The 144,179-nt window shown below is 37.2% G+C and overlaps 2 protein-coding genes across 6 annotated transcripts; one reads left to right on the top strand and one right to left on the bottom strand.

Moving 5' to 3' along the window:
* Window positions 1-25,648: 25,648 nt before the first annotated feature.
* On the bottom strand, window positions 25,649-59,058 carry DCAF17 (DDB1 and CUL4 associated factor 17). 3 transcript variants are annotated; one of them, XM_032880437.1, is made up of 14 exons: window positions 57,798-58,348; window positions 57,292-57,395; window positions 53,055-53,145; window positions 49,107-49,243; window positions 48,113-48,191; window positions 46,856-46,945; window positions 44,552-44,656; window positions 44,151-44,256; window positions 36,679-36,821; window positions 33,333-33,442; window positions 30,146-30,236; window positions 29,388-29,471; window positions 26,716-26,871; window positions 25,649-25,933 (listed from the first exon to the last, which is right to left on the bottom strand). In XM_032880437.1, the coding sequence occupies exons 1-14, from the start codon at window positions 57,921-57,923 to the stop codon at window positions 25,787-25,789; spliced, it is 1,569 nt and encodes a 522-aa protein (XP_032736328.1). In that variant the 5' UTR covers window positions 57,924-58,348; the 3' UTR covers window positions 25,649-25,786. The 3 variants fall into 3 exon arrangements, with proteins under 3 accessions (XP_032736328.1, XP_032736330.1, XP_032736329.1); XM_032880439.1 differs by lacking the exons at window positions 57,292-57,395; window positions 57,798-58,348 and adding an exon at window positions 58,896-59,058; XM_032880438.1 differs by lacking the exon at window positions 57,292-57,395 and having other exon boundaries at window positions 57,798-57,885.
* METTL8 (methyltransferase like 8) lies at window positions 58,443-141,237 on the top strand. Of its 3 annotated transcripts, none has more exons than XM_032880441.1 (11): window positions 58,443-58,604; window positions 89,182-89,240; window positions 96,050-96,204; window positions 115,824-115,915; window positions 126,321-126,688; window positions 128,870-128,919; window positions 133,242-133,305; window positions 135,168-135,307; window positions 139,359-139,465; window positions 139,586-139,651; window positions 140,355-141,237. In XM_032880441.1, the coding sequence occupies exons 2-11, from the start codon at window positions 89,208-89,210 to the stop codon at window positions 140,543-140,545; spliced, it is 1,266 nt and encodes a 421-aa protein (XP_032736332.1). In that variant the 5' UTR covers window positions 58,443-58,604; window positions 89,182-89,207; the 3' UTR covers window positions 140,546-141,237. The 3 variants fall into 3 exon arrangements, 2 of the variants coding, with proteins under 2 accessions (XP_032736332.1, XP_032736331.1); XM_032880440.1 differs by lacking the exon at window positions 58,443-58,604 and adding an exon at window positions 80,144-80,164; XR_004385303.1 differs by lacking the exons at window positions 58,443-58,604; window positions 140,355-141,237 and having other exon boundaries at window positions 139,300-139,465.
* Window positions 141,238-144,179: the final 2,942 nt, after the last annotated feature.

Below are 144,179 nucleotides of genomic sequence, written 5' to 3'. Positions count from 1 at the left end.
TAAGAACACGTTTGTGGACTGCCTGACTGTAGGGTTAGATTGGAGAGCCTAAGGTCAAATCGGGGAATTTGCAAGAGAAAGAATGTTCTAGAATACCTTTCTGCCACCTCATCCAGATTTTTTAAGTGCATTGGACTATTCAAGTGGGATGTCAAAGTATGTTAAAAATTGGGTTATAGTATTATTGAGTAGCCAAACATCATTTTACCTTTGGAGAACTTTATTGGATGCTTCCTTTTTTGGCACTGAAATAACAGGAGTTAAGTTATTCTAATTTTTTAAGGGAGTTCACAGATTCAGAAATGTATTTCTAGAATTTTGACTCATGGATCTCAGGATCTTATTGAAGTTTGAAAGAATCATGCATGTCCAAAAAAGAACTCTGAAAGTAGAACACAGAGGCTCTCTTACTTGTTGAAATATTTGGCTACGTAACTTTTATCTGCAAACAGCTTAAACTGACTGCACTGGATCTCAGGAAGAGATTATAATTTCTATAAGAAGTTTAAAAAAAAAAGATTTATTAATCCATTTGAGAGAGAGCGAGCGAGCAAGCCTGGGAGAGGGAGAAGATGGGGAGGGTAGAGGGAGAGGGAAAAAATCCCAAGCAGATTCCCCGCTGACCATGGAGCTGGACTCAGGGCTGGACTTGGGGCTCTGGATCCCCTAACCCTGAGATCAACCCACTGAGCCACCCAGGTGCCCCTCTTAGAAGTTCTTTTTAAAGAGAAAACCAAATGGTATAAATTCAAATTTTATTTTTGTTCCAGAATAATTTAGCTTGGCCTCTGTCATTTGTATGTTGCCTCCAAGACCAGATCCTTGAGCTCCAGTCAGCAGGAAGCAGTCTGGAATGAGGAAGCAGTTGTTGCTCTGGGGCTTCAATCTGCCACTTGCTTGCTGTATAATCAGACAATTTACAGGGGCCCAAAACTGGCCTGCGGTTTGCTAATCTGTGACAGGACAGCTTGGAACTAGTTCAGGGTTGTGGATAGGATCTGGATGGGGGGAAAACTGCAACGTTATTTTCCTTACATTATAACTGAAATTTAGCAATTTCTTGAATTATGAATGCAGACAACAAACCCCACTAGTATTCAAAGTGGCTGTGACCCTGTCACCAATAGAAATCACAGATATTTTTATGTCTCGTTAAGAGTTGTTACAGATACCTCAGTGTATCATTTATACTCGGCACTTTTCAGAGTCACAGCAGTTATTAGATCTGCAGATCTTATCAATGCATCAATAACAAATCACATATACTAGTATATCATAATTTCCTTTTAAACTGTGATAACTCCTTTTTTAAAGTAATTGGTTTTCTTTGTAATCCTATTTTTAAAAATTTCATGCATTTTATTTTTTATTATTTTTTAAAAGATTTTATTTATTTATTTGACAGAGAGAGAGAGAGAGAGAAAGAGCAAGCACAAGCAGGGGGAGCACAAGAAGGAGAAGGAGGCTCCACACCGAGCAGGGAGCCCAATGCGGGGCTCCATCCCAGGACCCTGGGATCATGACCTGAGCTCAAGGCAGAGGCTTTAACCCACTGGGCACCCAGGTGCCCCTGAATTTTATGCATTTTAAAACAATATTCGATGGGGAGGTCCATAGGTTTTCTTTAGCCTGCGAAAGAAGCCCATGGCTCACAAAAGCTTAAGAACCCCTGAGTTAAATGACCTCTAAGGCTTATTTTTCCTTTTTTAACCCAGAAATCCAGGGGAAGGCTATCAACTCAATCCAACTCACATCTGACAAAGTACTGTCACCATTCTACTATGTACGGATGTAAAAAACAATACTTGAAGAACTTGATACATCTCTTGAAAAGCCAATCTAGAAAAATCTTGTATTCTCTTAATCCAGAGTTACTGTTAAATGCTGAGTTGTCCTGAGTGTCATACTTCCTCAAGAATAAAAGCCTGTCCCTTCATTGCTTAATCTTTATTTACCAATGGTTTGATAGATGTGTTCTAAAAGCATAGCTGAGCCAGGCAAGAGTATCAAACATTACTTGTTTGTCATGGGTATCCTGTTGCTCCCTCTTTTGGTACCCTCCTCTCCCTCCCCTGGCTGTTCTTCCCACATTTTGTACAAGAACCCCCAACACTCAGATCTTCCTACTACTATCAAGGTCCCCGGATAGAGATTCAACCTTCTTTTACAATCTATTAATATCGAGTGATTGCAGGTCTCTTTCATGCTGAGTTTTGGTGGTCATACTAACACCATGAGCATTACATATGCTTATTGACAATTGAGCATACCCTAAGCACAGTTTTATAAATTACCCATGTATTAAAAAATTTGATTCTTACAACAATCCCATTTTATAGATGGGGAAACTAAGCTACCCAGAAGGTAGTCAGTCAACTTGCCCAAGTTCCCACAGCAAGGAGGTCGTGGGGTTGGGATTCAAACTCAAGTAGTTTGGCTCCGTTCCTATACTTGTAAATACTATTAAGCTGCCATGATTTATGTAACAAATTCCCTGTTTGTTGAGTTGAAATTTATGTTGTTTATAGCTTTTCAGTACTAGAAAATTGCCTTCATGAATGTCTTCATACATAAATAATTTTACACTTCTGGTTGTTTCTTTAGGGCAAATTCCTAAAAGTGAAACTACCAGGTTAAAATTTTTTAAACAAATTGCTTAATTATCTTACAAAAGATTGCAGCAATCTGACCAGACTGTATGATCATGTCCCTTCACATCATTGCCAATAAAGGGTATTATTGTTCTGAATTTTTAAAATGTTTGGGGGTGTCTCCGTTAACTGTCTCTTGATTTTGGCTCAGATCATTATCTCAGGGTCGTGAGACTGAGCTCTGCATGGGGCTCCATATTGGGCATGGAGTCTGCCTAAGATTCTCTCTCTTCCTCTCCCTCTGCCCCTCTCTCCAAAATGCTTGCCAATCTGATAGACATCACATGATATCTCATTATAATTTGTGTTATACAATGTAGTATTTCTCATGTATTAATTGGTCACTTGTATGTCTTTTGTGATTACTTGTTCCTCTCTTTTGATCATTTAAATAAAATTTTGTGTAGGGGGCGCCTGGGTGGCTAGTTGGTTAAGCCTCCCACTCTTCGTTTTGGCCTGGGTCATGATCTCAGTTTCCTGTAACCAGTCCCGGGGTAGGTTCTGTGCTCGGCAAAGAGTCTGCTTGTCCCTCTCCCTCTGAGCCTCCCTCTGCTTGTGCGCTTTCGCTCTAAAATAAATGTGTGTGTGTGTGTGTGTGTGTGTGTGTATAATTTTGTGTAATCTTTACTCCCCAATAAATTCTTAACATAGAGCTTTGGAAAGATTTAACTGGAAATAATAAATGTTAGTTCTTCGCTAAGCAGGACAAGACTGAGATTTCACAATGTCTTACAATGTTCCAGTGTCATGAGACCTGGGAACTTATTTGGGTTGCTGTAAGTCAGCAGCACTTTGGTTTGGACCAGGAATCACTTTCTGTTCCCATATCTTATTCTTGAGATTCTCAAGCTGCTTTTCAAAAAATTGTATTCTAAAACAATTCCCTACTAAGCATGTTTCTCCTCTCAACCCTCCTTTATAGATGTCACATTTTTTAGTATAAATGCTGATTACTATTACCCATCCTACCTTAAATTACACTTCTTTGACGCCTCAAATTTGTACACCATGAGGTTCTATTTTCAATGTTCTTCACAGATCACTAGGGAGAGGGAGAACTATGTGTCTTTCGAGGTTGCCTCCCCTTGTTAGTCCCTACATCCAGTTAATGGGTCCATTCTACCCCCTGAGAAATCCATTCATTTCTCTCCATCTTTTCTGCTACTTTAATTCCAGCAACACTATTTTCAAACCTAGATTAGCAAACAACCACCCAATAAGTTTTCTGCTTCTATTCTCGCCACTCCTTCCCCAGGCCACACATTTCCTGCACTACATCAAAAGATAATCCAAAAATACAAACCTGAGCACATTCCCTTGATTAAATCTTCCCGTGGCCTCAGGTTTCAAGAAAACTTCTTTGCCATGGCATGCAAGGCCTTTCTTAATGAGCCTCATCTCTCTGCCCTCCTCCCGCAATCTTGGATGCCACCATCTTGAATTATTTGTAGTATCCCCCCACATGTCATGCTCTTATTTCTGACCTTTACTTTGCACACGTTGTTGTTGTAAGTTAGAGTCTAGTGGCCCCATGAGCCCTCTTCTGCCTGATGACTCTTTTCAGTCTGATTAAGTAGTTACAAATCAGAATAAGCAACTAAAATTGACTCATGGGTCCTTTGCAAATATAACCATGTTTATTTGCACTCTCAACAGTTATACAGTTCTTAGGCCTATAGTAAACTAACCAAGGAAAAGACTGTGAAATGAATTATAAGTTTTGTTTTTTGGTTTTTTTTTGCCATATAGCAGTCAATTTGACACAGCAAAATAAAAAAAAAAATCATAAGAATGATGAAATAGGGGCACCTGGGTGGCTCAGTGGGTTAAAGCCTCTGCCTTCAGCTCAGGTCATGTCCTGGGATCGAGCCCCACATTGGGCTCTCTGCTCGGCAGGAAGACTGCTTCCTCCCCTCTCTCTCTCTGCCTGCCTCTCTGCATACTTGTGATCTCTGTCAAATAAATTTTAAAAATCTTAAAAAAAAAAAAGGAATGATGAGATAATGCTGGGAAAAAAGAAATTAATAATAGGCATGATCAAAATTGTGCTGAGAGAAAGAAGTCCTTTAATCTCAAATCAGATTACTCACTTAATATGCAATGCATTCACCCTAAACTATGCTGGAAACAAAGAAATAATATCCCAGCTTCTCACAGATTTGGATTAGGTTATATTTACACTGATCATACTGTAAGATATTTAAGTAGATTAAGATTTCAAAATCAATCCTTTGCAGAAGAAAGGACAGATTTTTTTTTTTTTTTAAATTCACTCTGTGGGAGCCTTGGTGGCTCAGTCAGTCAAGCATCCAACTCTCGGTTTTGGCTCAGGTCATGAGCTCAGAGTCCTGGGACGAGCCCCACCCCAGGCTCTGTGCTCAGTGTGGAGATGGCTTGAGATTCTCTCTCCCTCTCCCTCTGGCCCTCTTGCTCCTGCTCTTACGTGCTTTCTCTAAAACAAATAAATAAGTCTTAAAAAAAAAAAATTCAGGGGCACCTGGGTGGCTCAGTGGGTTAAAGCCTCTGCCTTCGGCTCAGGTCATGATCCCAGGGTCCTGGGATCGAGCCCCGCATCGGGCTCTCTGCTCCACGGAGGGCCTGCTTCCTCCTCTCTCTCTGCCTGCCTCCCTGCCTGCTTGTGATCTCTCTCTTTGTCAAATGAATAAATAAAATCTTAAAAAAAAAAAATTCACTCTGTTCCTGGGTGATTGCTTAGCATATATTGAAGAAAAGGACTTTATCCATATATTAGTTTTATCAAAAAAAGTAATTAAACAGAGACATAAACTTAAATAGTTTGTCACTTTCAAAAACGATTTTTGCTCTACTCGTGTGGGGCAAAAGCAGCTCGGGCATATGGGAAGAAGAGGGAGTCAGTGTTCTAGGTGCTCGCTACTCAAAGGGCGGTCTATGGACAAGCTTGTTAGAAATGCAGGGCTTTGGGGTGCCTGGGTGGCTCACTGGGTTAAAGCCTCTGCCTTTGGCTCAGGTCCTGGGATCAAGCCCCTCATCGGGCTCTCTGCTCAGCAGGGAGCCTGCTTCCTCCTCTCTCTCCCTGTCTACTTGTGATCTCTGTGTGTCAAATAAATAAATAAAATCTTTTTTTTTTTTTTAAATGCAGGACTTCAGGCTCCACTGCAGTTCTACTACATCAGAATTTGCATTTTAATAAACCTGCAGGGGATTAATAAGCACATTAAAGTTTGAGAAGTTCCACCTCAAGGAGACTAGCACCTAGCAATCACAACTTAACCACCACAGCCTGGCCAGCTGCGAACCTTTCAGATGCTTAGCTAGTGCCAGGGACAGGGGTCTGTAATTTTCCAAGGCTCCGTATCTCAAATCAATAAGCTTTTCGAAGGCTACAATCTGTCCTGAAAGGTTTCCTTTAAGAAGCCTGACCATAATTCTTGCATAGATGCTATAACTTTTTAAAAAAAAATGACTCATGTTGGAAAATAGGATGAGATTTGAGGCACTTAAATGATGCTATGATCAGAGAACCCAGTAAAACTTCAAGGTTCTTAAAGATTTTTATTTGACAGACAGATCACAAGTAGGCAGAGAGGCAGGCAGAGAGAGAGAGAGGAGGAGGCAGTCTCCCTGCTGAGCAGAGAGCCCGATGTGAGGCTCGATCCCATCATGACCTGAGCCGAAGGCAGAGGCTTTAACCACTGAGCCACCCAGGCGTCCCAGAACTTTAAGGTTCTTGATGGAAATGTATGCCTAGTTCAATGACCAACACATAGAAGGTGAAGTGACATTTATTTAACAATGAGAGGATTTTGACCCCATACTTCAAAGTAATAATCTGATCTGCTAAGCTAGATCATGTGGAAGTCTCCTTTCCCCCAAATTATCCAAAGAATGGTTTGAGCTCTACCTCTCCACATTCATTCACTTTTTTTTAATTTTTATTTTTTTAAGATTTTATTTATTTGATAGAGAGAGAGAGACAGTGAGAGAGGGAACACAAGCAGAGGGAGTGGGAGAGGAAGAAGCAGGTCTCCTGTTGAGCAGGGAGCCTGACATGGGGCTCAATCCCAGAACCCTGGGATCATGACCTAAGCCCAAGGCAGATGGTTAATGACTGAGCCCACCCAGGTGTCCCAACCACATTCTTTCATTTAAAACAACCTGGATAGATGAGAGAGACAGAGAGGACAGAGACAAGAGACAGAGAAACAGAGAGAGAGAGAGGGAGAGAGACCAGGCACTATACTAGGCACTGAGAACATAGCTGAGAGCAGAAACTGACAAGGTCTCTGTCCTCATAGAACTCCCAGTCCCCTCCAAATACTAAACCTGTGTCCTGGACCTGTAATCAGTTCAAATATGAGGAAAAGTATATCCAGTACCCACTTCTAGCAGCAGGGGAATGGAGCCCCAGGGTGTGAGAGAATGTGGAAGGCAGATAACTTGAGGGGAGGCCATTCACTCAAAAACCGTGACCTTTTACTGAGCTTTAACGTCTTTGAACACTCTATCCCTAGAAAACTCAGTCATTGTCCAAGTTTCTGACAAATTAATCAGCATTCCTCTTCCAGGAGATGCGGTAAGTGTGGGTGGAGAATGAGGGAGAAAGCAAAGGAAATAGCCTTGTTCTAGAATATAGAGAGATTATTATTTTCTGTGGTCTGTAAAAGACTAAGCCATGTCCTCCTGTACAGAAGAAATTATTTCAATGTCTTGAGAATCTATTATGTGTCAGGCATTCTTCTAGGCTCTTGGGACACAGCAGTGAACAAAACAAAGACCAGTGCTCTCTTAAAGCTTTCATCCTAGTGTCCTGCAAAAGATTCGCCAAACCCTGCTTCAGCTTTGAAAAGGAAAGAAAATTTTATTATTATTATAGAAACCTAATAGAAACAGAAGAGGTAAAGGAATCTACACATAGATGAAGGTTAATAGTAGGCAATAAATGAGAATAAGGCAAAAGTTACACCAAATCGGGTTTTTAACAACATCCAACCTCATTAGCTAGGGAAGTCCCGTGGAAACAGCCAGGCTGGAGAGGCCTGGGTGGAGGCCCTCCCCTCAGGTGAGATTTCCAGCTGACCATCCCCCTAAGGGCCATATTTACAGGGCAAGTAATAGGTTTCAAATTAAACAGTTGTTTGCCTACGTGCCATTTGGAGGGAGCTGCATTTCCATGTTATCAAGTTTCTGTATTTTCAAGGAGCCTAGGCTCTGTGTGTCTGCCTCCCCTTCTGGATTCCACTGGGGCGGGGTCGGGGGTGGGCAGCCTGGAGCAGGAGGGGGCCTAAGACAAGATTTGTAGCTTTGGCATCCACAACAGAAGGGCCAGCTCTGACCTGGAGGACAGATAATACATTTCTTTTTTTTTTTTTTCTTTTAACGATTTTATTTATTTGAGAGTGTAGGCAAGAGAGAGGCAGAGAGAGAGAGAGAGAGAGAGAGAGAGCGCGAGCAGATGTGCACAAGCTGGTGGAGGTGCAGAGGGAGATTGAGAGAGGGAATCTCAAGCCAAATTCCCCTGCTGGGCGCAAAGCCAAAGAGAGAATCTCAAGGAAACTCCCTGCTGAGTGCAGAGCCTTCCAATCTAAGGACTCTGGGATGATGACTAAGCCAAAGACAGATGTGTAACCGACGGAGCCACCCAGGTGCCCCCAGATAATATATTTTAAACAATTAGACTCCTAAGGTTAATCACAGAGCATAAGTCTTACAAACAACATTCCCTAGCCTGCCTGTGTACATGCAGGTCCAGATGGTCAGTTCTATGAGACAAATCACAAAAACATCTACCCATGCACAGCACCTAGCGAATGGGGATTGAGGGAATGCAGGCTTTGCCTGAAGAGTAAAATGCTACATTTATCTTCAGATTCCTGCCAAATACCTGGAAAGGAAGTCAGTCTCTCAGGATGGAACCCAGGGTTGGAGTCATAAGGTGGTCCCAAGCAGTCAATGACATATTCAAAGACATCATGTTCAGAGTTCAGCTCCCATTCAGGAGGTCCCAAGATAGCATTCTTCATATGCAGGCAGACTAAAGGCTAGAGAGTGAGGACGCTGGGCAGCTGCAGTAAGTTATACCCATACTTTTAGCCCAGGCTCTCTGACAGGACTTAATATGGGACAAGGTGTGTGAATCCAGATGGTAAGATGGTTAGTATCACTATTGTATAAACCTGGGCTTTTTTTTCCTTGCTTGCTTCCTGTATTTTTACTTTTTAAAATTACCCAAGTAATACTTATTTTGAAACAAACAAACCAACCTGGTAAGCTAAGGAAGCCAATTAAGAAGACACTCACCTATAACCCTCCCACCCTCCATATATAACTACTAACATTTTGCTATATATTTTTCCAGATATTTTTTGATGTCTCTTTGCATATATTATGTACATATCCTCAAAATAAATTCTCCATTACCTCAGCAAATGTACACTGGATGAGTACAATGAATATGTATGATTAAAATACAATTTTATTTGATATCCTTCAGAAGAGTTAACTTTAGAATTTATTCTGTCAGAGAATTTGCATGATTCACCCATGTTAAACTCACAGGAAGGCCTTTTATGGAAATGTTTAATCATCTGAAAGTCCACCCTCGGCTCTGTGGTTTGGCATAGACACTGAAGTTGAGAAGAATATATTCATATGCTCTGACCTTAAATATTTTTTCAAGATTAAATTTAGAACACTTTACATTGATTCTGGACTGCTATGATTTGGGGCATAAGGATATTTGCTATCAGCTTTACATTTCTGGTGGGAACCTTTTAAGTGCTATGTCCTCTTTATTACTGAAATCCAGCTCCAAAGAATGAGAGATGATTTTCCCCGGAATCTCATTACTGGCAACTAGAATAAACAAAAATGAAACTTAGAACAGAATAATTCTATTAATATGCTGGAAGCAGACTGACAGAGAAAGTCTGTGTATTTTAACTGCTTCATCTATTGGGCAAGGCACAATCTCTCTGTGCTTCACTTTTCACCTACAATTAAGTAGGGGAATGATCCAGATATTCTTTTTAAAAATTTTTAAAAGATTATTTATTTATTTATTTGACAGAGACACAGCAAGAGAGGAAACACACGCAGAGGGTGTGGGAGAGGAGGAAGCAGGCTCCCCGCCAAGCAGGGAGCCCAATGTGGGGCTCGATGCCAGGACCCTGGAATCAGGACCTGAGCCGAAGGCAGACGCCTAATGACTGAGCCATCCAGGCACCCCAATCCAGATATTCTTTACAATTCTTCTAATCCTAAGACAATTTGATCTCTAACAAATGGTACTTATCCTATGGCCCAAAAGTTTAAAATGTCAAAGTTTTCCCAGGGCAAGTGCGAAAGAGTACATGCATTGCGAAATTAACAATTTGAATAAACTGTCAGCTTTTCTAACCATAGTGTTAAAGCTATCTACTTAGTCTGGATATATTCTGAAGGGGAACTGTCAAATCCTTGTGCAGTTTAATAAAATATAATTATGGCTCAAGCATAGCAAGTATAAAAATATATTCTGCTGGTCAAAAACATATAAGTTATTATGTCTCCAAAGACATCAAAGACCTTGAAAGTAATGTGAGTGGGAATTTGCTTTACTTTGAAGATATTCTGCATTAGATATCCTGGTGTCCTAAACTGGAAAACCTGGATGCTATGAAAATCCTTTCCTTTGTTTGCTTCCAAAGGAATTTTTTTTTAAAGATTTATTTATTTGTTTTAGAGAGAGAGTGTGTGAATGGGGGGAGGAGCAGAAGGAGAAGGGGAGAAGCAGATTTCCCTGCTGAATGAAGTTATGATGTGGGGCTTGATCTCATGACCCTGATATCATGACCTGAGCCAAAATCAAGAGTCAGACACTTAACTGACTGAGACACCCAGACTTCCAAAGGAATTTACTACTATAATTTTAAAACAAGATACAGGGTTCAGTTCAATTAACAAAGTACTAAGTTACTGATTAGTGTTTATATTCTTAAGGTTTACTATATTTAAGTTTATTAGTGTGGAGGAAGCTGATCTAATTTCCTACCATAAAAATATCATTGGTGCAAAGGAATTAAGATAAGCGAGTCTGTTGCCTATTTTAGCTGTGTACCTTCAATTCCATGATATCTATTATAGGACTTTAGACTTACACGCTTATTTAAATTTGAGATAAATGATGCACAACTTAACTGACTAGATTAAAAGTTCAGCAGTAGTAAATCTTTGTAAACTTGGTTTTAGGTAGAAAAAGAAAGAAAAGATATTCTTCCATATGTAAAGAATAACACTTGGGACACTTGAGACTTGCTTTATGGTCCAGCATTTGATCAGTTTTGCTTAATATTCCATGAGTACTTTGAAAGTTCTATTTTTTTCTCCAAATCCCATAAAATCTTTTTAATGAGTTTAATGAAATACTAAAATTTCAACACTAACATATACTTTGTCAAAAGGCATTGTGGTATATTTCTCTAAAATTGCATAAAGCAAATAATCTACGTATATTTTAGTATTCTTAAGCAGTGTTCTTTTGAAGACAGAAACACAGTAGTAAAGCAACGAAACCTTGCAAACTCTACGATTCTTAAGAATTACCTGGAAAACTCTACAGAAAAAAAGGCAAAGACTAGAAATATAACAGTTCACAGAAAAGGAAATAAAAATTTCCCTTAGATGTGTAAAAAATACTCAATCTTACCCACAGTAAAAAATGCAAAACAAAATTAAGAAATATCATTTTCACCCATTAGATGGAGAAATATCAAACAGTTTTATAATATATTTGATGAGAATATAGGCATGCTCCTACATTTCTGGTGGGAATATAAATTGATACAATTTGTATGGGGGTGATATGATCCAGTAATTCTATCTCTAGGAATTTATAATACAGAAATACTCATATAGGTGTGAAATGACACTGCAATATTGTAATAGTAAATGACTAGACAGAATCTGCAAGTTCATCACTGGGGAACTGGTTAAAGAATTTTATACAAGAGATGATTCTGCAGTCTTATAAAAGAATGATGAGGCTCTATATGCACTGATCTGTAACACTATGCATCATGTATTATTAAGGACTTCCAGATATGGTGCTAATGGCTAATTAGGTGCACAGAGGCCCTCATCTACTAAGGAACAAGTAGACCTTGAGTAGAACCTATTTCTTTGAGGCACTGTTGGTCTCTCAAGAGGTAGAGGAGGTTTCTGCAGACCTTTCCCCTCCAAAAGCAAAAACAAAACCAGAGTTGTCATGAGGGAAATGATGATAGTAGTGATACTGCTATCAAGAGACGGATGCTTGCACCAAACGTAGGTTGGGAAGGATGAACTGAGCCAAGATTCTGAAGTTGTCCCAGGATGTTGGCAACTTTAGCTATGGCAGAAGTAGAAAGAAATCCTCTCTGGAGGAGAGCTTTCCCAGTTTGGGGCTATGAGAATCTCACAGATTAAAATAAATATACAATCAAAGATTATTAAGCTCAGGAGAACCCAAGGCCACCCAAGCCACCATTAGTGAGAGTCAGCATAAATAATGAAATACGGAAAAGCAATGAAACAAAGAAACAAAAATCCATTTTAGGTAGATCTAGATAAGAAAGTCAAAACTATAATGCTTTTAGGAAATAATGTAGGAGAGTATCTTCATGTCCAGGATGGTAAAGCATCTATGAAAGATGATGAAAATTGTTATCAACCATAAAATAAAAGATTGATAAATTTAACCATGTTAAAACAAAGAACTTCTGTTCCTCAAAAGACTCCATTATTATCAGGTATTATCAGAGTAAAAAAAGAAAAATGGATAGGAAAAGATGTACATATAATTAGCCAAACCTAGTAAGCATTACTATTACAAACTGATGGGACAAACAGCCAAATAGAAAAATGGGTAAAATACTTTAATAGATACTATACAAAATTTTATATCCAAATGATCAATAAACAGACAAAAAGAAGCTCTCCTTTAGTAATTAGGGAAGTACAAATTAAAACTACAATGGGATACACAGCTATCAGATTGGAAGAAAATTAAAAGTCTGATAATATTAAGTTTTGGGGAAAAAATGGATCAATAGTCACCCTCAAACACTGCTGGTGGGAACGTAAACTAGCATAATCTTTCTGAAAAACTGTGTGGCATCCAATAAAGTTGAACACACACACACACCCTGATCCAAGAATTTTAGATACCTTAGAGAAATACACACATATGTGCATATAGATGTATGTACAAGAGTGTTCAGGGTGGTGTTGTTAATAATTGGCTCAAACTGGAAACAACCCAAATGCCTACCAACAGTAGGATCAATAAATAAATTTTTATACAACTGAATGTTACACAGTAGCTAGAGATACATAAAGCAACATAAATGAACCTTATGTACTTTATGTTGAGTAAAAAAGCAGGACACAAAACAATACATACAATATAGTTATATATTTAAAGTTCATAAAGAGGCAAAAATAAACCCTTTGGTTTACATATACATATAGAAGTAGTACATTTATGAAGAAAAACAGGAAAACTACAAAAAATCAGGATAAACATAATATCTTAGATGGGGGATAAAACTATAATCATAAAGGCATATATATATATGGCTTCTAGAATGCTGATACTACTTTATGTCTTGACCTGGAGGGTGAGTTGTGTGGTTATTTGTTTTGTGGCTATTTTCTGAATTATGTTTTTTCCAGGATGCATGTTATATTTCACAGTTTAGTTTTTTTTATTTTTTATTTATTTTTTTTAAGATTTTATTTATTTATTTGAGAGAGAGAGAGAGAGAGAGAGAGATCACAAGTAGGCAGAGAGGCAGGCAGAGAGAGGGGGGAAGCAGGCTCCCCACCAAGCAGAGAGCCTGATGTGGGGCTTGATCCCAGGACTCTGGGATCATGATCTGAGCCGAAGGCAGAGGCTTTAACCCACTGAGCCACCAAGGCGCCCCTCACAGTTTAGTTTTTTTAAAGAGGAAATAAAGGAAACCATCACCAAGATAAACAAGCCCCAGGGGAATACCACAAATGAACAAGCAAATTTGAGGAAAAGTAGAAAATTTTCAAGTGCATATGCAAATTAAACAAAATGGACCAAATGCTCAACAAATTTCAAAGAACTGAAATGATACTGAGTATATTTTCTGACTACAGTAGAATCAAGCTAGAAATAACAAGATTATAAAGCTGAAAATTCAGTTTTTTGTAAATTAAGAAATACATTTTTAAAGAGTCCATTGTACAAACAAGAAATCATTAAGAATATCAGAATATATTTTAGACTGATTAATATTAAAAATACATCCTGCCACAACTTGTGAGATAATAGTAAAAGCCATGCTGAGAGGGAAATTTTTAGTATATAAAATGCATAGATCAGAAAAGAAGGAAAACTGAAAACCAAATGGTCTAAATGTCTATCTCATGAAATTAGAAAAGTACACATGATGGAGAAAATCAACACAGTTGAAAGACAGTTTCTTTTCTGTTTGTTTAAAGATTTTATTTATTTATTTGAGAGAGAAAGTGAGAGAGCACAAACAGGGTGAGCAGGAGAGGGAGAAGCAGAGGAGGGAGCCTGATGCAGGACTTTGAGATCATGACTGGTGCCGAAGGCAGCTGCTTAACCATCTGAGCTGCCCAGGTACCCCCAGTTTCCAAAGCCTAAAGAGCATAATAAATGTCCTGTGAGACTAACCAAGGGAAAAGGAGAACACTTGGGTCAGCTGTGAACTGAGCTTTCAGGGACTTTGCAACTGTCTACCATTATTACAAGTCCTTTAGCTGTTAAAAGATGTCAAAAGGGGGGCATTGCCTGGGTGGCTCAGTTGGTTAAGTAACTGTCTTTGGCTCAGGTCATGATTCCAGGTCCTGGGATCGAGCTTTGCATTGGGCCCCCTGCTCAGCAGGGAAGTCTGCTTCTCCCCCTCTCCCCTGCTCATGCTCTCTCTCTCAAATAAATAAATAAAGTAAAAAAGCTAGTATAAACAACTTCCAAGATTATAGCTTTGAAAATTTGATGAAAGGGATAGATTTTTAGCAAGACCCAATCGTCCAAGATTGACATAAGAAGAAAGAGAAAACCACATTAATAAATAAATAAATTGGGGAGCCTGGGTGGCTCAGTGGGTTAAGTAATTTATTAACTTATTAAAAATACGATATTTTATATATGTATATATATAATATAATAGTTCTTTATTAAAAATAAAGAACTCGATTATCTGATGTTATTGAAGAAGGCTGGACAGTTAACTTAAACAGTTAATTAGAAAGTAAACCACTGTATAAAGATATATATAATCTGTAAACATTTTATTCCAACTTAAAACAGAAGGGTACCTTCATTTAACTACCTTTGATATAAGGCCAAGGCCTTTTTCTTTAGGTCTGAGTTTGTTGATTAGTGCTCTGTGCCATCTTTCTGGCATAAGCCACACTCCCTGGACACAAAGCAGACCAAACTCAGACACATAGGAAAAAATCTAATTCCTTCCAGATTTTTGCCAATTCTCCCTTTTATTAGACATCCTGCACAAATTCAGATTCTCTTGGCCTTACCCCTCTCTTGTTCCAGCCACTGCTACCAACACTGTTCTCTGTGACTCAGCAAACTTCATGCCCACACAACCTGGCAACGCTAGGACCTCAATTCATGTCATGTTGCTGAGTTCCCCTTGCTTCCTGCCCATTGATGTCAAAGTGAATTCTGCCTTGTGCAATTTGGAAATTGAGTTACGTTTGAATCTTTGAAGAGTGACAGGTTAGAGCTGGGGATAAATTCTTCCCCCTTTCTCCCTAACCTGTCCCTGCCATACTGCTCTGAGATGTAGTTTATGTGGCTTCTTAGAGGCTGGTCCACCAGATTAAGCATTTAGTTGCACTTAGTGGTCCCAGTATAATGATTAGTAATATTTCCCGTTACTCTCAGAAGTGTCTGTATATGACATGATACTCTATGTAGCAAAGCCAAAAGACTCCCCAGAAAATTGCTAGAACTGATACAGGAATTCAGCAAAGTCACAAGGATATAAAATTGATGCACAGAAGTCTGTTACATTTCTATACACCAACAACGAACCAGCAACAAGAGAAATCAAGGAAATCAGTCCTATTTACAATTGCACCAAAACCTATAATAGACCTAGGAATAAACCTAACCAAAGTAGTAAAAGACCTATACTCTGAAAACTATAGAACATTTATGAAAGAAACTGAGGAAGATACAAAGAAATGGAAAAACGTTCCATGCTCATGGATTGGAAGAATAAATATCATGAAAATGTCTGTATTACTGAAAGCAATCTACACATTTGGTGCAATCCCTATCAAAATAACACCAGCATTTTCCACAGAGCTGGAACAAACAATTCTAAAATTTCTATGGAACCAGAAAAGACCCCAAATAGCCAAAGAAATGTTGAAAAAGAAAACCAAAGCTGGAGGCATCATAGTTGTAGACTTTAATCTATATATCACAAAGCCATAATCATCAAGACAGTATGGCACTGGAACAAAAAAAGACATATAGATCAACGGAACAGAACAGAGAACCCAGAAATGGACCCTTAACTCTGTCCAACCAATCTTTGACAAAGCAGGAAAGAATGGCCAGTGGAGAGAAGACCGTCTCCTCAACAAATGGTGTTGGGAAAATTGGACGCCACATGAATAAGAATGAAACAGGACCACTTTCTTATACCATACACAAAACTAGACTCAAAATGAATGAAAGACCTAAATGTGAAACAGGAATCCATCCAAATCCTAGAGGAGAACACAGGCAGCAAACCCTTTGACCTTAGCCACAGCAACATCTTGCTAGGGCCAGAGGAAAAGAAAACAAAAGCAAAAAATGAACTGTTGGGACTTTATCAGGATAAAAAGCTTTCGCACAGCAAAGGAAACAATCGATAAGACTAAAAGGCAACCTACAGAATTAGAGAATATATTTGCAAATGTCTTATGAGATAGAGGACTAGCATCCAAACCCTATTAAGAACTTATCAAACTCAACACCTAAAAAAAACCAAAAAACAAAACAAAACAAAACAAAAGAAAAAAAAAACCCAGCCAAGAAATGGGCAGAAGACATGAACAGACGTTTCTCCAGAGAGACATACAAATGGCCAACAGACACATGAAAAAATGCTCAACATCACTCAGCATCAGGGAAATGCAAATCAAAACCACAATGAGATACCACCTCACAAAGGTCAGAATAACTAAAAGTAACAACTCAGGAAAGAACAGATGTTGGTGAGGATGTGAAGAAAGGGGAACCTCCCTATACTGTTGGTGGGAATGTAAACTGGTACAGCCACTCTGGTAAACAGTCTGGAGTTTCCTCAAAAAGTTAAAAATAGAACTGCCCTATGACCCAGCAATTGTACTTAACTAAAGGATACAAAAATAATGATTAAAAGGGGCACCTGCACCCCAATATTTACAGCAGCAGTATCCACAATAGCTGAAATATGGAAAGAGACCAGATAGAACACACACACAAAATGGGATATTACTGAGCCAACAAAAAGAACGAAATCCAGCCATTTGCAATGACATGGATGGAACTAGAGTGTGCTATACTAAGCAAAATAAGTCAGTCTGAGAAAGACAAATACCATATGATTTCACTCATATGTGAAATTTAAGAAATGAAAACTCATGAACATAAGAGAAGGGAAGGAAAAATAAAATAAAAACACAGAGGGAGATAAATCATAAGAGACTCAATTATAGAAAACGAATTGAAGGTTGCTGGAGGGGACGGGGCAGGGGGATGGGTTAATAGGGTGATGGGCATTACGGAGGGCACTTGATGTCATGAACACTGGGTGTTATATGCAACTGATGAATCACTAAATTGCACCCCCAAATTAATAATACACTATGTGTTTGCTAACTTGAATTTAAATTAAAAAAAAAAAAAGTGTCTGTATATACACAAAAAATGTAAGAGCACTCTAACTCTAGCCAAAGTGGCAGAAGCAACCAAGAACCTTCTGGCAAAAATTGAAATGGAAGCCATTGGATCAGGAGTCCAGCTGGTAAGGGAAAGGTCTCAAGGACCTCTTTAAGTTCACCATACAGTGTAAGTCAGCATATCTTCAAGCAGATACTGTGTAATAACTGTGGTTTTAGATATGGGAGAGGTTGGAGCTGGAAATGCTTTAACTCTGACTTTGCTCTCTATAGAAAGACAGATTACAGACAGGAAAATTAAATGTTAGAATGGTTTTTAAGCTATAATTCTTTAAACATATTTTAACCAGTCTTGTTACTCTTACAGATAAACCTCGAAAAGCTGTGCCCTTGGAGCTTGTGATTTTTTCAAAGAGAAAAGGGGGTTCACAATAGGCTTCAGAAATGATTATCTACTTGAGCAGATGCCCTCCTAAAAGAAAATTAAAAATCTTTAATTGAGCCTTACAACTTTTATGGGAGAAAAGAATTAATAATTTTTTGGTAAATAAATCATTTTCTTTTGAAAATTTCATTTGGGAGATCAGTTTATGGATACATATTACCTGAGCAGGTAGAGTGTCCTACACATGACCCATTTCACTGGTTGTCATCTTTATGAATTTATTTATTTAGTTTCATCACTTCCACAGCAGTTCACGGTTTCAAAGTATATTGAACTAAAATGGGTTCAAAGCACTCACTGGTGTTGCAGCAGCTATAAACTGACTTTTCTACTTCAGATGTAATTTTATTTAGTATATGAACTCTCTGGGCTGTGATAAGACCGGGAGAGGCTGGCAATATGCCCAGAGCTTCTCCAAGGTTGTAAGCCCTAACTTGCTAAATTCTGTGTATATGAGAATGAAATATTTGGCAAAAGGTCCAAAAATGTCTGGCAATCGTTTGTCAAGGAAGAAAGTTATCTAAATGTAATGAGCTTAAAATGATTAATGTGTCCCATAATACAAACGTAATGGTAAAATTTATGAATTCACTATTGTGGAAATGACACATGTGAGAAGGTGGAAATGCAGAAACTATCTGACTTAAAATATGATTAAAAACTTAGAGGGCACCTGGGTGGCTCAGCTGGTTAAGCGTCTGCCTTTGGCTCAGGTCATGATCCTGGGGTCCTGGGATTGAGCCCCGCATCAGGGTCCCTTCTCAGTGGGGAAGCCTGCTTCTCCCTCTCCCTCTGTGTGCTATTCCCCCTGCTTGTGCTCTCTCTCTGTTAAGTGAATAAATAAAATCTTAAAAAAAAAGAAAAAGAAATTTAGAGGTATCAAGTGGATTTATCCCAAGAATTCAAGAATGGCTTAACATTAAAAAAAATCAGTGTAACTTACCATATTAACAGACTAAAAACTGTATGATCATCTCAAGAGATGCAGAATGATTATCTGACAGATTCCAACATCTATATCCAATAAAAACATCAGAAAACTAGTAATAATAGGGAACTTCTTCAAACTGATAAGAAGCATCTATGAACAATCTACAGTTAATATCATACTTAATGGTGAAAGACGGAATGCCATCCTCTATGCACTGGATATCCATATAGAAAAAAAGAACTTTGATCCATCTTACACCATATACAAAAATAAACAAAAAATAGATTATAGGTCTAAATGTAAAACCCAAACTAAATGTCTAAAATTAACACTGACCATAACAAGGGTTAGCAAAGATATGGGGCACCTGGAATTCTCATATACTGATGATGGGGTGATGGGAATATAAAATGGCACAGCCATATTGGAAAAACAGTTTGGAAGTTTCTTAAGCATAGGTGTGCCTGGGTGTTAAGTGTCTCACATTTGGTTTTGGTTTAGGTCATGATCTCATGGGTCATGGGATTGAGCCCCGCATCAGTCTCCCTGCTCATCTCGGAGTCTGCGTCAGGTTCTCTGCCTCTCCTTCTCCTGACCCTCCCCCTGCTCACACACACACTCTTTCTCTCTCAAATAAATAAATAAAATCTTAAACAACAATGAAAAAGTTAAGCATATTTCTAACATACAATCCAGCCATTACCTACTTGGTATTTCCCAACAGGAATAAAGCATATGTCCATAGAAAGAATTTGTACTGCATGTTTGTAGTAGCTTTGTTTGTAGTAGCCAAAATTGGAAACTACCTAAATGTACAGCAGCAGGTAGATATCTAAATGAATTCTGTGTTATAACCACACAATGAAGTACTATTAAGCAATAAAAAGGAATGAACTATGATACATGTAATACAGACGGACCTCAAAATAGCTATATGGAGTGAAAGAAGCCAGGAAAAAAAAAAAAGAGTACTTCCTGTGTGACTCCATTTATATAAAATTCTAGAAAATGCAAACTAATCTAAAGCAACAGAAATAGATTAGTGGCTACTTTGGGAAGACAGGAAAGAGAAGCTAGGGGTATTACAGAGAACCAAGAATAAGCTTTTTGGGGTGATGGACATGTTTAATATCTTGATTGTGGTGATGGTTTCATGTGTGTATACATGTCAAAACTTACCAAATTGTACAATTTAAATAAGTGCAGTTTATTTTATGTCCATTATGCCTCAAAAAAATCTGTTAAAAAAATTTAAAATTTACACATTACCAGTTCAGAGGAGGCCTGTGCTACAGTTCCCCTCTCCTCCCAGAACACAGTACATATTTTTTGTAGGATGAACACAGTTTTTATGACTTAAAAATAAAATAATTAAGTTTACGCATGGTATATAAAAACACACAAATGTGCTTATCATCATTAGTTAATAAGGAAATATAAATTAAAACCATATTGAGATCCAGTATAGTTATTGGAAAAAGGATAAAGTTTGTTTTAATATTAATATGGTTTCATATTATAGCAAAAATTCATTTCATTGGGGTACCTAGGTGGCTCAATCAGTTAAGTATCTGGCTCTTGGTTTCTGCTCAGGTCATGATCTCAGGGTCCTGAGATTGAGCCCATGTCTCTGCACTCATGGGTAGTCTGCTTGAGGATTCTCTCCCTCTTTCCCCACCCACCCCGTTGAGCAGGTGCACACACACACTCTCTCTCTGAAATAAATCTTTTTAAAAAATTCATCTCATTTACAAATAACATGAACTCTTATTCTTTAAAGGAAAAGGTCATTTTCTGCTATTATTACAATGTTTTATAGAGCCTCTGCTCTGGTGTCATCCTGTCCAGCTCCAGTAGTCATGTGGAACAGTCTAATGTACCATTAGCAACCCGGGTTTGTTCTCTGTGAGTCTCCACAAAAGGAGACAGGGTTCTTTGGTGACCCTGTATCCTCTGCTTTGCTGAGTCCTAAGTTATCTTGATTATTATCACAAAGAAGGAATGTTTTCAGCAGTTCCTGATGGAGATGGGGTTAAAAAATATAAAGAGGGTAACCTGCTGGGAAGGCTGCTAGGGGCAAGTACAATTTAAGTAACAACTAGGAAACATTTTACACCCACCATAAATGCTAAGATACAAAAGACTAACAACCACAAGTACTGGAGAAAATGTGGAGCAACTGGAAATTTCATACATTGCTGCAGGCATGTAAAATGGTACAATCCTTTGAAAAAAAGGTCTGACAATTGCTTATTAAACTAAACATACACCCACCCTAGGACCCAACAATTCCATCCTTAGATGTTTACCCAAGAGGAATAAAGACATGTTCACAAAAAGTGTACACATGTTCAGAGCACTTTATTCATAATAGCAAAAGAAAAAGAAAAATCAGAAATAGCCCAGGTGTCCATCAACAGGAAAATGGAAAAAACAAACTGACATTCATACAAAAGACTACTCAGCAATAAAAAGGAATGAATCACTGGCACATGCGACATGAATTAACCTCAAAAACATGCTGACCAAGGAAGCATTATGCTTTGTATGAGTTCATTCATATCAAGTTTTAGAATGGGTAAATTTAATCTGTGAGGCAAAATAATCAAAACAGTGATAGGTGGGGTGGGAATTGACTGGGAAAGAACATGAGGAAACTCTCTGGAATGACTACTGTGTTCAAAATTTTGTAAAGGGCTTGGGTTACAAAGATGAATGCATTTGCAAAAACTCAGCAAGTTTATATTCAACATTTGTGCATTTCATTGCATGTTAAGTGTACATCAAAAAATTAAAAAACTAAACATTAAACTCTACTTACTTATATGCATGCTGAAGTATTGGGGGAAGTATACTGCTGTCTGCAATTTACTTTGAAATGCATCATAAAAGTAACATGGATAGATGAGTAATAAATATAGACGTAAAATTTAGGATCCATGAAGTTGGCAATTGGGTATTTACTGTAAAATTCCATCAACTTTGCTGTATGTTTGAAAATTTTCATAATAAAATGATGGAGAAGAGCCCTCAATTGGTCTTATTTTTCTAATATATATTCTATGCCTGTAATAAATTATTCCTTCTGTAAGACAGAGGTAGGTTCTATAGCAACACAGGGACCAGAAATTAGCCCCAGAATTTTCCCTGAAATTGAAATTCTAAGTTAGATAACATATGTAAACATGGTAAGAAAGGTAAGAAACTATAAAAATTATTGAAAAGGAAGCTAAGTTACCTTACGAGTAATTACTAATACTGATGTTTATTATCATCCACAAACAGGATGAGAATACCATATTTTGTATTAAAAAAAATACTTTTAACCACTGAATAGAAGAATCATCTTTTATATCAGGTTATATATGTGAATAGGCCAACTGTATCTCATTCAAACTTTGTCCAAAATTTGGATATCCAATCATTTAAAAAACACTTACTAAGCATTTTCCTGTACCCAGTATTATCATTGTCAGTATGCTACATATGAGATAAAATAACATCATTTGCTTTTGAGAGCTCTGGAGGAAATCTGGCATAAGAATGTGTCAAACAAATCTGGATGTTTCCTAACTCTGTATTTACTAGTTGTAGGACCTTGAGCAAATTAACTTCTATAAGCCTCACTTTCCTCATTTACAAAATGTGGAAGGATAATGGTAGTTTGTACTTCATATGATTATTCTGAATGTTGAGTGAGCCAATTCGTTTTACATGTATCACAGTGATTGGTAGATAGAAAGCACTCAATATATGTAAGTTATCATTTTTTAAAAAAGAACGTACAAAAAACAAAACATTCAATTGGTGGAAGAATGTGGAGTACCTTAATTTGTTTAAATAGAACATCTTCTCCTCGCTAGGTAATTCAAACCCCTCAAATTGTAAGAAATGTTTTAGAAAGTCAAAGAAGGATAACCCTGCTGCACTGATACTGTGAGGATACAGAATTGCAAGTAGTGAAATGCAGAAATACACTTATCAGCATATTGTTTAGACTTGCTGAAAGAAGCTATACTGCTTCCCAGGGTTTTGCCTTAAACACTCAGAAACGTTACCCATAATGTTTTATGCTTATCACTAGTGCTTGTTAAGTAGGTGGGCACACAGTTAAAGACTCAAAACAGTCAAGCAGACAATGGGGATTAAGGTGGGGCCAGGAGAATATTAACTGCCATTTCCCTCCACCCCAGAGAATTGCAGTGTCATGCCTGCAATGAATGAACAGCTGCAGTAGCCCTATGGGAAGCTGGGAAGCCCACACTTGTTTGGGAAGCATGCTGTACTGTCTCCTGCTGTGTGTGTTATCCATACACTTCCCACAATCTTTAGAATCTTCTACCTTTTGGCATCTTTTTATCAACCATCCTGTTAACAATCATGTAGCCCATATTCCTACATACTCTTATGATTGGCTTAAACTATGTAGGAGCAGCCTGTCCTCTTACTTGGGGCATAACCCTTCTGTTTGTTACACTCCCCACAACTCCCCATGGACTGTCACCTCAGGTGCATTTCCTGCCTGGCTCATAGGGCATGTGGATCCTGGTCTGGTTTGATTTTGGCAGTGGTGAAACATTAGGAGTTTCTCAGTGGTCAGTTCATACCTAGCCTTGAAATATTCTACCCACCCAGTCATACCTGCCCCCAGCCTAAAAAGCAGCTAAGAATCTCAGCTAGTTCTCAGATGACTTTCTGAGCCGATGAGTTTCTACGATTTCCTCAAAAGAAGATAATGACTTAGAGGAGAAGTGGAAACTCAACGAGCTCCTTCTTTAAAAAACCAGACAGGATTGAAGTCTTAGGACATCCTTTTCTGAAACACTCTTGCAGAGTAGGCCTTCGGCTTTTATATGGCATTGTATCTCTTTGAAACCCATATAACGCTGGTTTCTTTCTTTTCTTTGGTATTTATAATCTATTACCTCTTATCCAGAACTTGTTTTTCAAGGTGTAAATTCACTGGGTATGACTGTTTAGATACAGTTAGTGTCTGGTTGGGAGTTTGGGGCAATATCCAGCACATCATACCTATTCAACTGCTATAACCACAATCATGTCTCTAAAAGGCTCTGAAAGCTTCAAATATTATATTAAATAGTACTATTAAAGGTACAGAAAACAAGAGTGGATTTTTCAATTAGTAGATATAAAAGTATAGAATTTAATACATGAAGATAGTCATTATCTTGCTCATGAGGTAATCACTTCTACTTTCCCAAATGGTTATTACACTTTGGATCAGATTCAGAAAGATTTATCTTTAGCCCACATATAAATATTTTCTCTTACTCCAAAATGTTAGCAATCTTCTTTTCTACTGTGCAAAAGACAGTTTTAGGTTTGCTCCCTTTATTTCTTTTTAAATTTAAGGACTGTGCTACTAATTTCTTGATGTCTGCAATAGGTTAACACCTTTTCTCCTCAGCCCTGTTGATTCTAATAAGTTTGAAATTTATCTGCAAAATTCAAGGGCAGAAAAGGGAAGATTCACATCATTCTTAACATGGGATGAAGCCAAAACTGAAGGAAAAACAGAAGGATTTAAATTTTTTTTTTTTTTTTTTACCCCAATGCAGGGCTTGAATTCATGACCCTGAGGATCAAGACCTGAGCTGAGATCAAGAGTTGGTACACTTAACTAACTGAGCCACCCAGGTGCCCCCCCAAACTGAATTTTAATGTAAATTATCTAAGCTAAAATCCTGTATTTTAACCTTAAATTTGAATCAGCAATTATTTTTACTCTGTTTCCTCCCCTTCTATTTTTACTATTCTTTTGCGACTGAATCAGAGAAATGTGCTGAACATGTGGATTGCAGCAACTGGATTTCTCAAACAGGAAGCAAAAAGAAACAATTTTCTCCCTTAGGTTGCTTTTATTTAACAATATGTAGAATGATTATCTGAGTTCAAGGATTATATTTAGATTGGTCCTAACAAAGAAGAAAAAAATACTCATTTCACTACTAAGATAGAACCAAAAGCCTTTTCTAGCTAATCAGTCAATTCCCAAGCTAGTAGGAATTGAGACTTTATCTACTCTTCTACAAGGAGCAGAACCAGTGGGATCCAGGATACCTTTATCTTATTGCATAGGTATGAAAATACTGCCTATAAGCAGAATTGGAAAACTCACCAAATAAATAGAATGGTGAGATGAGTACAACATTCTTAGATGTATTAAGAGCTGAACAGGCTATATATCAGAAAAAAATTTCTTTTCTTAGAATCTTTTACATTAGTCTATGATAGAAAAATAATCAATGGGAACACCAAGCCAAGAAGATAAAACCATGGAATAAAAGATAATAATCTGGGAACGAGAGTCAATTCCTAATGCTATATATAAATATAAAACATACATATACATATATATTATTTTTAAAATGTGATGACGTATTTATGGCTCAAAAGTATTCTTTCACATTACAGATCTCCTTTCTCACCCTTAGGCAAAGTTTGGCGTAGAGGATAGAGGATTTCTTTCTGTATCTTCTACGTCTGTCTGTCTCTCCTGTCTAGTCTTACCTACCAAAATTCCATACCATCCTTTAAGAACCATGTTAAATACTTCTCCATCAATAACCCTCTCCCAACAACTGAAATTAACTTGTATTTTGTGCTCCCCAACTCTTAATATTTGCACCACCACCAGTGAAAAGCTCTAAAATGCTCCTTACCACCCCCTTGTATGGCAAGAATTTAAAAAAGAAGTCACAGTCATCTGAAGACAACACAAGACCTTTTCTAGAAAATACTAGAGAACTTGCTACACAGATAACAAAAAGGAGGACTGAACATAGCTGCTGGGGTTATGTGGCTAAAGTTCTCATAAGTTACATCTCAAAATTTAAAATTATCTCACTCTTTTTCACAACTTCTGTTTGTTGTTTCTTCTTCACCAGGGTCACATACCATCTGGTAAACATAGCAGCTGAAGACCCTGCTTGGTTTCTGTTCTATGTGTAGTACCAAGTCTCTGTCAAAGTAGACTTCATGGCTGTATGTCTGTAATGAAAACACAGTGAAATGAAATCTCCTCTTCAAACAACCAAGTTTGCAATTATATCACTATGTCATGGCACCTATGCTCGGGCTCTTCAAAAATATACTTGGTAACAAAACAATTGCTAGAAATAGTTTATTTTCATTATTTATGAATATGCAGATTATTTATAAGAAAAGCATCACATAAAACGTTGAAAATGGAAAGAGCGCTGGGTCATAGGAATCTGAACACCCAGATTCTATTGCCTATAGTACTATTTCACTGTGTGACAGTGGTCAAGTTGCTAAACCTCCTAGGTACTCCACCGATAAAACAAAGGACTAGATTAAAATAATAGTGGCTCTTCCTCACAGTTTTTATGTTCTGTAATAATCAAAAAAGTAGACAAATATGTCCAAGAGTGCCTGCAAACCCTACATGTTTAGATATCATCTCTATTAAGTAACTGGGGGCATTCAATACAGTATACTTCTATTTTTAAAAATGCTACCAAATTTATAAAATGTGAGAAAACCAAAGACTATGGTAAGGAAGTAGAAAGCATGTCTCAGAATAAAACATAAAATTTTATCTTTAAGCCCTCTAGAAAGGAGGCATCCTCTAATTCCTAGGAAAGGAAGGCTTAAGAAGTACTCATTTTGTCCTGCAGGATGATAACTTCTTTGATGTGTTCACTGGTACAGGTGACCATGGACTGACAAGAACACAGTAACATCTATTCCAATAAATGTCACCTACAAAGAAAATCCTTACAATTTTGCATTCCATGGACTCTACTCACCACATCCCATGACTCCACTAGTGGAATGCTTTTAAGTAAAGTCCCATATTCATTACAGTGGAAATCCAGGTGAGCTTTTCCTTCAGCATCTATTTGGGTAACAGCTACCACAGAAAGCAAATCCAGCTCATCTTCATAGTCCACGATTTTAAAAGTCTCAGTGAATAGATGGATAAGACAGAGGAAAAGAGGGGCAAAATCTAGTTATCCAGTTAGGATCATTTCTATTTGTAGTTTAACTATTCTATTATTTATTTTTAAAATGCAGAAAGAGGAATGAATGGGTCAGAGCATAAGGAGAAACAGGTCTCTACTTTTATGCCTAGTAAAGTCCCAAGATTCTGAGGACTGCAGCAGTATCCTACAGATTTTAACAGAACCAAGACTATGTAGCTCTCAGCCAAAGGGTTATGGAACTCCTCTATTATGACAGCAAACTAGAACTTCTCCAAATTCAAAGAGGTATTTAACTACTGCCTTTGACGTGTGTGTTCACTGGCTTCCAGAGAGGACTAAATCTACGAAGCTCAGAAAAAAAAAATATGAAGTTCAGTTCTGAAACCTAAAAATGACCCACTTTGTCAGAAGGATCTTTCCTCAGAAAAACACAAGTCATTTTAAGAAGAACTGATAGCCTATCACATACTATTTATGACTCTACTTGCCATCTTTTTTTTTTTCCCTTTCAACGTTTTTTGGTTTCCTAAAGAAACCAAAAATGATGGGGCACCTGTGAGGCTCAGTCGTTAAGTGTCTGCCTTTGGCTCAGGGCATGATCCCAGGGTCCTGGGATGGAGCCCTGCACTGAGTCCCGCATTGGGCCCCGCATAAGGCTCCTTGCTCCACAGGGAGCCTGCTTCTTTCTCTCTTTCTGACCCTCCCCCTGCTTGTGTTCCCTCTCTCACTTTGTCTGTCAAATAAATAAATAAAATCTTAAAAAAAAAAAAGAAAGAAAAGAAAGCAAAAATGGCCACTTGTATTTGAGGGAGAATATTATTTGGGAACTGAAATCCAACCCACAGAATAGAACTGGGATGAGAGATGTTAGCTGGAAATGATTCATGATGGTAAAGTCTTAAGGAAGAAAAAAATCTAACCTCAAACTCTGTTTAAGGAAGTAAACCTGGGACTCCAGCAGCCTTACAGGGGAAGCAGATCCATGGCAGCCATCCAGGGATGGACCACAGGAAGGGACATTTTGGCAGGCACAACAAGTTTCTTTGAACCACCACATACTAAACCTTCACTCATATTTGGTCAAACTTCTTTTTCATCTATTTATATTTTCTGCCTTTACTACCCATGATATAAAAATTTACAGAGCTTTATTATACACGATTCCTATTTAATTTTTTGCCTTAATATTACTTTGGTCAAACTTCAAAGAGTAGACTTCTTGCCTGGGTCTAGTGATTTTAATAGTCTTTAGTCCCAACTCCTTTCAGCTTCTCTTTTACAGGCTAAACGTTTTTGTTTTCTAATCTCTCGATGTAGAGTATCTCTCTCTTCGCTACCACCTTCTCCTTGTTAATTATTTTTTGCTATCTTTTAGAAATTTTAGTATGTCTTTCTTAAATATGGCTTATCTACAGGGAGCTTTCTGCTTTGTTCTTAATAGATTTCTATGGTTCAAAAAATATACATGTATTTATTTTATATTTTTTTATATTATATATTTTACATGACATATTTTATAAAATATGTACATATATAATACATTATATAATTCACAAATGTACGTATATATATATTTCTTTTTGAGAGTAGCAACATACTGAGTCACCTCCAACCTTTTTTTTTTATTTATTTATTTAAAGATTTTATTTATTTATCTGACAGACAGAGATCACAAGTAGGCAAGAGGCAGGCAGAGAGAGAGAGAGAGACGGGGAAGAAGGCTCTCTGCTGAGCAGAGAGCCCGATGCGGGGCTTGATCCTAGGACTCTGGGATCATGACCTGAGCCGAAGGCAGAGGCTTTAACCCACTGAGCCACCCAGGTGCGCCACCTCCAACCTTTTTAAAAAAGTTTCAGAAACTATCCTTAGAAGCCTACTCTAATGTTTCCACCAAGAAATGGTCACACAAGCAAACAGTTTTCTGCTCCAAACAGATCAGAATTCATGCAATGGTTATACATTTGAAGCATAATCACTGTCAGTTGATTTTGTAAGAACTTGCAATTCCTCTTTAAAAGAAAAGGATAAAAATGTAATAGCTCAGTGATTGGCAATGTCAAGTTCAGGCTTGAGGCTGATTGGATTTATCACACCCTCACACCCTTCTCCCCTGGCCCACAATCATTAACAAACATATCCATGTCTTGTAAGTAAAAAATAAAGCAAAAGCCATAAAGTCATCAGGATGTAATTCAAGTATTTTCTATTAAGAAATTTAATAAATGTGCACATTAACAAAACAATAAGCTAGTAGTTTTTTTCAAATTATTTCAGTCCTAAGAACCTTTTTGCAAACATAATCTTATGAATAATTCCAGTATGAGAAGATAGGATGATGGGGATGCACTGGTTGAAATACCATGCACAATCCTACCAATGAAGTCTGCATGGAACTACTCACCCCAACACCTATCCCAGAGTCTGGGAAGCATAATTTAAAAATCACAGGGCTAGTACACACTAGTTTGGTTTGTTATCTCTGGCTAAAGTAATACCTCTTGTTCTGGGTCATCATCCAAAAGGTTAAAATTTTTTTTCACCACCCGTCCAGAGGCTGTAACAGTGGGTAAGTTTTCATTCTATCATATGGAGAGAAATAAAAAGATATGATGAGTCCTTTTATGTACAATAAATAGCAAAACTGTACCAAATTCTTATCCAACATCCACAATTCTTTCCTCTACTGAGAAAATTCTAAATCAAATTTCTGATCCTCCAATTAGCAAAAATACTTGACCGTAATAAATTAATGGATAAAATACCAAAATAGACAAACAATAAATACACTCTCCCTTCTGATTTTTGCTTTAGTATAAGTACAGCAATGCTACAGTGGATCTGCTTTTGGAAATTTCTCTCTGCATAATTCTCTTCATGTTCTTAATTTGCACACTAAAGGGAAAGAACTATTTGGAGTTAAAGCATGGCATGTGATTTTTAAAGATTCATATCTACCCCAACCTACTGTATGTTTGCACAATTAATTAAACCCAAAGGTTGAAAATTCATCAATAAAAACCTAAAGAGAAACTCAGAAAGGGAACAGATAAATTAGCAAAAGTTAAGCTCAATATAATCAGCTCTTTTTAATTCTCGGTTGTGCACAGGGCTAAGACCAGCTACCCGCACAGACAAAAGACCCAGATTTTTATTGTGCTGTTCTTTTCAGCACACTAAAAGACAAACACATTTATATACTATATTCTCAAATAGAAAGTGATACACAAAGAATTTTAAAGTACTCCTGGCTTACTTTGTTCTTCTCCCTGTTGGCCAAAATGACAAAATCTTCAGAGATCTGATGCTGGGCACTATTATTTTCTACTTCATTTAGCTTTAGAACTCTGAAAAGGGAAAAAAGAACCTAAGACCTCAACAGATCATCAAAATACCAAAGTTGAACTACTGAAATGAAACTCAACAAATGTAAATTACAGGAAAAACTGTTAGTTCTTGTCTCCTCCTGTGGAATCTGAAATAACAATGTCTGATCACTTTAGTGTCTATAAACGTCAAATTCAGATTTTGTTAAACAGAAAAACCTGTGACAATAGGTATTCCTGATGTAGATAATGAAGCCACTTCCTCAAGCTTAAGCCATCTTCCAAGCTGGCTTAATGAAAGCTCCCCTAAAGGACCTCATCTTTGTCATCCTGCAATAGGTCTTTAAGGTTTCAGTTTTAACGGTGGCATTAAAATAGATGTTGGCATTTTCTACTTCTGAAGATAGAATGAGATATCAATGACTCAGAGTTAACTATAAGGCAGACTGGAAGCAACTGAAGCTAAACTAAGAGTTTTCATAAAAGAGTAATATTTAAAAACTCCAATTTACTTAATACTTTTATTGTAGGATTATATTTAAAGATTTGGGTTTTCTGACTACAAATGGCTTAATGGATCAAGCTGAGTACAAATGGCTTAATGGATCAACTAAGGAAGAGAAAAGAAAATAATTTGTCCACACAAATCTGTTCACAGCATTAACAAGCTTCAAAAGCACAATGTTCCCAAAGCTTAAAGTCTCAGACACAGGTAAAGAGAATAGCAGGGAGGAGTAGATACCGTGGCTAGAAAAGCCAGAAGTCTTAGAGTTTGCCAAAGGCAAAGAAATCAGATTAGATTTTAAATTACTCAATTTGTTATCTTAATTCATGCCAATGTTTAAAAGTGCCTATCCTCTAGAACCTGGCAAAAGGGTACAGTATATTTGGACCTTATTTTCTTAAGCTCAAACTACTATTAAAAAAGGTGGGTTATGTGGGGTGCCTGGGTGGCTCAGTGGGTTAAGCCTCTGCCTTCAACTCAGGTAGAAGGGTCCTGGGATCTTAGGGTCCTGGGATCAAGCCCCACATCGGGCTCTTTGCTCAGCAGGGGGCCTGCTCCCTCCCCCCCCCCCCGCCCTGCCTGGCTCTCTGCTTCCTTATGATCTCTCTCTCTCTCTGTCAAACAAATAAATAAATAAATAAATAAAATTTTAAAAATGGGTTATGGGGCACCTGGGTGGGTCAGTCAGTTAAACATCCAACGCTTGATTTCAGCTCAAGCTATGATCTCATAGTTGTGAGATCAAGCCCTGCATCAGGCTCCACATTGGGAGAGGACCCTGCTTAAGATCTCACCCTCCCTTTGCCCATCCCTTATTCTCTCTAAAAAAAAAAAAAAAGAAAGAAAAAAGAAAACGTGAGTAGGCAATAAGCATTAAAACCAAGCTTTACTAAAGCTGAACTACAGTTTTTAAGACTTTTTAGAAAAGTTCATAATCTTATTTAATTAAGTTCCTTTATCTTCTTTATCTTCTTTCTAGAGAAGTAAACTAATTAAAATGAAACCGTAAGGAATAGAGAAAGCGGATAATGTCTTTCTTATTCAACCAACTTACTAGTACCTACTCTGTGCTACTAAGTGCTATGCTCAGTGCTGGGGTTATAGTCCACAAAACAGACTCTTTTCCTTTCATTATGGAGCTGATAACTCCAAAGCTAGATATTTAAACAGATAATCAAACAAATAATTAATTAAAATTGCTGTGTTAGAGGAAGGTAACACAGTGGCTGGTATGAAAATAAGATGGGGGAGCTAATCTAATGAGGGGTATCAGGGAAGGACTCTGTGAAAAGGAGATATTTAAGCTGGGGACAAAATATGAATAGAAATCAGGAGAACAGGGATTAAGAGAATAGCGATTAACAGGGATTGATTAAGATTAAGAGAACAGGAAGGGGAAACAGACTCCAAATGGAGGAAAGAGATCCCTGACTGTCTGAAAAGATAGCATGACTGAAATAAACTGAGTGGGAGGAGGGTCTTTCAGACCATGCTAAGTGTATAATGATCTTTATCTCAGGAACACGAAGCCATAAAAAGGTTAAAGCAGAATCTACTTGTTTAGGTTTTTGTGTTTGTTAATAGTTCTAAAAATCACTCTCATTGCTGAGAAGAAAACAGACTTAAAGAGTACAAAAATGGATTCTTGGGAGTCCTGTAAGTAGGCTATTACTATTGTCCAGGCTAGTGATGGCAATGGTCTGACCAACATGGTAACAGGCCAAGGGAAGAAAGAGGCTGATTTAAGAAATATTTAGTAAGAACAACAACAACAACAACAACAACAACAACAAAAAAAAAAAAAAAAAAAGAAGAAGAAGAAGAAGAAGGAAAAAAAAAGGACTCAAAGGATATATGGGTGTGTGTGTGAGAGAGGGAAAGAAAATGCACACAAGTATATATGTATATGTATGGATGAAAGACAAAAAGTATAACAAAGTGCTCAGAATAATTCCAGATTTCTGGCATGAGCTTAGATGGGAGGTTTCAGCTAGGATAAACTTTGGAGTTTTGGTGTATTTATGAAGCCAAGAGAATAAGAAGAATCGATAAACAGAATTATGCAGAAAGGGAATGAAGAGTGAGAAGAAAATAGGGTCTAAATCCTAAGGACATCCAATAATTAAAGTCTGGGTAGAAGAGAAAGAACATAAAAGGGTATTAAGGAGGAAAATATTCAGAACTGTGGTGTCAGGGAAGCCAAATGAAGAATGTTTCAAGGAAGGGAAGGTCAACTGTATGCAAGATGTGGGTCAACAAAGCAAAACAAGGTTTACTTCAAACAACTCCTGTTCTAAAGCCGTCTTTTAGAACAAAGACAAATCACTTCTCTCCTTAATCCTGGAGAATCAAAACATGATGAGGACAAGCCAATCTGAATCTCCTTTTACCCATATATCATCCATCAAAGAATTTATTTAAATTTAATGTCTACAAAGAGTAATGATGAGGCTGAAAGAATAGTTTTCTAGATGCCAGTCCCTGAGGAAACAACGTATAACAAGCTAATGATTTCTATAATTGAGTCAACAGTTGGCTGGCAAAAATAAACATGCCAATAAATGCTTCTAAAAGCTACCCTTCACTTTAAAGTAATGAATAAAAATACTCACTTGACCTGATTTGGGCCGACATGTATTATTCTACCAGAAGCATCAGGATGAAAATAGATCCAGTCAGATTCTAGAGAACAACATTCCATTTCTTGGATCCCATTTTTTGCCTGAAGTTGGGTAAAAATATTGAAAATAGAGATTAGGGGAAAATAAGTTTTCAAATCTAACTTCATTTACAGATCAGTAAATCAAAGGTACAAGGAAGAGGAAATATCAACAGTTGGACTGGGATATGTATGAGAATTGAATAAAGCCATTCTTACTTGAGAAATCCAGAATATTTACCCTGTACCATACAATCTGCCTCACAAATAATAACTTAACAGTAATCATATCTCAAGCATTTAATTTGCGTCAGGCACTGCAGTAAATGTTTTAGTCACCTCATTTAATAACATTCAAAGCATATATTATTATCCCCACTTTGAAGAGGAAACTGATATACAAAAAGGATGAATCATTTGCTCGATGTTTTACATGTGCTAAACAGCTGCTCTGATTCTGAGGTCCAAGGACTTGTTCCATGATATAGCTCTGTACAAATATTGCACACACAGTTCCCTTTAACTTCCTCCCTTGCCTATCCCCAATAAACTGTCAAAAGGAGTGGTTAACACAAAGATAAACAGGCACCCCAACCCCAAATCTCAGAAACAGGTCATATAATCTCTTTGGATAAGTCAGATATAAACCTCTAATAATGGAGAAATGGTCTAATACTGCTCAGCCTTTTAGGCAAGTAGAGATTTATTTCATGGTAAGATATTTAGACATTAAGATAAAGAAAAAGATACCTCCAGGCTATATGATCACATATGTACATAAATGTTTTACCTTATAGACAGGAGCACTGGGAACTAACACCAGCATGGATACATTGATTTCATTTAATTTCTTTAATTTCTCCAATGTAAAATGAAGTGACACCACCTTTCCTATTAGATACAAATTTTTCAAATATTAACTTATTAATTTCATTAGCACATACTGACAGGACATGTTTTAAGTATCGCAGTAGGTGTTTGTACCTCACATGGGGTACCTCTTGCCTTCAAAAAGCTCATAATCAAGAAGGGAGGCAGAAACATAACAGAAATAAGACAATGTAAAAAACAAAAACAAAAATGAACAAACAAAAAGATAGCGTAGAAAACAAAGTAATCAAGCCATGCACAGGATATTTTCAAGCATCCAGCTCAGGTGAGCAGAATATCAGAAGAAAAAACAGAACTTAAACTAAGCCTTAAAGGATGAGCAGAAAATGGCTAAAAAGAAGAGATGCCAAAACACAAAACACAGAAATGTTAATCCATGTAACATGTGCATGTGTACAGATGAATGAAAATTTTAATTTGGCTCCTACAAAAGAAAATATGATTAGAGAAGTAGGTGAGGGCTATGTCACTAAGTGCTTGTATGCCACGCTTTCTAAAAAAATGGATTTTAACACATTTTCTATATTAGTGAGTTTTAATTTTTCAGGAATTTTTATAAGTATTCTAATAATTTCTAATAGGAATGGTGGTAATTATTACATTATACATATAAGGAAATCAATTTAAACACCATGGTTGAAACCACTGAAATTAATGTGTCCAAGATGATATTAGCTCTGGATGCCCCTTTGTTTAAAATAAAACATGTACATACTATACACATCTTTCCTTAGACAATTCCCTTTATTGTAATTATTATAACATGCAAAAGAAATACTGTCTCTTTTTGTGTTGAATATAAGGCAGCATTATTACCAGCCTCTGTAGTTTTTGTTATGTGCTGGAATGCTAGATTTTAAACCTCAGTTTAATAGAAAGCTATGAAATATTTTCTAAATTCTTCAGTTTGGCTGCATGTGTTTGTGGGTTACCTACTCTTCTGACTGACAGGTGGGGAAGTAATGGGCATACGCATCCTTAAGTTAATGTGACTACATCTAAGCTGTCTGGCAAAAGGATTGAAAACTTCCTCTGGATTCGGCAATTACTCATGAATATGTTGAAATATAGATATGACTAGATGTTATCAGTTATTACAGAAGGTGAGTACTTGACAGGCATGCTTGATATAAATCTTGGAGGCCATTTTACACACACACACACACACACAAATATGTATCATCAGTTCTATTATAAAAAGAATATGCACTAAATATCCAGAATGTGAATCGTACAGGGTTTGACTGGATAGAAAAGTTAAGTGAAAGAGAGATGTGACAGATACTGGTGGCTGAAAAATGTTCACTGGCTGAGAGGTGAACAATCAAATCACAGACTTGTCATGCCGGGAAACGGTCCCTAGAGAGGCCACTCTAAAAGAAGATGTCACTGGGCTGGGGCAAACAGGAGCTGCTACATGTGATGGGTAAATGAAAAAATGAAAGGGGACAATGTCCCCAAAAAAGAAAACTATAAGACACTATACACAGTGTTCCCTGGTAGTGACATCAAAGGAAATAGGTAACTGGACCCAAGATTGTGTTGATCTTTGGTGTGGTGAAAGGTGGCCTGTGACTAAAAGCCACTGAGTCCAACAGTGACTGAGCGTGATCCTGGAAGAGATGGGTGTGGAATTAGCTGAACCTATATGTTTGATATTCCAGAAATAAATTACACTAACTCAGCAATACAAAGCAAAGGGGAACCCCTCCACCACTCCCAGTGCACTTGTTCTTTTGCTCTTAATCTTATTTAACTACATGTGTGTTTTCAAGAGCATAAGCAACTTGAGGGAAGAGAATATGTATGCAGCCATGCCTGGCACACATTAGGCCCTCAAAAAATTGAACTAAATTAAATTAAATTAAATTATAAATCATGTGTAAATCACTTTCAAAAAGAAAATTAATTCAAGGGGTAGAAATTTCTATGGTCTTACCACGTATCATTTCTTCCTATTCTGCCATAAGTAACTTAATAATCTTCTTGAAAATTCAATGTTTCAATGCTTACATTGTGACCAACAGGGTTCTACCTGGATCTGCTCTGGGAAGCTAGCAGTACCAAATGATGACAAAACAGAACCAACCACACATTGCATCAGCAATTTCAGAAGCAGCCTGAACATATTCTATCAATAATTTCCACTATGGAGCTTCAGAAATGTTTTGCAGAGATCCCATAAGAAATCTTTGGTTTCTAAAAATTTTCGAATCTCAATGCTTTTAAGTTCTTGGTAGTACACACAAGTGTTTGTTATATTCTTTGTATCCTTCTGTATCTAACACTGTTTACCAATAAATAATACAAACAAAAACTAATTCTTAGGAATTCTTATTACAGAAGTAGAAAATAAAGAATTTCTGATACAAATTTACTACTAAAAAGTTTGACTACTTATGATTTACCAAGGAGTTATCTTTCAGGGCACAAATATGGAAAACCCCTTTCTGTTTCTTCTTATTAGGTGTGATGATGTAGTGCCAAGGATGGCCTCCAATTTGAAAAGCATTCTCCAGGGAGGACACCTCAAAGAGCAGTGGTGGTGTGTCTGCAGAGATGGGCAAAAGGAATTTATTAATTTTCTCCATTGTGGTAGCCTTGGAACATTCATAAACTCAATTCAACCCTTCTTTGCATGCACCATCAGTGAATTTCCATTAATGAAAAATTACTATGTTCAGGAAATAAAATATAACCAGGAAAGAGGCTGATTGCTAAGAAAAGAGAAAGCTGGTAGGAAACAAATGTTGCTATGAGGTCAAAATCTAGACATCTGTTTTCAGAGTATGTGTGACCTGCAACTAAGTGGAGATAAAAAGTGAGCTTAAGGTGCCCATGATGGGAAAAAAATGGCAAAGTACACCTTATAAAAGGAGTTGCTATTTACTAGGCATGTATGTCTCAGACTCTGGGTTAGATACTATTTGCAACACTCATTATAATCCTAATAGGTAATTAAGTCTAATAATTCCCTTAGATGTGAGGAAGAGATCTTCCAGACTAGCAGGTTACACTTAGCAAACTTTATCAGAGAAGTCTTAAGATTTCCAGTGTAGAAGTGATATTAGTCATAATGAATGTAACCACTTAGGACAGGTCCTGTCATAGCAAAAGCTTTATTAAAAGGTAGCCACCATTAGTAGTATCATCTTTAGACAAGTTAACTAGTTTAGATACATTTAGTCAGTTACTGTCATTTAAAGACTGACACCATAAAAGAGGTATCTGTTGGTGCTTCTTAGTCTTCTTGATGACAACTAAGTTTAAGTGGAGTGAAACAGATGTACTCTTAGAGAAATGCAGAAGTTGAAGGTACTATGGCTTTAGAAGACCAGAATACCATTTGGGCAGTCCTTGGGAAACACCACAAAGCACACAGTCTTTCAATATGTGGTTAATCTAGGACTCTTTTTTTTAACCCTCTACCTTAAGAGTATACTCTTTGGTTATGAGGCCATCACTGTCAGTAAAGAGGCTTGCCATAGGAAGACCATTCACTCAAGAGTCACATGTTACTACAGAAGCATTGACTCTATTAGGCTTCTTCATAAGGACAATTTACTACTTGGTGCTATACATAGAAAAATAATGAAAAGTGAATTTACAAATGGACAATCCTGAGAAAGAGATAAGTATAAGCATATTAAGCATACTTAAAGTGCTTTTTTCTTAAAAACCTTTTTAGGAGAAGAGTAATATTCTTAATATATAAAGGAGTCTTTTTAATAAGAAAAATATGAACCCAACAGAAAACTGGGCAAAAAAAAATCAGTAAGTAAATTATGAAAGAAGTACAAACATCATATGTGATAATATGGTAGCTATCAAATGATGGTGAATGAGGAAAAAAAATATAAAAATAAAAAAATACAATTAGAGTTTGAATTTGCAGTTAAAGTTTCAAGTAGGTATGTCGTAGAGAATATAAAATAGGTATGAACAATAGGAAAAATAAGTCAATCCAAAAAGATGTATTTATAAAGAAAGGCTTTTCTCAGCAGTTGCTAAAAATGGCCCCAAAGTAACAGCAGGACTCTGTTCATCACAATTCTAATGGGTCTCCACTAACCTCAAGAGCCTGAATTTTGATCTCTAATACTATTTTCAATTAAAGAGTCCTAGAAATTCTACATTTGATCTTAGCCAAAAGGCCAAGGAGTGATGAGAGGGTCCTAGAAATTCTGAGAATAGCTGATTCCATGTTTTGTAGTGAGGAAATTTTAGGATAGGTCTGAACCATCCAGTATTGCTATAAAGGATATTTACAAGGATGTCAGTGTAGTGTTAAAAGAATAAGAGAACCAACAAAAGGGGCTCCTACTAGCTAGATTGTGGAAAGAGAGGCACTAAAAAGAAAATAATAATTATTATAATGCTCTGAGTCTGTGAAAGGTCAAGCAATGATACTTCAGAGTTCTAATATAAATTGTGCAAAATGTTGTATGGTTTATAAAAGAATGGCTATAATAGGATATGATTTTTCTACAATTTTAAAATATAGGATTATAATAGACAAATGCAAATTTAAACCACAGTGAGATATTGCTTCACACCTGTTAGAATGTCTATCATCGAAAAGAAAAAGAATGACAACAGGACGTAGAGGAAAGGGAACCCTCAGACACTGCAGTTCGGAATGCAAACTGGTGCAGGCACTATGGAAAACAGGATGGAAGTTTCTCAAAAAATTAAAAATAGAGGACCCCTGGGTGGCTCAGTTGGTTAAGCATCTGCCTTTGGCGCAGGTCATGATCCCAGGGTCCTGGGATCCAGCCATGCACTGGGCTCCTTGCTCAGCATGGAACCTGCTTCTCCCTCTGCCTGCCACTCCCCTCACCTTGTGCTCTGTCAAATAAATAAATGAAATCTTTCCCAAAAAATTAAAAATAGAACTATCATATGGTCTAGCAATTCCACTACTGTGTATTTACCCAAAGAAAATGAAAACACTAATTTGGAAAGATAATATGCACCCCTATGTTCATTGCAGCATTATTTATAGGTGTTCATAGAGTCAGAAAACAGACTGATGGTTATCAGAGGGGAAGGGGCTGAAGGGTGTGTGAAATGGATGAAGGGGGTCAACCGTATGGTGATAAATGGTAATTAGATTTACTGTGGATTCATGCAGATTTACACTACATATCACTTAGTAGTGTATACAAAAATAAATTTTTTTGTGGTGAAAGCAGAGTTTATTGAAGATATAGAACGAGCAGATACAGACAGACACTCCATGGGACTTGGAAAGGAGCGGAGCATGAGTCTCATCTTTGGGGTCTGGGGTTTTTTACTGATGATGGTGGTCTGGCGTATGTGTCCTCTCCGGCATCCAGGAACCATTTAGAACAAAGAAGAGGGCTCAGGTGTTATTCCTTGGAGTCAAGGGGTCTTGGCATGGAGCTGTCTAGCTCCAGTGGCCTGGAATGCACATATGATAGCTTCATCCAGTCATTCTCACCTGGTCCTTCCTTAGATGTTACTTATTCTAGAGAATCATTAACTCTTTGTCCCTTACAAGGAGGACATGTACTATTTGCATTATAAGGCATGTGTAAAGTGGGGTAGGGGTGCAGGTCCTAGCATGAATAGAAACTGGAAAAGAAGCAAAGGAAAAAAGCAGCCTTTTCTCTTTGGGTCCCCTTCAGTTTCTCTCTCATTCCCTACTATAAGATTTTTATCCTCCTAATTCTTAAGGGGTTTTGAAGAGTGAAAGTCTCATGTTCTGTAGCTTCTTCAGGCTGAAAAAGATTATAGATCCTACCTACTAATAGGCATAAAAATCCTGAGCTATCTCATTAAATGAAGGGCCCCTAGTGGCAGATTGTTTGCATTGGAGGCGCTCATGAGGTCTCATCATAAGAATGAGATGCTTCCTACAGTTTCCACTGAGATAATTTATCTGACATACTTATGCAGAGCATGTAATAACAATAGCTCCCTCAAGAAAGAAAGAAACCTAGCATAATTATTATCATAGCTAGGAAAAGAAGTGTTTTCCACCAAGACTATCCATTTCTGCTAAACCAGAAAGAAATCCAATCACTGAGAGAATTAGAGGAGACAGACACTGCTTTAATTTGTGTATTATTATATATATATAATGTGTGTATCTGCTAAAACTATGGATATGTTAAAGTCATCAGGGATATATACAAAATATTTAGTCTCAATATTAGTATAAGTTTTTTCTTGAGTTACAGTCAGGATGTCAAGGCCCATCTGGTTTTGGAGGGCCACCTTTCAAATTTGTGGGTGACTACATGTTGGGTTTGGTTAAAGGTGGCCGTTGCGTGCTTGGCTAAAGTCTCTATTTGTAATTTTACAGCTATAGAGGAAGTTTCTGGGACAAATATGGCTAAGGGATAAAGCCATCAAGAATCCCTCTTTAAAAAAAAAAAAGAAAAGAATCCCTCTTTGCCTGATGTCTAGCCTTAGTAATATACTAATTATGAAGACTCACTGGCAAGTGTGAGATGACTTGTCCTGGGAAAAACTGAATTATTATGCTGTACACTGGAAACTAATCAAATGATATATATATGTATCAATTTTATTTCAATAAGAAAAACAGGTAGACAATCTTATGTATTTCTTCTACTAAAAAAATGTTTAGGGGCACCTGGGTGGCTCAGTCATTAAGGATCTGCCTCCAGCTCAGGTCATGATCCCAGGGTCCTGGAATTGAGCCCCGCATTGGGCTTCCTGCTCCCTTGCTTCTCCCTCTCCCATTCCCCCTACTTATGTTCCCTCTCTCTCTGTCTCTCTCTGTCAAATAAATAAAAATCTTAAAAAAAAAAAAAGTTTAAAAAACTTAGATACACGTTAAGTGAAAATACAAGGTATATAACAGAGTATATGATAAACCACATTTGGTATAAGAAAGAAGGTAACATTTATAGAATACATACACACATTTGCTTATTTTTATAAAACAAACAATAGAAGGATACCTTGAAACCAAAAATAATGATTAATTATAAGGGCAGGGTGGGGTAGGGGGAGGGAAGTAAGAGAATAAAAGGACTATGTATGGAAGCAAAATTTCTCAGACAATATCTTTTTTTGACCTTTGAAATATACACATTTTCAACTTTAAGAATAAAATCGAAAGGGAAAAACCTAAAATTAAAAACAAACTAAAACAATTGAATCTATTTACATAAAATTGGTAATCTAATCATATAGAAAAATAATTTCAAATAATCTTTGAACACATTACTCTATAGTACACTTATTGGGCTGTACATGAAGGACAAAAGCAACGGTATAGAAATCTTAACCTTCACACTATAGTTTTTAGTAGTAGCGCTGATACGGCAATTTTAAGATTATCACATACATACTAAAATAAAATTTTATTAGGAATCAAGAAGTTCAGTGGGAGCCAAAAGAAATACAAATATAAAATCAAAGAACAATTAAATTGGAAATATGAGAATGAACTAATGAATTTTTGTTTTACTGTTCACCAAAAAATAAAGACAACCAATTGCATTGAGCACAATTAGATCTTGGTCTGTGTTGTGGGTTGAACTGTGTCCCTCAAAAAGATAAGTCAAAGTCCTAACCCCTAATAATCCGTGAAGGTGACCTTATTTGGAAACAGGGTCTTTGCACAGGTAATACTGGATAAGAGTGGGTCCTAAACCCCAAAGTAAAGAAGGCCTTATAAGAACCGGCAGAAATGGGAGTTACACTGCCACAAACCAAGAAATGCCAAGGATTGTGGGCAACAAACTAGAAGCTAAAGAGGCAAAGAAGGATTCTTTCCTAGAGTATGAGAGGTTGTCTCTGCCAACAACTTATTTTCAGACTTCTAACCTCCAAAACCATAAGAGATTAAATTTTAAAGCTATCAGTCTGTGGTGTTAATAGCAGCCCTAGGAAACTAATGCAGTCAATGATAATGTTCTCTACTAAAATGGCTTCTTGTCAGATCTAGGACAAGGAAAGTAAAAGATAAACCTGGGATATATTATTGTTCCAGAAAGCAGGGAAATTCTCAAAGACTATTGAGGTATGTCAACATGGAGTTCTCATTGGCCAAATTTAGGGCAATTTGAACATCATTAAGAATTTGACTGTAGGGGCACCTGGGTGGCTCAGTGGCTTAAAGCCTCTGCCTTTGGCTTAGGTCATGATCTCAGAGTCCTGGGATAGAGCCCCACATCAGGCTCTCTGCTCAGCAGGGAGCCTGCTTCCTTCTCTCTCTCTGCCTGCCTCTCTGCCTACTTGTGATCTCTCTCTCTCTGTCAAATAAATAAATAAAATCTTAAAAAAAAAAAAAAAAAGCCTCTGCCTTCAGCTCAGGTCATGATCCCAGGGTCCTGGAATCAAGCCCCGCATAGGGCTCTCCGCTCAGCAGGGAGCCTGCTTCCTCCTCTTTCTCTCTCTGCCTGCCTCTCTGCCTGCTTGTGATCTCTGTCAAATAAATAAATAAAATCTTAAAAAAAAAAGAATAATGACTGTAACTATGTAATTTTGAATAAATAAAAATCCTTGAGTCTTTTTTGATTATGAATGTGTGCTGACCTCTAAAAAATTTTGCCACCATTGGAAGTAACTATAACACCAACTCCTTGCTCAAAAATTGATAATTAAAGAGAAGGAATAAGTATTTACTTTGACTTTTTAGGAGGAATTATAGTTCATCCCTAGGTGACAAATGAAAGTTTTTCTTTATAGAAAAATGTCAGTTATTAAAGGTAGAAGGAATGACAGAATCATTCTGCCACCCCAAATGACGTAACTGGTTCAGGCAAGAATCACTAATAGTTACAGGAATATTCTCATATTATCTGTAATCACAGAAAATTAAAAACAACCTACATGTCCAAAGCAGTGAATTGGCTCAACAAGTTTAGAGTTCATCAATAAAATAGTATATGTCAAGTTCTTAAAATTTCAAGAAGCTATGTGTGTACATGCATACACAAGGAATCACAACATAAGCACCACATTCAAAAAGTATCGCAAGATATATAATGAAAACTAAGTCTTCCTTTCATTTGTATCCCTCAGAGGTAACTGATGTTTATCAGGTTTTTGGGTGCCCTTTCATATATTTCAAGCAAATCTAAATGCATATGCTTATATGTACACTTTTAACGTGTGAATATGAATTCTTTATACAAATGAAGCTTTCTACATACAATTTTATACTCCTTTTTTCACTTAGTAATATATATTAGGAACTGCTCTATACCAATGCAAAAAAAAATTTCTTTTTAACAATGAGATTTATGAAAAAAATGAATATAAAAAAACAATTAAATTTATGATACAGCAAAACAATGAGATAATATTAGTGTCACCTATCAATGTACACATTATTTCCAATCATTTGCTATTAGAAAGAATGTTGTACTTGTACATCTGTCATTTTGTACACATGTGAATATATCTGGTATTAATTCCTAGGCATGTAATTGTTCAAGGAGTATATACATTTAAAGCTTCGGTACACAATGACAAACTGTTCTCCACAAAGGACCCCAACAATAAATGAATATACTGTTAGATTCTTATATATTTCTATACTTTTAACAACCCTGTTATATAACTTTTTGATATTTGAGAATCTGAAAAGATCTATCCTATGATAATTTTAATCCGCATTTATCTTATCAGTGATGTTGGGTTTCACCTTCCCCTAATTAAAAGCCAAATGAGATTCAGTATCCCCAGGCCTTCAGTTTAATGAATAACTGATAGATTTTGATAATATCTATTCAATAGCAAGGAATATGCTGTAGAGAAGTAAAATGAATTGAGTTTATAATTAAATTATGAGAAAATATCTGGATGATTACAATAAATACTTATATGACCACTTATTTTTTAAGGTGAAAAAAATGCTACATAGTAGCCATACCTGTGATTTTAATATTACAAGGAATGCCAAAAGGAGCCTCTCCTACAGTTCCAGCAGTCCCACCCCATCTGCATGCACACCCTAAGTCAAGTTTCTGTTGCATGAACTAAAAACAAAACAAAACAAAAATGTTGTCTTTAGCACCTATTTATTTGCTGTCTGAAGAAAGAAAAAGTCAAATTCACATGTATATGACAGAGAAAATATCTTCACTGACTTGAGGGCCTCTCTGTTTACCTTCCCTCCCCTCTTTTAAAGGTTACTCTTTCTGCATTTGTACAGTTTTGTAGTGTTGAAATCTATACAACTGTCTTACTCTAAAAGCATTTCATTAAAAAAAAAATCATACCTCAGTCCAAACCTCGAGATATTATAATATGGCAAATTTCAGTCTTCTCTACCTGTTCAGTGATGGCTTGGAAGCTATAGAGTCTGACCAGTCCTGAGCTGTACATCACAATCAGTATTCCATGAGACAAGGTAGCATCTGTAACGTTCCCGAAAATCTGAGGGGAAAGGTAGATATCACCTGAGAAAAGACCAGAAGGCCAATCCTCTGAGTGTTCACAGTGGTTTGGGCAGTTGCTTAATATTCGGGTCACCACCACAACACTGCTCCTATCATTATAACTTAATTATAATTTAGAGACTTGAAGTTAAGATGTCATTAGGGTAGTAGGCCACTAGAGTCTTGAACAGGAGCTCTAATGGGGGTGCAGCACTAATGGGGGTGCAGCACTTAACCCTCAAAATGATTCAGCAGCATTCACTTGCTTCATCCATTCGCTATACAGTTTTGTCAATATCTTTTAATAACATAGTCTATTCCCCGTGGACATCGGCATACACTGAGACCATCTAATTCTACCCTGCAGGATATATGCGGTAGAGTAAATATAGGGACCCATTCTTCATGCTAAAATGTTATTCATAAAGAGACTTATTTTTTACCTAAAAGTGAAAAGATTGGATCTAAGTACTAAGAAAGTACTTACAGTGAAAAACAGCCAACTCCATATTTTTATCACTACTTTGTTCTTTAAATATCTAATACCGCTTAATTTTTTGGTCATATAAAAACCAAACGTGTTAAAGCCCAAGCAAGCACCTATAGAGACATTTAGCCTGGCTAACCTTGAGTAAGGCTTTGGCTCTTTGCTTCCTTTCTGTTTTTGTTCTATGCACTGGATCCTGCCATAGTCCTCCACAGAGCTCTGATAAAATAACTTGATTCTGTGCCTATTTTAATATTTAACAAAACCCAACATAGACAAATATTCACAGCAATGAAAGGACAAGTGGAAATTAAGTGGAAATCTGTTTCTGTTTCTACTCAACACAAATTATTTAGTGAAGATTTACTACCCCAATAACTAGCTTAAAGTATATATTGGGCTTGGACCCTGGGTAGTCTTCTATACATGGGAAGTGGAAGATACGCTTCAATTCCAACGAACCCTAATCAAAACCAAATCCCTCCAGTGATTATCATAGGCATCTAGGAATAAATAAAAACAATTTATGATTTAGTTAAGTGTTCATTCCTGTTATAGACTATAATAAGGACACATAACTACTCAATCCACAAGCAAAAAGAAAATAGTTAAATTCATAAGTTGTGTCTCTTGTCATCTCTTAGATAATTATGCTTTGCTTCAATCTTGACTAATTCATGATTTTTTTATTTGCTGATCTTTGTTTCCCACTTTGAAAAGGAGGACTTGTGTAATTCAAACATGTTTTCAAATAATGAGTGCTCTAATAAAGTAGCCACTCTATTTTAAAATTTGGTTCATACTTTGGAGTCAAATCTAGGTTCTAATTCCAGCTTCTCCATTTACTTAGGATTTGGGAAGCTGCTTACCTTCCTAGTTGAACCCACTATATGTTACAAAGTTATAAACTACTCTAAGAGCCTGGCACAATACAAAGAATAAGCAACTGATACTACTCATTCACCTTCATGTAGCTTAGTATACTATGCATATAAAAATTTCTTTTTAATATGTTCATCTTATTTGCTAGTGACTCTTAGTGGACCATGAAGATCTGACCTCAGTAATACTTGAGGTGCTTAATTAAAGACTACTAGAATAGACCAATAAATAACTCTCCGCCTAGACTAAGTAACAATTTTTTAATGGAAAGTAGGAGGCTATTGATTCTTTTACTCAAAGGAACTACGTCCTTTCTTTCTTCCCATATAACATACCATAAATCAAGAGAAATGTCAAGAATAAAACCTATAACTGAACAAGTTGGAAAACTCACGTATTTAATTACAGGTCTTGTTTATGTAACATAAAACAAATTTTAGATCTATACTTTGCAATTAAAATGATTCATTTTATTCCAGCTTTTCATCTTCCTAATGGTCATTTTAACAAGCTTTGGAATATCCCTCTGAAAAAAACACCTTACTCATTTCATAATTTTATAAAGTAGTGGTTTGTTAATGACACCAAAGGTATTCAATACTATCCATTTGAAAAGCATAAGAACATGCAGAAAGATGAAAGGATGATTAGGCTTTCTTCCTAAATGAAACATTCTCATGAATTTTGCTATGAAACAAACTAGTTCAGAAAGCTTTTTACAGTCAGGGGAATATTTGCAATCAAAACACCTAAAAAACAAACATATACTGACATCCCATCTTTTATCAAGAAATTAATATTGCAGTCAAATAAGAAGTAAGTTCTTACCTTCTTGTTGATCTCCAGAATCCCTATGAGTGAAAAAGGTAAAACATGGAACACTGCAAGGTACAGCAAAACAGGATGTTGAATGCCTGCCTAAAAGGAAAGATTAAATTACAGGCAGCTCTCAAAAGAATTTTAGAAACACTCTTTTCATGAGCTGAAAGCATCCATCTGTCCTAGCATACAGTTATGTGGATGTTTGCACGAATTGAAAACATTTATCTACATTGCAAATTTACTTAAACAGGAAAGCATACATGTTAAAAATATGTCCATTAAACCTTCAGCCCTTTGATGCACATGCACATACACATAAAAATCCATAAAAGTAAACATAGGGGCATCTGGGTGGCTCTAAGTGTCTGACTCCTGATTTCAGCTCAGGTCTTGAATTCAGGGTCATGAGTTTAAGGCTCGCATTAGGCTCCACATCCTGTGGAGCCTACTTAAAAAATTAAAAAAATAAAAATAAATAAACATTAACAGTAAATATTTCTTAGCATCAAAACATATATACTATACTATACAACAAAAACACTTAAATGCATAATAAAACATTTCTTTTCTTTTTTTAAAAAGATTATTTATTTATTTATTTGACAGAGAGAGAGAGAGATCACAAGTAGGCACAGAGGCAGGCAGAGAGAGAGGGGGAAGCAGGCTCCCCGCTGAGCAGAGAGCTCGATGCAGGGCTCCTGGGATCATGACCTGAGCCAAAGGCAGAGGCTTTAACCCACTGAGCCACCCAGGTGCCCCTAAAACATTTCTATATTATAAATAAATATACACTTCTGATAAATATCATATATTGCTTTATTATACATTGCTATATTAACATAATATAAATTATATTATAAATTGGAATTCTAATAATAAAGAGCCTAATCAAAAGACACAGTTATCATAGTCACATCATCTGAAAGTACAATTACACTGACATGTCTATATGAAATGAGAAAAAATTATCAATAGTTAAAAGCTTGAGTGATTTCTCTGCATGAAAAAGCGCCCTTACTTTGAAGAACAGGTTCTGTCAATTTCTTTCCACTATGGAATGTAAAATAATCTGTTATACTTCCCTAAAGTGGCTTAAAGGGTATTTCTTAATTTTATACCATTTCTTAACTTTTATACCATTCTTCAAGAATCCAAGATGATTAGTTCTTTCCTAATAAATTTGCAGCCAATTTCCTCTGGAAACAAATTCCTCATCTTATTGATGTTTAAATATTTATTTATTGATATTTAAATATGTCTTACCTGCCGGGCCAATACTGAGCCCTTGTTTTGAGCTGACTTGACTGCAATGACTTCTTGAGGAGTGTCCCAGCTCAGGTATCTTGTAAAATAATGAAGAGAAGGTTATTCATTTGGTTAAGTTTCCTTATAACCAAGATAAAATAGATATTTCATAAATAAACAGTTCTTTATTTAAATTATAAAAGCAAAGTCATTTATTTTAAAAAACAAGTAACTTAAAAATTCCCTCTACATGCTTATATGGATATATTCCTATTAAAAATACATATATATATTTAATTTTAATCCTTCTAGAGTGTCAGTAAATAAAAATTGTGTTTGATGAAACAGTATTCAAAACTTAGAAAACGAAAGATCATTCCTACTTTAAAATGGACATTAATATTACAAAAAGCATTAAAAATGTTATTTTTCATAGTCTACATACATATATTCCCTCCCAAAATGTCTATAAATAATATATTAAACTACTAAATTAAAATAAGAGTTTTTAGGGACACCCAGCTGGCCCAGTCAGAATCAAATTCTTGATCTTGGGGTCATGAGTTTGAACCCCACATCGGGTGTAGAGATCACTTAAAAAAAACAACAACTGTTCTTAGACTATACTAGGCAGGTGATTTAACTGAAACAGACTAGGCTTCAGGAAAACCTATTGTGAAATGTAACCTACATATAAAATACTATTCGCAGAACATATAAAATACTATATGTAGAAGGGAAATTTGAAAAGGGGGGGGTGAGAGATATCTGCCAAGGTTAGTTACTTATGAGTGATACAAAAATAAATGATAAAGGGTCTATATCCTCAGATCTTCAAATGTAATACTAAGAAGAGAAAAAGAGGAAAGGTTTATAAATTGAGATCCAGATATACAAACTTAAAGACAAACAAACAAAAAAAACCTTGAAATTTCCTGGGCCACAAGTCTCAAATTTGTATATATATTTATATATTTTAATAAAATTTGAGTATCAAAATCACAGTATATACCTGAATTTGCAATATGAGGCAAGATATATTTTCTCAAGGACTTTTCCAGTAGTTGCTGATATGCGAAATAGCCAATTATGAGCAGTCAGTGCTATGAGTGAAGATTTATAATCTGATGAATTGGGAAGTATTTCCCCCTAAAAAATACAAGGTGTAAAAATGAAACTGGTTCATCATAAACAAATCTGCAGAAATCTATATCCAAAGAAAACAGCTTTTTAGCTACTTTTTAGCTACTCAAGATTCTCCCATTCCTTCTCCCTGCCCCCTCAAGGAATATTTATTCCAGTATTATTCCAAGACTTGTTTTCCTTTTGATAGAAGTCAAATGGTAAAGGACAAATTGGTCCATGATTCACTGGGGCTCTACTGTAACTCCAAATGCAAAGCTAGAATGCAGATTCAAGGCAGCCAAAGGAAAACAGAAGATGGCCAGGTTTTAAAGATATTCTCTGTCACCAATGAATTATCCCCCAGAAACAGAGAGAATAGCTACTTGGGCATACCTGCAACTGAGCAGCTGCCACAAGGTGGAAATCTAAGGCAGGAAAAGAAAGAGAAGGAAGGAGTTCTCCTTTGATTTGTAAAATAAAAAGGAAGTTCTCTCCCTTTAAAAAAAAATTATTTGAGAGAGAGAGTGTAGTGCAGGGAGGGCCATAGGGAGAATCCCAAGCAGACCCCTCATTGGGTGCAGAGCCCCACTCGGGACTTGATCTCACCACCCTGAGATCATGACCTGAGCTGAAACCAAGAGTCGGATGTTTAACCGACTGAGTCACCCTGGCACCCCTAAAAAAGTTGTAGAGGAATGTTAAAAATAGAAAAGTTGGAATTAATCTAGTATTCACTCAGGCTGAAAAGTGAATAGAAAAGAATGAAGGCATAGTTATTTTATATATGCTTTTAAAGATTTGTCTTCCCTTTCAAATGTTAGGGAAAGAACCAAGGTTCTTGTGTTTATTTTTTGGTTGTGTGTGTAGGGGGAGGGAAGCTTATTAACTACTAGAGGTCTTACATTAAAATTACATGCAATGATGCAAATATTTTTATTCTATGGCATCTTATTATCATCTCCTGGAGATTTTTAATTTTAAAAAATATACCTTGCTTATTAAAGAAGAATTTGAAATAGCGTATGTAAAAAAAAAAAAAAAGAAAGAAAAAAATAACATATGTAATAATTTTGAGCTATTTTCCTAAACCAAAAGTTGTATTTCATACACTGTCTCAGAAAAACAAGGTGCTGATTTAAATGTGGTTTCACATCACAATGTTAACAACAATACGATATGCTTCTTAGTTTTTCTTAATAGAAAATCTTTCTTAACTTCAAATGAGAAGAAAATGGTAAAAGATAAGTGAGAACAGGAATTAGGTTACTAGAGGGCACCTGGGTGGCTCAGCCTGTTAAGTGCCTGCCTTTGGCTCAGGTCATGATCTCAGGGTCCTGGGATCCAGACCCTAATTGGGCTCCCTGCTCACGGGGAGCCTGCTTCTCACTCTCCACCCCACTAATGCTCTCTCTCTCTCTCTCATTATCTTTCTCTCTCTCAAATAAATGAATAAATACTATCTTAAAAAGAAAAAAAGGGAATTAGGTTACTACAAACTTTATTTTTTCAAAGACAGCTCTAAATTTTTGGTATTATTGTACTGGTGTCTTCAAAACTCTTCTCAATTAAGAAATCTGTCATCCTTCTCCCCCAACAAATGAAAATGGATTAAAAGGCTTTAGAGGGCGCCTGGATGGCTCAGTAGGGTAAGCGTCTGCCTTCGGCTCAGGTCATGATTCCAGGGTCCTGGGATCAAGTCCCATGCCCCACTCTCAGCTCTGCGGGAGCCTGCTTCTCTGCCCCTCCCCTGGCTCATGCTCTCTCTCTCCCAAATAAATAAATAAATACTTTAAAAAATAATTTAAAAAAATAAAAGGCTTTAGATGTTGGAGGCACAACAGTTATTTTCAGCTTTCAATAAAAATTAAGGGAGAGGTGCGCCTGGTGGCTCAGTGGGGTAAGCCTCTGCCTTCAGCTCAGGTTATGATCTCAGGGTCCTGGGATTGAGCCCTGCATCAGGCTCTCTGCTCAGCGGGGAGCCTGCTTCCCCCTCTCTCTCTGCCTGCCTCTCTGCCTACTTGTGATCTCTCTATGTGTCAAATAAATAAAATCTTTAAAAAAAAAGTAATTAAGGGAGAAAACATAGATTTAAAGCTTTCTGATTTTTAAAAGGTGTCTCTTTCTAAAAAGAGTAAATGTGTAGAGAAAAAGCAGCAGCTCTGAAAAACTAGTTTCATGTAAAAACAACAGTATTTAAAAAAAGAGAGACCCAGGACCCAGGGATCATGACCTGAGCCAAAGGCAAACACTCAACCAACTGACCCACCCAGGCACCTCGCTGCAGTATTTCTTAAGTGCTGTTTTTAAAACACTGATCCTATGGAAAACCAGTATGTAGAAATATACATACCTCAAAAAAGGAAGTTCTATGATCAAGAGAGTTTCAAAAAGGTTGTCAAAATCACCAAGAACATTATTACTATTGTATAGTATTATTAAAGGCTTTAAGAAGTAATTATATAAAATTTGTTATACCTTTTAAGCTCAGAATATCCCACTTACTTTGTCTACAACTCAATTCTCTCAACTCCTCTAGCAAATATAAGGTGCTACCATTTTATTAAAACAGTCTTCTGAAAAATACACATCAGGACAATGCTGGTCTGTCTCATGAAATGAGTTAGCCTATTATTTTATTTTATTTTTTTATTATTTTTTATTTTTGACTTGTTATTTTCCTAACAAGATTCATGGAGTAAACTCATAAAAATCTACTTTCAGAAAGAAAGAAAGAAAAGGAAAGGAAAGAAAGAAGGAAATGGGGGTGCCTGGGTAGCTCAGTGGGTTAAGCCTCTGCCTTCAGCTTGGGTAGTGATCTTAGGGTCCTGGGATCGAGTCCGGAGTCACACTCTCTGCTCAGTGGGAAGCCTGCTTCCCCTTCTCTCTGCCTGCCTCTCTGCCTACTTGTGATCTTTCTCTCTCTCTCTGTCAAATAAATAAAATCTTAAAAAAAAAAAAAAAAGAAAGAAGGAAATGAAGGAAGGAAGGAAGGGAGGGAGAGAGGAAGGGAAGGAAGGAAGAAGGAAGGAAGGAAGAAAGAAAAAGAAAGAGAAAGAAAGAAGTATCCTTGTCAATTTTCTGTGACTCTCAAGGTCAAAAATCTGTGTATAACTTTTAACTCCCCCAAAACTGAACTACCAATAGTCACCTGTTGACTGGAAGCCTTACTGATAACATAAAGAGTTGATTAACCCCTAAAAAAACAAAACAAAACAAAAAAAACCCTACTTTCAAACAACCATGTAATATAACTGTAGCCTAAATTAATATTTTTTTTTTTAAAGATTTTATTTATTTATTTGTCAGAGACAGAGGAAGAGAAAGCGAGCGAGCACAGGCAGACAGAGGCAGAGGGAGAAGCAGGCTCCCTGCTGAGCAAGGAGCCCGATGTGGGACTCGATCCCAGGACGCTGGGATCATGACCTGAGCCGAAGGCAGCCGCTCAACCAACTGAGCCACCCAGGCGTCCCTAAATTAATATTTTATTTTCACAGAATGATCTCTTAAATCCATAGAAAAATCTCTTAAACACTGAGAATAACTTCCTTACATTGCTTATAAAACTTTTAACCAGTTCATAACATTTTCCAGTTTTCAAGATTTACAAATGACATCAAGTTTTTTAAATACCTTCATAATATTAATGTATATTTTTTAAAAATAAAAATTATTTCATGAGCAAAAGTAAGCAAAGGATATACTCTCTTCTTGACTCCTTTCAAGAGTCAGAAATCACTATGATATTTAAGCTTTTTTTTTTTTACATATTTAACAATAATCAGTTATTTTAGGCTAAAAATGTGTCAGAAACAAATACTCTAAAAACAAATCTTACCACCGGGCATTCCCATAATAATGCATCCTCTATTTTTTCTGATTTGGAACATTTTGGCATTTCATAAAGTTTTCTTGGCTCTGAGGCAACACTGGGAAAAAAAGAAAAATAAACGATTATTCTTCTTGATAACCGAGACAGTGTTTGCTCAGCTCTGAGTGACTTTTTCCCAGAGATTTGGAATACCAAGATATAACTTGTTATTTTCCTTTCCTTTTCCTAACTAAATGCTAACTTTTTTTTTTTCTGATCACAAAATTCACAATAAAATTAAAAAATTAAAATTAAAGGGGCGCCTGGGTGGCTCAGTGGGTTAAAGCCTCTGCCTTCGGCTCAGGTCATTTACTTATGTTTACCAGTTTATTAAAGGATGTGATAAAGAATACAATCAACACTTACATGAAGAGATACATAGGAAAAGGTATGGGAAGAGGGCATGGAACTTCCATGCCCTCTCCAGGAAAGCCACTCTCCCTGCATTTCCAAGTGTTCACCAACCCAGAGCTCTTCAAACCCAGTCCTCTTGAAGTTTTATGGAGGCTTCATTGTATAGTTGTGATTGACAAAGTCATTGGCCCCTAGCTGATTCAATCTCCAGCTCCCCTCTGTTGCCTGGAGATCAGGGGTCAGTGCTAACCCCCTAATCACATAGTTGGTCCTCCAGGCAATAGGTCATTACACTTGGGTGGGGTCTGAAAGTTACCTTCATTAATAACAAGATACCTACCTTCACCTTTACAAGTCTGACGTATTTTCAGTAACTATAGATAAAAAGCAAATATACCTGAGAAAAATATTTTGGTCATCTGAATGAATATTTTGAATATTTTGGTCATCTGAATGACCAAATATAGATTTTTTAAAATTTAATTTAAATTCAATTAGCCAGTATATAGTACATCATTAGTTTTTGATATAATGTTCAATGATTCATTACATATAACACCCAGTGTTCATCACATCACATCCAAATATATATTTCTTATAAATACTTATATCACACTCAACCAATCCAGAATTTTGTATCCTAAGAAGTTATCCTTCAAAAGTCAAAAAGAAATCAGGTTTTCTCAGATAAACAAAAATGGAGGGAATGTGTTGCCGGCAGATCTGCTTTATAAGAAATGTTCAAAAAAGTCCTTCAAAGAGAAGAAAAATAGTATAGGTCAGAAACTCAGATCTACCTTAAAAAAGGAAGAATGTTAGAAAAGGAATAAATACAGGCACCTGGGTGGCTCAGGTCACAATCTCAGGACTGTGCCCCAAATCCAGCTCCACACTCAGCAGGGTGTCTGCTTGAGATTCTCTCTCTCCCTCTGCCCTTCCCCCTGCTCATGTGCATGTATGTGCACGATGCTCTCTTTCTCTCTCTCTCTCTCAAATAAAATAAATAAATAAAAGGAATAAATAAAGGTAAAATAAAATCCTTTATTTTTCTTATTCTTAATTGATTTAACAGAGAAAAATTTATCTGTCATATTAATAGCATAGTAACATAATAATATTATTGTTATAAAAATACCAGCAACAAGGTATTCAGAGAATATAGCTTGTGGATAAAAAGAATGGCGGCAACTTTATAAAAGGCAGGAGGGAGCAATTAGAAATACTCTATTATAAAGTAACTATGCTACCCATGTAGAGCTATAACGCTACTTGAAAGTGATTTAAATTAATTGTAAATATGCATTGCAAGTTCTAAGGCAACCATTAAAAATTTTTTAGAAAAGAAGTATAATGGATATGCTAAAGTAGAGAGAAAATGGAATCATATAAAATGCTCAATTAAAAGCAGAGAAGACAAAAATGAATGAAAGACAAGAAAAGAAAAGCAATGAATAGAAAATAGTTACATGGGAGTATATTAAACCAACTGTATTAATAATCACTTTAAATGTGAATAGTCTATACCTATTAAAAGGCAGAGACCGTCAGAGTGGATCAAAAAACAGGACTCAAATACATGTTGCCTACAAGAAACCCATTTCAAATATAAAGAAACAGATTATAGTAAAGGAATGGATAAAGATATACCAAGCGGATACTAATCAAAAGAAAGCTGGAGTAGCTATACTAATTTTAGACAAAGTTGACTTCCACAAAAAAATTATGAGGGATAAACGGTGGCATTACATAATGATAAAGGGGGTCACTTCTTCAAGAAGGCATAAAAATCCTTGATGTGTATACCATCTAACAACACAATGTCAAAACATGTGAGACAAAAACTGATAGGACACAAGTAGAAACAAATCTACTATTATAGTTGGGAGACTTCAACATGTCTGTCAGTAACTGGTGGGTCCAGCAAACAGGAAGTCTGTAAGGATACAGTTGAAATGAATGGTACTATCAGTCAACTGGATCTGACTGACATCCAAAGAATACTTCATCCAATAACTGTAGAATACACATTCTTCTCAAGCTCAGATGAAATTCACCAAGAGACCACAATCTGGGCCACAAAACACACCTTTACAAATTTAAAAGAGAAGTAATACAAAGTATTACTTTCAGACCACAGTGGAAATAAATGAGAAGTCAATAACAGAGGGGTGCCTGGGTGGCTCAGTGGGTTAAGCCTCTGCCTTCTGCTCAGGTCATGATCCCAGGGTCCTAGGATCGAGCCCCGCATCAGGCTCTCTGCTCAGCAGGGAGCCTGCTTCCTCCTCTTTCTCTGTCTGCCTCTCTGCCTACTTGTGATCTCTGCCTGTCAAATAAATAAATAAAATCTTAAAAAAAAAAAAAAAAGAAGTCAATAACAGAAAGCTGGAAAATCCCAGAAGATTTGGAGATTAAACAACAGACTTCTAATTAACACATGGCTCAAGGAAGTTTCATGAGAAATTTTGGGGGGGGGGGTGAAATATTTTTAACAAAATGATGAATAAAATATATGAACATTTGTGGGATGCAGCAAAAACAGAGCTTGAGGGAAATGAATACCACTAAATGTATATATTACCAAAGGAGAGAAAATTCTGGGTTGGTGAACACATACAGATTTAGGGACAGTAGTATGCTTAAAAAGCATGGATATACCATGCCCCTTCCTACATATCCACATATCTCTTCTATCTGGCTCTTCTTGAGTTATATTCTCTTATAATATACTGGTAATCTACTAATAAGTCAATCACAAAAGACCACATACTATGTGATTCAATTTATATGAAATGTTCAGAACAGGTGCATCTATAGAAACATAAAGTATACTAGCAGTTGCTTATGGGTAATGTTGATGGAGCTACAGCTAATGGAATAGGGTTTCTTTTTGAAGTGATGAAAATGTTAACTGTAGTGATGGTTACTTATATGAACCACAATGGTTCACCAAAATTCTTATCATTGAATATGAATTTCAACAGACAAAACCCATAAAATTGTATACTTTAAATAGGTGAACTGTATAGTATGTGATTTATATCTTAATAAAGCTATTAAAAGAAAGAAAAAAGTATTTTTTAGAGAAGTAAACTTAAGTGTGGTGTGGTGTTTCGAATATGCTTTAAAATACTTAGTAAAAAGGTCAAGGAAAAGGTGGCAATGGTTTAGAAAAGCAAATGCAGCAAAATCTGGATCACTTTTGAATCTAGGTAATGAGTATATGGAGGTTCACTTATACTACTCTCTTTGAAGCAAGTTTAAATTTTTCTCTTAAAACAAACAAAAAAGGGCAAGTACTTCCAAAACAAAACATGGAAATTCTCTAGGGGTGCCTGGGTGGCTCAGGGCATGATCCCAGGGTTGTGGGATTGAGGACTGAGTTCCCTGCTGAGCAGGGAGCCTGCTTCTCTCACCCCTCCCGGCTCCTGCTCTCTCTCTTTCTCTCTCTCTCTCTCAAATAAATAAATAAAAATCTTTCAAAAAATTCCTCTCTAAAGCAGTATCTAATTATTAGATACCTGGCTTCCTTAACTCTGATATCTTTTAAGCATAATAAAACATTATACTATACCCCGAGCAACCCATCATTTTGACTGCACTATAAATTCGTTTTAAATTGGTATTTGCAAAAATGAAATCTCTAACTTCGGATTTAACAAGATTTTAAAATTACAACCCATTTTTACCACTTACTCTTATTTTGGGCTAATTTTGTCATTCTTCCTATTTCATTAAGCACTGAAATAGCATGTGGTTCTATAAAAATTAGTAAAGATTAATAGTGAGGTGAATTAAATGTTCATCATCAAATTAAATGTTCAACATCAAAAAATGTTCATCAAAAAGATACCTGCTGACACAGCACCGATAATTGTCAAAATATATTCTTCCTCTCTCATAGGCTATAGGTGACTTGGAATGAGTTGTCCACACATTCTTAAATTTAGTACTTTCCTGAAAGACAAGGAATTTTGGTTTAAGGAATAACTCATAAGTCTCTACCGTGCACCAATTTTAAGTGGGATAGTTAAATCTACAGTATTCAAAATAATCCTACGTACGTTATTTAAAACATTATGTTCCTATCTTCCTCACTCTGCCCTCACGTGTTAAGCGGGGTGACTAAATTTCTGGAAGATCATTTGCAGGAAGACATAAGAAGCTTAAAACTAAAAGCATCTGCCGGTTCTAACAGATATTTACTAATTCCCCAGGTTCAGGGCCTGGATTCCCCTGCTCAAGACATGTGATCTTCTTAAAAGGGGGCTCTAATACATAAAAACTGCACCCCGGGAGGAGGCTTGGCCGCCAGTCGCCCCGCTGCCCTTGGCCCCATTCCCAGCCGCCGGCGATCACCTGGCACACCAGCACCCTCAGGATGCCCAGGTTCGTCCTCTGCACCACGCCTGCGTCCCGCGAGAAGAAGCCCAGCGCCCGGCGACTCAGCTGGCGGCACACGTTGGGTTTCTGAGTTGGGCCCATGGAGGCAAGGGCCAGGTGCGGGGTTGGCTGGGCTGAAGACGGGAGCGCCCCTCGCTCCCGCGCCAGGCAGCGGCCGTTACCTCCGAACCTCCAGGCCCCAACTCCTTGAGGGGCCCAGGAAAAGCTGACACCGGGAGCCGGGCCAGGAGCGCACGGCAGTGGGGCGAGATAACACGGATCGGCACCGCCTGAGCGCAGAGTGAAGGAAAAGACACCCCCTTCCGGCCTGCCCCTCAAACACTCTGCAGCTCTGGACCCCGGTGCTGGCAGTGTGACGCCCCCGTAACGCGCGGCCTGCCAGAGCCGTTCCCTCAACAAGAAGTGTAGCTCCCAGAGCCCTTTGAGGGAGCCTGGCTAATTCCCAGAACTACAATTCCCATCAGGCGGCGCGAAGGGAGCTCTTGCGTCGGCCCCTCCTCCAACCAGTCGTGGCCCCGCCCAGCCCGGCCGCGTGGAGGCTTCGCTGTGCGGCAGACACCCCTTTCCGGTTCTGCGCGCGGCGCGGGGCAGAAACCCGGGGGCGCTGTGCTGCCGCCTCCTGGTGTCGGTTTACTGTGCGAATCGTGCCGCCCCGGTACCCTCGCTCCCCCGACTTTCGTTCTGGAAGGCCCTGGCCGGGTGCCGAGAGGGGCGCTGTATCGAGTGCGACTCCCCTCCCCCAAAGCAGCGTCCATGCTAAAGGTACGCCCCGCGGCTTTCCCCTCAGTCGCACATTGGACGTTGTGGATGAGGTTGACGGTTAAACATTTTGGGTCTATAAACATTATGCTATTGAATGATGAGTTAGTGGTGGAAGATGCTTGCATTCCCACCGAACTAGGGTTGAATTTACTCTTCCAGAGCTCGCCATTCCGTGGCCTGCGGGGGGACACGGGCTGGTTTCGCGATAATTATTTTCCTTCCTCTCGCCTCTTTTTTTTTTTTTTTTTTCTTTCCTTTTGGTAATAAAATATGAAATGTTTACATTCTTATCGGACTAAGATATTCCACGTTGATTCCTCTAAGTAAAAGGTAACTTTGTCAACGACCCCTGCCTGTAGGATCAAAGTTCCCACGACACTACATTTTCAGTAATCGTTCACTCTTTGTGCCCCATTGCTTTGCAAGCCCCTTGAGGGTGGTGTCTTTGCATCTTCCACGTGGGCTCGGCTCGCTACCTCTTGTTCCTACTTGGTCAAGAGAACGATCGCCTCTGATAGAACAGAGTACCATACTGGGTGAGTGCGTTGGGTCACAATTTAAGTGTTGAGTAACAATTTGTCTCATCTCTTTTTAACCCTGCCGAATTTCCTTCAGGGCCTGGGCTTTTGCTGATTTTTCATGACTTATTTACAGCATACTGTGGAGTGCTATGTGTATTTTTAGAGCGCGCTATAATAGTTAATTTGGTAATTCATGAATGCAGCTGTCACGGAGAAAACTGGGACCCAGAAATGAGAACTGGATTTTCTTTGGATGGAATGAAATTCAAATCATTGCTGACTTAAATTCATCATCTCTCTCTTCTCATTCCCCTTCACCCTCACTTGTTTTGTCTTCCTGTGGTTTTTATCCTACCACCAACTCACCCAGAGGGCTGTCTCCTGAATACCTTCCTTTCCTCACCCACAACCAAATCTTTGTGATTCTAACTCCTATCCGTCTCCTTTTTATATCACCTAAGTAATTTAGGGCCTCACAATTTTATCACATTATTATATTAAGTATCCTCCTCCTTGCCTTGCTTAAGTACTTGCGATTCCAACCCTCCATGCTGCTGCCAGAGTGGTTTTTCTAAAGCACAAATTTGTCATTTCTTCAGTAAAATCTTTCAGTGGCTCCCAGAACAGAATTTCTCAAGCCTGAGTCGATACCCAGGATTCTCTGTTGTTAACTTAAAATATTTTCAGTATGTTAAATATATGCAAATATAAAACTATATATAAAGTCCTTATGTTGTATATCTTATACGACTGTAACTCCCAGTTATAAGTTAAATGAAGCACAATTATAAAACAAATAAATTCAAACGAATACATATTCTTTGTTACCAATGAGACTGTTTTTGCTGGACCTAATAAGTTTCAAAAGCAAATGTTCACTGTCCTCCATAGCATAATTTCCTTAGAAAAAGGTCTGTCTTTTTCTTTCTTTAAACCACTGCAAAGCTTTCCTTTATTCATTGTGTCATGATTTTATTTGACCTTCACTTGTCAAACACCATCATTTACATAAAGTAGTTCCCATTTCTTTCTCATTAACCTGTGCCAGTGACAAATGGTACCAGTTGTTTGCCAATGCACTGCTGAACACAAACATGTAAACTGAAATCTTATGACAGTAATCAGTTAAAAGGTGGCCATTCAGATGATCCAGAATATCCTTTTAAAAAATGTTTTTGGTTTTTACTTTTATCAAGCTGAAAATAAAAGATTTCTCTAAGAGAAACATGGCCTTGGGGCTACATCTGGGGTCTGTGTAGGTGCCTTATAAGACAAAATCTGAATCCCGTAAAGTAGTATCAGGGCATTGTTATCTGCATCTTGCCCACACTTTCAGCCTTATTTCTTTGTCCATCCTTAACATTTGCTATTGTGGTTCTGAATGTTGCTCACTTGCTCAAGCCAGTGTATCTTTGCATCTCAAAGATACATCTTTGTATCTTTGATGCTTCCTTCCTTTCTTTCTCTTATCTGTTTATCTCATGACTCATCCCAGATATCACAGTTCTACTCATACACTTTTCCTGACCCCTTCACTTTAGTTATGGACTTGCCTCTTCTAACATGTTACTTTGCATACATTGTTTGCTGCACTATATTAGAATTGTTGTTTGTCTGTTTTCCCAATGTATTGTTTTTATTCTTCTCTCTCTCTCTCTCTTTTTTTAAGGAGGCTCTATTCCCTAGGGGTGCCTGGGTGGCTCAGTGGGTTAAGTCAGGTCATGATCTCAGGGTCCTGGGATCCTACCTGGCATTGGGCTCTCTCCTCAGTGGGGAGCCTGCTTCCCCCTCTCTCTCTGCCCCTCTCTTCCTACTTGTGATCTCTCTCTCTGTCAAATAAATAAATGAAAGCTTTAAAACAAAAACAAAAAAACCCGGAGGCTCTATTCCCAACATGGGCCTTGAACTCATGACTCCAAGATCAAGAATTACTTGTTCTACTGACTGACCTGGCCAGGTGCCCCCCAACATATTGTTTTTAGAGTAGTCCATTCATTCATTCAACATACATATGCATTGACCACATTTTAGGCAGTATACGAAGGGTGCATATATATGTTGATTAAATGGCTATTCTAAGGACAATGTATAGAATCCCTTTATTCTTCAAATCAGTAGGAAACCACAATGTTCATAAGAAGAAATAACTTTTTAAAAACTTAAATCCCCAACAGTTCTACCTATAAAGTATGTATTTTTTCCATTTGTTGACGGTAAAATGGCTTGCACAGATATCCCTAGTTTAGGATTTGAAAGTAACTTCTCAATTTGAGACATAAAACAAACATTGTTTTTTGTTTTTGTTTTTTCTTTTTCAGTCTGTGCCTTTGTGTTTACAGAATACTTAACCATATTTATCATGATTTTTTTAATGTATTTTTTAATTTATTTTTTTAAGTAATCGACTTCCAACATGAGGCTCGAATTCATGTCGCCAAGATCAAGAGTCATATGCTCTACTGACTGAGCCAGCGAGGCTCCCCTACCATGATATTTTAAAGACAGAGAAGAAGAGATATGAATTCAGAAGTTAGTAAAATGCTTTTTGTTCATATACTTTGTTTAAAGAAGCATAGTATAACTGAATAAAGCATTCAGGTTATTAAACTTGAACATTTGTTCAGAGATAAATTTGAACCAAAACCACAAGAGGTCATTTAGTCAGCATGTAATTATTTTCATGTACATTATACTGGGAACTATTTTGGCATAGGGTATAAGAGTGAATGGGATGGACAAGGTCCCTACATACAGAGGGAGATAGACAATAAATACGTAGATTTTAAAAATAAGATTTCAGGTAGTGATAAGGGCTGTAATGAAAATAAAACAGGGTGATGTGTTTGATAGAGTGTGGTTGGAAGCTTTGTGTTAGCCAGAGTAGTCACAGAAGGCCTTTGGAGATTGAACTTTTTTTTTTTTTTTTTGAGAATGGACTTTTGAGCTAAGCCCTGAATGATGAGGATGGGCCAGTCTGCAAAAAAACTGAGGTTAGAGTAGTCCAGGCAGGAAGATGCTTGAATGCGTCTGCAAGGCAATAACAGCCTTGGTTTTTTCTAAAACTGTCAGGTCAGTGTGGTGCTTTAGTGTGCATGAGAGAGATGAACTTGGAGAAATAGGCTAGAAGGAATTTTGGATTTTATTCTGTTGTAATAGAAAGCCAAAGGAGGATTTGAAGAAAGAGAGTGACATGATCTGATTTGTGTTATAATAAAATCTTTATGTCTATAATGTGGAGAATGTACTGTGGGGAGACAAGAATGGAAGCAAGGAAACAGGTGGCTGTTCATTTGGTTCAGGTAACCAATGATAGTGTTTGGGCTGGAATGGTAGCAGGAGAAATGAAAAGAACTGAACAGATTCAGGATATATTTTGGAAGTAGAGTTGATAAGGCTTCTAATGTAGTAGATACCAACAATGAAGAAAAGAGTCAAAAGAAATCGTATTAAGCAGAACCACAAATAAGCATCCTAAACTCAGAACAAATGGAAAGCAGGGAACTACTTATGATGTGATGTCTATGAAGCAATACTTACCTTTTATTAAACTTACACATCAGCTTTTTAGACATTAATGCTAAGGAATGTTAGGATCTGTTCTGTGGTTAGGGCATGTGGGAAGAAGGAAATAAAATCAGGTCCCAGTGGGTCAGGAGTCAGAGCATGTGGGACCATGGTAATTTAATGGAAAAATCACTAGTGATAGGACATTCCCTTTAGGAACAAGAATGAAATAGACCATTTAACAGGTAATTGGTATAGCTTAGGTGAGAATCACTTTTGGAAATTTATTTTTAAATTATTGAGGCTTTTGACCACAAGTTTGGTTCTTGTGTTTCCTTTTCTCTGTATATTTTCATATTTGTTTGAACATGAAGTACATTCATGCATGTATAAAATCCAGAAAGATTTAGGTTTAAAGGTTGGTAGTAAAGTCTGTAAACTATTCTTATTTTTAAATTATCTTATTATTTAAAAAACATGTTTAGGGGTTCCTGGGTGGCTCAATCATTTGGGCATCTGCCTTGGGCCTGGGTCATGGTCCTAGGGTTCTGGAATCGAGCCCCGCATGGGGCTCCCTGCTCAGCAGGGAGCCTGCTTCTCCTTCTCCCTCTGCTGCCCCCCTGCTTGTAGGTTCTAGCTTACTGGCTCTCTCAAATAAATAAAAATCTTAAAAAACAAACAAATAAACAAAAACATGTATAGGTAACAGAGCATAATATATAAATAATAATTATAAAAGGAATACCCATATATTTATCATCAACTTATAAGACAGACCCAGGACATTACCTAAAACTTTGACATCTCCTTTATGTCTCTCCTGCTTCCCAGAACTTTCTTTCCTCTTTAAAATAAAATATTGTGTGCCTGAGTGGCTCAGTTGGTTAAGCGTCTGCCTTTGGCTCATTTCATGATCCCAGCATCCTGGGATCAGTCCCACATCAGGCTCCCTGGTCCACAGGAAGTCTGCTCCTCCTTCTCCTCTGCCCCTCCCCTGGCTTATGCTCTCTTGCTCACTATCTCCCTCAAATAAATAAATAAGATCTTTAAAAAAAGATAAAAAATAAAAAAAAATATTGTTTTGAGTGTATTGAACATCATATAAATTGAATCATACTGTATTTACAGATTCTTCTACTCTTCTTGCCTATTTTTTCTTCACCATTTTTTCAACATTTGACAAAGTACCTGTAGTTCATTTCATTTATTTTACTGCTATGTAGTATTTCATTGTATGAATTAACTATAATTTATCCATTTTCTATTGACTGGGATTTTGTTTCTTTCAAGTTTTTTATTCTTAGAAAGGTATTGCTGTAGACATCCTTAAATCTGCCTCCTGGTATACATGTTAAAGAGTGTATTTCTATTGCTCTGTAACAAATTGCCACAAATGTAACAGCTTAAACAAACACCTATCTATTATCCCTAGTTTTTTTTGTTCGTTTGTTTGTTTGTTTTTTCCCTACATGAATAACCACTTGTCCCAGAGCCATTTTTTTGAAAGGTCCTCAATTTCTTCACAAATCTGCAGTGCTAACTCTATTGTATATCAAGTTTATATTCATAGTTAGGTCTGTTTCTAGGCCCTGTTTCCTGTTCTGTTGGTCTATTTCTATTCCTGGGCTAATACCTGACCACTTTTGTAGTAAGGCTTGAGAGCTGGTAGGACAACTCCTCTACCTTATTCCTTTTTCTCAGGAGTATTTTCTTTTTTGCCATTTGCATTTTCATATACCTTTTAAAATCAGCTTTAGTTCCACCAAAAACCTTATTGAAATTTTGATTGTTATAGCATTAAATCTGTATATCAACTTGAAGAGAACTAACATCTTTACCATATCAAATTATCCTACTTATGAAGACCATATGTCTCTCCATTTATTTAGATCTGTAGTGTCTTTCAATGAAGTTCTATAATTTTTTTCTGGAGGGATTTGCATATTTCAAACTTCCTAAATACATTATATTTTTGGTCAGTGTTATAAATGGTAAATTTTTAAATTAGATTTTCTAACTATATTTTTGCAAGTACACAAAAATGCAAATTTTCTTTTTGTATATTGGTCTTTTATTTAGCAACCTTGCCAGACTTTATCTTTAGTAGTAATAATTGTCATTTGTTTAAAAAAAAAAGTCATTTGTAAAGTTTGGAGGATTTTTCCATGTAGATAGATAATCATGTCCTCAGGAAACTGTGACAGTTTTATTGCTTCCTTCTCAATTTTATTACACTTTTATTTATTACACTTTTCTTACTATGCTGGCCAGAACCTCGAATACAGTATTGAATAAAACCAGTGATAATGGACATTCTTGTTTTATTCATGTTTATAAACAATATTTCTAATATTTCACCATTAGGATAACATTGTAAGTTTTTGGTCACTACCCTTTATCAGGTTAATGAAATTCTCTTCCATTCCATATGTGCTAAAAGTCTTGTATATTTGATTTTTTAATCATGAATGGTATTGAATTTAATCAGCTACTTTCTCTGTATCTGCTAAGGTAATAATAATATAATTTTTTCCTTTAATCTGATAATGTGGTGAATTACCTAAATATATTTTCTAATGTTAAAATAAGGTTTAGTTTATTTTGATAAGTTTTTGTGTTATGTTTGTTTTTTATACATTGTGGTATTTGGGCCTCTGGTCACTTCAGTTCTCACTCAACTTTCTGGACTTCTGCTAGCTTTTGATCGCCAAGCATTTTTCTTTGTTTTTGGCTCAGTGGTGTATAAGTGGTATAATAAGATATATACTTTTTTATCTATTTATTCTGCCTTTGGGAGTATTTTATAACAGAAAGGTTTTCGGGGTGTCAGTTCACCAAATTACCAGAACTAGAATTCCACGTCAGTATTTTTAGTGTAAAAGTTTCCATTAATGTAAAATATGATCACTACCAGCATTTCTGTCTTCTTCTTGTCTCTCTGCATAACCATCCCCCTTCCAGCTGGAAACAAGGCAGCAGTGTTGTGTAGTAGAAAGAGCATCATACCAGAAGTCAGAAGGCACCAGTTGTAGTGTCAGCACCACCACTTAGTGAGATCTTAACCAAGCTACTTATTCTCAGGGAGTTTCATTCAACCATCCGCTAGGAGAAAATACTCAGGATTGAAGTGAGAAATTACATGGGTTTATAAATGTGAACGTGTTGTCAGGGGAAAGGATGAGATGCAATGATGTTGAGTACATTCTGTGTTAGGGAAATGTAATTGAAACGGAGTTTAGGGAAGGGAGAGGGTTGATTTGGTAGCACAGAGGATTTTTTTAGGGTGGTGAAACTATTTCATGGTTTTGGAATGGTGGATATATGACACTGTGCATTTGTTAAAATCCATAGAGCTCTGTAGCACAAAGAGTAAATTATCTTGACATAAGCAAAATCTTAAAAATAAATAAGGAGAAATAGGGTTCTGGATAGAAAGCTGACTGATAAAAGAATCTAACTATATTACAGATGCATGTAATAACCTCACTGAAAGGGGCCAAGCTGACCTAAGTAACTTTGAAAATATGACTAAAACTAAGGGCAATAGGAACTGTACATAAGCACTCTACTCCAGTTGATAAAGTATGAACTCTAGCTTGCTGTAGATAGAGAGGGATACATATAGAAACATTTATAAAGACATGTATTTAACCAAGGTTTAGTATACCTACATATATTTCCTTCTTTTGTCAATTGAGAGGGCCTATGAGCAGCCTAGTAGCAAGGAGCACACCCAGTACCTGGTCTGTTCTCCAAAAAAAGGAACCAGTACTCTTTGGAGAACTAGCTGATTCTAGGACTGGGTCAAGGAATATACAACATGAGCCTGCAATATCTTGTAGTACCGGAAAGTGAGGAAGTGCTCAAAAACAAAACACAATGATGGAAGTATGTCAAAAAGATACAGGAGCTAACTATAGAAGAAACTATAGGAGTAAGAGCTCTTCATGGCCAAAACAGGGAGAGTTTGAGCAATAAATAAAGTAGTAGCGGGTAATAATCCACAGTTTAAAATAAACATGAGGGGGCGCCTGGGTGGCTCAGTGGGTTAAAGCCTCTGCCTTTGGCTCAGTTCATGATCCCAGAGTCCTGGGATTGAGTCCCGCATAGGGCTCTCTGCTCAGCGGGGAGCCTGCTTCCCCCATCTCTCTGCCTGCCTCTCTGCCTACTTGTGATCTCTGTCTGTCAAATAAATAAATAAATAAATAAATAAATAAATAAATAAATAAGAATCCATACTGATAGAAACAAATGATTAAATAAGTAAGTGGGGGAGAAGAAACAAATCTCCCACACAAAAGAATTCCAAATAATTTGTGTATATACTCTGCCCTTAAAGAGGTGGAGCATAACTCCCTACTCTGTAAGTGTGGGCTTCCTGTAGTGACTTCCTTCTAAGAATACACTGGAAAGAGGGGAGGGAATAACTTCACAGTGGAGAAACTTGTCGATGACTCCACAGCCAGTGATCAAGATTAACATCAACCCATGGTAAGTCATGTTCATATCATGAATACCCTTGATATGATGTGATAAGAATGGCACTTTACTTCTGTGGGTTTTTTTTTTCTTTTTTCTCTCTGAAACCCAAACCCCAATCCAGTCATGAGAAAAATATCTCAAAAATATTTGAGGAGCATTCTACAAGATCGAGATTCCTCAAAATTGTCAAGGTCTTCAAAAACAAAGAAACTCTGAGAAACTATTAGAGCCAAAGAGGAGCCTAAGGAGACCTAATCACAAAATATAATGTGGTGCCCCGGATGGAATTCTGTGAGAGAAAAACACATCAGATGAAAACAAAGGGATTTTGAATAAAATATGGACTTAGGTTTATAATAATGTAGTAGTATTGGGGTGTCCTGTCATGATCTCAGGGTGGTGAGATCGAAGCCCCGCAATGGGCTGCACACTGGATGTGGAGCCTAAGATTCTCTCCCTCTCCCCCACCCCCAATTGTGCACCCCTGCTTTCCTCTCTCTCAAAAAAAAAAAAAAAGAAAGAAAGAAAGAAACTATGTTAGAATGTGGGAGCTCTCTGTACCATCTGTAACTTTTCTGTAAATCTAAAACTGTTCTAAAATTAAAATTTTGCTTTAAAAATGCAATAGGAGTATGGTAGATGCCACTGTATAGAGGCAGCATAGGTGTAGTGGTTAAGAGGAACTCAGCGGCCTGCCTGGGTTCAGATATCAGCCTCACAACCTGCTAGTTGTGCCAGCCTGGGTATGCTAAGTAACTAGAATTACTTTAGCTTCTCTGTGCCTCATTTCCTTATCTGTTAAGTGGGTTCTTGGGAGGTCTAAATGAGTTATCATATGTAAAGCACTGGAAGTAATGCCTGGCATAGAGCAGATACTAAAGAAATGTTTGATTCCATTTATCATTACTACTTTGTTTTTATCTTAATTTTGGGGAGCTCTGTGTTTATAGCTGAATTTTACTGAATCTCCCTTCTTTAGCATACTGATTTTTAGCTGGTCACTCCAACAGTACAGTGTCTATAATGCTTTTTTCATAGGGAGAAATTATTAAGATTATAAAGTTTCAAGAGAAAGCAAGGCCAGAACTGGTGGATTGCCACCCCCAGTTTCATGCTGTTTAAATAGTATTGACCGAGTGAATGCAGATGCTAAAAAGCCTGGCAGGATCTACTTTTTTATGGGCATAGACATGCCACATACATAAATTCCAAAGTTAATTTTATTTGGTTTTTCAGTAGATTTACTACTGAAATGTCCACTCCCCTTTTAGGGCAAGGTACTGCCTATGGTACAAATCCCTCAGATTTAGGGGTTAGCATCTAAAATTTTCGTGACATTTGAAACAAAATGGATTGTATTATTTTAAAAAATGTATATAAAAACATGTTTTAGGCCTTTTACTTCTCTGCCTGAAATACATACAAACACTGATAGGAAACTCCTTTTACATCAGCAGCTCAGGTGTGATAGTGTACTGCGTAGAACAAAGAATTCAGAGTCAGGAATCCTGCTTGGACTCTGGGGTCTTGTAGCTGTGTGAACAAGGCAACTCATGTAACCTGTTTGAACCTCATGTCCCACATCTGTAAAATGGTGATAACAAAAATGCTTGTCCTGCCTTCCTCCGTTACTTATAGGACTGTTGTAAGGATTAGGTGTGAAAATGAACATGAGAGCTTTTTGTGAATTGTAAAACCTATACAAATATTATTGTTGTAGTCATTCTCAGGCTTTCGACCAGATTAAGACTCTAATGAAGCTTTAGAGTCAGATTAGGTGTTATACACCTTTACTTATTTAATTATGCAATAAGGTGAAATCATTTGAATTTAACATGCCTTTGATGGTGTATTTTCTCACAGCACTTTAGTTTTTATGATGTTTTTCTTTGGTGTGACAGAGGAAGGCATTGTTTTTATCCGGAATTGTTTCCTTCAGGTAGCAGTTTGAGGAACTAGCCTTCAAACTCTTCACCGAAATTAGCTGTATAGAGAACACAAAAGCATATCCCCTCTGATTTGTTGTCTCCTTAGGACATAGACCCTCTTGTCCTGGAGTGAAGCTGACCAGCAGAGGGTGCACGAGCTTTCCCAGGAGCTGGCCTCAAAGGCGAGCTGGGCAGACGGGACTGGTGTCTGATGATTAACAAGTACTATAAATGAAAAGGTTCTGGCGCGCCAAAAACAGTTACCAAATGGAAAGAAAGAGCAGCCATAACATCAGGTAACAATGTGGTACTCACCCACCGTAGCTGGTGAATAGGATGTTTCTAGGTAATTGGCATTGGTATTGTAGCATGGGTTATTTGTCTTCTATGTCCTCCTGCTACTCTTTGTCTTTTCCAATAATTGCTTTCCCTTTCAGGGTTCTTTGCCCCCACCTTCAGAGCATTTGCAGTTGTTGGCCTTACGTGGTCTAACAAATTGGAGTTTTTTAAAACTAGTCTTTCTCTGAACTTTCTTGGCTCTAGGGTTTTGGGTCCTGGATCCAGCTGGCCATAGCACCCTGCCTGGGTCCCTTTACCAGGCTCTCACAATTCCATGGCATCTTTTCCTCCATGTAAATGGATGACCTCTAAAAAAAATTTACAGTTTTCAAGTTTTACTATCACTACTGCCCATACCATCTTTTTTCCCCTTCCTTTCCAAGCATGAATCTTCTACCCGTAGATATTGTGTAGAGTTTATATACTTAGCGATTATAAAAATATTTTTGTTTCCTGAGTATAAAGGTTATTTGAGTTTACTTACAAAGATAAAGAAAAGAACATTTTTGGGACGTATTGAAACAATAGAAGGATCTTCCTGAGTCTTTCAATCAGAGAAAACTGTAAATTCTTCCAGACCTTTTCTATGCATATGTATATTTGTTTTTATATATATTAATTTTTAAAAATGAGATCTTACTATAACTACTATTCTGTACCTGATATTTTCCCCAACCTAATAAATAATTGTCTTCTTTCCGTATCAATAAATTTAGGTTTATAAGCAACATTTCAATATATATAATTATTATATGTATATTTAAATATATAGGACTGGGTCCTGCAGTGCATCATGGGGCCTGATCTCACCACCAGATCATGACCAGGCACCCCCCTAACATAGTTTCTATATTATTAAAATCTTACATTATCATGACAATTTGTTAGAATTAACAAGGCAATACTACTACATTATTATAAATCTAAGTCCATACTTAATTCAAATTCCGTTTTTCTTCATTCGATGTATTTTTCTCTTATATATGTATGTATAGATAGATAGATATTATGGATATATAGTAATTTAGTCAGTTTTTTTAGTCAGTTTTCTAAAGATGAATATTTAATGGCCTGCAGTTTTTCGGGATAATGTACAACATTGCTATAACAAATTCTTATATACTGGTCTGCCTGGGTGGCTCAGTTAGGCATCTGCCTTTGGTTTGGGTTGTGATACCAAGGTCCTGGGATCAGGCCCCACATGGGTTTCCCTGCTCATCGGGGAGCTCGCTTCTCCCCCTGCCTCTCCCTTGTCCACCTGCTCATGCTCTTTCTCTGCCAAATAAATAAATAAAATCTTTAAAAAAAAAAAAAACCCAAAAACCAAATCCTTATAGTCTTCTGATTATATTCTTAGGGTAACTTTTTAGAAATTGAATTTTCCATCAAATTTATTCTTTAAGAATTTGCATATGTAAGGGGCATCTGGATCACTCAGTTGGTTAAGTGTCCGACTCTTGATTTTGGCTCAGGTCATGATCTCAGGGTTGTGAGATCAAGCCCTGCATGAGGCTCTGTGCTGAGTATGGAGCCTGCTTAAGATTTTTTTCTCTCCCCCTTCCCCTTTACCCCCTTAAAAAAAAAAGTATTTTCATAGGTATTGCCTTTCCTCAGGAAGGGTCTTTCAGTGCAGTTTCCCCTGATAATGTGTGAGGATGCTTGTTTTTGCACATCACTGATCACAACATTTCACTTTGCTAAAATGATAAGTCAGATACTTAAGTAAGCTATCATATTCTTTTTTAAAAGAATCAGTGGATTTTCCTTTCTCCATGTCACCCCAGAAAATTAGTCTAAGGCAGTGGTTTTCCAACTTTTTGATCTCAGGACCCCTTGACACTGAAAAATTATACTAAGAGCTTTTATTTATATGGATCATAGTTGTCAATATTAATGTATTAGAAATTAAACCTAAGAAAAAATGTAAATATTAAGTAATTTAAAAATAATAATAGATCCATTGCATATTAGCATGAATACCATTTTTATTAAAAGTATTTTTTTTATCTTTTTACTTTTTCCAACTCTTTTTTTTTTTTTTTTTTCAAAATCCTTTTCCAAAAGAAAAAAGATTAATGAGAAGAGTGGCATAGTTTTACATTTTTGCAAATCTCCTCAATATTTGGCCTAAGAGAAGATGACTAGATTCTTTTTCTTTTTTTTTTTTTAAGTATGTTTAACATACAATGTTTTATTAGTTTCAGGTGTACAAGATATTGATTTAACAATTCTACACATTACTCAGTGCTTACTGTGATAAGTGTGGTCACTATCTGTCACCATACAATGTTATTATGGTACTATTGACTATATCTCTTATGTTGTACTTTTTGTCTCTGCAACTTATTTTATGACTACAAGTTTGCACCTCTTAATCCTCCTACCTCTTTCACTGGATTCTTATGCTTGCTTCTTCATTGAGTCGTTTATGATATATTGTTCTGGTTTATATGCATGAAGAAAATCTGATCTCATGCAGAAATGTAGGTGGTTAGGGATGCCTGGGTGGCTCAGTCGGTTTAGCGTCTGCCTTTAGCTCAGGTCATGATCCCAGAGTCTTGGGATCAAGTCCTGCATCAGGCTCCCTGCTCAGCAGGGAATCTGTTTTGCCCTGTCCCTTTGCCCCTTCCCCCTGCTCATGCCCTTTCACTCTTGCTCTCTCTCAAATAAGTAAGAACTTTAAAAAATAAAATTTAAAACAATGTAAGTAGTTAGAAAGAGGAGGAGTACTTTATTTATTTATTTATTTATTTATTTATTTATTTATTTATTTTAAAGCAGGCTCCCTACTGAGCAGAGAGCCTGATGTGGGGCTTGATCCCAGGACCCTGGGATCATGACCTGAGCCAAAGGCAGAGGCTTTAACCCACTGAGCCACCCAGGTGCCCTGAAGAGGAGTACTTTAAAGGTCTCTTAGGATGAATGAGAATATTCTTTGATACTATACCAAATTCCAATAGGCAGTAGTTTCGTAAAGGTTAATTACAATATAACGTTTGAAACCATGTCAGTGAACTTTTCATACTCTGTTACATTAAAATCCTTTGACTGTCTTGCACTTTGAATAGATCTTTTACCCAGGCATGATTTTGTGATATCATTTGTCTCTTCTGGAATATATTGGTTCACTGAGCTGTGCAGTTGACACATTTCATTATACTGTATCAAAAATACCTTTTTCTCATCGGAACAGTGTTTAAGTGTCAGAAAGCTGTTAAGCTCACTGTGGTAGGCACAAGTTTTCTAGAATTCTAATTTTTTGTTTAAAAGCTTGAATTTTATTAATGGCAACAAGTGGTGTCAGTTGTTTTCCTGACAGGCTTATTTTGTTTTTGAGAAAATGCCAAAGTAAAAATGGTGTTCCATGAATACAATTTTTATTGCTTCGTCAAAGAGATGCTTAAGTGAAACTGGCTTTTTTTTCCCCTCCTGTCGTTGCATGGTTGGTGAAGAAAATAGTCACCTGCAGTATAGTTTGGTGCAACTGCCTTGATTCAGATGAAGATGCCAGCAGCTTTATCCACCATTGCCTGGGCACCATCGTGCAACTGCCACCACTGTAAAAAAGATACATAATATGTTGACATTATTATGAAAATAATTCTGACCTCTTTAAGACCCCCTTAAAGTATTCTGGGCCCCTAGGAATCCCCGGATCACACTCTAAGAACTTCTAAGGTAATTGTAGGAACCCATTCTCTTACCAGAAACTGATGTAGCAGTAGTTTGTGCCCTCAATTTCTGGCCAGTGAAATCTGAGAGTAAATGTGTTGAGGAGCTTGTGAGAAAATTTCCCCATTCCTACAAAGATATAAGGAAGAAATGGTCCTTTTCTTCCTCTGGATGTTACCATGTTAGTTGTAATACCTGGAACTGCTGCAGCCATTTTGTGGCAAAGGGAACAAGCCTTAGGGAGGAAAGTGAGCCTGTTAAGAGCAGGATAGAGAAATGACAAGAACCTAGGTCCTTGCTGACATTATAGAACTAAAGATGAAACCACACCTAGAGCTTACCCAACCTCTGGACTTCTAGTTATGAGAGATATTATTCTCTTATTATTTAAGCCAGTTTGGATAGGGTCTTCTGTTACTTGCCATTGAAAGCATCTCCCAAAACATTTTTTGTTAGTGTGATGAGTATTTTTAAGTGTCTGGTGGCCATTTGCATTTCTTTTGTGAATGTTGGTGGCATTGGTGTATTTTGTACTGAGGTCATTTCTAAGTACTTCCTAAGCATTCCTTAGTATTTTTAAAGCATTCCTTACATATTAGTAATACATTGTAGTGTTTTGCAAGTATCTCCACCAGAGTCTTCTATAGCATATCCTCCCATACATCTTTTAAGCAATCTATTAGTCTTTTTCTTTCCTTTTTTACTTTATAGCTTTGGTATCATGTTAAAAAGAGTCTTTTCTACTCCCACTTTTTTTTTTTTTTAAAGATTTTGTTTATTTATTTGACAGAGATCACAAGTAGGCAGAGAGGCAGGAATAGAGAGAGGAGGAAGCAGGCTCCCCACTGTGCAGAGAGTCTAATGTGGGGCTCGATCCCAGGACCCTGAGATCATGACCTGAGCGGAAGGCAGAGGCTTTAAGCCACTGAGCCACCCAGGCGCCCCTCTACTCTCACTTTTAAGTAAGTATTCACCTGTATATTTTTAGGCCTATTGAGTATTTTTTACATTAAAAACTTAAACTTACCTGGAATTTATTTTGGTGTTAGGTATAACATAGGCATATAACTTTATTCTTTCCAAAATAGGTAGCCTTTTTCTTTCTTTCTTTTTTTAAAAAATATATATATATTTTTTAAATAATCTCTACACCCAAAATGGGACTCAAACCTACAACCCCAAGATCAACAGTCCCATGCTCCACTGACTGAGCCAGCCAGGTGCCCCTTTACTTCTTTCCTTTCTTTCTTCCCTCCCTCCCTCTCTCCCTTCCTACCTCCCTCCCTCTCTTCCTTCTTCCCTTCCTCCCTCCCTCCCTCCCTCCCTTCCTTTCTTCCTTCCTTCCTAGTTCTGCGTGTAAGGTGGGGCTCAAACCCATAACCCCAAGATCTAGAGTCATATGCTCTCCTGACTGAGCCAGCCAGGCTCCCTGGTAGTGCATTTTCTTAATACACTTTTTTGATTAGTCCATCTTTAACCACTGCTTTGAAATACTAGCTTTATTACAAGAATTCTTCCATACATTTTACCCTAGTTTCTGGACTATCTATCCTGTTTCACTGCATTGACTATATATCCTGGCACTGTAGACAGAAGATATACTTGCTTTATAGTGTATTATAATGTCTGGAAGGGTAAGCTCTTCTCTACCCCCCTTAACCCAATCCTACCACAAGTAACATCACTATTTCCCTTCCAGTATTTTCCTGGCACTTCCTACATGTTTATTCTTCCAGATGAACTTTTAAATTATTTGTTCAAGTTCCTCAAAAACATTTTTTGGAATTTTGAGTGGCATTTCTCTAATTTTATGGATGATTTTGTTGAGAATTTGCATTTTTACAGTATTGAATCTTCAGCTTCAAAAACCCATGTACTGTCTTCCTGTTTATTAAAATTATCTTCCATGCCCCTCTGTAGAGCTGTATAGCTTTCTTCCTATCAGTCCTGTATATTTCTGGCTAAGTTTATTTCTAGGTATTTCATATTACTTTTGTTGCAGTCATAAGAGGAATCTTTTCCCCTATATATTTTCTATTTTTGCTATTGATATTTGTTAAAAAAAAAAAAAAACTTACAAAAAAATTGAGTTCTTATTTCCAGATAGTTTTGGCTTCTTAAAAAAACAGTAAGCACAAAGGACACTATCATTTGTGGTAGTACAATGTGTACTGTGTGATTTATGAGGTATGAGGTTCTGCTTAAAGAAACAGAACATACCAGAAACTATATCTCAATGAGTATGATCTTTCCAAGCTGGTTATATTGGGAGTCTATACATTTCTGGCAAAAAAACCCCACAACAACTGACTCAAAAAAAAAGGGGGGGGGTATTATCCTAAAGCAAAGGGTTTGACACCACTAAGGATATGAAAAGAATCAATAAGCCCCAATCAGAGAAAGACGGTAATCATCTGGTTCCACTCATATGGGGAATAGAAGAAACAGCACAGAGGATCATAGGGGAAGGGAGGGAAAATGTAATGGGAAGAAATCAGAGAGGGAGACAAACCATAAGAGACTCTTAATCATAGGAAACAAACTGAGGGTTGCTAGATGGGAGGGGAGTGGGGGGATGGGGTAACTGAGTGATAGGCATTAAGGAGGGTACCTGATATGATGAGCACTGGGTGTTACATGCAACTGATGAATTGCTGAACTCTACCTCTGATATTAATGATGCACTATATGTTGGCTAATTGTGTTTAAATTTTAAAAAATAAAAATTAAAAAGAAGCAATAAGCTTGCTAGGAGGATATTATCTGAAAATGGAATTTCAGAGATGTTTATTACTTTAATAAATAGTAATCTTTCAAAGTGACTTACTTGAAGGGTCAACACTTATTTTGATGCACAGGTTTACTTCTTAGTTAAACAGCATCACTTTTTAGACACGCTTTGTGTTACCGGGTGGCAAAGAAATGGCTGACAGGTTTTATGTGGATTTGTTGTTGTTTTAAAAGAATCATCATTTAATCATACTGTTTTTGTATTAAATAAGATTCATGTTGCCCCAGGCAGTATGGATTGGCAGTGTTTCAACTGTTGGGAAAATGGAATTTGCCAGTTTTCTAAGATCATTTAAAATAAACAAACAAATTTCTTTTCATCCACATTATGGATTTAAAAAGCATATGTCGGCTAACCTTGTATCTTAATCACCATTTTAAATGTTTCTATAGAAAATGTGGTGCTGAGCTCTTAGCAGTTGAGTTACAGATGATGTTAGAAGATTACTGAGGTTTCTTTACATGATGTGATCCTTAAAGGTTAAGAATATAATATTCTCTTGTGATGCCTGTCTGGCTCAGTCAGTAGAGCATGCAACTCTTGATCTCAGGGTTGTGAGTTCAAGCCCCATCCATGTTAGATGTAGAGAGTCCTTTAAAGTCTTTAAAAAAAAAAGAATATAATATTCTCAATTATTTTTAAGCAACTTGCTATGGTATTATTATTCATGGACTTCAGAAAATCATTCTTAAATTTACTGATTTTTTTAGTTTATATAATTTCTTGGAATAAGGCTTATTATATTTTGGGTAAGGAATGTTCATATTTTTTATTTCTCTGGGTGAAGAGTCCTGCTGCAGGTCAGAATCCTATGCATGGTATTTCAGACCTGACCACAGGCAATTACAAGACTTTTCCTGGAAGGCCTTAGGAGGAAGCTGCCATTTTCACAGCCAGTGCATTGCAGTTTTCTGGGGGGATTGTAGTCAAGGCTCCCCTGGGCAGTCATGGTCAATAATGGGGACTGCTGCTGAGATACTTTCTCCACTTCGGCTCAGTACCATTCCACTCCTTGCTTTTCTACCCCCACCTCCAACCCCCTTCTAGCCCATGGATCCATGGAAAGACAGGAGACAGTTTCCCCCATCAGTGCTGCATCTACGTGATCCTCACCCAGTTCCGTTCCACAGGGAAAAATGTAACACTCGGAGCTGGTGCTTCTCCTCTTGTTTGCACTGTTGCAGTAAGTAAAGGCTTGACTGTTACTTTCAGTTTGGCTTGTTGTCCTCATTCCCCACCTCAAAACCTGATTGCTCGGCAGTGGGAGGTGGGAATTTTTTGTGTGATACATTTTTTTCCTTTTCAGGCTTTAAGGGGTGCCATTTAGAAATGTTTCTGGAATTCACCAAATAGTAACTTGACTTTACATTTGTGACATACTATGTAGTTTATAATGTTCTGTGCAAGAACTTTGTAACTTAAGAATTATCTTCATTTTACAAATGAGCCAATAGGTTCAGGCAAAGTAAGTGACTTTTCTAAAAGTCATGATAATAGAGGGTTGGACCAGGACTTGAACTTGAGGCTTATTATATACTTGGTTCAGCACTTTCTACTTTACTTCCCTACTTCACTGGTAAATTAGTTTTTTTACCTTCTTGGGTAGTTGGGACTACTTTAAGTCTGTTTAAGCTAAGCAGCACAGTGGAAGGCTTGGTGCTTTGGTGTCCATGAAGCCCTGTGGAAGTTGTAAGATGAACCAGACTAATGATAACAGTAATATCAGCTAAAGTTTATTGAGCACTTACCGTGTACCCAGCACTATGTCACATGTATGTGTTACATAGATCACCTTCTCTGACCTTCCTAAATCTTAAAATAATCTTATTAGCCACATTTTGAGGAAATTGACATTAACAAAGTTAAATATCATATCATAGGTTGTGTGGTAGCAATTTGCAGAGCCTGGATTCAACTTAGTCCAAAACCTTTGCCTCTTCACCTGAAATTGATTTCCGTGAAGACTTGAGGTGATTCTGCCCTACTTTGGGGGTATTTCAGCTATTAAGGAGAAATAAGAGGAGAATTCTCTGGAACAGAATCCCCTAATATAGTATTTCTTAATATTGAAAAATGTATAAACCTCCATTTAAAAGAAAAAAAAAATTCTTAGGCCCCTGGGTTGACTTAAATTGACATATTGTTACACAAATCTAGGTATAAGCTCCATGTGCACAGAGCTCTTGTTCAAGTATAAAATCAAAGTACAAAGGAGGGGTTTTTGGGTGACTTAGTCACTTAAGCAGCTGTCCACCTGTCCTTGGCTCAGGTCATGATCCCAGGGTCCAGGGATAGAGCCCCACATCCAACTCCTTGCTCAGTGGGGAGTCTGCTTCTCCCTTTCCTTCTGCCTTCTGCTCCCCCTGCTTGGGCTCTCTCTCTGACAAATAAGTAAATGAAATCTTTAAAGAAAAGTGCAGATATAATCACAAAGCCAATAAAATTCAAATTTCCAGCATAATGTGACTGCTGATGTGTTTGTTACCAGAACCCAGTTGTAGCTCTCATTATTAACAAGGTACTGACCTCCACCACACAGGTTCTTTTGACTTTAGCCCATCTTTACTATTGTGTGCTGTGTGTCTTCTCAATTCCCTCACCACTTTTCTCAGTTTGAAATACTGCAGAATCTTTGACATTATATTCAGATGCATCATCTCCATATTATATATCTGTGCTGCTTGTTGCCAACAAGATCATAAATGCAGACATAGGTGCTGAAATCAAGTAGCAGTGATACATTTGCTCCTTTTGATTTTATTTTTAGATCATTATCATAATATAAACATGATTTTTAAAAAATTGTCAGAAAAAAAAATTGTTGGTAGGACTTGAGTTTGACAAAACCGGTTTGTTCTTCTGTTTTTAAGTTTGTGTTGGTTTTTTTTTTTTTTTTTTTTAAGTAATCTCTACACCCAGCAAAGGCCTCTAACTTACAACCCCAAGATCATGAGTTGCATGCTCTACTGACTGAGCAAGCCAGGTGCCCCAAACCCTGTTTTAATAGATGTGTTTGTTACTGAAGAGCATGGAATGGAAATCTATTATAATGACCTTAAGAAGGTTAAAATGAAGTGGTGAATGGCAGTCCATGTTTTAGCTTTTGTCTACTCTAAAGTGTTTTTATTTCATAGGTGTTTATAACCTTGTGGTTCTTTCTAGCCACACTTAAGAGCTTCTCATTCAAAGCAGGATTTCCTTCTCATTGTTACAGTGTCACAGTTTTTGTTTCTAGGTGACATGGGTTATCCAACTCAGAAGGCCTAATTACTAACCAGTAGGTTCTATCTCTCTTCTCTTCCCCTTATTTCTTTTCTTTTCTTTTTTTAGATTTTATTTTTAAGTAATCTGTACACCCAACATGGTGCTCTGATTTACATTCTTGAGAGCAAGAGTTGTATGCTCCACTGGCTGAGCCAGCCAGGTGCCCCCTCCTTTCCCCTTATTTCTATTTAACCCAGACTTAAGCCACATCATGTCTATCAGCTGCACTTCACCCTCCTCCCTCCTTTTCCTCTGTCCTCTTTATTTTTTATTTCTCGTCATTTTGGGCTTACTTTATGATCATCATTTATATTCTCCCTCAGTTCCACCATCTTAAATCACCACTACTTTTTGTACTACCAGCCTGGACAGGCCTAATACAGATAAAAACAAATATATTGCCCCCAGACTGCCAGGTGGTAGAGGAAATCATGTAATGGGTCTGTCAGGTTACTTCTGGTTGCAGATAACAGAAAACTCAGATTGGCTTAAATAATTGAGGGAATGTATTGGCTTAATAACTGATAAAGCCAGAGGTGGGTTGGGCTTCAAATGAAACATAACCCAGCTGCTTAACAGTGGCACTGAACCTCCTTTTATCTTTCCAATTTTCTTTCCTCAAAGTTAGTTTCATCCTAAAGTTGTACCATAGTGAGACCAGGCCACTCAAGTCTCTAAGATGGCTTTTTTTGTGTACTAAACTGTGACCCACCCCCACCCCAATTCATACGTCGAAACCCCAGCCCCCAGAGTGACTGTTTTTGGAGATAGGGCCTTTATGAAGGTAATAAAAGTTAAGTGAGGTCATAATGATGGGTCCCTAATCCAATAAAACTGTGTCCTTAGAAGAAAGAACAAGATACCAGAGAGATTACCTCTGTCCATAGCGTGCAAGAGGGAAGGCAATGTGAGGATGCAGCTGTCTACAAGCCAGCAAGTGATACCTCACCAGAAACCAACTTTGATACCAGTACTGTGAGAAAATAAATTCTGGTTTCAGTCATGTCTCCACGTCTCTACAGACTCAAAGATCTCAAATCCATGAGCTATTAATGGAGAGTGAGTGGTCAGGAGGCGACCAGTAAGTGATTGCTAATTTGAGTTGCAACTTCAGTTGGGCCAATTAGCTGTTAACATTCCTTTACTCAAATGTTGTTAGTTTTCTTTTCCATTTTTTTCCTCTGTTCCTCCCTCAAGTTCCCTACCTTACAGTCTCTTATTTTACACAAGGATTATAACATTGGGAAAGGACTTACTGAACAATCTTTCCTTCCACCACAAACTTGCCTGTTCTCACTGGTGAAAGATTGAAATTGTTCTAGACACCTTATGTGACTGACACATTTTTGGTGTCCCCTCCCTTCCTCCCACTTCTTAAAGCTTGTCAACAACCTATCTCTTTCCTTTTTTTTTTTTTAAGTTTTTTTTATTTATTTATTTGACAGAGATCACAAGTGGCAGAGAGGCAGGCAGAGAGAGAGAGAGGAGGAAGCAGGCTCCCTGCTGAGCAGAGAGCCCGATGCCAAGACCCTGAGACCATGATCTGAGCTGAAGGCAGAGGCTTAACCCACTGAGCCACCCAGGCGCTGCTTCCATTATTTTCATTCTATTTTTCAACATTGGGTTTTCTCTCATTCTACAAAGATGCTTAAGATCTTTGCAACTTAACAAATACTCTTCTTTGATTAGACAACACCTCAAGATGTGCTCCAGCTTCTCTCTCTTCCTTTCTACTGCCTGTGATAGTCATCTACATTTACTACCTTCCCTACACTACCCCATTTACCTACTTATTCCTCAACTCTGCCTTCTGCTGGCATAGCCAGGTTTAAAACACTTTGATAAAGGTCAAAACCTATTATTTATTTTTAATTTCTCTTTTTTAGTATTCTTTAGTATTGATCACCTATGGTGGCTCCTCTTCCTCTACCTGTCTCCTAAGTGTTGTATTACCATGAGTTCCATCAGTCTCATTTTCTTTCTCAATCAGTTCATCATGACTTCATCTACCACCTGTAAACCAGTGACTTGCCTCCCAAATCGACATCTCTACCAGTGCCTGCCAGTTACCTAAATTCATCTCCAACTGTCTGTTGGCAATATCCACATAAATATATTGTGGGATCCTTAAAACTTGTCATGTGCAAAATGAACTTACTCTCTTCTCTTCCCTACCACCATCCCACCATTACCTACCTTTTTTTCTGAACTCTGTCTTGATTAGTCTCATCCTCTACCCAGCTACCAAAGCTAGAGGTCTTGTTCCATATCTAAATACGCAGCTTCATCCTGTATATATTGGCTTCATCCTACTTTCATATCTGATCATTTCAAAAGATCTGTTGATTCTGCTTCTAAAGTGTGTCTTGACTTAACTCCTTCCTCGATTATCATTCTGTTGTCTTCTCTGGCTCCCATGATTTCTGACAGATTCTTGTTATTTGGAGCTCTCCTTTAGTTAATTCTATATAGGAGTGGTTCTCAGTCATTGATGTGCACCAGGATCACATGAAGATTTAAAAAACTGTACATGCACAGTCCCAGAGCTTTGATTTTTACTAGTCTGGTATAGGACCCCATGTTTTGTAGTATAAAACAATCATAACCATCTTTATAAAATACAGATCTAATCATATGGCTCACCTGTTTAAAATTCTTCAGTTGTTGTCAGTGCCTACAGAAACTGCCTAGGGGTGTCTGAGTAGTATAGTCAGTTGAGCTTCCGACTCTTAATTTTGGCTGGGGTCATGATATCAGAGTCGTGGGATCGAGCCCCAGCTCAGGCCCTACATCACCATGGAGTCTACTTGAGACTCTGTCTCTCCCTTATCCTCTGCTGTTCCCTCCCATGTGCTCTCTCAATCTCTCTCTCAAGTAAATAAATAAATCTTAAAAAAAGAGAGAGAGAAAGAGGAAAGAAGGAAGGGAGGGAAAGGAGGATGGGAGGGAGAGAGGGAGGTAAGGAGGGAGGAAAAGAAAGAAAGACAGCCAGACTCCCTAGTCTGGTATAAAAATTCCTCGTTATCTGGCTCTGGCATAAATTTCCAACCTTATAAATACCTCCCCATCCCCACCTCACCTGCCCCTCACATCATAAGCTGTAAGAATACAAAGTTAATTTTTTAATATAAACTTTTAATTTTAGAACAGTTTTAGCTTTATAGAAAAATTGTGAAAATTGTATAACTACCATATACTCCATACTGAGTTTCCCCAACTATTAACATCTTACATTAGTATGGTCACAGTTAATGAACCAATATTGATATATTTCTGTTATCTGTTCACTAAAATACATAGTTTACTCAGATTTCCTTAGTTTTCACATACCCTTTTTCTGTTCTAGGCTCTAAGGACACCACATTGCATTTTTTTTTTTTGAAGATTTATTTATTTGAGAGAGAGGGAGAGAGAGCATGAGCATAGAAGGAAGGGGCAGAGGGAAAGGGAGAGAGAATCCCAAGCAGACTCCATGCTGAGCATGGAGCCTGATTAGGGGGAGGGTGCTTAATCCCAGAACCCTGAAATCACAACCTGAGCTGAAGGACATTCAGTTAACTGCACCACCCAGGTACCCCAACACCACATTGCATTTTAGTCATCATGTCTCCTTAAGTTCCTCTTGGCCCTGACAGTTTCTCAGATTAACTTGCCTTTTGAAGACCTTGACAGTTTTGAGGAATACTGTTTGGTATTTTATAGAATGATCCTAAATTGAGGTTTGTCTGATGTTTTTCTTATGATTAGACTGGAGTTATGGATTTGGGGGAGGAAGAAGAACACAGAGCCAAAGTGCCATTCTCATTATATCATATCAAAAGTACATGATGTCAACATGACATCCACTGTTGATGTTAACTTTGATCACCCGACTGAGTAGTGTTGGTCAAGTTTCTCCACTGCAGAGTTAAGTTTCCCCTCTTTCCTACTGTACTCTTTAGAAGGAAGTCACTATGTGTAGTGCACACTTAAGGAATGAGAAGTTATGGTCCACCTCCTTGAGGGTGGAGTATCTACATAAATTATTTGGAATTCTTCTGCCTGGGAGATTGTCTCCTTTCCTGCACTTATTATTTATTCAATCAATCAGTTATATCCATATGGACATACAGATACTTTATTTTGGGGATCATAACCCAAAACTATTTTGTTGCTCAAAGTGTTTCAACTTCGGCCATTAGAGCTCTTTCGGTTGGCTCACATGTCCCTTTGACGTACCTCTGTCATTATGGGGTTTTGAGTTTTTTTTGTTTTGTTTTCTTTTTGAGCACTTCCTTACTTTCTGGCACTAAAAGATGCTTCAGGCTCATCTTGTATATTCCCTGCCCTAGGCCTAGCTAGCATCAGTCATTTCTCCAAGGAGCCCTAGTTCCTTTTGTTAGAGAATGGTATTAGAAACCAAGATTTGGGGCGCCTGAGTGGCTCAGTGGGTTAAGCCTCTGCCTTCGGCTCAGGTTTTGATCCCAGGGTCCTGGGATTGAGCCCCGCATTGGGCTCTCTGCTCCGCAGGGAGCCTGCTTCTCTTCCTCTCTCTGCCTGCCTCTCTGCCTACTTGTGATCTCTGTCTGTCAAATAAATTAAAAAAAAAAAAATCTTAAACTTTTTTCTTTAAAAAAAAAAAAAAAGAAACCAAGATCTGGGTGCTTCATGTGCTTGTTGCTACTGGGATGTGGTAGCTTCTAGGCCTTCTCAGCCCGCAGAGTAGGGAACTATATGTTTGTGTACTAACTTGTGTATATACGTATCTACAAATATTTCTACATATAATATCTGTATTTATATTAAGTTAACATGAGTTCATACTGATGATTCCAATTCTAATCTATTACCATATGGATCATTTCAACCTTCTCCCTCCATTTGTTTGTAACCTCCGATTTCCAGTGAGAAACCTGGTTCGTTCCCACCATCTACTATCTATTTCTTAATTGTTCAGTTCCGTTATTTTTTATAGTGGTTTCAGAATTGTTAACCTCCTTTCAACTGGAATACAGTGCTTATTATACTTCTTCTTGCTTTTAAAGACCCCGACTCATTTTCAAATTTACTTTAATTAGTATCTTTTTCCCAATTACTTTTTATTTCCTGAATGTAGCATATGCTTTCACACTTCTTTGTCTTTAATTGTGCCAGTCCCTCTGCCTGAGACGCCCTGGTTTTTGTCCGTTTCTCTTTGAAATATTGCCACTCATTCTTCTAGACCCAGCACTGATTTTTGCCTGTACCAGGAAACTTTCCCTGGCCACTGTCCATAGATTTCAGTCACTCATTCCTCTGTGCTCTGATAGCACCCACCTCTACCACACGTGTGTCAGGACTCTTTATTTGCATTTCATTCTGCTTCACTTGTTGGTACGTTTCTTGAAGGCAGAAACCAAATGGATTTGTCCCTGGATTCCCAGGACTTAACACTATTGTGTTATATATTGTATGTTAGAAATCCTCTTGGATGAAAAATCACAGAAAATCTAACCATGGTTAAAATACTTAAGGATTTTTCTTACCTACAAAGAAGTCCAGAGGAAGGTGGTAACTAACATTGGTTTACCTGTTCATTGGTGCCATCAAGAATCAGACCCCTTTCCTCCTCTGCATGCTGCAGAACACTTCCCTCCTCTGCGCACTGCATCCTGAGCTTAGATGCATTGCATCTAAGTTCAGGAAAGAGGTAGGGTGGAAGGGGCCAGCAAGCTATCCTCTGGCCCCTTTCCCTCCATAGGGAAGAAAGACTTTAGCCCCTTAGCAGACTTTTTTCATCCAGAACTTGGTACCATGTCTCCTCCAACTGCAAGAGAAATTAGAAAGTTGAGTTTTTAGTTTTTAATCTTTTGAATGAGAACAAGATGTTGGAATAATCACAGATGCTCCAGGCAGTCACAAGACTGCAAGGAAGTCAGGGATCTGTTTCCTGTTGGATAAAAGACCTAAGGATCGACAGAGGACTAGTCCAAGAAGTCTCTTCAAGACAAGAGGGAAAAAATGAATGATCCCAGTGGGAGTAGTACCTGACCGTTACAGGTGGAAAGCCCAGGTTCATCTATTGAGGAATCTAACATACTCTGGCCATCCACTTTAAAATCTTAGAGAATTCTGTATTGCTCTGGAAACTTTCAGCTTGTCTTCTCATGTAGAAATTGTATTGTTCCTATTAACTTTACTTTTTGTACTTTGGCCCCTTTTCTAAGTATCATGCCTCCTATGGTTTTGCAGTCAAAATGTTTCCTGACAGTCCATGGTAAGTTTGCCTTGCTTTTTGCAAGTTGTAACTAGTTACATAGCTTCTACCTACCTAAATCCTATGTTCTTTTGAAATTAAGGAGATACAGTCATTTGGACACCTTTATTCACTAATTCTTTATTTCAGATTTTTTATATCTAACAACTATTTATGATTTGAATTTTTTTGTAATATTCCATTTTATAACAGGGCAGCTTTATTGACACATTAGTCCAAAACATGACTGGGTAAACCCTGTGTACAGGTACAAGTACCTCCTGCCATCTGGTATACCTAGAGATAGGGACCTTTGCAATGAACAGGAAAACAGAAGTTTCATTAAGGGACAAACTACATTAATCTCATCCTTGTACATTTTTTTACTAGAATTTATAAGGACTGATAGCACATAAAGTATATATGTAACTTAGTACCGTTTCTCAGCCCACCAAATCTGATTAATGCCTCCAGAAGTTACTACAATGCACACAAACTTGAAACGCTAGGTGGATGAGTTAAAATAGATTTCATTCAGATCCAGCATCATGATTTTGGAAACAACTTCCAGAGTAATTTGAATGGTATGGATTGAGGCTGCTTTGAGATGGAGTGACATGAAATCCATTAAAGAAATAACTTGTGAATCCCAGTAGCTTCTAGTAAGTACCTGGTGTGGCCACCTTAAAGGGTGGTCATGGTGAGCAAACACTGAGCATGAGCTTTCCATTTTGAAGCTGCAGAGTGACTGATGTCATAGTGTGATCAAAGTGCTCTGCAAATACTTACTGTAATTATTGTTGTTGTTCTGTTCTTGCTAATAGCCTTATTTATACCCTGAAATTATAATCATCCAAACAAAGATGAAAACAAGATGTATGAGTTTTCTGAGCTGTTTGCCTCACAGATGGTCACCCTTGGAGTTCTCCGAAATTGCGAGGGTTAATTGAAGCTTCAGTCTTCACTGCAGTGTAGTTGATACTTAAGTGTTTCTTACCTGTAGGCTCTCACAATCCAAAAACAGTACAACAATAGCACTTTAATTTGCTCTCATTAATGCTAGCCTCTCAGGTAATGTTAGTGCAGTTTTATCTAGATGATGTTTGTTCCTCTGAATGAAACCTTTGTACCAGCTTCCCAGCTGAGAAGAAAAGCTAAACAGTTACAAAGAGAAAAACACAAATGTCTCACTAATTTATTTATTTAAAAGATGTTCAGAACCCAGGAAACATCAAAGGGGAGTTAACTTTTAAATGGAGGGCAGGCATTTAGTGTGTGATTAACAGTGGTTTCTTTCCCTGAGATTTCACTGAGCTGAGACAACTGGGAATCATTCTTGGGGAGCCTAACAAATAGTTTTTGCTCAGAGGCAGCTGACTGCTCCAAGGATAATTGTTATAGACTCACACAAACAGCAATACTGTTTGCTCTAGTTCTTTGGTGCTCTTCTAGCAGTATTGAGATGTAAAAAGGCAGTCATTTGGAAAGGAAGTAAGTCCTTCTTTGCCTCTACTCCTCAGCTGTGTAAAAGTAGACCAGTATTAAAATGTTCCATTATTTAGGTGATGCAAGAGCACTTTGTCTGTATCTTGAGTTTGGAATACTGGAAAAAGAATAACTATGCTTTCCCAAATCTAGGCACTAGTGTCTCCTATTGGCATTGTTTGCTATTTAATTAAGGCCCAAGAGTAGAAACAGAACTGCAAAAGATGAAGGGGGTAAGGAGGGAGATGGAATTCTGGGTCTCCTTAAATTAGTTAACAACTTCAGTAAAGACTGGAGAATCAATGCTGTGATCCTTCTTGCATGAGTGTTGTACAAAAGTAGAAAGCAAATGGGTGAATTGTATGTATGTGAATAGCAAAGATGTAAAAAAACAAAATAAGGAAAAAGAGCCTGGACTCTCCAGTTAGACTGACTGGGTTCAAATTGAAGTGTCATCAGTTATGGATTGGGTGACCTTAAACATGTTCTTTTATGTCATCCTGTATGGACTTTTCCTCTATAATGTGGGTATAAAAGCAGTACCCCTTGATAGGGAAATAGAGGTTAAATAAGATAATACATGTAGGGGTGCCTGGGTGGCTCAGTCAGTTTAGCAGCTGCCTTCAGCTCGGGTCATGATCCCAGGATCCTGGGACTGAGTCCCACATCGGGCTCTCTGCTAGGCAGGAACCTGCTTCTCCCTCTTCCTCTGCCTGCAATTCTCCCTGCTTGTGCTCTCTCTTTCTGTCAAATAAATAAATAAAATCTTTTTTTTTTTTTTTAAGATAATACATGTAGAAAAAAAATGAAACAAGATGGGATTGGGAGGGAGACAAACCATAAGAGACTCTTAATCTCACAAAACAGAGGTTTGCAGGGATTAGGGGGGTAGGGGGAGGGTGGTTGGGTTATGGACATTGGAGGGGGTATGTGCTGTGGTGAGTGCTGTGAAGTGTGTAAGCCTGACGATTCACAGACTTGTACCCCTGGGGCTAATAATACATGATATGTTAATTAAATATATATATATATGTATATACATATATATATATATATATATATATATAGGTAATACATGTAAAGTACTTAGAATAGGGCCTCACAGGGGCACCTCAGTGGCTCATACATTTAAGAATCGGACTCTTGATTTCAGCTCAGGTCATGATCTCAGAGTTGTGAGATCCAGCCCTATGCGGTGCTCCACACTGAGCGTGAAGCCTGCTTAGGACTCTCTCTTCCTCTCACCCTGCATGCATGTCCTCTCCCCCTCAAGCACTCTCTCTCTCTCTCAAAAAAAAAAAAAAAAGAAAGAAAGAATAAAGAAATAGGACCTCACACATGGCAAATACTTGACTCTTTTATTAATTGAGATTTACATGAAAGATAAACTGGGATTGGGCATTTACTTCCTTAAAGACTTTTTCAATTTTCAAAATTTAGTATGGAGTATTTCCTTCAACTGAAATTGTCCTTTTTATTTAAAAAGTACTTAAAACTATTATTCTACAAAAATTAAATTCGCAATTAAGAAACACTTTTTCAGGGACGCCTGGGTGGCTCAGTTGGTTGGACGACTGCCTTCGGCTCAGGTCATGATCCTGGAGTCCCGGAATCGAGTCCCGCATCGGGCTCCCGGCTCCGCGGGGAGTCTGCTTCTCTCTCTCTGACCTTCTCCTCACTCATGCTCTCTCTCACTGTCTCTCTCTCAAATAAATAAATAAAATATTAAAAAAAAAAAAAGAAACACTTTTTCATGTTTGTAACATGAAATATCCTTGTACATTACATATTCTGGTAGAATATGGTATAGTTTGTTGGTATGGTAAGACAGGTGAATCATTGTGAAAAGGGATCCATTTTTAGTAGAAAGCAAAGCATCTAGCCAAAATTTGGAGGTAGGACAGAGATCTCTTCCTCATAAGTCAACCTATACCAAGGCGGCTGCTTTTGCTACACACAATGTGGTAGAAATGATGAGTCCGGTAAAGTAGTACTAAAACTGTCTTCTCCTTGGCTTGTCATACTGTATGTGGAACCTGAGTCATTTTGTGTATTTGTGCTTTTCCGTGTATTCTAATATAAATGCACACTTAGCTATATCTAAGCTGGCAGGAAGTCTGTCAGCATTTCATGACTTACTTCTGTATACTTATAAGTATAATAATGTTATTGATAATGAAATTCTGTCAATCTGATATTTGTATGAGCTTCAGTTCCTTTCTGAATCCGTTCCTTTGTGATTTCTCTAGCCAGTTAACTACTCACGACTGAGTCATGGCATTGAAATCTCAGAGGGCCTTTGCCCTTAAGTCATGCTCATTCTGTTTCATTTTGACCCTAAAGTCATGCTCATTCTGTTTCATTTTGACCTTGACAGGATTTGATAGGAAGAACCACTCTGGGATGGTGAGCTGCAATTGGGAACCTATAGGCAAAGTAAGTAGAAGAAATACCATTTGATTGTATGGACTAGAATTTGATATGGCAGTATTAGTTTAAGCTAAGTTAAATGAAGGATGAGGACCTCAGAACTCTTCAGGTGCTTCCAGTAGTACATAAAAACTTTCTGAACACCAAACAAGGTTTTGCGGAGATTTTTGTTATCTTCATTTTTCTCTGCTCTGAACTGGAGGAACTCAAACTAAATATCAGCCTTAGCAGTAAGCACACTAAAACATGCCTAGAAAATTCTTACCTGTGTTTCTCACTTTTAGATAGCCTCAAGTTTTGTTTATGACAAACACTTGATAATTTGAAACTATAATGAGAAACACTAAGTCTGTTAGAAAAACTGCATTGTAACTATCTGGCCAATATTCAGACCTTTACTTCATACAAGTGTACTACTTACCCAGGTTATGTTGGCCTCATGAAACAGAATGATAAGTATTCTGTCCTCTATTTTCTGAAAGACTCAGTGTAAGATTAGTGTTATTTCTTCCTTAAGTATTTGATATTCACTAGTGAAGCCATAGAGGATTGTAGTTTTCTTTGTAGGCAGATTTTGTGTTTATTTGGAGTTTGTTGTGGTAAAATATACGTAAGATTTACCATTTTTATCTTTTGCAAATATACAGTTCAGTGGCATTAAGTATATTCATATTGTTGTGTAAGTATCACAACTATCCATCTCTAGGACTTCTTATTTTTCCCAACTGAAGTCCTATACCCATTAAACATTTAATTCCTTCGTGGCAGCCTACTACCATTCTACTCTCTGCCTCTCTGAATTTTTGACTACTCTAGGAACTTCATAGAGGAGGAATGATACAACATTTCTCCTTTTATGATAATTGGCTTATTTCACTTAGCATAATATCTTCAAGGCTCATCCATGTTACAGCCTGTGTCAGAATTTCCTTCTTTTTAAAGGCTAAATAACACTCCATTTTATGTATATGTCATTTTGTTTATCTGTTCATCTTTTGGTGGACACTCAGCTTGTTTCTACCATTTGTCAGTTGTGAATAATGTTGCTATAAACATGGTATACAAATATGTCTTCAAGTCCCTGTTTTCACTTACTTTGGGTATATATCCAGAAGTAGAATTGCTGGATCGCATGGTAATTTCATGTTTAATATTTCGAGGAATTGCTGTACTGTTTTCCACAGCATCTGCACCATTTTACATTCCATCCAGCAATGCACGAAGGTTCTGATTTCTCCACATCCTCACAAATACATTTTTAAAAAATAATAGCCATTCTAATGGGCATGATGTTTGTTTTGCTTTTAATTACAAATTTAATTTATTTAGTACATTTGGGGCTATTTAAATTTTTTTTCTTGTGCTGTTTTGGTAAGTAATTATTGGTAAATTGTGGTTTTGAAGGCATTTATCCCATCTATAAATGGAATAAAATTTTTCATAATACCTCCTTATTAGCTTTTCAATGTCTGTAGGGTCTGTGGTGATATCCTCTCTTTTATTCCTGTTATTAGAAATCTGTGTTTTCTGAAACACAAGTGCTTGAGATCAGTCTTGCCAGAGGCTTACTAGTTTTATTAAAGAGTCAGCTTTGACTCTGATTTTCCCTGTTTTATCCACTTTCTGTTTCATTGATTTCTGCCTTTAGTTTCTGTTACTTCCTTCTTTCTACTTACTTTGCATACTATTTACTGTCTTTCTAGCTTTTTAAGATTGAAACTGGATCATTGGTTTGAGATCTCTCTTCCTAATAGAAACATTTAAAACTATCAATTTCCCTCTAAACATTGCTCCAAGCTGCATCCTATAAATTTTGATATTTTTAAGATTTCATTGTTATTTAGTTCAACATATTTTCTAATTTACCTTAAGACTTACTAACTCATGTAAATCTGACATATAGGTTATTTAGAATAACTAAATAACTGGGTGCCTCAGTTGGTTGGGCATCTGCCTTTGACTTAGGTCATGATCCCAGGGTCCTGGGATCCAGCCCCACATAGGGCTCTCTGCTCAATGGAGAGCCTGCTTCTCCCTCTCCTCCCTGCTCTTGCTCTTTTTCGCTTTCTCTTTCTCTCTCAAATAAACAAATTATTTTTTTAAAAAGTGTGAAGCTTAATTTCCAAATATTTGGGAACTTTCTAGATATCTTATTATTATTTAAAGTTTGAATAAAAAAGCAAGAGCCAACATTATGCTCCTATAAGAGAAGCACTTTATTTATGTATATTTTTTAAAAGAAGCATTTTAAATGTAAACATATAAATGCAGTTAAAATATATATGTAACATATAAAACTGCATAAGACAGCTGGTCAGGTTATATTAATATCAGACAAAGTAGACTTGAAGAAAATAGGTATTACCAGAGATAAGGAGGAATATTTACTAATGAATCAATTCATCAAAAATATTAACACTAGGGGGTGCCTGGGTGGCTCAGTTGGTTAAGCGACTGCCTTCGGCTCAGGTCATGATCCTGGAGTCCTGGGATCGAGTCCTGCATCGGTCTCCCTACTCTGCAGGGAGTCTGCTTCTCCCTCTGACCCTCCCCCATCTCATGCTCTCTGGCTTTCTCAAATAAATAAATAAATAAATAAAATCTTTAAAAAAAAAATATTAACACTAAATATTGTTATGGCCAGAAAGCATACCCTGTAGGATTTTAATACTACTGAGACTTGTCTTACAGCCCTGCATGTGTGGTGTGCCTTGGCAAATGTTTCATGTTCACTTGAAAAAAATGGGCATTTGGCTGTTACTAGATATAGTGTTCTTTCTGTATGTCATTTAGGTCAAGTTGATAATGTTTAATTCTTCCATATCCTAATTGATTTTTTCTATTGTTTTCTTAATGTACTATTTATTACTGAGAGAGGGGTATTAAAATCTCCAAGAATTACTGTGAATTTACTAATTTCTCCTTTTAAAAAGTTCTGTCCAATTTTGCTTCATATATTTTGAAGCTCTATTATTATGTACATGCACATTTAGGATTTTATGTCTTGACAGATTGACTCATCATTACTAAATGTCCCCTTTTATCTCTGTAACAGTCTTTTTTTTTTTTTTTTTTAAGTATAGTTTGTTATTAAATAACAAAAATTCAACTGGATAAATTTTTTTTTGTTTTTTTGTTTTTTAAGATTTTACTTGTTTGTTTGACAGAGAGCGAGACAGTGAGAGAGGGAACACAAGCAGGGGCAGTGGGAGAGGGAGCAGCAGACTTCCTGCTGAGCAGGGAGCTCAGTAAGGGGGCTCAGGATCATGACCTGAGCTGAAGGCAGACGCTTAACAACGGAGCCACCCAAGCGCCCCTGAGTAAATTTTAAAGATTTAGTTGGCTTTATTAACCAGTTCACAAATTGGGCAGTATTCCTTCTAGCACGTAGAGAGGAGTTCCAAAGGACTGCAGAAAGGAAAAGGTTTTTAAAGGTAAAGAGGGGCTGGAAACAAGGAAATTATTAGCAAAGAATCCATTGTTTTAGGCAACATTGCCCTCCTAAGGGGAACTGAAGGGGTCTTCCAATTAAGTCCCTAGTGCTGACCAGGAAATTCTCATGTTGACTTGTAAAAGGTTACATTTCTGAGGGATTAAAACTGCAGTTATGTTAGATATTAATTCTTGTTTTACTGACTTGGGGCCTTAACTAAGTGATGCCATTTTGGGCCTGTGCTTTTGTTTTTAACATTATTAATATAGCTCCACTGGTTTTCTCATGCAGCGTTCATATAGTATCTGTCTTTATTTTAATATATTTGTATCTTCGTATTTAAAGTGCTTCTCTTATAGACAGTTTATGGTTGGGTCTTGATTTTTCATACAAATTGATAATCTATGTCTTTTAATTGGACTCCATTCACATTTAATGTAATTATTAATATAGTTGGGCTTAAATATCTCATCCTAGTATTTGTTTTCTTACTGTCCTTTTTGGTTTTAGTTCCTCTGTGCTTCCTTTCCTGCCTTCTTTTGGGTGATTGGAATATTTTTAGCTACACTTATTTGTTTTATTTCAAATAAAAATACTGCTTCTTCATACAGTTTCATTATGCAGATAATATCTTAGTTAAACTGCAATTCAAGTTAGGGTATGCCAAAAGAGTTCAGAGAGGGTACATAAAGAGAGTGGAACAATCTGGTGGCAGAAATCAACTTTCTCTACCAGAATTCTGTTTGGGGTTGACCCTGCCCGTCTTTTCTTTTCCCATCACAAAATGGAACCATGAACTCGTAGGCATTCAGCTAACTTGATAGTTATAACATTTCATTTGCCTCCACCAAAGAGCCTTCATTTAGCAGAGAAGGAAAAACAAACAAGAAACAGGAGATCTGCACTAGCTATTGAGTGTTTTGTTTCTTCTCACACACTTTTTGAATCATTGTTACTGGTGTAACTGGATTGCTGCCTATATACTGTCACACTTTCCTGTCACTTCCTTCTTCCACACTGTAAGGATTTTAGGAACCACCCTGAAAATATGAATATTTTCATATAGTTTCCTTCTAATTAAATTTATGTCAGACAGTGGGGCGCCCAGGTGGCTCAGTGGGTTAAGCCTCTGCCTTTGGCTCAGGTCATGCTCTCAGTGTCCTGGGATCAAACCCCACATCGGGCTCTCTGCTCAGCGGGGAGCCTGCTTACTGCCACCACACTGCCTGCCTCTCTGCCTACTTGTAATCTCTGTCAAATAAATAAATAAAATCTTTAAAAAAAAAACTAAATTTATGTCAGACAAGTATCAGTTTTATATTATCAAACAGTTAATTCACAAGCAACTTTAGAGGCTTGCAATTTAGTTGAGAAGACATTTATATAATTTTATTATGTATTTTTCTGTATTGTGTTTATTATATAAATGTATCATTTTTATATAATAAAAAAGACAAAGAGCAATGCAAGGCTGTGTGTGACTGTTACAGATAATAAATAAATGAGGTAAGGTGTTTTTGTAGTCAATTAGAAAAACATCAGCCTATCAAGATTCTTGATCATTTCTAGTGAGAGAAACTCGTATCTTTTTTTCCCCTTTCTCTTCTCTATATAGATAAATATAGATAAGTATCACATGATTATTTGAAGATTAAAATTTCATTTTGATTTGGCTTTTCTGGGTGGAAAACGTTTACCTCATTTTACACTTTTGAGCATGAATTGTCTCTCTTTCTAGGTATAATCAGTTTCTACTCTTAAGCATACAGATTTTATGAATAATATTCAGTGCAGAAAGAGCTCTAAAAAAAATTGAGCAGGTAGGGTTTTGTTATAGTCTTATGTAGAGCACAGGCAGGAGATAAGAACAAAGGCACATCAGAGGAAATGTAATGGTGGGCAGAGCATTTCATCTCATTTGCCTCCACCAAAGAACTTGCATTTAGCAGAGAAAGAAAAACAAATCAAACAGGAGATCTGCACTAGCTATTGAGTGTTTCGTTTCTCATCACTGCTAGTTACATTTGAATGGAACCATTACGCTCTTTTTGGTGTATAACTAAGCCCTTTTTTTCCTCCAAAAGGAAAATCTTGAATTTTGTGTTTGAAAACACAATGAGATGTTTTTGACATTCTGCAGTTCATTTTGGAAATCACCATCTTAAAACCCATTGCCTTTCAGTAAGTTGGTAAAGGATGTACAATACTTGTCATTTTTACACAAAATAGTCCCTTAGATAGTCTCTAGTGTGTATAAGATATACACACCTTTTAGCATCTGTTTTTACCAGGCAGTTTACAGCATTAGGCTCAATGTTGTGATGAACAATTGAATGGGGATGAAATGCTGAACACTCTCACAATGGATTTTTATTTAAAAAAAAAAAAAAAAGTAAGCTCTTCAGAGCTTCTTTTTGATACTTTTCCATAAAGATTGTAAGCCAGCATATTTGTCAGTACATAATTAAGGCAACATTCTCTTAGTTCAAGTTCTTCCAAAAATGGGGATGGACTTGACGAACCGATGATTCTCCTCTTGAACAAGGATTGTATATTTTTTTGTATGGGGAAATCTGTTTTTACAAATGTATTACTAACTATTCTTACAAATATATGTCTACAGGGTTGTTAGAATTAAGAATCACTGAGGGTAGGGGTGCCTGGGTGGCTCAGTCATTAAGCGTCGGCCTTTGGCTCAGGTCATGATCCCAGGGTCCTGGGATGGAGCCCCACCTCGGGCTCCCTGCTCAGCAGGAAGCCTGCTTCTCCCTCTTGCTCTCCCCTGGTTTGTGTTCCCTCTGTGGATATCTCTCTCTGTCAAATAAATAAATAAAATCTTAAAAAAAAAATTGCTGGGATCATATTTTCAGTATTTACTTATTATTTGACTAAATTTCATACTATTCAGCTCAGCTCAGAGAAGGAGATTTAATAGGTTTGTTTTCTTATTCTGCTACTACTGTACTTGGGTTTTTGGTCTAGTGGTCATATAATATTCCCAAGATATATGTTCCCTTAGGATCCCCAAGCCAAAATAATAAAATCACTTAAATTAAACTTTTAATACACAAAATTCAGATTCTAGGCTGACATGCTTTGGCTGTGTGCTAAAAATTAAATGAACAAATACCAAACAAAGCAAAGCTGGCCAAGGCTGTGACTTTTGAAGAATGTCAGCCAATGGTATACACCTTAAATATTCTTTTTCCTTCTCTTGGCCTGAAAATACTTTAGGACAGAAGCTATCATGCCCACTTTTCATTTAAAAATGTTTAGTTTTCATGTCTTTTCTCATGTTGTAAACCTTTTGGATCAGTTTTTGTCTATTAGATAAATAATACCCTGTATAATGCATACTGACTAATTAATTGTAACTTCCCAGGTGCTGATTACAATGAATGTGATTTGGAGAAATTCTGTTTCCTGTCTAAGGATAAAAAAGGTGCCACATAGATACCAAAGTGGTAATCACCCAATGGTCCCTCTGGGATCAAGGATTTTAACTGATCCAGCCAAAGTTTTTGAACACAACATGTGGTGAGTTATCTTTTGACATCTGATGTTATAGATAGATAGAAAGATAGATAGATAGATGATAGATAGATAAAACATTGGTATATTTTCTTTCTTTCTTTTTTTTTTTTAAGATTTTATTTATTGATTTTACCGAGAGAGAGTGAGAGAGAGATAGAAAGGCCGAGTGTGAGGGCGCCTAGGTGGCTCAGTGGGTTAAGGCCTCTGCCTTCGGCTCAGGTCATGATTCCAGGGTTCTGGGATCGAGCCCCACATCGGGCTCTCTGCTCGGTGGGGAGCCTGCTTCCTCCTCTCTCTCTGCCTGCCTTTCTGCCTACTTGTGATCTCTGTCTGTCAAATAAATAAATAAAATCCTTAAAAAAAAAAAAAAAGAAAGAAAGCCCGAGTGTGGGAAGGGGTAGAGGGAGGAGAAGCAGACTCCTTGCTGAGCAGGAAGCTTGATGTGGGGCTCGATCCCAGGGTCCTGGGATCAAGACCTGAGCCATACACAGATTCTTAACCTGTTGAGCCACCTGGGCTCCCCAGCAGTGGTGTATTTTCACTTAGAGCCAAGAAAAGATTTTTAAAGTTGATCAGTGTTGTTGAGGTCTGAAAGGCAGGGTAACTGATCCTAACTTAACTGTTGCCAATTCTGAATTTCTTTGCAAATAGAATTGATAAAATGACACTTCCCAAGTGCTTTCCACAGCTTTGGGGTTCTTGCAGACCCTCCCTGCTCACAGCTGGTCCTGATTTGCCAGAATATTGTGGGAAGCGAGGCTCTTTTCTAGGTAGAGCCCTCCTCCTGCCCTGCAGGCCCTTCCACCTTTTACAAGTACTTGTCCATCAGCAAATGTGTATTCTGTACCTGCGCACCTGCCCTTACTGAGACCAAGGGAAACACACTGGTTTGACCCTACTCTATGCTTTCAGGAAATCTGTCCTCTATTTGGAAAGGTAGACAATTATAGGAAAAATTGATAATTAGCAATACATGGCAGCAAATTGTAAGGGACCAATGTGTTCTTATAAGGCATATACAGTGTTTGTCTTATAAGAACAACTCAACTGTGCAAAAACACTTCTGTTTTGACATAGGAAGATTTCTTTTTTTTTTCTTTTTTTCAGTTTCCATTTTATTGACATATAATTGATATGTAAAGAAAGACTTCTTTAAGTGGAGAAATTGAGATCAGGATAATTTATTCTGTCTCCAGTACATAGTACAGTGCCTGACACATAAATATTTGTGAAGTAATGACTTGGATAGTTAAGGCTGGAATAAGGGCATTCTTGGTGGGTAGAAATTCATAAAACATAGAGATAAAGAAGTATGAGGCATATGCAGAAGACCATGAACAGGATATCACCTAAAATAAAGACTGTCCTAGGAGATTTATAAATGATAAAGTGTTGGAATGATATAGGCCAGGTATGGGGGTTGGGGGGGGTGAGATTGCATGAATTCTTGAATTCACAGCTGAAATGGGAGACATTACAGAAGCCCCTGAAGAGACATGACATTATACATGGACTATTAAGTACTGTGTATGTATTTGGTTAACATTATGCTAACTAGACAGATCAACAGGTAGAACTAGAAGCAGGAAAGTGCCAATGAGAGAGATTTTGAAGGAAGAATAAATAGAGCTTGGTGCTTTTGTAGAATAAAGGAAAACAAAATATTTGGCTATTAAGTTTTGATCCTCGGTGACTAATAGAAACTTATTAATTAGTCCCACATTATACGATATGTTGCCACTAGCCAGAGGTGGTTATTGAGCACTTGAAACCTGAGTAGTCTGAATTGAGATATGGTGTAACATTTTGAAGACTTAGCACCATCTTCTTGGAAACCTCTGTATCATGAGGGCCAAGTGGAAAAAGAAGCAAATGTGCAGGCTGAACTGTAAAAGAAGAAAGGTGAGGCAGAGGTTCGAGTAAACCACTAGCTTGTGTACCCGTGGAAACCACAGGAGCAGAAATAAGGAAAGCCAAAGCCAGGGACACTGGTACAAATTGTTGAACTGCATATCTACTTTGTAGAAAATCCATCACCATCTGATCTCAAGGACCATCTTTGAGAGACCCATCTTGCTTATACCAAAACATACTCTTTTGGTCTTTTGCCCTGAACCTGTGACTTTCAAGACTAATTCTGTTTTTATTTGTGGCTGAATATAACACATGTACAATAAATCATCTCTTCTGTCTTAGCTAAAGGGAAAAAAACAGTACAAAAAGAAAAGGTAAAATATATCATTAACATTTTTTATACTGAATTGCGTGTTGATATTATTTTGGAAATATTGAATTAAAATACATTATTAAAATTTCATTTCTTCTAGTATTTTTAAACATGGATACTAGAAAATCTTAAATTACATCTGTGGCTGACATTGTACTTTCTTGGACAGTTCCTGAATTAAACTACTTTGCCTGCCATCACCAATATGGACAGTTAACAGTAGGTTGTGAGATCATTGCTAGGCAATTAAACCTCCACAGGAACTTCTGGTCCTAGACAAGCTATTCGTCTACCAGTTTTTTATTCTTCATTAGAGTCTAATGAGTTAGCTGTCTGTGTTCTCTTTTTCTATCTGCTACCACCGACTCTTGTTTAAGGTTCCTGCCTACCCATTTAAGTTCTGTTTTGTCATAGGCTCTCAGGGAAGCAAGGGTCCTCTGGGTCAATGCCCCTCAAGCACTGTGGGCTAGCTTTGGGATGCTGCACAAGAGTCCCTTGGGCTAGAGGTATGGCCTAGGAATTAGTAATTTGAAAAAGCTCTTTTAGTAGTTCTGTTGAGCAGCCAGGTTTAGGACTCTTTAATTCAGTCCAGTGGTTTTCAAACTTTTCTTTAGCAGTAGAATTTTTTTCCAAGTGAAGTCCTAACATGGAATCCCAATATTGTGGATTGGGATCTTAATGAAGCACGTATAGAGGCCCGGGGCATCAACAGCTCTACCTCCCATATCTCCCCTCACCCCCTCAGTGTAGCAGCTTCAAGGATTTTTGGGTTCTGTTGATCAAAGTTTGATAAACCTTGATCTAGTCTCAATAGCTATCCTCCACCACAGCATACCCCCTTAAAGGGTATACAGCCTGTGCCAGGATAGTTGTAGTGGACCCTCTCCAGAAGCAGATTCATACCGTAATAATAAAATAATTTACTCCAAATGAAGAGGAGAGTATTTGCCTCCTGTCATCTCCTTAGGTACCTATTGTTTTGTTGTTTTAGTTTTTGTTTTTTAGGGGCCTCGGGGGGTTTGTTTGTTTTTCTTTAAAGTGAAGATTTGTAAGTTAAACTGAAAAACAGAAGACTGGTTGACTTTCCCCTTCCTTCAAGTCCAGAGTTCTGTCCAAAAGTTCGGACCCTTATTTTCTCCTTTGTATTTAAGAGTAATGTTTCCTCTCTTGCTGAATTTTGATTTTAAAAAGGTGTTTCTAGAAAACTACTGTACCTTTCAGTTTTCTCTCAGAGATGTAGAATTGTCTACAACTTATTTTTCCGTTTAGCCTCTAGTTTAGTTAGTACTATTTATATATGACCCTCTTTTTAAAAAAAATGTTTTTGAGGAAACAATTAAGAAACCCATTTTTTATTCAGTTTCTAATATCTTGAGAAAGAGTTGCCCTCCAGATTCTGTATATTTGTGTTACTAGTATTTACATCTCCGTATAGTCTTATTTTTTAATAATTTAGCAAAGTGAATTTCACATAGCATAGAAGTAACTTTTAAAGTGAACAGTTCAGTGGCATTATTTACATTCATGATTTTATGCAACTAGCACCTCTGTCTTGTTCCAAAATGTTTCCGTCAATCCCACGTAAAGTCCTTTACCCATTAAGTGATTGATCTTCATACTCCCTTTCCCCAGCCCCTGGCAATCACCAGTCTGTGTTCTAGCTCCATGGATTCACCTCTTCTGGATATTTCATAAAAAAGGGATCATACAATATGTGATCTTTTGTGTGTGGCTTCTTCACTTAGCATAATGTCTTGGAGGCTCATCCACATTGTAGCATGTGTCACTACTTCATTTCTTTTTATGACTGAATAATATCCCGTGGTATGTATATACCACAACTGGTTTATCCATTCATCCACTGATGAACATTTGGGCTATTTCCACCTTTTGGCTCTTGTGAATAGAGCTGCTGTGAACATGCATGTTCATGTACTTGTTTGAGTCCTTGTTTTCAGTTCTTTGAGGTATATACCTGGGAGTGGAATTTCAGGATCATATGATAAATCTGTGATAACTTTTTGAGGGATTGCCAAGCTGTTTTCCACAGTGACCGAAACATTCTACATTCTGCTTTAAGTCTTTTGATTATATTTAGCAAAGTTTTTAATTTGGGGGGGAGTGGGTTGGGCAGGGTTCTAACTATATCGAGCAAATTCCAGTTATTTGGAAAAATCATTCCTTATTTCACACTGTTCTTGGTTTAAGTGTTTAGTAATTTTTCAGAAGATCTCTGAAATTTATAAAGAAGTAATAAACACTTATAATTGTATGATCAAATCAGCTAGACCAGTGGCTTTCAAGCATTTTACCATGATCCACAGTAAGAAGTACAGTTTATGTAATGGACCAGTACATGTACACATAACATATGCACATATATGAAACAGGAACAAAACCTTCTTTTATGGTTTTACCATGTGAGACATTCACTAATAGTTTCCATTTGTTCTTTTCTACTCCATTTCTGTTTCTTTCTCATTTTAAGAATTGGTTAGATTAATGAGTTAATTAATTAATGAAATTGACTTCATGACTTAAAAGGATCATGACCTTTAGTTTAAAAAATACTGAGCTAAACCATTCTCTATAGATCCAAGATAGGACCTGTATGCTGCAACATAACCTCCTATTACATAACCCATTTAAATAATAGTTTGCAGAATTCCAATAGAGTTTAGTTATCAAGATATCTTTCTTATTATATGGTCTGAATTTTCCTTATATATGTTATCTGATTCCTCTTACCTTGCTTCATACATAGTTCTTGAATAGAGTTAATAAGTAATTTTTTTTATCTGTCTCTGTTATAACGTTTGTCATGAGTAGTAGTCTGGATGTTGAGAGCACAGACTGACTGGTTGTCTGACTAGTTGGGAAGTTAATCTGTCCCTTGGTTTCTACATCTTTCTTTTTATTTATTTATTTTTTGAAAGATTTATTTTATTTATCAGAGAGAGCACAAAACTGGAGGAGGGGCAGGCAGAGAGAGAAGCAGACTCCTTGCTGAGCAAGGAACCTGATGCAGGACTTGATCCCAGGAGCCTGGGAATGACCTGAGCCGATGGCAGATGCTCAATCAACTGAGCCACCCAGGTGTCCTGGTTTCTACATCTTTAAAATAGGATAATAGGGGCACCTGGGTGGCTCAGTGGGTTAAAGCCTCTGCCTTCAGCTCAGGTCATGATCCCAGTGTCCTGGGATTGAGCCCCGCATCGGGCTCTCTGCTCAGCGGGGAGCCTGCTTCCACCTCTCTCTCTCTGCCTGCCTCTCTGCCTACTTGTGATCTCTGTCTGTCAAATAAATAAATAAAATCTTTAAAAAAATAAAAATAAAAATAAAATAAAATGGGATAATAATAATATTATCTACCTCAAAGGGTTACTGTAATGATTAAATTAATATATGTAATATAAAATGTATGCACATAATAAATAAGCAACATATAAGAATTAGTTATCATATATTATCATTTTCCAACATGTACTTAAGTTACTTATTATGTATCTGTTTTATTGTCATTATTGGATTGTATGATCCTTCAGAGTCTTCTTAGTTTATATCTGTTTCATAGCTACATTCCCTATATAATACCCACCCAATAAGTATATTTGAATGAGTAAATGAATATTTACTAGAAGTGTACGGCTAGACCAAGAGTTAATATAATGGCTAAATATGGGCTTCAGAATCCAAATAATGTGAATGTAGATCCTGACTCTATCCCTTTCCAGCTATGTGAACTTGAGCAAGTTCCTTCGTGGGTATTATGAGTATTAAAGGCAATAAATGTTTAGGACTCTTAGTCGTAGTAAGTGTTCACTGAAATAAGTGTTCTTGTTATTATTAGATGGAGAATTGAAATATATACCAATGACTAAATAAACAGTATAGAGTATGCAAGGTCACACAGTGAAGGAGGTGAAGAACATAGGAATGAGCTTTAGAACAGGAAAAGATTTCTGAGATGAGGTTGTAAGAAAAGTCAATAAAACTTCATAGAGTGTGGGATTTAACTTGGACTCTGAAGGATGAGGAGTATTTGAGTAGTGAAGACTGTTCTAGACAAGTGGTAGCATGAGCATTTGAGAATACACGAGGTATATTCCAAAGCAAGCACATGGACCAGCCCAATTGAAAGAGAGGTTTCTTATTTGGAAAGTGGATGAGTGATGTGACAAAAGAACTATTTTAGGAAAACTAATCAGGCTCTGTTGTTCAGGATACTTAGAATTAACCATAATTGAACATGAAGTGATATCTTTTATCTCCAGCATGTTTTGTGTATTGACATATACCCATCACAAGGTTAAATTCTATGGAGGACTTAAGAGAGGAAATGATTACTGCTCCAAAGGAACTCCAGCTCATTTCACTAAGAAACCTGAATCCTCCAGATATGGAAGATGGGGTGAATCTGAAAGACAAAGTGTTCCTTCTCCAAGAAAAGTAATGAGAAGTAGTAAAAACAAACAAGAACTATACCAACAGCAACCACAAAAGTCCATAAACATGGAAAATTACTATCAAGGCAAGAAATTGTAGATTCATGTGTGGCTCAGAGTGGCTCCCCTAACCTCATCTTCATCTCTCAGAAGCAGTACCAGGAAAAGGGGGTCAGCCGACTTATCATTACTAATACTCATTAGCAGCCTAGGCAAAGGTTGAGAAAGAACCTGTTGGGAGCCATGAACCCTTGAAAATAAATGGCTTGCCTGTGGTAGCAGAATTTAAGGTCTCAGCAGAGCAAGAAAAGTCCTGAGGTTCCCCATTTTCTAAGGTTCACTGCTGAATTGAGAGAACTATCTCAAGCCTAAGGAATGGGAATAGGACACATCTTAACTAGATAAGTGAAACCAAACATAGGACTTAATGAATCTTTTTTTTTTTTTTAAGATTTTATTTGACACAGAAAGATCACAAGTCGGCAGAGAGGCAGACAGGGTGAGGGGGAAGGAGGCTCCCTGCTGAGCAGAGACTCACGATGTGGGGCTCAATCCCAGGACCCTGAGACCATGACCAGAGCTGAAGGCAGAGGCTTAACCCTCTGAGCCACCCAGGCATCCCCAACTTAAATGAATCTTTTAAAAAAGGGGAGAGAGAGAAAGGAAGGAAAGTGGGAAGTGGAAAAGAGCAGATTCAGACCTTTATAAAGGTTGTCCACTACCCTGTGGAATCTTCCCTTCTCTTCCACCCTCAGATTATAGGAGATCCGAGGGGCGCCTGGGTTGCTCTGTTAGTTACATGTCTGATGTCGGGTCAGGTCAAGATCTCAGAGCCCTGGGATGGGCCTGCGCCGGGCTCCCACTCAATGAGAAGTCTGTTTGTTCCTCTGCCCTTCCCATCTCTTATGCTCTCTCTCTCTCAAATAAATAAAATCTTTCAAAAAAAAAAGAATATAGGAAAGTGAAGAAAATACATAATACTGAGCCTTCAAATTAGAGTTTACACTGAAAGATAAACAGGTCTCTGAGAAAGGTTGAGTGTCAAGAAAATTTATCTGCAGAAAAACAAAAGGAAAGAAGGAAGGAGGGAGAAAGAACATAGCCTATATTATAGATTAGTTTGCATTTTCTAATATTTTGTGTCGAGGGAATCACAATTTGTATTCTCTTTTTTCCCTCTGGCCTCTTTCACTAAGTGTGATTATTTTGAGATTTATCCATGTTGTTGCATGTATCAATAATTTGCTCATTTTTATTGTTAATATAAAACTCTTGAGAATATCTAAAAAGCTCTCAAAATTCAGTAAACCAACGGCCCAGTAAAAATGGGCAAAGTATTTGAACAGACGTCACCAAAGAAGATACACAGGTAATAAGCACATGAAAGGATGATCAACGTCATTAGTCATGAGGGAAGTGCAAATTAAAGTCATAATGAAATACTACAAACTTATTTAGAATAGCTAAGATGTAAAATACTGTACTGACTGTTGGAGACGATGTAGAAGAACTGGAACTTTCATACGCTACTGATGGAAATGTAAAATGGTATAACCATGTTGGAAAACAGCTTGGCAGTTTCTTAAAAAATTAAACATAAGCATGTAATATGATTCAGCCATTCCGTTCCTGGATATTTACCCAAGAGAAAAGAAAGCATATGTCCATACAAATATTTATACATGATTATTTATAGCAACTTTATTTTTAATAGCCAAATTTGGAAACAACCCAAATGCCCATGAACAAGTAAATGGACTATCTATATTAGGGAATACTACTCAGTAATACAAAGAAGTGAGCTATTGATAAATACAATAATATGGATGAATTTTTAAAAATTCTGAGTGAAAAAAATTAAAAATAAGATAAAATTTTAAAAATAAATTAAAAATAAATATGTTATACTTTTAGTACTATATTAGATAATGCAAACTAAAAATAGAGATAGGAAGCAGATCAGTGGTTGTCAGTGGAGTTGGGGGGTAGTGATAAGAAAGGGGAGACTGGAGGGTGCCTGGGTGACTCAGTCGTTAAGCGTCTGCCTTTGGGTCAGGTCATGATCCCAGGGTCCTGGGATTGAGCCCCACATAGGGCTCCCTCCCTGCTTCTTCCTCTCCCTCTGCCTGCTCCTCTGCCTGCTTGTACTCTTTCTCTCCATCAAATAAATAAATAAAATCTTAAAAAAAAAAAAAGAAAAAGGGGGACTAGAAAGGAGGAATTATAAATGTGTACACAGAAAGTTTTGAAGGTGATGGATGTATTCATTATCTTGATTGTGATGATGGTTTCATGAGTGTCTACATATGTCAAAACTTACAAATTGTGTACTTTAAATATGTCCAGTTTACTGTATGTCATTTATACCTCAATAAAACCATGAAAAATATGGTTACATGCATACATTTGAAAATAATGTACAGTTAATAAGAATAAGAGAGATCCGTGTATATTGATATTAAGAGATGGCCATGACATGTCATTAAACCAAAAGAGCAAGTTGCAGCAAACTGTCTTTAGTATGTCTTATTTTTAAGGAATTCTTGTACATGTGCTACATGTATATACAAATCTTTGTTTTTTGTTTTTGTTTTTTTTAAGATTTTATTTATTTATTTGACAGAGAGAGATCACAAGTAGACGGAGAGGCAGGCGCAGAGAGAGAGAGAGAGAGGAGGAAGCAGGCTCCCTGCAGAGCAGAGAGCCCGATGCAGGACTCGATCCCAGGACCCTGAGATCATGACCTGAGCCGAAGGCAGCAGCTTAACCCACTGAGCCACCCAGGCGCCCTACAAATCTTTGTTTTTATATGCATGGAGAAAAGTTTGGAAATGTCCACATCATCTTGATAAGTGTTTATCTTAGGAATGGGCAAGAGCATGAGAGAAAGTAGGGATTAAACTTTATATTTTATATGCATTAGTAGTGTTTGAATTTTTTTTTTAAGAATGCCCTCCATGTACCTTTTCTCAACTCACTGTCTACCTGATAAATTTTTTATTCTTTAATAACTGATTACAACTCCTCATCTCATTAACAGTTTTGAGTTCTACCAAATCTTCTTCATCTTAATGTCTCCAATTCACAGCTCAGTGCCTGAAAGATACAGGTTCTCAATAAATGTTTAATGAGGGAAATGGGTATTGGTTTCTTCCGGCAGCTATGATCTCTATTCCATTATATACAGAAATGGGAAGCCATTGTTTCTTTCTCTGTGTCCTTTATAAGTCATTCATTCCTAAGTAAGAAACTGATATACTAACAAAAATAATCAATGGAAATATTTATTATAGCTGAAAAGGGAAGTGGATAGCCAGGAGTCATTAGTATAAGTTAGGGTCGATAGTAGAAAAGATTTAATTGAAATTAAATTATTAGCTGATATACCTATAATAATTGTATTTCATCCATCTGAGATTCACATTTGTTTCACAATTAACATATCTGAAATCGTGATACATCTTAAAATTGTAATTGGAGTGTTTTTTCCTTTCTTACTGGTACAGAAAATAATGGTATCTTAGATTTGAAGAAATAGGATAATTATAATTTCAAAGCACTTAATTATATACCATTTTGAGAATTCTTGTTTTACTAATACAAAAATTGAGAGACACAAAATGATTTTTCACGACCATATATCAGAGTTAACATATAGAATATTTGTTACATTGTTAGAAAAGCATTTAAGTCTTTTGCTATGTGGATAAATGGACAGTAGACGTAGAAAGTTGATCCAGAAGGAAGCACATTAAACATATGCAGAAACAGAAAACAGTAAACTGAGTACAAATTAAACAATAAGGTACCTTTTTATATCTATCAAAATAATATAAAAAAAGAAAAAGAGAGGGAGGGCCTGGGTGGCTCAGTCAGTTAAACATCCAACTAATATTCTCTCTTCCCCCTCCCTCTACTGCTCCCCTGTTCTCTTTCACCTTCTCTCTAAATAGAAAGATAAAAGAAGAAGAAAGAAATTTCAAATAACACTCAATACTGATTAGCATTGTAAATTAATATAACCGGGTTATCTTTATATTTTTTATTTGTCTCATCTGTTCTCTTATTTTCTCTACTAGCTTTTTAGCTATACATCTTTACATTATTTTTACATGTTATTCTAGAAAAATATTTTCAAAATTGTGGTCTCAGAACCCTTTCACTCAAATTTTGAGGATCTGAAAAAACTTTTATCTAAATTGTATTTATTGATTTTTCCCATATTAGAAATTAAAACTGAGACGTTAAAAATATTTAATTCAATGTAAACCAACAATTACCCATTACATCTCATGTAAATTATATATTTTAATGAAAATATGTTTCCCAAAAAGAATGGCATTGTTTTTTTTTTTTAAAGATTTTATTTATTTATTTCAAAAGAGAGGAAGAAAGAGCACAAGCAGGGCGAACAACAGGCAGAGAGCCAGCGAGAATCGGGCTCCCCGCTGTGCAGGGAGCCCAGGGCAAGGCTCAGTCCCTGGACTCTGGGATCATGATCCGAGCTGAAGGCAGGTCCTTAACTGAACCACCCAGGTGCCCCATAGTGCCATTGTTTGAAATAACTGCAAGTCTCTTTAATGTCTGACTTTTTTTTTTTTTTTTAAGATTTTATTTATTTGAGAGAGGGAGAGAGAGCGAGAGAGCACAGTGTGGGGAAGGGGCAGACGGAGAGGGAGAAATAGGCTCTCTGCTTCTCGGGCTCTGATGTGGGGCTTGGATCCCAGGACCCTGCGATAATGGACCTGAGCCAAAGGCAGCCACCTAACTGAGCCACCCAGGTGCCCCATCTTTAATATCTGGCTTAATGGAAAAAGTTAGATTCAAATATCTGTTTCTTCCTTCCATCTGTTGTGATATGTTATTTAGACTGAATTATGTGAAGAAAATTTGGCCAAACAGAGATATGCGCTAGTAAAGGGAGTTTTTTGTTGTTGTTGTTGTTTGTTTTTTGTTTTAAGATTTTATTTACTTATTTGACAGAGAGAGATCACAAGTAGGTGGGGGGAGGGGAAGAAGGCAGAGGCTTAACCCACTGAGCCACCCAGGTGCCCTTAGTAAAGGAGTTTTTTAATAGCATTTTAAGATAATAGTAGTTATATTTCCTGATATTACACTACATCTCAGCAGCAGTAGTTTCTTAGTTGCAATATGGAATATGAAATCATATCAATTTCGTTTATGTATCTTGTACTTTGATTGGATATTTTACCTCTGCATCATTTAAAAATGTTCATTTTGCATGGATAATTTGGAAAAGTTTGATTCCCTCTTTTATGTAAGTCTTTTGAATGTTGACACATTTTATTTACAGTATTTAAAAATCATTTTTGTAATACTACCACTTTTCTCATCAGGAAAATCTCTTAAGTATTGGGAAGCTGTCAATTCATGGTGGTGGGCATAACTTTTCGAAATTCTAATTTTTGCTTTAAAACACAAAATTTAACTTTGGCAGCAAAAATTGTCATTTATTTTCCTTAAAGTGTAGGCTTATTTCATTTACTTTTTTTTTTTTTTTTCTTTTTGAGAGAGAGAGGGACAAGAGGGGCAGAGTGAGAGGGAGACAAAGAATCTTAAGCAGGCTCCATACCCCGTGCAGAACCTGATGCAGGACTTAATCCCACGACTCTGAGATCATTAACTGAGCCAAAATCAAGAGTTGGACACCTAATCCTCTGAGCTACCAGGCACCCCTCATTTTACTTACTTTTGAGATATACCAGATACCCAAATCTAAATAGCTATTGTCAACAGTTGCTCTTTCCTATTTTCTATTTCCTATTTCCTCTATTCCTATAGTATGGCATATCTGGGGTCTTAACTGAATAATGGAGGTGTTCAGAGAGGCTTCTCCACTCTGGCTTAGCCAGAATTCCAGTATCTCCAAGTACTGCACTGCCTATGTCCAGTCAGTTCTCTTTTTGCTACCTTCACTCCCAGAATCCTCTCTGTCCATCAGGACCTGTAGATTCTATCTTGTTGGTGAATAGCCAGCGCTAGTTAAGCATTAGGAGAACTCTCCTGCAGACTTTAGGAGCCTGCCCCTCTGTCCAGTCTTCTTTTCTTCAGTATTCTAATGCATAAAATTTCACACCTCAGGAACTCTGAACCCTGATCTCTGCCTTCTCAACTCACAAAAGTGCCACTCAGTAAGACAGCCAGTCTTTGCTTGGGCTCTAACTCTGCCGTGTAGTCTAGAACATGATCCTGACAGAAAACCAGGAGGAATGTGGTGACTGACCTTTTGTGTTTCTCTTCTTTAAAGGATCACAGTCCTGCACTGTCTGAAGTGTAATCCAGCGTCTAAAAACAATTCCTTCGCATATTGTTTCGTTTTATCATTGTTTTTGGTAGGACGGTAAACCCATACTCTGTCATGGCCAAAATTATAAGTCCTGTTCAGCAGTTCTAAGTCATAATTATGAAGATTTTATAGCTATATAGAAAAATGTTGGTGTCTATGTGTGTACACACATACAGGAAAGGAACTTGAAAAATTAAGGACTGTTAATCTGTTAGGATATTTAAATGAAAGGTAAAACTTTTTGTCTTTAAATGTTTCCATTATTATTGTAATTGTAACTATGTAATAAATATGGTTTTGCTATGGAGTTAAGGATTATTGAAATAATTTTAAGCTGAAACTAATAACCTCCACTTCTTTCTTTTACATAAATTATATTTTTTAAAGATTTTTTAAAAATTTTTAAAAAGATTTTATTTATGTATTTGATGGTAAGAGAGAGAGCACAAGCAGGGGAACAGCAGGCAGAAAGAGAGGGAGAAGCAGGCTTCCTGCTGAGCAGGGAACCCCATGCCAGGCTTGATCTCAGGACTCTGGGATCATGACCTTAGCCGAAAGCAGATGCTTAACTGACTGAGCCACCCGGGTGCCCCAAAGATTTATTTTTTAGAGAGGAAGAGAGAGAGAACATGAGTGAGGGGCAAAAGGAGAGGGAGAGAGAGTCCCAAGCACATTCCATGCTGAGCAAAAAGCCTGAGTCAGGGCTCAATCTCATTACCCTGAGATTACAACCTGAGCCGAAACCAGCCAACCAACTGCGCCACCCAGTCATCCCCAAGAATATTTTATTTTTAATTCACGAGTGACCTGAAATTTGTTAAGTTTGTCTTTAAATTTTGTTTTATAGTGATACTCATATATACAAAGTAGATGACAGAAAAGCATTCTATCCACATAACTTGCACTGGGCACTTTAGTCTGTATGTGATTATTAAAAATCACAATAGTAAGTGGTACATTTTGGCAGAATTTTTGGTAGGTATGATCCTCAAAAATGGTAATACCCAAGCCAAACAATTGGGGTGTGTGTGTGCGTGTGTGTTTTAACTTTTCCAAACTAAACCAGATGCACAATTATTTAGACTGTTACTACAATCAACTGTGAAAGCAAGGAATCATCATTGAGTTATACTTTACATATACAAAGAATAGGAAATATATATGCACATTCACGAGCTAAGGTCATAAGACTGACAACTACTGCAAAACCACAAGACAAATTCTATCAGCCATGTTGTAAAAATTTCTTACTCAAAAATCCTATCTTTTATTTTTGAGATTTCTTTTTCTCAAATTCACGTTTTCAGAAAAAATATTAAGTATATTTTGAATTTTCTGCTCAATTTTCTTTTTTTTTAAGAAAACATATTTTCTTTTTTATTGTAAGTATTGCTGGATTTTCTGTAAAGAAGGACGACATAAGGGTGCTTGGGTGGCTCAGTTGGTTAAGCCACTGCCTTCGGCTCAGGTCACGATCCTGGAGTGCTGGGATCAAGTCCCACATTGGGCTCCCAGCTCTTCGAGGAGTCTGCTTCTCCCTCTGACCTTCTCCCCTCTCATGCTCTCTCTCACTCGCGCACGCTCTCTCTCTAAAATAAATTAAAATTTTTAAGATTTTATTTATTTATTTGACACACAGAGATCACAAGTAAGCAGAGAGGCAGGCAGAGAGAGAGAGAGGAGGAAGCAGGCTCCCTGCTAAGCAGAGATCCCGATTCGGGGCTTGATCCCAGGACCCCGGGATCATGACCTGAGCCAAAGGCAGAGGCTTTAACCCACTGAGCCACCCAAGTGCCCCAGAAAATAAGTAAAATCTTTAAAAAAAAAAAAAAAAAAAGGATGACATAAAAATTTTATTGACCATTGTTATATATCCTAAACATATAGTTTTTTTGTAACTATGTATATTTTTAAGTTACCTCTAGTTGAGGGATTCTTGGGTGACTCAGTTGATGAAGCATCTGACTCTTGATTTGGCTTAGGTCATGATCTCAGGGTTGTGAAATCAAGCCCTGCATTGGGCTCCACTCTGGGCGTAAAGCCTGCTTAAGATTCTCTCCCTCTCCCCCTACCCCCTCCCCACCTACCAAAAAAAATTACCTCTGATTGAAGCAGCTTTATAATATTAAGGAAATTTTAAGACTGTTACATTTTAATTCCACTATTCTAACGTACTTGTTTTTATTTCACCCAATGTCTCTATAATTTTATTTAGTTGTGATTATAATACATATACAATTTTGGGATCTGCTGTTTTAACCTCATAAACACTTTTCCATGTTGCCACATAAACTTCCTATTATCATTTTAAGTATCTGCATAATATTCTTTTAAGTTACCATAATTTTTTCATTACCCTATCACTGAGATTGCTTCCAAATTTTTGTTATTATATTTGGTATTCTAGCAAATATCATTTTACAGGTACTTTTCTATACAGAAATTCTCTGTTCTTTTGAGTTACTTCATTACAATAATTTCCCAGAAGCACAACTCATAGGTCAAACAGTATGAACCATTTTTTTCCTTTGGGGGTAATGGCAATGGTTGTTAAATACGTGATTATTTCTGTTGGTTATTTGTCTCTGTGCTTAAATTCTATTGAAATTGTATTTATTACTATAAACCTGAATGATTCTTACTGCTGTCGGTTGGGTTTTTGTATATGTGAATCAGACTCTTCTAATATAAAGAAATGCCATAAAGCAGCAGGTCTGAAGGAAGTCCCCGTAAATACAGTAGGAACGTTTTATAGGTTTCTATGGGGATTCTGTAACTATACAGTGGAAAATCTGTTCTTGAGGGGCTTAGAGTATAATATTCCCCTCACTTAGCAGTTAAGAAAATGAAGTAATACAAAGAACAGTGTAAGGAAGTTACAGCAATTTAAGAAATAACTAAATCTATTAAATACTCAGGAAGAAGCAAGTTAAACTAACAGTTTAAAACAAATGCTTAAAGCTAAAGACCATATATACCCTTATTGTCTCAAAGCTTGATTTTTTTTTTTTACAGGGAAATGGATTGTTCTGTTTTCTTTCTTACATGCTGTAGAAATTTATAGATGAGAAACTTGTACCCAGCCTTAGAAATCCTATTTTTTAAATAAACTACTTGTTGCCTTTAATACCATAACTATCATTTAATAATACTCTATGTATTCATATATATAAAGTATAAAATATAATTGCCAGCTCCAAGTTACATATGTGATTGCTCACATATCTTAAAATAAGTCAAAACAAAAATCTGTGTGTGTGTGTTTTTTTAAGAGTTTATTTACTTTTTTTTTTCTTTTAAGATTTTATTTATTTATTTGACAGAGATCACAAGTAGACAGAGAGGCAGGTAGAGAGAGAGAAGGAAGCAGGCTCCCCGCTGAGCAGAGAGCCCGATATGGGGCTCGATTCTGGGACCCTGAGATCATGACCTGAGCCGAAGGCAGAGGTTTAACCCACTGAGCCACCCAAGCACCCCAAGAGTTTATTTATTTGAGAGAGAGAGGGCATGAGCAGAGGCAGGGAGGGACAGAGGGAGAAGCAGACTCCCCACTGAACAGGGAACCTGATAGAAACAGGGCTCGATCCCAGGATCCTGAGATCATGACCTGAGCCGAAGGCAGAGGCTTTAACCCACTGAGCCACCCAGGCGCCCCAATTTTGATCCTTCTTAGAAGAAAGCAGTTTCTCACCTTTTGGTGGCATATTTATAGCCAGGCCACTGGAATACACCCTCTTATATCCTGGTTGCATAAACATGACTTAAAATAGTATGAAGCTTATCATCATTCCACCCAGAGCAACTCCTTATTCTGTGTTAGTTATCCTCCACCACCACCACACACACACACACACACACTTTCCTTGAAATCCATTTTAAGACCTTAGAATTGTTCTTGACTCTATTCTTCTTTCTCTCTCCCTGCAGCTAGTTAACCTCCAGGTCACAGATACAATTTTTGTCACAGTGGCTCCCCCTCTATTCTGCCTTTCTGTTTGCCGTCGCCACCATCTTAGTCCTGGGACTCATTACTCCTAGACCACTGCAATAGGCTTCTCATTGGTCTCCCTTCCACCAGTCCCTCCCCACTTCATTTTATCTCATACATTACTAAACTGTTCACACTTAAGATCTTTGAAATCTAACCATTACCCAGCTGTCAGCTTCCTAATGAAACATACACATTGCCCACCTCCTTTCTCCCTAAGGTGAGGCCAAACTTACCTCCCTCTCAAGCCTTCCTGTCTGCCCCAAGCTAACATTAATTGGCTATGTTTGCATATATTAGACGCTAATCAAGTAGGCTATATTGTATTGTCATTTACATATTATCATTGATGATATTAGTGTATTATCATTACATTGTTAATCTGCCTGCATCAGGATCATATAAAACCCATTATGGCCAGGGATTAAGTCTTAAATCTCTCAGGATCCCCCACTGTCTTAGTAGACAGTAATAGACTACTGGTCAAGAAGATAGACTTTAAAGTGAAACAAACCTGGGTTTGAATTCTGGTTCTGTCACTTAAAGCTATAGGACCTTGAGTAAGTTACTAAATTTCTGTTTCCTGTTAGGAAAATGAGCATGATTATAACCCCCTCATAGGGTTTTTGAAAGGATTAAGTAAGACATATATGTGTGTAATATGGTAAGCTCAATGCCTAGCAACAAAATAAATAATATTAGTAATTATCATTATAACAATTATGATCATCCTAAGTGCTCAATTAATGTTTTTTAGCCACCATTATGATGCATGTCAAGAATTTGGTATTTCACCCTTTTTTCATCAGTGAGATAGCTACAAATATATGAAGATAACAATGGGAGAGATTTTTCTTACAATTATCAATAGGATACGTGGAGCTTGAATTTTGGATATGTGGTTTCTTTGTTTAGAAAAATAGTTTATTCCAGGAAATTACATCATTCATTTATAACCTTACCTATTGCAAAAAAGGAAATACAAATTTTGTAAAAACAAACCCCAAAAAACCCCACCTTTTTTGTATAAAGATGTTGCTTTAAAACATTTTAGCAGCAGAAAATAATATCTTCTCGCAGAGGAAGTATAAATTCTGAAACTGAAAATACTTATAGAAAGTGCCAGATCTTGGAAAGTTGACCTTCTTATATACTATATCAACTATTCTATCATTTAAATGTTAAAGAATCCATTTACAGAAATTAAGACGACCAGTAAGAAAAATCTAAAGTTACTTAAAAAACTGAGGATACCAAAAAAATAATCCAGTCAATAAGTGGGCAGAAGACATGAGCAGACACTTCTCCAAAGACATTACAAATGGCTTACAGACACATGAAAAAATGTTCAGCATCACTAGCCATCAGGGAAATACAAATCAAAACCACAATGAGATACCACCTTACACCAGTTAGAATGGCAATAATGAACAAGACAGGAAACAACAAATGTTGGCAAGGATGTGGAGAAAGGGGAACCCTCTTACATTGTTGGTGGAAATGCAAGCTATACTGCCACTCTGGAAAACAGTATGGAAAGATATTAAAAATAGAGATACCCCAATTTAAAAAAAAAAAATCAACAACAACAATAACAAAAGAGCTACCCTACAACCCAGCAATTGCACTACTAGGGATTTATCCCAAAGATACAGATGTAGTGAAAAGAAGGGGCACATGCACCCCAATGTTCATAGCAGCAATGTCCATAATAGCCAAACTGTGGAAGGAGCTGAGATGTCCTTCAACAGATGAAATGAATAAAGATGATGTGGTTCATATATACAATGGAATATTACTCAGCCATCAGAAAGGATGAATACCCACCATTTGCAGCATCATGGATGGACCTGGAAGGGATTATGCTAAGTGAAGTAAGTCAAGCAGAGAAGGACAATTACATATGGTTTCACTCATATGTGGAACATACGGAATAGCACAGAGAACAATAGGGGAAGGGAGGGAAAACTGGGAAGAAATCAGAGAAGGACACAAACCATGAAAGACCCTGGATTCCAGGAAACAAACTGAGGATTTCAGAGGGAAAGGGATGGGGGAATGGGGTAACCGGGTGATGAGTATTAAAGAGGGCATGTGTTGTAATGAGCACGAGGCGTTATATGAATCATTGAACACTCCATCAAAAACTAATGATGTACTATATGTTGGCTAACTGAACATAATAAAAAAATGAGAGTAAGTACAAAATAATTTTAAACTTTCATCTCTATGATAGTGAAGTATTAGAATATAAGTATTGTAAAAGGAGATTTTAAAACTATTAAAAAGAATGATGTATTCATAAACGAACAAAAAGGCAAATAAATATAGCCTTAGAGTAAAATACAGCAAACCATACTACCACCCAAATAATCACACACCATAGTGCTCCTGGGACATGGCTTCAGCAATCATTTCCAAAAGGTGGTTGGGCTTGCAACCCAGTCACATTTTAACAGAAGATCTGTAGGAGTTCTAGGGTTGTACCAGCACTATCAGAAGAAACATCTGACACAAAATATATTCATTCAACATGGAATTAGTCTGTATCATTTGCCTTTGATTATTCTAGAAAGAAAGATGTATCCCTTGTCACGCTTTTTTTTTTGCCTTCAGTTATGAAGCAGGTTTTACAACCTTTTCATTTTTTGGTAGGGATCACATGCAGTGGTCCGAAGAAGAAGAAGCAGCAGCTGGGAAGAAAGTAGAGGAAAACTCAGCTGTGCGAGTCCTTCTGGAAGAACAAGGTAGGCAACTACATGTTGTAGCTCCTGGAGCTTGGTTCTTCTGTTCGGCCTTCCAGTGATTCAGTTCACACATTCTCTTCCTAATTGTGTCATTACTTTGGAGTATTCTTTGCTTCTACCTATGCCAGTCCACTTGCTCCATTTGGGAGAATTCCATTATTCTAGTGTAATGGGACCAAAGTTAGTGAAATAAGTTACAGATGACTCTTTAGTTGCTTTTTTGGTCATCATGGTATTACCTTTTTTTTGGGAGATACACAAAGGAAATTTTAAAAATTTCCTCTTGCTGTACATCTTTTAGTCTGCTGTTGTGCGTTGTACTGGCAGGGAGTGTTTAACAAATTCAGAAACTTAGAGCAAAAATGGCAAAGTCCTATCAAAATGTTGTGGCCCTTTAGGATAAACCTCAAGTTTCATAAGGATTCAAAGTACTTTTCTTAAAGGCCTTTTGATACTCCGTGTTTAATTGAGGTAAGACCTTGCCAACCTTCAAAGCTGGCTTCTGAAGAAATGGGCTAATGCTACTGTCACACACATACACACACAAAAACAAGCTTTGGTAAAGATGTAGAGAAATGAACCCTTTGGCACTGCGGACTTGGTAAACTTGTAAAATGATGCAACCTCTATGGAAAACAGTATGGAAGTGCCTCAGAAAATTAAAAATGGAGCTACCATATGATCTAGTAATCCCACCTCTAGATATAGAGCCAAAGGATTGAAAACAGGGTCTTTTTTTTTTTTTTAATAGATTGATTATTTATTTATTTATTTATTTATTTATTTATTTATTTATTTGACAGACAGAGATTACAAGTAGGCAGAGAGGCAGTCAGAGAGAGGAGGAAGCAGGCTCCCTGCTGAGCAGAGAGCCCGATGTGGGGCTCGATCCCAGGACCCTGGGATCATGACCTGAGCCGAAGGCAGAGGCTTTAACCCACTGAGCCCCCTAGGTGCCCCTGAAAACAGGGTCTTAAAGATGTATCCACACACATGTTCATAGCAACACTAGTCACAATAGGCAAAAGGTAGAAGCAACCCAGATATCCTTTCACAGATAAATGGATAAACAAAATATGGTATATATGCACAATGGAGTATTAGCCTTGAAGAGGAAGAAAATCCTGTCATATTCCACAACATGGATGAAACTTGAGAATATTATGCTAAATGAAATAAGCCAGTCACAAACAAGGCAAAAAACTATACAATTCTGCTTATACGAGGTATCTAAATTAGTCAAATTCATAGAAACAGAAAGTAGAATGGTGGTTACCAGGGGCTGTGGGGAGGAGGAAACACAGTTGTTGTTTAACAGAGAGTTTCAGATTTGCAAGATGAAAAAGTTCTGGACATCTGTTTCACAACAAAGTGAATATACTTAACACTACTGGACTGTACACTAAAAAATGGTTAAGATGGCAAATTTTATGTTATGTGTTTTTTACCACATTTTTTCTTTTAAAGCGCGCTAAAAAAATTTTGGTCTGTGTCCTTCTTACTGCCATAGCTAGGAATCCAGGTACACTTTGACCAACATGCACACTCTGGAGATAAGCTTTTCTACCTTGTTTCTCTTAAAATGATTTCTTCCTTAAAACAGATTGTTTTTTTTTTTTTCTTTAAAAAAAGAAAAAAAGATTACTGAAGTACCAAACAGAGAAATTTTCACAACTCGTAAATGAATTGTCACAAAACTCGCTAAGTTTTCCCAACATCCACATCAAGAAACAGAATATTACTTTTAACCCAGAAACTTCCTCATTTTCTGTCCCAACAACAGTACTTCCCCCAATCCCTCTGACCCCACGAAGAGCAAGTATTATTCTGGCTTCTAATACCCTAGGTTAGTTTTACCAGAACAGCTTGGTTCTGGTTATCATCATTTCTTCATCACTCTTGTAGCAATATCAGTCTACCTACTAGATAGAGCGAGTGTCCAAAAACTATGGCCAGGAGCCAAATCCAGCCGACTGCCTGTTTTTATAAAGTTTCTTTGGAACACAGACACTCATTTGTGTACATATTGTCTGTGGCTGCTTTTAAGCTCTATGTACACAGTCGAGTAGTGATTAACAGACCATACATAGCCCACAAAGACCACTCACTATCTGGCCACTTACAGAAAAGTTTGCCAACCCCTGCAATAGAATTTTGTTTCCAGATTGATCCTGTGTTCTGAAACGCCCCTGGGGAAGATGTTTGAAATCTTCTGTGCAAGCCCAGCATAGTGCAAATCTCTAATCTCACGGATAGTTAACTATTACTCTAGTGACTTCAGTCTATGATTGTGGCTAAGGTTTGCAAGCAGAGGTAGCTGTGGACACTGAGCTAAGGGAATAGCTCTTAGGTAGCGAAGGGGACACTTCTGCCCTACCTTATCCTCTGCCACCATCGATGACTTACTTTATCCTCTGGCATTGTTTGCTTTTCATTAAAGCTAGTTCTCCTTCCTCATCCTAAGCATGAATGTGTCCTGGAGGGTGGACAGGAAAGAAAAGCACCTGAGCCACAATGGAACCATTCTATTTTTATTAGCTCCTGCCTTGCAGTTCCAGAGTGGGATATGGCCAAGGAGTGTTGGCACTGGATTGGAGGGTGCATACCAGTGGCTGTTCTGCTTACAAATCAGCCAATATTGCATTCCTTTGCAGGAACTCTGTCACACTGTTTCTGAGGAAGTATAATTTTGCTTCTTTGCCAGCAGCTGCACAGACATATTTTCCACATTACTCAAGCTTCTGCTAGTGGCCACCTGGATGTGACAGAAAGCGTCAAGCCTAAACAGAATTAAAAGTTATCAGTCATCTTAATTCATTTCCAGGAAGTTAAGAACTATCTCCAGTATATTTCCTGATACGAAAAACCAAGGATTTTTTCATGCTGTCTTGAATATTTGTTTAGGACATAAATAGATGAGCAGTGCTGATAATGTTCCCTTAAAGTGCTCTGTACTGTACGAGGCTGCCTCTTTTGGCCTATTTATGTTAACAGTGAACTTGAGTGAAGCTAATGAGAAGGTTATTTTAGAGCCTTGGAAACCGCAGTAAAGGAAAATGACAGTTCCCACAGAACCATAGTGCGACTGAAATAGAAAGGTGGTGACTGGCCTCTCTCTACAGAAGCAGGAAAAGCAGGCTGGAGAGGACTGATGATACTGCTTTGAAGCATTTGACTTGCTTATTAGCATGTCCAGTCACTTTTGAAGCAAGTGTTCTGGCTGCCGTGGAGACATGGAAGTGAAGAGGACATTTTAAAATGGCTCAAAGTGATGCAGGATTCTGCTGGGCCCCACCCCGCCCTGGAGCATGACTCACTTCAGTGAACTTCACACATGTCAGGGAACCGGCACAAGGAGAGGACCCCACCATGCCAGTGACTTTGTGATCACGTGTAAGCGAGGGTGCTGTGAGGATGGCAGAGAAAGGGAACTTTTGTCCTGAGGAACTATATTGAGTGACAGGACGTAACTGAGAGTACATACCTTCCCAGCGACACTGCCTGGCTCCTCCATTCATCGGAGACCGGATGGGCAGCAGAAGCCCTAGGCGAGGCTTCCTGTTTGATATTTAGCATCTCTGATGAATACAGGTCAAGGTGAATGGATCCGGTTAAAAGCTCAACTAGCAAACTTTGTGAAAACCCAAAGGAGGCTCTGACCCTGTTCTTATTCTGTGCCTGTTAGGAACCACCATCTCTTCTTATCCAGGAGAGTCCTCGGTCTTTGAAAGAGCACGTTTTCTCCCATCACAGAGCTTTCTATTTGCAGACATACAGCATAAACACTGTCTATTGATCTTATTTCACTGATTTTAATGCCCCTGGGAGGAAATACTGGTGGTTCAGCTATGCTAGCCTCCTCTCTAGCACACTCCTTTTGGTCTCTGTGTGTGTCACTCTCTCCTGTCGCTCCCATTTCTCATTTCTCACCTATTGTCTCAGATGTTGTGAGAACTGAAGTCAGGAAACACCCTCACAGTTCTGAAAATAAGAGCTTAAGCATCACCAATAGTACAGTGTTTTAATGTGAGATAGTTGACATTTCATTCCTGTGATTAAAATGTATAACATCCAAGCTCTCGTGAGCAATTTTTCTTTCACTTAGATGCCCAAATTAATCATTTTAATTCCACATTTCCTTTTGGTAATTTCCTTCAAATTTTATGATAGCTCATATTTCTTTTAAAAGCGGGTTAATTCAGAGAAATAAGGAAAATACATTTGGCAGTTTTGAGTTAACATGATTATATTTTATAATTTCCTAAAAACATCTCCAGTGTGTTATAGCTCAGCTGGTTATTTAGAAAATATAATGAGTTTTTAAAACTCAATAACAAAAGCAGCTGCTATTTTTTTTTCCCACTTTACCTTAAAATATTCTTGCAAATAGTTACCTATCTAGGGTGAGGTGTCTGTGTCCAGCAAAGTGGTAAAAGAATTCCACTGTACCTTACCTTGTGAATTCCTTTACCACTTGGAAGTGTCCTATGTAAAAAAAAAAAAAAAAAAGATTAGTTGAAAGTTTTGTACACCAATAAATTTAGAGTACTTGTTTTTAAGTCTGCTTTGGTTGTTTAAAATTTCATGCATTACTGTTAGAAATATACTTTTCACAGGGCACCTGGCTGATTCAGTCAGTGGAGCATGTGACTCTTGATTTCAGGGTTGAAAGTTGGGTGCCCCACATTTGAGCCCCATGTTGGGTGTAGAGATTACTAAAAAATAATATCTTAAATTATATACATATCACACACACACACACATATATATGCTTTTCATAAGAGTTTTCTTTTTTAAAAGGTTTTATTTAATTATTTACTTTAGAGAGATTGAGAACATTTGCTTACACAAGAGTGAGCAGGGGGACGGGGGAGGGAGGGGAAGGAATGTCAAATAGACTAAATGGGCTAGGCCCTGGTAGGGGTGTGGCAGGGGGCTTGATCTCATGACCCCGAGATCATGATCCACATCAGAACCAACTACCCAGGTGCCCCAAGAGTTTTTTCTTAAGTATAGACCACAATGAACTTTCATCAGTGATACGTGGAAATTTCCAACTTTGAGAGCTCGGGTATCTGATGTAATTGATGTGCAAAAATAACTCTAAATTGCTTTTTGTTACATTGTAACAGGATAATTTTTCATAATTAATATTAATCATATATATGGCAGATACATAAATGGTTTGATTCAATTTCTTAGTTATGATATTCAGTGTGATTCAGGGTGAATTCTGAATATTTAAGTATAGTTAATATGTCACATTCCCTCTTCCCCTCAGCAGTATTGAATTTAATCAGTGAATAATTGAGAATTTGCTTCACCTGTCTGTTGTTAAACACATCACTACAACCCTTTTACTGCCATTGGCAAAAACCAATTAACTCTGAATCCACAGCCTAGGAAAATGAAAGGAAAAAACTGCTTCTCCAAGAAAAATTGATCATTGATACACCTGTTTAGAAAATCAGCTGGACTTTTGCATCAACATGGATGGGTCTGGAGGAGATAATGCTAAGTGAAATAAGTCGAGCAGAGAAAGTCAATTATCATATGGCTTCACTTGCTCGTGGAACATAAGGAATAGCATGGAGGACATTAGGAGAAGAAAGGGGAAAATGAAGGGGGTGGAAATCGGAAGGGGAGATGAACCATGAGAGACTGTGGACTCTGGGACTCAAACTGAGGTTTTTGGAGGGGAGAGGGGTGGGAGGATGGGTAAGCCTGATGATGGGTATTAAGGAGGGCATGGATTGCATGGAGCACTGGGTGTTATATGTAAACAATGCATCTTGGAACACTACATCAAAAACTAATGACATACTATATGGTGACTAACATAATAAAAATAATAATAAAAAAAGGTAAGAAAATCAGTCACTTGCTAAAGAAAAAAAAAATCGGTTGGGAGTTCCTGGCTTGTTCAGTCCAGTAAAGCATGTGACTCTTGATCACAGGGTCATGAATTTGAGCCCCATGTTGAGGGTAGAGTTTACTTTAAAATAAGCTAATAAGTAAATAAATAAATAGAAAATCTATTGGACAAGAGTAACACAGGGCAGATTTGTCCACACTATATTCAACTTTATTGGCCTGAACTTGAAATGGGTTAACAGCAGGTTGAAACTAAATTTTTCACTCATGGTCAGGAGAATAGCTCTTCCACTTCCCGTTATCACAGACACCTTTAAAGTTCAAGAAATTAACTCATATGCTAAAGGTGTTTACGTTGTCTCATAACCATAATTGTGAGTCTGATTGAGCTTCTGTGGCATCTCAGAAGCTGTCACATCTTACTGGGAACTATGAGTTGCCAGCATTGATTGAGATAACTGCTGAGAGCACAACTTTAAAAGCAAAGAACAAAAAAGTTCCAGCCCTTTAGCCTTCACCCCAACCTATGCTGGGCGCTGTTTCTGTTTTGTATCTATCCCACAAGCCAGTCTATTCTCATAGAGCATTTTATGTTTCCCCATTGCTCATCATAATTTCATCATATAATCTTGCATAGCTTATATTTTATATAAATCAAATAGTGTTTAATTCTGCATTTTTTATCTGTTTTTATGAAGGTTCCCTTCAATCAGCATTATTTTCACAGTTCAGTCATACTGATTTCAGTCATACTGATTATGTCATACTGGAGTTTTAATTTCAGTTTGATGCTTCATAATGAGAGGAAAGTACAAAATAAAAAAAAACAGGTTATTTTCAGGGATATTTTGAAGAGGTTTAATTTTGATTTTGTGTTAGGTTGGCAATGTAGTGTGATGGTTTAGAGCATGAGCTTTATTTATTTAGTTTTTTGAAGTTTGTTTATTTTTTTTGGTGATCTCTACCCCAGTGTGGGGTTTGAACTCAAAACCCTAAGATTAAGAGTCATATGCTTTTCCAACTAAGCCAGCCAGGTACCCCAAAAACATGAGTTTTTAAGTCCAATAGACATGATCCAGGTCCTGGCTCTAGCTGGGTGACCTTGGGAAAATTTTCTGTCTCCTCTGACCTTGAACTTCTTTGTCTGTAAATTGGAATAGTAGTATGTCTGAGAGAGATTATTAGGATTAAATGGGGAAAAAATCCAAGTAAAACATTTGACATAGTACCTGGTACATAATGAACAATATATGTTATTGTTTTTATTGGTATAATGATTGTGTTTGTTTGTTTGTTTGTTTCTCTTAATTCCTGAAGTGTGGGAAATCCTTGGAAAAGGCTTGGAAGTATACATGTTAGCAGCCCTTGACTGTGGTCTTCCCATAGTAATCAGATCCTTTTTAAAGATTGCATAGTCTAGGGTTGAATCTAGATGCTTGATATATTTGGAATCTGAGCCAGATTCCAGTCACCTTGCTGCACATTCACCTTCTTTACAAGCTGGAAAAATTAAAACGTAGTAGTACAGGCTCATACTTAAGATCACAGTCTGAGCCAAGATTTTGTAGTTTGTAGAACTGACACTGTTTAATGTTCTCCATAAATTTATGGGGTTTAATAAGAAGGTACATAGACTTTTTAGACATTGAACCTAGAGATATCCTAATTCAACCTCTCATCAAATGAGGAAACTCCATAGGCAGGTTGAATGAAGCATTCAACTAAGATTCTGTTCTTATGTGTAAGATGCAGTAAACCTTTCTAAATGAACGAACTACCTAATAATCATTACATTGTTACCATTGCTCTAAATTTTCATCTGATTATTATAAATCAGCATAAAATAAATTTTAGAGTTGCAGTGTATAGACCAGTCTGTGTTAATGTTTTCTGTTAATATCATTATCCTTTAAATTTTGATTGCTGTGGAAGATTATTGTGTTTTGACCTGCATGGCTTGCTTGGTCATTCCTGTGTTGTTGAGTATTTAAGTTTTCCTCCCACTTCTTTCTATTTTAAATGGCCCTGCTATGAACATCTTTTCTTTCAAGTTGCGGTCCTGCTATTTACGCCCTTCCCCGCAGTTAATTCCTAGGGGAATATTTCCACAAATTAATCAAGGTGTAATACTACATGCTAGTTACTGATAGGTTCAAATTCACCTCACCGTAGCTTGGTATTGAAACTCAGATACTAGAGATTTGACTAATTGTAGTTCTTCTTAGGTGGTTGCTTTTTATTAAACAGAAGTATTTTTTTACCAGCATAGAGTGAGTTACAAAGACAGTTTTTAAGGTAGAAAGAAGAAGGTGTGAGAAGACCCTGGGGAAATTTGATAGTTTGCTAATTCCTCCTCAATCTGATTTCAGAATCTTGTTTTATTTTCTCACACAGTATAGCAGGTATACTCCAGTTTTTAAAAGTAGAGATAGAACTATTTTAAAGATAATATATGACATTTTTAGATTAATCATATATGGGCTTCCTTCCATTGGTGCAGATGTGAGCATGTTTTGGACTTAAACTTCACATAGTTCTTTTGTTACAGAGATCTGCTTTCATTTCTCAGACCTTAAATACAGATGGGAGTTTCTGTCTTTATAGCAGTGCTGCTGCCGGATACGATTCAGCCTTGATGGGAAGGAAGTCTCATGGCCAGATGGGTGGAGATCCATGTACAAGGCCATAAAGATAAAAAATGGAAAGAAAAGGAAAACTACAAGATTCTATAACAAGGATGAACCTGACTGTGGGCAACTGCTTGTTCTGAGGGTTGGCGCTTCTTTAAAATTATGAAAGTATTGAGTCCACTGATTTTATTTGTAATTTAGTTTATTTGGGGGAGGATAGTTACTTCATAAAGATCAAAATTCAAATAATTCTTTTACAAACCCTGGCCCCCAGCCACCCAGTTCCCCTTCCTAGAGGCAGCCAGTATTACTAATTATGTGATTTTCCTTCCAGAAGTATTCTGTACATATACAAGTAAATATGTGTGTACATGGATTGTGTTTCTGTGTATGCATACGTGTTCTTTATCTTCTCTTTTTTCCTAGCAAATGTTTGTGTCATAGATATGCTGTTCTACACTTTGCTTTTTCATCCAACATGAAATCTTTAAATTATATCAATAGATGGTCTTTTTTATTCTTTGAAAGCACTTTAAAAATGTCACATGTCTGTATTGGGTGAAAGTAATTCTTTTTTTTTTTTTTTAAGATTTTATTTATTTATTTGACAGAGAGATAGAGAGAGAGCACAAGGAAGCAGAGCGGCAGGCAGAGGGAGAGAGAGAAGCAGGCTCTCCACTAAGCAGGGATAAGCAGGGAGCCTGACTCATTCCAGGACCCTGGAATCATGACCTGAGCCGAAGGCAGCCACTCAACCAATTGAGCCACCCAGGCGCTCCGAGTGGGTGAGAGTAATTCTTAACCCAGGGATCAGACCTGGTCCATAGTAGCATTCAAGAAATGTATGTTGAGTGAAGAGATAAAGGAGTGAGTGAATTTATTATTTTATTAATTTAAGGTACAAAGAAAAAGAGGCAGAAAGCTAAGAATTGTCTGAAGTTCTGAGACTGTTGACTTAACCTGACCCTGGGACAGAGGGAAATATAAGGGTTAACATCATAAAATGTGAATTTCTTGGGGCACCTTTGTGGCTCAGATGGTTGAGCCTTCTGTTCAGGTCATTGGGATCAAGCTCCATGTTGGGCTTCCAGCTCAGCAGGGATTCTGCTTCTCCATCTCCCTTTTCCTCTCCCTCTGCCTCTCCCCCTGCTCATGCTCTTTCTTTATCTCTCTCTCTCTCTCTCTCAAATAAATAAATAAAACCTCTAAAAAAAAAAAATAAAAAAACACTAATTTCTTTTAAAAAGGCATATCTCCTAAGGCTTCATACTACGAGATGTCAATAGGAAGATTCCTCTGGAGGTGGAGAAAGAATGGGAGGCCCCTAGATTCCAGGAGTTTCAAATGCAAAATAGGGAGTTGGAGTAGATTATTTCAGTGGGTTGTTCTGGCTCTAAGATTATGTCATTTATAATTCTGCAGTTTCCTGACTGATTACCAATTACAAGACACTTGTGTTGAAACCGCATTTATAGAGAAATAAAAAAATGAGGTGTCCTTCCTTTAAGATGATACAGAGCCCTACAGGTTATTGATGAAAATGTGATTATTAGGAATCCAAGATTCAGACTGTAGAAAGTAGTTTGCAATGATTATATTCCTCACAAAAAGTTATTGGCCAAACTCTTGAAGCAGAAGCAGATTTATGGGGATAGGAACTAATACCTCACACATTGACACATTTTGAGAGAATCAATACTCTATAGTGTTAACTTGTAAGAGGCCAAAAAAAAAAAAATCAGATAAAAACTGTAATATTAAAATTATTCAATAGTAAATATAAATCATGTCTTTAATATATTTAACAATATTTATTAAATATATTTAGTTATTAAAATAGTAAGAAATAGTAAACATAATTCATAGTAAAATAAATCTTTTTTTCCTTTTTTTTCTTTTAGTTAAGTATGAGAATGAAGCTAGTAAATATTGGAACACATTTTATAAGATTCATAAGAATAAGTTTTTCAAGGATCGTAATTGGCTGTTGAGGGAATTTCCTGAAGTTATTCCAGTTGATCAAAAAACTGAACAGCAGTTGCAGGAATTATCATGGGATCATGCAAAAACTAGTGCTGCAGATGGTTTCTCAAGAAGGCACTGCCCTACTATGCCTGAAGAAAACAATCATAAGAAAAGTTGTGGTTCATCAGGTAGTCAAAGCAAAGTGGGATCACATTTTTCCAACCTAGAATCTAAAGAAAACAGAAAAGGATCTCTGAAGACAGAATTGTTTCCTGGTAGCAACGCCACTTTCAGAATCCTAGAGGTACTGTCTGGCCGGGGCAAAGATGGGAGGTGGCAAATAGCTTTGAAATGTACATTCCATATGACTTTATTAATAATCCAGATTTTTTAGGGGGAAAATTATCAAATCTAACTAAGTAAGTGTTCAGTATCGTTCTGTGCATAAAGAATATTTAAAGGACTCATGTCTATCATCAGGTTCTAAGTTTGGGTTTTAATTTTTTTTTAATTTGTTTTCGTTTCTAACTTGAAGGCAGTTTTAAATTCCAATTAAGTTTTGGCCTTAATTTCTATTTCTTCCTGTTATTAACCCTTTTTAAGTGAACTAGAAATAATGAGATATATAATTAACTGTAATCCAGTATAGATACTTTCTATTTTTAAAAATAAATCTCTTCCTTCTGTTATAAAGGTAATATATATTGATTAGAGAGTTTGCAAAAGAGTAGATAAAAGTATCTACCATCCCACATACAAGGGAGTTAACCACGCTTAACATTTTACTAACTTTTCTCCTTTTGTTTATACTGTTTTATACAGTTGAGCTATACTGTACCTGTATTTTGGGATTTTGCTTTGTTTTTATTTAACATTATAACATAAACAACATAAGCAGTTTTTTATCTTAAAAATTCTCTATAAATATTTTCGTGCCTGCAAAATATTTTCCTATGGAAAGTACTTTAATTCTGCTTATCTGTTTTCACAATACTAGACATTTAAATTGTTTTCAGATTTTCTACAGAAAATATCTTTGGGTATAGACTTTTCTCCATTTTCTTTTATTATCTTGGGTCAGATTTACTAGCTCATAATTTATTTAAAAAATTTAATGCCCTTGGGGCGCCTGGGTGGCTCAGTCCTTAAGCATCTGCTTCTGCTCAGGTCATGATCCCCGGGTCCTGGGAAGGAGCCCCGCATCAGGCTCCCTGCTCAGCAAGAAGCCTGCTTCTCCCTCTCCACACCCCCTGCTTGTGTTCCCCTCTCTTGCTGTGTCTCTTTCTGTCAAATAAAATCTTTTTTAAAAAAAGTTAAAAAAAATTTTAATGCCCTTAGTATATATTGCCAAATCACTTTTTAGGAAGTTGTATTAATACCAATTCATGGCAATGTATGTCTGTTTCATCATACCCTCATTGGTTAGAATATTCTTGTTTTAGGGGCTCAGTTGATTAAGCATCTGCCTTATGATCCCGGGGTTCTGGGATCAAGTTCTGCATTGGGCTCCCTGCTCAGTGGGTAGTGTGCTACTCTCCCTCTGCCCCTCCCCTTGCTCTTGCTCGCTCTCTGTGTCAAATAAATAAATAAAATCTTTTTAAAAAAGAGTTCTTATTTTAAGTGATTTCCTCTTTGACAGATGAAAATTATACCATGTTTTAATTTGCATTTCTTTGATTGTTAACTAGGTCACATCGTTCTTCAAATGTTTAGAAACTATTTGCACTTCTTTTGTGTTCTATTTATTTCCTTTGCTTATTTATGTTATTTTTTTAATGAATACTATCTTTTTACTGTATTTATTGCCAATTTTTAAAAAAGATTTTATTTATTTATTTGACAGAGAAAGAGAGATCACAAGTAGGCAGAGAGGCAGGCAGAGAAAGGGGGGGATGCAGGCTCCCTACAAGGAGCAGAGAGCCCAATGCGGGGCTCCATCCCAGGACCCTGAGATTATGACCTAAGCCAAAGGCAGAGGCTTAACCCACTGAGCCACCCAGGCGCCCCACCAATTTTTTTTACAGTGTGTTGGTCACCTTTTAATTTGGTTTGAGTTTTGGTGTGTAAAAATTTTAAATATTTCCATAGTTAAATTTGTCTGTATTATTCTTGTGACTTATTCCATTGCTTTCCAGTTTAGAAAACCCTCCGATTCCTCTGGGGCACCTTGGTGGCTCAGTCAGTTAAGTATCTCTTTCTGGTCAGGTCATGATCCCATGGGCTCCCTGCCCAGCAAGGAGTCTACTTCTCCCTCTCCCTTTGCCCCTCCCCCTGCTTTTTTGCGCTCTCTCTCTCTCCCTCTCTCTGTCAAATAAATAAATAAAATCTTTTAAAAAATAGAAAGAAAGAAAGAAAGACCCTTTGACACCTAGACATCCAGTACATTTTTTTTCTAGTTTTTTTAAATAAAAAAAAAAATCTAACATTGGTGAGGAAAATTTAACCTTGTTTTCATGATATTTGTTTATTCTTTTGATTTTTTTAGGTTGGCTGTGGAGCTGGAAATAGTGTTTTTCCAATTTTGAACACTTTACAGTGAGTCTTAAAGTTTTCTCTTGCAAAATTTTACATATGTATGGGGCGTTAAGAAATTCTGGGAAAATGTCATCTATGTGCCAGTAGTATTCTTGTTCACATATAAACAATGGCTTAAACAACTTTCAAAAGCATTGTCTTAGTCCTAGTGTCAAATTTTGTGTGAACTAGGAATTACTCTGAAAAGAGTGTTTCACAGCTGTGGGTTGAAGTAATTTTTTAAGCTTGTGTGTGTGTGTGTGGATGAGAGAATAAGAAAAGAACCAGAGATTTGACCGTTCCACTAAGCTGTGAATTGCTAAACTTCAGGGTTCCGTTTGCTCCTCCAGGTCTGTAGGAGCCATTTCTCACAGAGAGAATTGAATTTAAAGATTATACTTTAACCTCATTTTATTTTGTCATCACTTCTGGAGCCACACCCAGTATTAAGACTTCCCTTTGTCCAGTGATTGTCTCTAGACTTGGAATTGTTTAGAGGTAACAGCAACTAACCCTAAGACAAAAAAAGCAGGTGTAGATAATAGGGACAGAGGTGTTCTCCTAATGCGTCCTTCCTGTTCACCGCCTCACATATGTGTTGTAGTATTTCCATGATGAAGACAACACTCCTCACAAAGATTTTTCTAGCACTTGTACCTGTGGCTGGTTTTTTTTTTTTTTTTTTAAGTTTACACAGTAGCTTTCACATTATTTTTCCATTATAAAATTGACATGAGCACACTGCAGAACATTTCCATTAAAGGAGAGGAGGGTGGGACTCACCCATCATCCCTATCATCCTAACATAGCTGCTGTCAGCATTTTTGTTATAATTCCTTTCAGTCTTTTCTCTATGTGTATTTTAAATTTTAATGATGGTTTTTTTTAGCTTTTCCTTATGAAAATGTGAAAGCATTCAGAAAAGTAAAGAGTAATACAGTGAATTTTCATAAACCCACCACCTTGATTTAACAGTTAACACAATGCCAACATCATGACACTTTATTTTTAAATACTTATGGTATATCTCCAAAAAAAAAAAAATCAGTACATTCTTCATTACTATTCTAAACCTAACATAATAAATAGTAATTTCCTAATACCATTAGATTACCAGTTAAAGTGGCCAGGCAGAAGTGATAGTGCAAATTTGCAGTTCTGAATGGCCTTTCTCTTTTCATACTTATTTTCTTTGTTTTCCCTTTTCCCCATTTCTGGACCAATATTTCCTGATGTTTTATACCACATACTCAGTTTCCTTCACCCCAGTAACTTCTGACCTTACAATACAGATAAATTTACTACTTTGGCAATTGATAATGAATTGCTTTATGACTCATCTCAAGGTATTATTTAGCATATCATTTCTTTAAGTCTTGTCTCTCCAACCACTGCATATATTCCTTGAAGTAGAAAATATATTTTATCCTAATCTGATTTTCCAGGTAACCTAACAGTGCAATACAGGTAGTTAGAGCTCAATACATATTGGATAATATCTCTGAATTCCTAGTTGTTCTATTTTTCCCTCTTCTCCCTCCAATGAATGATTGCAAGCACTTTTTTCCTCTCCCTGATACTTCTTGGCTGTTTTGTTTTGTTTTAATCATTGTAGCTTGATAACCTAAGATAATTAATTCATTTTTAAAAGGCAATCAGTGATTTTTTTTTTTTTTTTTTGCCTTCCAAAGGGAGAATTAGACTTTTTTCCCCACCTAAAAAATTATGTTTTATTACTTTTGGAGACTATAGGATTAATATTTCACATTTTCTGAATATTTTACCATAATTAGACCTCTGGAATTGAGAGGTCATATCATTCTCCAAGGATCATTTAATGCTTAAACCCCCTGCCAAGAGAGTGGTGTGGTGGTAGTAGTGATATTTACACCTGCTTCCTGGGAGCAGGGCCAAGGCAGTCAGCTGATTTTACAGAAAAGCTCTGGAAAGTCTTTGGGTGGTCACAAGACCTCAGCTTGGGCTGCTGTTGCACTGGGAATTCAGTCTCAGAGGTCATGCTGCTGTCCTGGTAGGACACATGGCAAATGACACATGCTTTCCTTTAGCTACTAGACTATTCTGTATCTTGTGGGTGTTTAGCAACCAGTGCCCAAAGGTTGACTGCATACCTTTTATAAGGAGCTAGATGTGCTAGTGTCCAGAGAAGCATTTTGAGTTCTATGGAAGTTTTTACAGAACTATGATAAGTTCTTAAGTTTTTAAGTTCCTAGAAGGCAGAGGCAGGTCTTCCTATAATAATAATATGATGGTTATAATAAAAATAATAGCAATAGCAACAACAGTTATAACAATGACTAACATTTAGCAGGTGCTTACTCTGAGTTTGGCACCTTTTTGGAAACTTATATGATTTGCTCCAATCCTTACAATGACCTTAGGTGCCATATTTATCTCTGCTTTATGGATGTGGAAATGGAGTTACAGAGAAATGAAGTAACTATTCCAAGATCATACAACTGAGTGGTACAGCCAGGATTCAAACCATAGGCAGTTTGGTTCCAGAGCCCTTGCCCTTAGCCATCATATCACATAGGGCTATATGCATGAGAGTGCTTCCTGAGAAAAGTTCAAACACATGTGACCGACCACCCAGGAAGTTAGGGGTCACAAATATATGGATTTCATAGGAAACAGTAGGGGTATCAGCTGGAGTAAAGCACTGTTTTTTATATGGGACAGATGAAAAAGGCAAGCAGCACAAGTCATAACCAAATCCTATTCATCATATTTTAACTAATCTTAAATTGAATGTAAATCCCCAATGCCACAGAATTAATGCATTATACATGAATGTAGTATCCATCAATGGGTAGCATTTAAGAGTATAATCTGAGCCTGGGTGGGATTTTATTTGTGGAATACATATTTGTGTTTGTATTTCATATTTATTTAGTAGTTCTCCTCGCTTGAAATGTCTCCTGAACCAAATTAGAAGTTCTAATTATGTGTTTTAAGGCCCACTTATATAACCTGCTACATACTGGTTTGAGCTCTGAGGATCAACTCTGCTTCTTATCCCTGGCATAGGACTCCCATCTCTAAGCCCTTATACCATTTACCCTTCTCCCCACTCAGCGATGCTATTCCCCTTCTACAAAATTCTGAAGACTTACACCTTTGGAACTCTGCCCGATCCACAACCCTATAAGAGCTATATAAAACCAGTCATGTCCTCAGCTAGGCTATAAAACCCACAAGATCCAGGACCATAGTTATAATTATTGTTTAATGACAAACTAATCTCTTTCTGTGATTCATACATGGTATTAAGTAACATGATGCAAGGATTATTTGATACCATCATACTAGGGATGATCAGGAAGGGTACTGGTCCACAAAATTCAGAGTATATGTGTGCCCATGAGTAACCACGATCCAGACATTGTAACTGAATTTTAGGTAAAGTCCAAATAGAACTTGTCTACAAGTTCAGTGGAGGCCACTTAAAACTATTCAAGACTTTGATATGTATAAACATCCCTTGCCAAAAAATGACTGACTTTAAATTTATAAATAAAATAACTGAGTATTAAAGAAGTTAAGTCAAATTCACAGAGTTAATAAATGGAAAATTCAGGATTTAAACACAGGTCTATTTGGCTCCAAAATATATACTTTTACTATTTTATTAGACAATTTCATTTACTACCTTGTATTCTAATGTTTCATACATAAATGAGGCTAATAAATGTTTAGAAGTTGTGTTCACATGATATTAAAATATATATATATTTTAATATCACAGAAACATATATATATATGTTTCTGTTCCATTAGGGGCATCGGAGCCTCCCTGAGAGGGTCAAGAACCAAATGAGTTGTACACAGAGAAAGGGGACTAAAGCACCAAGGACACGGGTCTGAGAGTCCTTGCACACGGGTAGAACTTGACTAAGCTATGAAGGAGCTATAGGCCTTACTGGCTGGAGGCACAGAAGAAAGAGTGTGGGGAGATGGGGGGAGCAGGAGAAAGATGGAGCAGTGATGATGGATAGCTTTGGAGGTTTCCCATGTGAGAGTATGATGGGATGTAAGGGTAGGTAGCCTTACATAATGGAGAACTTCAAAAGCAGGACAGGAATTTGAAAGTTACCCTGTAATTAATGCTAAGCATTTGAGACAATGCTATTTCAGAAGCAACATGAAGGCACCCATACGCCATTATAGAGAATAATGTCTAAAAGGAAGAAACAACAATCCAAGTGTCATCCAAAATTCTATTAAAGAAATACTTTTTAACAAGTTCAAGCCTACAGTTCCCTTTCTTCTGTAACCTGAGCATAGATTAACTCTAGATTTAAATATTGGTTTCATTTTCATAGGAATGTTCCAGAATCCTTTCTTTACTGTTGTGATTTTGCTTCCAGAGCTGTGGAGCTAGTAAAGGTATGCTTCATATTTTCTTTAAGGAGAGCCAGGTAAGGATCTAATTTATTTGCTGCTGCTGTGATATTTTTGAAATATTTCAGATGTTATCTGTGACCATTTTTAACCGAGCTTTTACTATTTCTGGGAATCATATGATCAGCTGATACCTAAGGTATCACCTTAAAATGATAGAAGTTGTTTTGTATTTAAAATAAAGTTGAAGGCAATGGTACACCCAGAAAGGTCAACAGGTCCTACAAGGTGATCTTTTTTTTTTTTTTAAAGAGCGGGGGGAGAGAGAGAGAGAGAGAGAATCTTATTTATTTATTTATTAGAGAGTACATGCACACAAGCTGGAGGAGGGGCGGAGGAGAGGGAGAGAATCTCAAGCAGACTCCCTGCTGAGCATGAATTCCCAGCGTGGGTCTCATCAGCCCTAAGACCATGACTTGAGCTGAAACTAAGAGTCACACACAACCAACTGAGCCACCCAGGTGCCCTGGGGAGAGAATTTTAAGTAGGATCCATGCCTTATGTGGAGCCCAACACAGGGCTTGATCTCAGTATGGGGCTTGATCTGAGAACCCTGAAGTCATGACCTGAACTGAAACCAAGAGTCAGATGCTTCACCATGAGTTACCCAGGTGCCCCCTACAAGATGATCTTATTCATATTTATGTCCCTAGATCCCTGTACACAGTCTAACATGTAAGAGGTACTCATTAAATTAAAAATTATGACATTAAAAAAAATTGAGAAGGCATATAATACAAGTGTAAACTGTCCTAGACTGTTGGAAAAGCAGTGGGGAGCCTGGACTTGTTTGACCAATCCCCAAAAGCTAGTAAGCATTACCTTAGCAAAAAGTATTTTTAGGAGATGGGAAAGGAATGGAAATTCTGCTAACAGAAATGTATAGTCAGTACATGGAACTTAATTTCTGATATTGAGTAATAGTTAATCATGGTAGACATTTTCTAAAATACTGAAAAGCCTAAACAGAGAGATAAAATTCACCTATAATCACACTTCTTAGAGTCCTATGGTGAATCGAGGTTAGGTATTTTGGTATATATCCTTCTGGTATTGTTTTATGGGCAAATTTGTGTGTATGTATGTTCTAATTTTTTTAAATAACAGCCTTTATTGAGATACAGTTCACACACCATGGAATTCACCACTTTATACAATTCACTGATTTTAGTATATGTACGAAGTTGTGCTATCATTACCATTATCTAATTTTTGATTATGTAGTAGAGAATATTTGTATTTTAAGCCAAAGGAGGCATGGAACAAGCAGTAGGAGAGAGAGCTGAGGACCATCTCAGTGCCTCTGAAATAATATACGGTAGTCTTTCAACAATGTTGCCTACTGACTCAAAGGCCTGCCCTATTCCTCTTTTTATTTTTTATTTTTTTAAGTTTCCTGACCTTTTTATTTTTTTTTTAAAGATTTTATTTATTTGACACACAGAGAGAGAAAGCACAAGCAGGAGGAGTACCAGGCAGAGGGAGAGGGAGAAGCACACTCTCCACTAGCAGGGAGCCCAATGCGGGGCTCAATCCCAGGACCCTGGGATCATGATCCAAGCCTAAGGCAAACACTTAACCAACTGAGGCACCCAGGTGCCCCCCATTCCTCTTTTTAAACTAAAGAGGGATTGTGAAGAATGCTATGAGTCCAAGCACAAGACTTAATTTTTTTATGGCAGCTTGAAATAAACTTACAGAATACTGAATCTGAAATAAAGTGCATCCAGATTTACAGAGGAAAAAGGCACTAGGAGAAATATAAAGTTTGACCTTTTTATTTTAAGAAAAATGCTAGAAGTCTGCTAACTGCTTTTTTCCCCCTTTTTATTCCTTTATCATGATAGTTGCACTCGTCCTACAGAGCAGCCCAGTGTTGTGCCTTTGTTCATGACATCTGTGATGAGGGCTTACCTTACCCTTTTCCAGATGGGATACTGGACGTCATTCTCCTTGTCTTTGTGCTCTCTTCCATTCATCCTGACAGGTAACCAAAGACAGAAGGGCAAAGCAATGTGTAAAGCCCCTTTATCAGTTGTAGTTTTCAGAAATATAAAAAAAAAAAGTGACAATTCTTGAATTTATGATTTAGTGAACTACACTGTGTAGAACATGCAGCCTTTTAAATGCAGTTTTTCCTTTCTTCAGACTTGGAGAAAGAAACTGGCCAAACTGCTTCGTTAGTGAGCTTTCTATCACTGTCAGAGAAGTGAGCATTCTCTGGCTAGACACATACCTATTAAAAGTGACGGTGCTTCAAGGAAATTACAAATTCAGAACAGCCTAATAGACTCCCAAGAGGGAAATTGTACTTGGTGATCAGAAACAAACATCTTTGATTTAGTGTCTTACCGAATGTTCGTGAAGAGGTGGGCTGTGAATCTGTTTGGTTTCACACCAGTCTGTCGACAGGCTTTAAAAATTTTGTGTTAAAGAAGTTCTCCAGGGAATTAGAGGTACTCAAGATTTGCTAGATTAACCTTGGACCTTTATCATCTAAGATTGGCCATTGCCATCATTTAAATATTTATGACTTAAATTTTTTGTTCATATATTGTTTTGAAATAGCGACATAGCTTTTGTCCAGAGAGGAAACAGAAAGAGATACTACCAGCTGTTAAAATGATCACCTCTCTTAAAATTCTGCCACCTCACTTGTATTAAGGCACACGTGTGGTGGCAAGGGTTGTGCATGTGTAAGTTTTCTTAAAATTGGATTTTCTGCTGAGGCAGTAGATTCAACCCCGAAAATTTCTTCTGCTGGTAGAGGCTTGACATCAACCAGTCTTTGTTTGATGAGTGTGACCCTTTCCCAAAGAAACCGAGTTAACGTGTGCTTTTCCCTTTGCAATTACAAACTCACTAGGACCCTTTATAGTCTTTTTACTTCTTACTTAGAGATGAGCACTTTGATCGCTTGTTGAAAGACAAATTAAATTTCCAAATAAATCCGATTGAAACATATTTTTGCACCTGGTGAGACATATCACATTCCATGAAGCCACTTTTTCCTCCCACTTTCTATAATCTGTGTCTTTCTGCTAATCTGTTTAGAATATTGGCATCATTCAGGTACTGGTAGAGAGATGTCATCTATGTATTTTGTTTCATAGTTAAAAGAATGAATAGTTAAAAGGATGGAGTAGGTGGTTAGAGAACAAGATTTTCTATTTGACACCTATAACAGGAAATGTTTAAATTCCAAATAAGACCACAAAAACTCTACTTAAAATTAGTTTAGATAATGTATTTTCTCATGATTTGAACTGAATGTTAAAAAGAAAGGGAAGCAGATGTCTTGGAAAGATTACTGTTATTCTACAGTATGTTCATTCTATTTATTTATTATAAAATAAATTCAGATATATCCTGTCCCTAGCCACTTTCTTACCTATATAGAAATGATCTGAAAATAAGGTGAGTAAGTAGAAGGAAGGCAATAGTAAGTGAAAAGACAGTATCTTTAGGGTCATTTGGACTCTGGTGGTATATTCAGCCCCGTGGAAGTTTAGAAAAGTGGCTTCCTACCAGCTTGAAAAATCCATGCACAAATGAATGGCAAGCAGTTCTGCTAGACCTTGAGACTGGGGGATCCAACCTAAATGGGAATAATCCATAAGAGGCTAAAAAAGAAGAGCTAACTGTCCTTACCACTGAAATAAAAGAAAGTACAATATGTTTACCACAGATCCAAGCATAGAGTAGGCAATCAATAAATACTCCTTTTTTAAATCTCTTCTTTTCCTTTTCCTCACCTTCCATCTAGAGGTAGATGAGGATAGCAGAGTTGGCCCAAGGCAGATAAAGAAAAGGGGCCCTCTCCCGTTTCTTGTCTTATCCATCTCCCCCAGCCCATGCTCACCTGCAGTCCTCAGGAACTGGTTCTGGAATTTGGCACCAAGCCAAGCAAGGTGGGCTGATGAAGAAAAGCAGCCCCCACCGTTGCCTTTACCTACAACCCCAGATGTTAAAGGATAGTTGGGAAGAAAGGATTTGCAGAGGGAGATGGCTGCATTTTGAAATATCTGGCTGTTTATTTTTCTGCATTTATGTTTCATACTTTGTTTTAGTAGTAATTGCAGAAAGGTATTCTCTTTATGTAAGACATTTATCCTGAATGCGAATATTTTAAGGTTTAGATATGGTTTTCTTTACTTGCCGAACTCCAAAGCCATAAACACAGTGTGAAAACAACCTCTAACAAAATAAACAAGGAAAAAGACTTTTCTTTTTTTCCCTTTCATGTACTTATGTTCCAGTTTTTTAAGAGAGCAGTTCATCTAATTATGCCACCTCTTTATGTTATATTTCTATCTTGTTTTCATAGTGACTTTCAATTTCTCACTATCTACTTCCTTCATAACCTGACATAAATCTGGCTTTTCTCTCCTTTATTCCACTGAACATTGTTTTAGTTGGAAGGAATTTACAGATTATCTGATGCAAACTCCTCATTTTTAAAATAAGAAAATCTAGAAGCTTTAAGTAATGTGGATAAAGCAGAGATAGCTAGGACTCAGCACACGGGCTTCCATTTACCATTCTCTGCTCAGGGCAGACACTCATAACTGATTTTGTACCTTGATTGTCATTCCCACTGAGCTCTGTAGGCAGCCAATGTCAGTCACTCGGCATGGATATGAGATCTGAAATCTTTGCCATCTCTGACCCATAATCACACGTAAGACCATGAACATTTAACCAAAAACATTAAGTCAAGAGCAGTCACAAGGGGTTGTATTTGATTGGGAACCAGATGAAAAGAATAAATAATAAAAGAAAGTAAGTAAAGGCTTCCCAGTATTGAGCTGGGGCTTGGAGTGTGAATAGAATTTAAATAGGCAGAAAGTAAGAGAGAATTCTTTGAGGGGAACCACGTGAACAAAGGCATGGATTGCTTCAGAGCCAAGCTTGGAGCAGTTTGGGCAGAGTTGATGCTTCACATTAGGGTATAGTGGGAAAGATGTTGGAGAGATTGAGGCCGGTTGAAGGAGATCTTAAGAGCCCAGCTAAGAAATTGAGATTTTATCCTATGGATTAAAATCATGAACATTTTTGAGCAAAGGGATGATTTGACAAAACCATCATTTTAAGTAGAATAATTCCTCACTGATATCCAGGAAGAATTAACAGGGGAATAATAAAGGATGTTAGAAAGTATTCTGTTTCCAGGCCTAAGGAGGTAGCAATTTGTACTAAAGGACTACAAAAGGGAAACAAAAAGGAGACAAAACATCATTTAAAAAAAGAAGACCTAGAATTGGATGACCACGTGGTTGTGGAGAGACTAGTGAAAGAGGAGGAAAAGAAAAGGAATTAAAAATACTTCTGAGGTATGGGGCACCTGGGTGGCTCAGTGGGTTAAAGCCTCTGCCTTGGGCTCGGGTCATGATCCCAGGGTCCTGGGATCAAGCCCTGCATTGGGCTCTCTGCTCAGCAGGGAGCTTCCTTCCTTCCTCCTCTCTCTCTGCCTGCCTCTCTGCCTACTTGTGATCTCTCTCTCTGTCAAATAAATAAATAAATAAATAAATCTTAAAAAAAAAAAAATACCTCTGAGGTGTAACACTTCAGTGAATGATGGCACCTTTGAACTAAATAAAGAAGAAGGGGCTAGTTTTGGAGGAAACGTGATCTCTGTTTAGATATGTGCAATTTGGGATGGCTCCACCATATTTTTTATCTTGCAAGGAAAATAAAGTGACTTCAATGTTTATCTGCCTTGGGACTACCGTAACTTGATAGAAATACCAGGAACCATCTATGTAGTTTTGCAGTGCAGCTTTGACATCATCAAGCTCTGTGAAGACACCACTCAGTCATTTGGGTGATTTATACTCTAGGTCTTCTGAGTCTAATCGTTTAGCAAGTTTTGGTATCCATTTTCCTTTCTGTACAAAATATTTTTGGTTTCGTCGCCCTTAGGTTTGTGGTGAGATTTTTTTGGCCCCATGGAACTTTCCTTATTTTACCTTTAAAAAGGTTAAATGTTTCATGTAAAGCAAGACTTCTTCAGATAGTATCTTGCTTTGTTTTCAAAGGATGCAAGGCGTTGTAAACCGACTGTCCAACTTACTGAGACCTGGAGGAGTGCTGTTATTTCGGGACTATGGAAGATATGATAAGACTCAGCTTCGTTTTAAAAGGGGTATATTCAGTTTGGAATTCTTTTCATGTGTTTTAAAAATGCCTTGTTTATATTTTATGTCACGTTTCTGTTTTGTTTTAAGGAATACTAAGTTTCTCTGATCACAATTATGTTTTTTAGGACATTGCTTATCTGAAAATTTTTATGTTCGAGGAGATGGTACCAGAGTATATTTCTTTACAAAAGGTATGCTTATCTCTAAGGGAAAGTAATTAACTGTAAGAACTCTCTTTGGTTACTCTGTAACCACACTGTAACTGTTCTATGTGAAAGCTCGAAAATGGCCTTTTTGTCTTTTAATCTTTTTCCAGTTGAAACTGCTTTAAAGAATCTCTTGTTTCATTCTTATAGTCAAGTGAAGGTGTAGTCTGTTCCATTTTGGAAATACTGTTAGCCCAGATTTGAATAAAATGATGACATACCACAGCCAGAGGAGGGAACTTGATTTTAAGAGTCCATAGAAAATTACTTATCTCTTGTCAATTTCTCATTTTTAAAAAAGTGTTTAAAATGAATTCTCCACTCAAGGATTTTCTCCAAACTTATGTGAGTACTTTTATAATGTGCCATTTGGGGTCTCTGGAAACAAAAAAACCCTCAGAACAGAGGGCACCTTTCAAAATATTGAAATCTGCAACCAGTAGTATTGTATATCTGTTTATGCCTGCCATGTTAAGCTGTTCATACTTGGTGTATTTCTGTGAAGTAGAAGAAATCCATTTGGTTTTACAGGTTTCCTTAACCAGTTTGTACTGGGGAGTCTCTTAGTATAACTGAAATTTAGATGGTCAGTCATTCCATTAATATTCCATTGTTCCTGACTGTCCCCCTGTCTCCCACCACCATGCACCAGTCACATATACATTTGATTGCCATTTTTGTCTCACAGGGGAAGTCCACAATATGTTCTGCAAGGCTGGGTTAGACGAGAAGCAAAATCTGGTTGATCGTCGTTTACAAGTGAATAGGAAAAAACAAGTGAAAATGCACCGAGTGTGGGTTCAAGGCAAATTCCAGAAACCATTACACTTGACTCAAAAAACCTCCAAGTTGGGATTTTCACTCCTTTCTCATGGCTGAATCATGAGGATTACACTACAAAGATTTCTGTAGATCTTTCATTTTTGAAAGGACAACCAGAAGAAAAGAGAATTTGTATATCCTGCTGTTTATCATGGGTGAGCTCTTTTGTTTAAGCACTCGTAAATGATTTGGAAGAGTGTACCATATTCTGTGTTTTCAAAGCTTAATGTGCTCAAGCTTGTTTGTGTTTATGTCTAACCATTTTGTTTGTTCTCTGAAATTTATAAGCTTTCAATTAAATTACTGCTATAAGTCAGATGATTCTGAGAAACCATACCCTGTCATTTTTTAGAAGTACAAAAAAAAACATTTGTTTATGTGTTAGTCTAATATAGTTAAACTCTCTTCATCTCTTATCTGATAGCAGAGAGACAGTACTCCTTGTTTCCCCCGCAAGTCACAAGGCCTAGGTGAATTTTTTGTTTTCTCCTTTTCTGTTTACCCCAAAACTTTTTTTTTTTTTTAATTCAGAGACTAACGTCTGAAATAGAATTTTAGTTTCTGTTTCCTAAAATTGGGGAAGTATGACCCATGCTAACATTATTTTCAGGCTATTATTAGGTGTACAAGTTATTGTAAGCTCTCTTTAAGTCAACTGTTATACCCCCCCAAAATTCTTATTACCACCTTGCCTCAAAAAGGATATAAGTTGGCTTTCAAATTGCACTTCGTAAAAATGGAGTTTCTAAGATTGGTTTTTCATTTGTCATACAACATATACTGAGTACATTGTGCTAAATTATATGGACTAATACAATAAATATAGACCCAGCCCTGTCTTCAGAGAGCATAGATAGGATCTGGCTGTCAAAGCAAAACATGCACATCCCAAGCCTCTAAATCACAATCTCAGATAATATATGAACAGGTACTCAAATAGGGAACCTAGCAGCTAGCAGACTTTGAGCCACAGAAATCTAGAAGAAATGGAAATCTCTTGAAGGACTACCATTGGAAAAATTCAATTCCCACTCTTTTTCCTTTTTGAATGCACTTAAAATTCAGTTTTTGGAAGATGTGATTGGTCTAACATGGGTCATGGATTCATCTCTCGACAGTTTGGGGCAGGGAAGCTTCACTGATGATGCCACCTGAATGTAGGGAGGTGCAGGAAAGTTCCTCAAAGGAAATGAAGACACTGTTATCAAAAGAAAAAAGGAGAGATGCTGCCTGGTCACAAACAGCATGTCCCAGAGTAGTATTAGTGGCAGCAATAGTGGTTCCAAAGAGAAAGATTAGTTGGTGGGAAGGAAGGGGCAAACATCAGGTTCTGGGGGGCAGTGGGTGTCAGCCTAGTCCCTGATGGGGAGTAGACAAGTGTGTTTGGTGTGGGCCATTCCCTATGATGAATTGTGGAGAAAAGATGGGGTAGAAGTCAGCTGCTAGACAGCCTTGAATAGAGGGCACATTGGCTTCTAGTCTCTAGTCTGGAGCAATCCGAGGTTAGTTTCTGTTTTATCCTACTCATGTTATAAATAACATTTAGAGAGATTGAGGCATCTCATATGGAATGGAATGCAGTGAGGCCAGACATGGGGGCAGGAAGAGCACATAAAGGGTTTTGCATACACTTGCCTTGGGGGCAATTCCTCAGAAGTACAATATCAAGCTTTCTGTTTACATGGCATCAGTCAATAAATGCAGAAGTTAAAATGTGCCTGAGACTGTTCACTCAGTTGTATTTCATAATTAAAGTATACATTTAAAAGCCAAACTAGTCCTGAAAGTATTACATACAACAAGGACAGTTAAACAAGTCAATGTCGCTATGGGAACCCCAGCAGATCTTCTTGTGCCTCAATTTAAAAATCGTGGCCTAAGGTGGTTTTAAAAACAACAGAAGGTAAAATCATTCTCACATTCTCACACATGTAAATTGTACACACTCTCTCTCAGTCCTAAATAGCAGTTTAAAGCCAGGCTTTTGACTGGCAGAGTAAAATTCAGCTTTGTGTCTTTCTATAATGTATTATAGCATGTAGTTAACCTTTAGAAACTTCAAAAATACATCAGCCAAATTTGGACTGTGAGACACAAACTGGGCTCTTCTGGACTCTGTCTAGCATAGACCTCCCGTGCCACATGGCTACTCGGTAGGGCCATTTCTACAGGTGTCTTTCCACTTGTCTGGTCAGTCTTTTTTCTCTTGCTTAGCCCACCTAAATCAGCCCCCTACTTAAAGTTTGCTGCTAGACAAAATACAGATTTTTGGCGGTATTGGGGGTGGGGGGGGAGACCTGATTTGGAATATTGCCTGTAGGTATTAAAAAATCATGAAGTGTTGCAAATGTATCTGCCTGGGTATTAGTTTAAAATATTTGATAGCTGCATGAAATTCTTATTTTTTCCGCATGGACATAAAGCTAGGACCAGTTAGTTAGACAGAATTTGAGATTTAAAAATTCATCTTCTGAGGGAGCTGAATTTCAAAAGGACCATTTTCTTTCTAACAGAAAAAGATGTTCCTTCATCTTCTTACGATACAGAAACAATGAAATATTCTATATTAAAAATGTAGCCTCTTTTCTCTCCACTTCTAAAAATTCGCTTTTGAGCGTTTTCCAAATGTAAAAACTCTCACACATGAAGAACTATTTCAGAATTTTGTAAGAACGTCAAGGTAACAGTTTCTATTATTAAAAGTTTTGCATTCAGTGTGATAGATTTATCATATTGAAGCACTCAGTGAATGTTGATTCTGAGAAATGACTTGCTTTGCTTGATTCAATTCCATATGCTTTGTCTCTAAACTATGAACACATGGAGGTTTCTACCATTCTGCAATCTAAATAGTCACTATACTCTAGTTTGTATGGGAAAACGCACCCATATTTCGACTGCTACACTTCAGGTAAATTTCTTGCCCCCAAACTCCCGTGCTGTATTCCTATGGTTTGCCAACTCCTCAAAGCCAAGTTCTGAAGCCTGAATATATCACTCGTTGTTACTTCTAATTGGTTTTAATGTTTATTATGCTCCTCACAAGTGCAGATAACTTCACATTTGCATCACTAATAGACCTCTTTCAGAGCCTCTGCAGCTCCTGCTTCCGGCCTCTGTTAGTCACCAGTAGACATCGAGCTGGCATGGATACTCCCCTGCCTCCCCTCCCCACCTCCCCGCCCTGCACTTCTGAAAGTGCCTTGTAAATTCTAAAGCACTGAATATATGGGAGGTATTGTTATTAATAACAGCATTTACAGTCTGCAAGGCCACATACGAAGAGTATTCCAGCAACAGAAACTTTTTCAGTGGCTTTATGAGACCTTGTGAGAAAGACAGTAAGATGCGGTGTAAAAGAATTGCCTCAGAGTCAAACAGAAAGTATGGGTCTTGGTTCCTTTTGAACCACTTAACTACTCTTAATTTAGCAACCAGTGCTGAGTCTTCTATATACTATGTTTTTATATATTACATTATTACTTCATTTCATCTTCAGACACCTATGAATTCATTTCTGTCCTGACCATCTAACAGATAACACTGGGGCTCTGAGACTTGCCCAGATGTCACTGCCAATCCGTGGCAGAGCCATGGTTTGGACCCAGAACTGTCTGATTCCAAAAACTCTAGTCTCATCAGCACACTTTTAATCGATAGCTCACATGCTGCTGGGAAAGCTGCTGGAGAA

This window comes from Lontra canadensis, unplaced genomic scaffold (assembly GCF_010015895.1).
Source record: "Lontra canadensis isolate GAN:19392208 unplaced genomic scaffold, GSC_riverotter_1.0 scaffold69, whole genome shotgun sequence".
Lineage (NCBI taxonomy): Eukaryota > Metazoa > Chordata > Mammalia > Carnivora > Mustelidae > Lontra > Lontra canadensis.
The sequence above is the reverse complement of the archived record's forward strand: the minus strand, read 5'-3'. Positions and strand labels throughout refer to the sequence as shown.

Bases quoted from the DNA above. Each gene is read 5' to 3' on its own strand.
- DCAF17 (XM_032880437.1), bottom strand. From the start codon at position 57,923: ATGGGCCCAACTCAGAAACCCAACGTGTGCCGCCAGCTGAGTCGCCGG. The intron at 48,192-49,106 runs GTATATACTGTG...TTATTTTACAAG, and splicing joins GCCTCATATTGCAAATTCAG to ATACCTGAGCTGGGACACTC. The intron at 44,657-46,855 runs GTAAGAACTTAC...CTTTCCCCTCAG, and splicing joins TTCTGGAGATCAACAAGAAG to ATTTTCGGGAACGTTACAGA.
- METTL8 (XM_032880440.1), top strand. The intron at 115,916-126,320 runs GTAGGCAACTAC...TTTTTCTTTTAG, and splicing joins AGTCCTTCTGGAAGAACAAG to TTAAGTATGAGAATGAAGCT. The intron at 139,466-139,585 runs GTATATTCAGTT...TATGTTTTTTAG, and splicing joins TCAGCTTCGTTTTAAAAGGG to GACATTGCTTATCTGAAAAT.